General features: G+C 48.6%; 3 protein-coding genes across 3 annotated transcripts in view; all 3 read left to right on the forward strand.

The window, feature by feature from the left end:
- The first annotated feature begins 37122 nt into the window (after window positions 1–37122).
- On the forward strand, window positions 37123–46826 carry LOC144155277 (carboxypeptidase Q-like). The gene is made up of 4 exons (XM_077686610.1): window positions 37123–37682; window positions 40404–40653; window positions 42937–43040; window positions 45910–46826. The coding sequence occupies exons 1-4, from the start codon at window positions 37191–37193 to the stop codon at window positions 46480–46482; spliced, it is 1419 nt and encodes a 472-aa protein (XP_077542736.1). The 5' UTR covers window positions 37123–37190; the 3' UTR covers window positions 46483–46826.
- Window positions 46827–56688: 9862 nt separating this feature from the next.
- LOC144155278 (carboxypeptidase Q-like) lies at window positions 56689–108453 on the forward strand. Its single transcript, XM_077686611.1, has 5 exons — window positions 56689–56865; window positions 68350–68663; window positions 71802–72051; window positions 85633–85736; window positions 106769–108453. The coding sequence occupies exons 1-5, from the start codon at window positions 56712–56714 to the stop codon at window positions 107339–107341; spliced, it is 1395 nt and encodes a 464-aa protein (XP_077542737.1). The 5' UTR covers window positions 56689–56711; the 3' UTR covers window positions 107342–108453.
- Window positions 108454–118000: 9547 nt separating this feature from the next.
- The window catches only part of LOC144155280 (lens fiber major intrinsic protein-like), a 59326-nt gene continuing 42400 nt past the window's right edge, over window positions 118001–134926 (forward strand). Inside the window, exon 1 of the mRNA XM_077686612.1 lies at window positions 118001–118604. Within this exon, the coding sequence (XP_077542738.1) occupies window positions 118008–118604 (597 nt within the window). The 5' untranslated portion in view covers window positions 118001–118007. The remainder of the gene's footprint in view (window positions 118605–134926) is intronic.

A 134926-nucleotide genomic window follows, 5' to 3' on the forward strand; every position in this document is an offset into this window, starting at 1 on the left:
TTATGACTCAGTACAGCACACTTGTGCAGCTAGCTGAGGCCTACAAATCAAACGAATTAAGTAGAAATTATAATGTGGCAAGCTAAGCTTTTTGCTTTTGAAATTTACTACCTATTCTTTTATATCACTAAGAAACATGGGGTAACCAATAGAAGTTCCAAAAGAAATGTAAACGTACGCAGCTGAACTGCAAACGAACTACCACCGGCTGCTGCTGCGAAACCCTGCTGTTGTGCAGATTTTCTGTTGCACTGACCAGCTCCTATATGCAACACTGCCCCTTGCGCAACCTTGTTTGTTGAGTTATACTTTGTTTAATGATGCAATAATTATGAACTGTAACAAGATGCAGCACATACAGGTCTGACTGAGGAAGGGTGACTGATCGGCATTGCCGTGCCACCTAGGAAGGTTGACTGTATTCAACTAGCACGTTTGTTACCTCAGTTTGGGTTCCTCTTGGCTTGCAGCGTTTAGATGCTAGATGGAGTCAACGTACTGTCCGTTCTAGGCATCCCTATTGCATCGTTGCCAACATCGCGAAACTTGCAATGCAGCAGAATTTAAATTTTCTCTAATTAAATTTTGGGCGGAATAAAGCATAATTTACTGGATAAGCACTGGGGGTATTGCCTGTATATGTATGTGCAAGCGTGAGACTGGAGTGCACAGCAACTTCCTCTTTCCTCGTAAATAGTTGAAGGAAAATTCCTTTAAGTAGTTTGTGCCATGGATTCAGTCTTGATTCGCATGGAAGCATGCAGAGAAAGACAACTGGGGCAGAATCGGGCACGCAAAGCAGCAGAAGTCGTCGGGAGCCCTGGACCAAAGGTACCACCCCTGCTGACCCCGTTGGAAACTGTTGCACGTGGCACGAGCCCTCGCGGTGGAGTGCCGCCCAACCACTAAAAAAATATAAACGTTTTTCCTCCCTCAGGGTAACAGAATGGCCATCGAGTGATGGGTCTTGAAGTTGGAAAATACAGATGACTTGGTGGAGGGATGAGATGAGGAAATTAGGTGGCGAAGAATGGGTTCGGACAGCACAGGGTAAGGGCAGTTGGAAGTCCGAGAGAAGCCTTTGCCATGCAGTGGACATGAATAGGCTGATGATGATGCCATAGGTGTCGGGCAGTGGCTTTCACTTGGCTCCCATTCTCGCTTTTTGTGGCGCACACTTTTTGCTGCTTGTTATATTGACAATAAGCTGTGATGTGTGCCTTCTGTTTTTCTAGCAGGCACCACGCGTTACCACCATTGTGTTTATTTGGAGACCTAAAACTTGAGGAATCATATGCCTGGATGGCGTACTTATGGCGGAATTATTTATTGTGAGTGCCCATGCACTTGGGTTTGCCACAGTGTATGGTCCTGAGCCCCCAAACCAAAATTATGTGAAGCATGAAACAAGGGAAAAAAAGTGTTTCATGCTTTGCATTTTTTTTTTTACAGTTTAACTGTTAGTGGTATGCTCAGGATATCCTACCTGATTGCAGCTTTTGCGACTATATCGCGGAGGTAACCATGTATTCATTTCATTCCCTCATCCCCATCCCCGCAGAGTAGCATGTTGGCAACAACATGCCGGCAGACCTCTGCTTTCCTGTAATAAAGATATTTTTCTCTCTCTCTCTCTTTTGGAGGAGGAGTGTTGTTATGGTAAAACAAAGTAACTTGGCTGTGAAATCATCGAGTGAGCATTGCAAGGTAAGTGTCGAGGATATGCTTACACGTGTGTGCCATAAAATCAGCTGCAGTGACTTAATGGAAGAATAACCATTGAAGAGTGGGCAGAGATGACCTTGTGGCAGTCTGGCAGAGAGGAAAGGAAGGACCCCGCAGTAATCCTACGAAATATGGAAACTTGAAGACTTCGTTGACAGAATCGTGAAGTATTTTAGGGAAGCCCAACACTTTGGCAGGCAGAGTGGGTGCAATAATTTGACGATGCAAATAATACATTTCAGAAGTGGTTCTTCCACACCGAGTTGGGAGTGGTGTCTTGAGTTTGCAATTTCACTTTGTTCCTAGATGATCTGATGGTAGGGCCAGCATTGTGGGAACCAGCCCAGGAACCATGTAATGTCAAAATATCGTAATGCGGCACCAATCTGACAATATCTGTGAAAGGTTTTGAATAGGATGATTGACTGCCAGTTAGTCGTGCAGTACCACCTATTTGCTGTGCATGATATGTGTGACGTGGCTTGAAATGTGTGGGATGGCAAAAGCCTTAAAAACCTGGCCAGTCCGCATCAATGTGAACTTTTATGCAAAAAGTTTGCTCTACTGTATGATGGTTCATTGTATCAAAAGGTTGGCCAGTGCTCATATACCCACCCTGGAATGCTTGGCCAGTGTAAACGTGCTCACCAAGCCTAAGACAAGTGCGCCAAGCCGCATTCTCTTGTGACCTGTGATCAGAGGCAAATCCTCGCTGACCATCTGGGTGGTGTGGATGCAGCACGCAGGTAACCTTAGCAGTGGTCACAACTAGCAAAGCCGGTTTTATGGATTCATGGATTATTCAAATGAGAACGTGATATGGAACATCAATATAATGAGGCCCTACTTGCAGCCAAAAGTTTCATTAATTTCGTTTACTTGAGGTTGATACATTTAGGCTGTCTAAATAATGTTACAGGCGCTTAAAGAAATTCTGCAATTGTCCCTCAGGAGGCTTCTGCAATAACACCATCAAAACCAGCTTTTTTTTTATATTGGAAGTGTAATATACACTTCGTGGACGCAACATTTTAAGAGCAACCCTGCATTCTAGACAGCCTAGTGCTTGTAACCGTTGCAGATGGCGGCACATGTACTTGCGCACTCTTATAGGGGTCCTGAAAGGCGTTTTGAGCACACCAAATCAACTAGCGCAATATTTACGTGCACTGGTCAATGTCATCTGTGCCAAGTATAACATTTTTACGTGCAGCGGAAAGGTCCCACTTTCGTTGCCAAATTTGTTGACGCGTTCCCACCCTTTGACGCGTCCCCTGTGTGCTTTTGGGCTCCGCCATCCTACCGCATGTACAGAGGTCAACACTCTTAACGCGCGAACGCGTGGCCTTCGATACGCGCAGCGCAGCCTGCTGATATGCTGATAGCCACCGGCGTGACCAGCGAGATTAGGGGACGGCGCTGAGCTAGCGGCTTGGCATGTGAAAGCTATTGCCGATGCTTACGTGTTTCCCCTCTCTCCCTCAAAACAAGGAAGCATCGGAAGCATATATATATATATATATATATATATATATATATATATATATATATATATATATATATAGCGAATCAGAACGGTAAATGAGGGGCTCCTTGAAAATAAGACAGAAATAAGAGTTGGCAGTCAAGAAGACCTCGGAAAGCAAAGGGGAGATTGTGGTAGGTCATTGAAACAGATAAAGAATTTGGAAAGAAAGAAAGTGGAGAAAAAATTCCCGCCAGGTGGGATCCGAACCCTGTTATGACTCACCGGCGCCATGTTTGCGCGGGTCAGTCACCCGCCGGTCGACCTCCCCACCGCTTGTCGACGGAAACGAAAGGAAGCCGACACCGCGGCGGCGGCCACTGATTGACAGCGGCTTTTGAGCGGTGTTTAGTGTTGTTGCCCAAAAGGGATTAAGGAGCCGCCGCTCGTCCCCCGGCCTGAGCAACTGAACGCGTGTGCGCGTGAAAGCCCAGACGGCGACGACCGGACAATGGGACCCAGTGGCGGCGGCAGCACAGCGAAGAAGGCATGGCAATGGTCAAGCCATTAACCCTTCCGAGTGATTCCACGAACCTTGTTAGCTCCCTGGGAAGTATGTGTGAGAACCCCACCGTGGGAACGCAGCGCGCGGCGGACACCAAAAAGATAGGAGGCGCTCGCGCGTCTTCCGTTCTTCCCCTTCTACTACAGCAACACCGACTAGATGCTCCTGACGAGTGGCAAGGGTGTGTGTGTGTGTGTGTGTGTGTGCCGTGCATCTGTCGACATACCTGAAAGGCGTGTCCCTACCCGAGGGCGGTGCTTCACAGCGAGGAACTTACACCTCACCATTGGTCCGCATTGTTTTGTATGGGGATCCCCAACCTAGGGAACTAGGGATCGGGGGTCAACAAAAAGGGCGTGCTGCGGCCCGCCAAGAGCTGTCTTCTGTCTTCATCTCGACAACTCACTGTAAAAATGTAAATAAACCCGTTGAGTTTGCTCTAAGCTCTCCCCTAGTCCTGGCTCGACGAAGCGACGGCGACCGGCCCCGCTACCAGCAGACTGCGGTCGCTACAACCCGCAACAAGACGCAACAACCCACGACCTACACTTTTTTCTCCATTTTCTTTCTTTCCAAATTCTTTATCTGTTTCAATGACCTACCACATCCTCCCCTTTGCTTTCCGAGGTTTTCTTGACTGTCAACTCTTAATTCTTTGTTATTTTCTGTGTTATATTCTGTGTTATATATTTGAAACAGATAAAGAATTTGGAAAGAAAGAAAGTGGAGAAAAAAGTGGAGGTCGTGGGTTCGGATCCCACCTGGCGGGCATTTTTTTCTCCACTTTCTTTCAAAGTTCTTTATCTGTTTCAATGACCTACCACATCCTCCCCTTTGCTTTCCGAGGTCTTCTTGACTGCCAACTCTTATTTCTGTCTTATTTTCAAGGAGCCCCTCATATATATGTAGCGAATCAGAATAGGAAATGAGGGGCTCGTTGAATATGACAGAAATAAGGGTTGGCAGTCAAGAAAACCTCGGAAAGCAAAGGGGAGGGTATGCTAGGTCATAGAAACAGATAACGAATTTAGAAAGAAAGAAAGAAAGGAGAAAAAACGCCCGCCAGGTGGGATCCGAACCCACGACCTCCAGAATACCGGTCTGGTGCGATAACCACTACGCTACCGGCGGGGCTATTTTTCCACTCCACTTTCTGGGGTATTTATATCAATGTAATTTTTTCCTGTGCTTGGGGTGGTAGCCAGCGCCTCTCCGACTTCTCGGGGTGCAGGGGGCCTTCTTTTTAAGCCCCGGGCCGTGACTCGAGTGTCTACGACATGTCGAGAGTGGTCGACCAGCGTTGAACCCTCTTAAGCTCCCTATGGCACCAAGACTGCCAGAACAGAGGCCCTCCCTATGCATGTAGCGAATCAGAATAGGAAATGAGGGGCTCGTTGAATATAAGGCAGAAATAAGGGTTGGCAGTCAAGAAAACCTCGGAAAGCAAAGGGGAGGATATGGTAGGTCATAGAAACATAACGAATTTAGAAAGAAAGTGGAGAAATATAATATATATATATATATATATATATATATATATATATATATATATATATATATATATATATACATGAGAATATATGAGAATCCTACTTAATTCACAAATTCAACTCCATGGAACCTGCTGGAATTAATGCGTCTAAGGGCAACTTGGAATCCTTGCGATATTAACCGGGAATACAGCATTAGGCATGTTCGTGCATATACCTCATCCAAAGTCTATGACCGTTCACTCTGCTCTGTACCTGGTCACCTAATTTCTTTTTTTTTTATTCCTTAGCGTCTAGCTTAATACTCGCCCTCATGCCCCCAACTTTTGCTTTTGGAATTCAATTTTATTTATTTAATTTCTCCCCTTTTTTTTTACTCCGCGTGGTCTTGTGCCCCGTACGTCACTCTAACTTTATCTTTTCGTTTTTGAGTTTCAGGACAGGCCTGTTCCAGGAATGTTGCCGTGGGTGACACGTGCCATTTCAGTTGCCGGGTCATTGCTTTTTCTTTAGTGTGTGGGTTTATGTGGTTTCCCTCCCTGTTTCTTTCTCCTTTTTTTCTTTTTTCCTTGACCTAGTTAGTTTTCCCCCGTCTCTATCTTTTCTTTTGACCTGATGCTTGCAGATAGTTTCTGATAAGGACCCCACCCTCACCGCCTGGTCTGCCTCCGGCGGTTCTGAGATCCTTTCCCTATACCCCGCGGCGGGTCAATAAGCACCCTCTCATCCTTTCTGTCCAAAAATTCCACGAAAATCAACCATCAGCTGACTTCCGTGTGACCTACTTCGCGGCTTTAACTAGACAACCTTCTTGGCCCCTCAATCTCTCCCCCGACACACTCCGAAACCAATCAGCTTGCTCAATTTCCCTTCCATCTTTCCCTCTCCTTTCACCTGGGGTCCTACCCCTATATAAACCCTGCCTGCCAGGCGAGAGATTGCCCTGAGGAAAGCAAGTTCTCTTTGCTGAAACGTAGGCCACAATCGTGCTTTTACCTTGTTCGAAGTTTTTCTTCTCTTGTATATATATATATATATATGTCTCTTGCGTGAGAGGCACGCAAGAGACAAAGGCAACCGACGCCAACCTCCAAGGGGGGTTTATTTCCAAAACCCTTCCCTATAGCTGGCCACGTCTTTTCGGTCATCGAGGGGTCCCGCGTTGCTCAAGCGGCCGGCGTCGTTCGACTCCGCCGCTACCGGTGGACGCTGGGCGGTCCAGGCTCGAAGGGGAAGGCGCCGGTTCGCTCCGCCGCCGCACGCCGTCTCGTCCCCGCTCGGAGCGGCCGCCCGCCGCCGCCGAGCGCCACAGCCGAAGTGCCTCGCTCTCCGCAGCCGCGCCTCTCCGCCGAAGCGACTCCGAGCTCCCCGCTCCCAAGCGCGCCGGTGGCGCCATCTCGCGACGCGCAAGCGAACCACTCTATTCTTGCCGTCTTGTTGCGCAATCCCGCGCAAGCCGCACGGCCCTCCGAGCGCTGCCGCGTACCGAGTCGAGATCACGGGCAGCCACAATTCCCACAATATATATGGCCTCTGTTCTGGCAGTCTTGGTGCCATAGGAAGCTTAAGAGGGTTCAACGCTGGTTGACCACTCTCGACGTGTCGTAGACACTCGAGTCACGGCGCGGGGATTAAAAAGAAGGTCCCCTTCACCCCGAGAAGTCAGAGTGGCGCTGGCTACCACCCCCAAGCACAGGAAAAAAATTACATTGACATAAATACCCCAGAAAGTGGGGGGGGGGGGGGAATCGCCCCTCCGGTAGCGTAGTGGTTATCGCACCAGACCGGTATTCTGGAGGTCGTGCGTTCGGATCCCACCTGGCGGGCATTTTTTTCTCCGCTTTCTTTCTTTCTTTCCAAATTCTTTAACTGTTTCAATGACCTACCACAACCTCCCCTTTGCTTTCCGAGGTTTTCTTGACTGCCAACCCTTATTTCAATATCTATATATATATATATATATATATATATATATATATATATATATATATATATATATATATATATATATATATATATGTAGCGAATCAGAAAATTGGAAATGAGGGGCTCCGTGAAATAAGACAGAAAATAAAATAAGACAGAAAATATATATATTTTCTCTCTATATCTATATATATATAACACAAGGATCCAAGGGGGAAACAATTGAGGTAGGTCGACCCCCAGCTTTGCTGTTTCTTCAGCCTTCCACTACTAGTGCAAGCTTCACCACTTCTTGCGTTTTAGTATACCAGAAAGACTATCACCTTTAAAATCACCTTAAATTTACTCACAATTTAATCACAATCACCTTAAATTTACTCATGCGCCCCTTGTGCTCACACTGGAGCAGGCGCGAAAGCCGGATTCACTGTTATAATACCCTATCTGCGGTTGTGCACATTTTACATGTGGCGCAGTTTTTTTTTATTGTATTATTTTGCTAATGCCACCGAACCAAGCTCAAGCTTAAACAGCTTCGCTGGTAATACTGGTAATAAATTATGCCAATTCGTATTGTTTTAAATGCCGTGAGGTAAAAAAAAAAAACCCGCTCGTAGAAAATGTTCAGTTCCACCCCTGTAAACTAGTAGAAAATACCTAGAAAGTTGGAGGTCTTTTAGACCATTTGGAGGTCTTTTATACCGTTTTTCTTAGTTTCCAACACCTTCATTTTTAGCTTTACACCCATGTGGCAGAAAGAGTCTTGAATTAATGAACACTCTTCTTGGTGGGTGTTGAAAGGGTGTGGAATAGGTGTTTGGTATTTAATAATAAAATTTTATTACTCATTGAACGCAATAACCACCTTACGATCCAAAAGTTTCTTGCAACTCATACTAAAGCTTGACTTTGGGCTAGTTGGGTACACATGACACCTTAGGAAACAGCGCTCGTGTCTTTTTTGCCCACATGGGTACACATGACACCATAGGAAGCAGCGGTCGTGTCTGCCCTCGCTCTGTCCAAGTTTTTCGCGCTGTTTCCTAAGGTGTTCTTGCAACTCCGCATGCTGATTTGTATATGCTCACATTAAAATGCACAATTCAAACATTAGCACTAAAATATCTGATTTTCGCGACAAGCCCACCAACTCTATCCGAGGTGTCTCCCCTGCAGGCTATAAAAGCAAGAAGAGCATGCTGTATTTTAGCGTAAGTATGTACTCGCTCTCCCCTTGCATCCCGCTGGTTTTCTTGCTCAATTCATTGGTGTTACAAGTGTCACTTGAGCGTGTTGAATATGTCTGTATGTCATGCTGCGCGCTCAGCCGATCCACACTGTCACACATAGCTACGCTGCCCGCACCCTTATTTTATGGTGTTAAGCAAATTTACACTCTTATTTGAGGGTGTTCACAAGAACGCCCTTTTTCATCCTTACACCCTTTTTAGCCAGAACACCCTTTATTGATGTGTGTCATGGTGGCGGTGGAGAAACGTTTTTATTTGAGCCGACGAAAATAAATAAATTAAAAAAAATGTGGGTGGCCTCGTCTTTGTTCAGAAAGCCGCGAGCGACTGCTGCGATAAGATTTTTACACCTTTTTCGGCCAAAAGGGGTGACAAAGTTTAGTAGTCTGCAGATTGCGAGGGCTACGTACTCTCTTTCAGTTGATTCTACGCCTGATTCGAGTCATAGAGATCAACTAGCAGTGATAATTTGCTACGTCGCTAAGGATGAGCATGAAGAGCATTTTCTCGGGCTTTTACCCATAGCCAGTCAAGAAGGGGAATATATCACGAACTCAACGCTCGACTTGTTAAAAAACTTGAAATTACCTTCCAAGGCTGTCACAACGCGAGCAGTACACGGCCGGCAAATACTCTGGAATCGAGGCTCATTTGAAAAAAAAAAATCAATCCGCAAGCAAATTTTATCTATCGCGTTGCTCACTCTCTTGGCCTGGTCGGGGCCCATGCTGTAGATTGTTGTGGGCAAGCCGTTGATTTTTTAACTTGTACAGCGTATGTCACTCTTCTTTGGTACGTCTACTCATTGCTGGGCTGTACTCCAAGCTCATTCGAAACAAAACTCGAAAGAGATAATCACAAAGCAAGTCTCATACAAGCAGTGGTCATCGCGAGCGGATGCAAAGAGGGCTTTCATGCATGGCAGGTTCTAATGAGATCAGAGCCGCCTTGATGGAACTATCCGAATATCATAATCAGCGAGCAGAAACGAAGCACGAAACAAATTATTTTCTGAAGGCAATGACAATGTTGGAAACTGCGCTGATGGCCGAGGTTCATCGCCACCAGCAAGACACTTCAGAGCCCAACACTTTCACTGAATGCTGACGTAAGCCTGATAAAATCGCTGTGTGATTATGACACCAAATTTTGACGCCTAAAAATGCTATAATTGGCTTCAGTAGTGTGTAGAGATGCCGCACAGAAATTTTTGCAGCGATCCGAGGCCGGATTCACATCGAAAATCGATTTTAATTGTCCCGGCCGCGAGCTACCACAAATCGGCAGCACTAGCGGAACCGCTATCGGCGTGACGACACATTGTCCGGCGTCTCTGGCCGGTTCAGGGTGACGTCATATAGTCGTTTTCGGAACCGGAAACGATAGCCTGCGCTGCTGTTGTCGGTGGTCTTCGTTTCGACAGGAGGCGTGGGTTTACCTCTATGAGCAATGCTTGTAAACTTTGCGCACTTTGCGTGTTCGACGTCTTTGCTCTTCAGTTCGTGGCCGGCGCATGGTGTTCCCTTGCACTGGTGCCGAAAACTTCGCGGTGTCTTATCTGAGCGGCATGTGCGCGTCCCCGAGCTCACCAAAGTTCTGCTATGGCAAGCTCGCGGAATGCGAAGTACTGCTCAGTGGAAGCCTGTCCGAGCCAATCGACGCCGCCGCCAAGATGCATTATTTTCCACGTGACGGCGTGCAACGCGAAACGTGGACCGAGTTCGTGGGCGGCGGCGGCCGCAAGAACTGTCGCCCAAGCCAGCGAGCAGAATTTGCTCGTTGCACTTCTCATCTGCTACCTGCAGAGCCCGAAGTTGACGGAGGAGCTACAGTGGAAGCGATTAGGCAGTTTTAGAATAGGAGAAGCCGGCGTTGGGGGCCCCCAAGCAGTTAGGGGAACCCAAACGCAACGCGCTCGCGCGCGGCGGGTTTCAGAAGAGGGTCGTCCCCACCAACCCCGCAATGCTTGCGTTGCTCGGGTCAGCTTGGGTGTTGGGAACTTTAGGCTTAGCATCGTGGCGAATATTTGGTCGCCGTATATATGTACAACTGCGAATGACCATCCCTTACACAACTTTACACCATACTATCATCCCCTTTTTCGCATGTTGAACTTTATTTTGGCGATAATTGCCGTTTGAGCGATCGGTGACCAAGACATCTGCCGTGGCCTGTTTTGATTCTACCGCGCAGGTGGCGCCATCTTTCGGCCACTGGCCGCACCAGGCCTCTCAAGCTTGGACGTTCCCTGTCTTCCCTATAGGCGGCGTAAAAATCGACGCCCCACGTGACCAACCTAAAGCACTGTTTTCGACCATCAAGCCCACCAGACGGCGCAGGCAAAATGTTACTTTTGGTATAGAATACAAAACATTCATTCCGTGACTCAAAGAGCCCACACAGTTCGCTTACAATGTGTTATTTAAAAATACTATTAACAAGTTCCGCATCAAACATTCGTTGAGCAAAAATGTACGCAACTTTTTACGAACAGCCGACTGGTGCACCACCTCGTTTCTGAATTCGCAACCACAATGCCGCCAATTCAAATTGAAACCGCTGCAACGGCCGACCGTTTCAATGTGCGCGGAGCACCGGTTTCGTGACTGTTATTGCTGTTATGTGCTTTTGCGTCCATCAGTTGTTGAGAGGACTGGCAAAACACGGGAATTGAGTGCTTGTGGAATGACAAATGTGGGAAATTCCGCATCGGAAGGCAGCTGTCGAGGCCAGAATATTCGATTCTTCCAACAGAAGGTGAGTGTTCTGCACTCCGCTAGAAAGACGGTGCAAAGGAAACCGTTGTCGCCGTCAATACTTCATTTGTGCCCTTCGTTCGAAATCTTAGCGCAAGTGAACGAGTTGTTATGGCAAAAAAAAAATGTTGTCACGAAAGCGACGTACAATTGCAGCGATCGAAATGAAATGATGTCCTGGCCTCTGTAAACTTGCGGATGTCAATAAACGATTTGTTCTCACTTGCTGCTCACTGTGGTCTGTGCCAGTCGAGGCCATCTGGTCACCTGGCGTAACATCACTTCACTAGCGCGGCGCAAGTAAACACGCGACCAGCGTGCCAGCCAGGAGCCAGCAGGAGCAGCCACGGCCGGACTCGACGCCCCTTTCGCGCGCGCGGGAGGAGGAGAGTCGAGTCCGGCCGTGGAGCAGCGAGCCGGCGGCCGCCGTGCGAGGGCAGCCATGTTATTAAGGAGCTCAAGCGGCCTGTGCAAAAAGCATCCGCCATGTTTACAAAGCCGTGTTTACAGCGCCATCAAGCGGGAGTACTGGGTAGTTCACGACGCCGCCACTACGCTTTTTCTGGCACTACAGGCAAAGCTAGACCTTTGCTTCTCTAAAATCCTCCCTGTTCTGTGGCCGCACCGCGGTGCCGACAGTGCGGGTCTGACCACCCAACCTCCGCTGCCAGTCAGCGGGCGTAGGCTTATCGCGGCAAATATCTGATCGCCGCTTTTAAATTCAGCGCTGATAACAATCCCTAGCACAATTTTTCACCACACTAACATCTGCTTTCTCTCACGTGGAACTTCTTTTCCGCGATCAGATTGATTGGAAGAGTGGCGACAAGCTGTTGCTATCACGGTTTGCACCGGTTCGAGCCGCAGCGATATTAAAAAACGGACGACGGCGAAGACGTCGCCGGCCTAACCGCCTCATCTGTGGCCAAATAAAGTTGTTCTGTCTGTCTGTTGGCTGGCAGCGACTCATCCGAGTCTGATATGTCGACATGTCGACTGCGCGGGCGAGTGCGGACCATGTGCAATCGTAGCAGACGATGCGGCAAACGCCCCTGACGTCACTGAAACCGTGACCACGGACCGTGACCGTCCTGCATTTGAAGGGCCATTTGGCGCGCGACGACCGAATTTGAAACTGCTTGGAATAAATGCGTTATAATTAATTCTACGCTGGCGGCTGACCGCTTTTGGTTCGATTTTTGCAATTACTGGACCAATAGGTATTCTTTACAGCATAAAAACCGAAAGCGAGAAATTTAGTGTCAGTACTCCTTTAAGAGATACTCCATGGAATTGAAAATTTTGCGAAGAAAGCGTTGGACAATAATTCGTACAAAGTAAGCACTCACAGAAAGCGAAAACAATCGACACGGTACTACAGCACTGAAGGCACGGGCACGCCAGAGCCACAAGATCCTTCAGGTAAGTTCCGCTGTGAAACATTCTTCGCCATGACTGAAATCTCGTGCACGCTCTCAGCTCGCTTCAGCGCAAGTATGCTCACAGTTTGCTGTTAGTATTACATATTGGAACTACTTTTCCCCAGCGCAGAGGCGCCTGCAGGCAGTAGAGCTCATAAAAAGCTGTCTTCTGATATGGCTGGCATTACTTCCCGATGAGCTTAAACAGTTTATTTCATTTACAAGCAACGACGGCTGTTCTTCTGTGGCACACATGCTGAAACCTAATTCGTAAACAGCTTGAAGTTTAATACCCAAAAGCTTATGTTGCTGTTAGAATTTTTTGTGCTCGATGGTCGCAAACTGCACTGACGAATGATCATTCAGGAAGCTGAAATTGATCAAGAACAGGCTCCGATAAACAATGACTGACGGCTGCCTCACCGATTTGTCGCTGTTAAGCGCGGAGACGGAAATTCTTAGCAGGGTCAATTTTGAAGATCTCATCAACAAACTGTCCCAACAAAAGGCACGAAAACGCTTGTAGAAACCTACAGACCCACTGAACAAAACGTCTTACAGATGTCTACCATGGTCTTGTAAGGTCTGGACATCTTGCACTATGACAGTTAACTATAAGAGGTCTATTTACGCACGTCTTGAAGATTTCTTATGAGTGATAGCTAAAGGACACCTGTGCGAGATCTCCGACGTTTTGAGCTTCGTGAGATGTTGATAAGTCATCTTCGCTAAGATGGCTTAGAAGACATACGCACCTCAACGTGTACAAGACGTTTTTCCTTGCTGACTGATGTTGTAAGCTTCTTAAGACACCTACAAAACGTCTACCATGAGATGTATACCGTACGTTTAGTGTAGACAGCTGACATATATCACTAATAGATGTGTCTGATGTTAAGCTATTGAAGACGTATACATGACGTTGATTGCAAGAGAGCTAAAAGATGGCGTTTTGAAAACGTGTTGAAGACGTTTTCAATAACGTTTTCAACCTCTATTGCAGTCATTACCGTGCACACGTTTTTTCTAGCTTAGAATCGAAGACACCTACTTATGTCTTCTAGGCACCTACGCAAGACGTGCCATATTCACCTTGTAATAGACGTTTTGTAGGTGTCTTAAGGAGCTTGCAATTATGATTACCAAGGAAAAACATTCTCTTTGCGTTTAGCACTTTGAGCTAAGGTCGTTGAGCCGATGGTCGTCGGCAGGATCTTTTTTCTTCGGTTCAATTCCGATGACAATCTCTTCATCCCCACGCCCTGCGAGAAAGTAGACTTCCAAGTGATGTTCAAAAACACACCGATTGTTCGAGTAAATATGGCATGTGTCCTTTGTAGCGATCTTCAAAAAGCGACAGTTCTCAAGAATGACGAGAGGGTAACACGCGGGAGGGGGAAGGGGCCCCCATTTTTTAACCGGGCCCTCAGCACTGTTAATCCGGCCCTGGGGGAGGCCGAATCAAAGGTCCCGAAAGGGCCAGTATATCACATCTCTCCCCCCCCCCCCTCCCCCCCTCCCCCCCTCCCCCCCCCCCTCACTGCGCCTCCTCGCGCTATTGCCATGACAGTTAAACGCTTCCAATGCCAACATGACGGTGCCGTTGCTATAGCAGTTACTATGCACTAATGTTTCACGAGGCGAGGATGTGGCCCTACTACCGGAATTAGCCCGGACGCTGGTTTAAAGGCTAAGAGGCCGTCTCCTGACGTAACTAACTAAAACGAAACCCCCATGCAACACTTTTTCGTAAGGACGTATTCAGCGTCGTTTGGCAGCAAGGCAATTGTTCGCTGTTTCGCCGCTTATTTTGATGTTGCTGGCGACATATATCATGTTGTGGCAATAGACCAAACTATTCGCTGGAGAGGAAGGACAGCCCAGGAAAATAGTAGTCACTGTAAAAATCGCCGAAGCTAGCCCATGAATGCTTGAATCGAGCTGCCGCAATGTGACCGCAGCAACGGTTTGAATGAAATACCACACGCGGCAAAGGTAAGTTTAATAACCCATTTCAGTTTGGAATGCAGGTATAGGGTCAGAGAAACTACCATTGGTTTCTATTCACGTACAGGCAGGTGCCAACCACTACAAGCTTTCGAGCATGGCTACTAAGTGGTGACTATGATCTGTGCAGATATTTTAAGTCTCTAGCCATTACGACGCCACTTATTCCTCTAGACCGAAGATACATTCTATTTACGAGAATCGAACTCATGGTAGAATGAAGTACGATTTCGAAATGTGCGGCCGCTACCGCAAAAACCGGACTCAGTATACGCGAGGCTCCGATGTCTTTTCGGCAGGAAACAACAGATTAAATTTTTATTCTCTCCTCTTCCCTCTACCGCTCAGATATACCGACCTTGCTCACTACCGCCACAGTCGCTTCAACTACACCCGTACCCACCCGTCGCTCAATACTGCAGAGGTCCGAAGGTGGTGCAGATTACAAACCGGCAAGTACGCATTTTAACTCCACCATACTCTGTACATCCCCCCCCTTCTCATTTACCTCTGCCACTCCTGCAATATCCCCGCCACCACAGCCAATCTTGTATAGTTCTGCCAACTACATCCAGATCCCATCCAACTCCCCATCCCCGGAGTGGTGGAAATGCGCACTGACCAGCTCACACCCGGAGGACCAGCGACGCCTGATCAACCGGGCCACTCGGGGTGGGAAGCGCGCGGCTTCTGAGGACGCCACCCTCGCCGACGGCTTTTCAGCAGCACAACAATTGATTAAATTTTTATCCTCTTCTGCACTGTGATGCCAACCCTCAGTAAAGGAATTCCGCTGTCCCAGACACAGAGACCATTAAATTTTGTCTAGTTTTCTGCTATGGCTCCAAAGTAGTGTGCAGGATAGTTCAGCTGAACAAAATTGGCAAAAAAAAAAAAAAAATCTTTTGTGCTCCAAAGTGCAAGTCACACTCTTCCCATCTGGCTAATTTCTACAATATTTAATTAAAACAATGCGTAAAGTTGTGACCAACCCGACCGTATATACGATGATGCGTACAGAGCGCAGTCAAAGCAAGAAAGCGGCCGCTCCAGCCGCGCTTTGACCGGCGCTCACACTCCATTGCGGCCCGCGCGCCTCGTCCGCTGGCCATGAAGGCTGAATTTCTACCAATTTATTCCGACATCTGCACTTGTCTTACCTGTTGTACTAAACATACATCATCCTTAGCTTACCGGCTGACGCATAGTTCAGTCATCGGCCACGAGGGGCTCGAGAACGAGCCATCTTCGCAGCGCACAGATCACGGGACTAAGGGGAGAATCGCACAGGACAAGCGCTTGTCCTGTGTTATTCTCTTCTTAGTCCCGTTATCTGTGCTCTGCGAAGATGAATCTGTAACGACTAGCCCAGTTTTCTACGTTACTCGAGAACGAGCGTAACTCTATGGGCGGCGATCTTTTCAGCATGATTACAGAACATTTGCGAAATCTGTGATATGCATCGCGTTATCTTTGGAGTGAAAACTACTGGTATACAAAATTTGGCTTCAACATATTGTTTCCACTGGGTTCCTGGGAGCTTTAAAGGGGGAGTATTGCGGTGAAGCTTGAAGCATCGCGGAAAAGCTCCTGTCACCCCCGGTCCACGGAGCAAACCACGTGTTGCTCAATCGGTGGCCGCTTTGCCTCGTCGTTGTATCAGTCCGGGTTCCATGCAAATAAATCGGATTTTTGGGCGTACTCGCGTCTGTCTGTCTGTGCGTGCGTGCGTGCGTGCGTGCGTGCGTGCCATTAGCGCGTCCGGGATTTTTGTCGGGGGGCGGGGGGTGACAACAAATTTGACAACAAATATATCAATAAAAATACAAAAGAATGAATAAAATACGAATAAATAATAATACTAAAAATAAAAAATAAAAAAATTAAATATACGGAATATAAAGGAGTAGTTGTCGAGTTTTTATTTTTCACACACAAAAAAATAAGCGTCAAAGCAGCCGCCATAACATATAAAATTCGCCGGCAGGATAAATATAATAGTGGGCACACCTTTACATAACAACAACAACAATAACAACAACAACAACAACAACAAGAGTGCCTCGGACTAGAGTTTGAAAGTAGAATTGGAAGGAAGGGATGATAGGAGATCAGGGTGGGAAGGAAACACAACTAAATTATTCCTGAATGCCTTCTTTTCTTATTAGTTCAAGCAAAGCGTAAAGCACGTGCAGTCTCCTCGTGACCCTGCAAAAATGCAGAAAGAAAAATAAAAACTTTGCAGTACAGTTGACTATTATTCGCTGCTATACTGGATACAAAACAGGCTGTTCACCTCTCTACCAACTGTAAAATAAGGTTTGCACAGCGAAGCCAGTTTCGAAGAGCAAAGATAGAGCCGAATCTTGAAATACGTCTGATGAGAATGTTTACTCAAATTCTATATACCTGCAAGAGAACGAAATCTGTTGGTATACGTTGGCACAATTTGCGCTGAGTAGTCAAATTAGCCCATATTTCTGGAAGCCTGTTCAGCACGACATCAGTGTTATCCGTGTTCACTGGTTTCCCAAACTGTGCAAGCAACGTTACCGTTTCCCTCGCTATGATGTTATAAACTCAGACAATATACATAAAGAAAAAGCGAACCTTTTTGTTTAATAGGAGAGAGAGAGTTATTTCAGCTCTTGCAGTGCTTAGCATTAAAAAAATCAGTTCTTAGCTTTCAAATAAAATAAAATAAATGCGTTCTGATCTTATTAAATTTGATTTGAGGTCAGAAGGCAAGCTCCAACATACTGAGGCTCAACCTATGGGGAATTTCAGCGTCCTTTTTTTGGAAGTCGACGATTGATTCAAACCTCGTGACTGCAGTTGCGCACAAAAGTTCGGAAAGGGATGTGGCCCTACAAAAAAAAACTGGTTGATTCCTCTGTCATAGGAATCAGCAAAATACGGAAGTGAAATGTGCAGCGAAATCTGCAGCTGAGCATGATTTGCGGGTCGGCGGCTGTCTTGAGGGTGTGCTTGGTGAGCGACGTCCTCCTGGAGGGTCGCTTCGGCAAAGGTGTGCTGGCGTCATTTCCGTGACGGATATGACGTCAGTGAAATCTTGGGGTATCGCAGCATAAAACCCGAAAACGAACAACCCAAAGTATAACGTACTCTTTAGTGCTAAAGGTTGCTTCCCCGTAACAAGACCCTGTGCGCAGGGGTGCACCCTTTACAGGCCGCTCGCTTCGTTGTACTGGCGTCACTTCCGTGACGGATATGACGTCAGCGATATCTTCGTGCATCCATAAAACACTTTCGCGTTAAAATTGTAATTGCGGGTTAACGTGGGCTAGCTACGAGGCGCGCCATGGGGTGGGCTATGAATTATATTTAACCCCCCAGAAACTCTTATGCCTCAGACATTTCTCACCGACGGACACTTTACAGTCAGTTGAACCTGGTTGTAACGAAGTTGACAGAAGTTTGAAATTTTTCGTTACATCCAGGTCATCGTTACATGCGGGTTTCGAGTTTAGGCTTGCGCGAATGAAGCAGAAACAAAACCACAATTTAGACATCAGTGAAGGTGAACTCGCCCTTCAAGGATTTATTTCACAGTGAAAAACTGCGGGATGTGCGAATGCTGCTTTCGCATGAGCTTAGGCAGTACAGGGCGCTCCAGAAAAGCAAGGTCCCTTAACTCCGTACTCGCGAACACAGCTTAAGTATAAGGTTTGCCTTTTGACACTTTTTGGTTCCAAACGCGTTTCAAGGACCAAACTTAAGCTAAAAGGGCGCCTCTTCGCAAATATGATTCTCTTTTTACGCTCAAAATTGTTTACGGGTGCTAGCTGGGATACTGTACCGGGCTGAGACGGGAGACGATGGCCGATTGTTCAGTAAAAGTGTGAAAAACAATGACTGATCAGCTTAGCGAGTTCGTTACATCAAGGTTAACGTCTTCGTTACTGTTGCAACCGGGAAGGCCGACTACAGCCGGGAAGGGGTCCAGAGCTGTAGGCCAACGTAACTGTTTACTTCATAGCGAGAGGTGAGCCGAAGCCAAAGAACAATGCCCCGACGGGCGAGGTTACAATACAGGACTCGAGCAGAGCGACAGCATCGATTCGCTGCTCTAACAGGAATGGTTTACAACGCTTGCGGGGGTCTATTTATACCCAAAAGCGGTAACGGTCAAAACGCAACAAGCTGTAACACGCCACGAACGTCACAGACACACACAACGCTCTTTCCAGGGTTCGTAAGCCGTTCATAACCTCGGCGCACGTGAGTCCGGGAGAGGGGAGAGAGGAGGGCTCCGCTGAGTTCGCGGGGCCTCTGTGTCCTTGAAGAGCGTGGAGACGAGCCTCGCCGGCAGCCGCCGAAGTTTTGAAATCCGCCGAAAGCGAAGCGTCTGATAGCGCTTTCCATTGGGCGAACAGGAGCACTTCTAACTGCACCCAAAGTGCTCTTGCGAGTTCTGGCGTCTTCCAGTGGTCGGGCAGGAGCAGGGGCGTTGTGTTTCATTGGTCGAGGAGGAGCACTTTTTTGGCGCCGAGAGCAGCCGAGAGCAGTTCTCGGTGCTCCGTCGCCAGCGGCGGAGTAACAGGGAACGCCGAGGAAGTCACATGACCTCTTTTACGTCATTTATGGTTTTATCCCCGGGGGGCGGAGGAAAAATGGCGGAATTCAGCAGCCGCGATAGTTGCTCAGTGCGTACGGCAGCAGCTAAGCGCGGCCATCTGGACGATGCTGCTACTTTTAGATGATGAAAGCACCATAGATTCAAGCGCAAACTCATCATCGGACAGCAGCAGCAGCAGCGACGACGACGACGATTTGACATTGCATGAGTTTATGTTCGAGCACCTGTTCACCCCGCCGGAGCAGCGACTGAAGGTAGAGTCGTATCTGGAAAAGACGGCGGATGCTGTTATCGTTCGCAGCTAATTTTTGGGAGATACGATGGTGACCCTATCATGGACATGAACATCCGCTCGGCTTCTTCATTTGTCGCCATGCGGAAGGCAGACACAAAGCCACCGGCACGTATCTGGCAAAACTGAGGAACAGCGTGCGGACAACACGAGCGCGCGAAATGCTCCGGGAAGCGAGAGCGGGAAATGTTTGGTCACATGACTCTTGACATCACGCCCTCCCCCTCTTTTCACTGCTCCCGGAGCAGCGCGAATGTTTCATTCGCGGAACGAAATCACACGTCCCCGTTACTCCCGTGTGCTGCCCTGGCTGCTCGCTGCGCTTGCTCCTGTTCGCCCAATGGAATTCGCCATGACCTGGCTTGTCGCAACTTGTCACCGACATGGTGGCGCCTGTTTTCAAAGGCGCACGTAGTGGCTTCGCCGCACAGCCGAGGAGTAATGCGGGGAAGTACTGCGGCGCTGGCCGATTCGTAACATTACGTAGAGGTCGTAAACACATGGGATTCTATGGCGGTGACAATGGGGAATTGAATAAATTCGTTACATATAGGTTCGTTATATCCAGGTTTAACTGTAGTCTGAAAAGCTCGTGCTCCTCTTTTCTTCTTTTATTTTTAATACCAGCATAACCATATTCTTCTTCGAGATTTAACTACGAATGTCCAACAATAGAAGCTTCCGAGACTACAAACTTCGCTCGGTCAACTTCAGTTGTCGGTTCGGTGGAAGAGGGGGGACGGGGGTGGTGCGTGCGTGCGTGTGCGTATGGGTGTGTGTGCGTGTGTGTGCGTGCGTGCGCGTGTGTGTGTGTTGACGCGGCGCACGGGCTTCGACAGCGCACACCGCGAGTCTGTAACATGATATTTTTTCGCATAGCAATGGAGATGGACTGAGGAAAACCACTTGAGGCGTTCATGCGGCTTTGAAAATACGCTGCGGCCAGAACCAAGGCCTCCAGCGATCTAGCGCATTTCGAACATGGCGACGAAACATCTCCGCTCACCGTAGGGGCCTTACACACTGTGTACTTACGCTGCCCTCCTTCGTGAGCCTCCCGAAATGCGCTATCTTCGCCGTGGCCTCCGCGATCGGCTACCGGCGGCGCGCCGTTGCTCCGGCCGTTCCAATCGCCCGGAGAGAGCGTAATTGCGAAGAGGCTGTTTCGCCGTTTTCCGCCGCACCGCGGCACGCTTAGCCTAAGGTCGTTTTCCCTGGCGCGGGCGGGTGCTGAGGACGAAAACTCGGCCTTCGCACCCTGTGTGCGACGTTTAATAAAAAAGTTACCGCACACCAATGCAGGTGAAAGGTAGAAGTAGTTATTGGTGCCATTAGGGTAGTTACTGGTGCTTTGAATTTTTGACGTAGATTATGCCCGGGGTGATGCATAGGTGAATCCATTGCACAGCAGTATTCTTTTTTGTAGTTACGCATGGTTCCAAAAACACAATACGTTTTCCGGCGCGCCGCCGGCAGCAAATCGCGGAGGCCACGTCTTCGCTTCCTGTCTGAGTTTCGCCATTCCTCACAGAGGTGGCGACCCTATCGTTACTCGAGCTCTTCGCAGCGAGCCCAGCTGGTTCTTTCCTCGGCAGTTTCTCGAAATTGTACCCCTTGTCGCTTAACAGCTGATCCGACCTGTTCGAGAATAGGTACTTGTACTCCAGAAGAAGTTGAGGGGATACTGCTGCCTGCGTCACAAGCTCACCAAACGGACCTCCGATGCTGACCTTAGCAATTGGCAGGCGCACGTTTCGTGCTCCTATATGTATACGGCTGGCTTCACCCAAACACACTGCCCCGTGAGCTGATCCGGTTCAACGTACGAAGGGTGGACCATATCTACCGTCGCCGCGGAATCGCGAAGAACTCGGCACGGTTTACCGTTGACGACAAGCTCACGTACGTACGGCTCCAGAAACTGCCTGCTGTCCTCACTCTGATCTAGCACGTGAAAGACGAGTTTTCCTTTTTTGCAACTAGCGGCGAAATGTCCCGTCTCGCCGCAGTTGTAACACGCAGCCTGTCTGCGCGCCTCGAAAGCTTTCTTTCTGCGCTGCTCCTCAGCGTCTGCTGCTCTCTTTTCGTTATCGTGGCCAGTTTCTCTATCCACGACAATGACTTCCCTTGCTCCACCGTCTTCCTGGGGAGCTCTGCCTTTCGGCCCTGACTTATCAGGCCTCGGCCTGAACTCTTTTTGACCGTCTTTCTGCCCCTGCGCACCTCGACGTGCGATGAACTCGTCGGCTAGTTGAGCTGCCTTATCCACAGTATTTACCCCTGGCCTATCTTGCACCCATAGTATCAGGTTTTCTGGTAGACGGCGTTAAAACTGCTCAAGACCGAAGCACTTAACTATCTTGTCGTGCTTTCCGAAAGCCTTTGCCTCTTTGAGCCACTCTTCCATATTAGCCCTCAGCTTGTAGGCGAACTCCGAGTACGACTCGCCCCTAGCTTTCTCGGCTTCACGGAACTTCTGGCGAAACGCCTCTGCTGACAGTCTGTACTTACGCAGGAGGCTAGACTTGACTTTCTCATAGTCCTCCGCCTCTTCCTTTGGCAAGCGGGCCATCACGTCGGATGCCTCAACTGGCAAAAGCGTAAGCAGCTTTTGCGGCCATGAGTCTCGGCTAAACTGGGCCCTCTCACACGTACGCTCGAAGTTGACCAAAAAAGACCGATGTCTTCTTCTACCTTGTAGGGTCGCATTAGGTCACACATTCGCACCGTAGGTCGCTCAGTCGCCGCAGACTGCACGCTTGGCACGCTGCTGTCACTCTCACGTCTAGGTCGAGACGCCTCGACGTCTAGACGCTTCATTTCCAGCTCATGCTGTCGCTCCTGGTCTCGCTTTCTATCCTCGCGTTCCTCTTCTCGCTTTCTTTCCTCGCGTTCCTCTTTGCGCTTTCGTTCCTCGCGTTCCTGTTCTTGTTTCTGCCTTTCGAGCTCCTGTTCTCGCTTTTTCTCCTCGTGTTCCTCACGCTGGCGCACAGCCTCTGCCTCTGCAGCCTGACGTTTAGCGGTCTCCCTGCTATTGATCGTCTCAATGCACTCAGACAGCTCGTCATCGTCAGCCCCAACAGCGAGTATAGCCTGTATCAGCTCTGGCTTTCTCAGCGCGTCCCCAAGCTCCAACAACTGCGGTTTTTTCAACGCTTTCAAATTCATGGCCGGTCTAGAGTACTGCTTTCCCACTGCTCCAAAAATGTTTTGCGCGAATAACCCACGCGACAAAAACACACGCCCTACCAGCTATCCTCAGAAGCCTGGTAAAACTCAGTGAAGAAAAGTCCCGCACTCACCCTTGACCGCCGTGAATTCTGCGAAGTCCGAAGCCGCCTTGACGTGCGTGGTGTTGGGTCTCGCACCGCTGGCTTCAGATGTTACGAAGTTGCCATCCAACCGCTGCCAACGAGTTGTTGCGACCGCGAAGGCCGACTGCAGCCGGGAAGAGGTCCAGAGCCGATAGGCCAACGTAACTGTTTACTCCTTAGCGAGAGGTGAGCCGAAGCCAAAGAACAATGCCCCGACGGGCGAGGTTACAATACAGGACTCGAGCAGAGCGACGGCATCGATTCGCTGCTCTAACAGGAATGGTTTACAACGCTTGCGGGGGTCTATTTATACCCAAAAGCGGTAACGGTCAAAACGCAACAAGCTGCAACACGCCACGAACGTCACAGACACACACAACGCTCTTTCCAGAGTTCGTAAGCCGTTCATAACCTCGGCGCACGTTGAGTCCGGGAGAGGGGAGAGAAGAGGACTCCGCTGAGTTCACGGGGCCTCTGTGTCCTTGAAGAGCGTGGAGACGAGCCTCGCCGGCAGCCGCCGAAGTTTTGAAATCCGCCGAAAGCGAAGCGTCTGACGCGGCTTGTCGCAACTTGTCACCGACATGGTGGCGCCTGTTTTCAAAGGCGCACGTAGTGGCTTCGCCGCACAGCCGAGGAGTGATGCGGGGAAGTACTGCGGCGCTGGCCGATTCGTAACATTACGTGAAGGTCGTAAACACATGGGATTCTATGGCGGTGACAATGGGGAATTGAATAAATTGGTGACATATAGGTTCGTTATATCCAGGTTTAACTGTAGTCTGAGAAGCTCGTGCTCCTCTTTTCTTCTTTTATTTTTAATACCAGCATAACCATATTCTTCTTCGAGATTTAACTACGAATGTCCAACAATAGAAGCTTCCGAGACTACAAACTTCGCTCGGTCAACTTCAGTTGTCGGTTCGGTGGAAGAGGGGGGACGGGGGTGGTGCGTGCGTGCGTGTGCGTATGGGTGTGTGTGCGTGTGTGTGCGTGCGTGCGCGTGTGTGTGTGTTGACGCGGCGCACGGGCTTCGACAGCGCACACCGCGAGTCTGTAACATGATATTTTTTCGCATAGCAATGGAGATGGACTGAGGAAAACCACTTGAGGCGTTCATGCGGCTTTGAAAATACGCTGCGGCCAGAACCATCCCAAGCGGCCGCTCATGGCGGCGGCGCCTGACTCATCGCCTCTCCGGCTCTGCGAAACTGCTTTTGTTTGTGTGTTTATACTTTGGTGCCATGCGCAACACGCGGAGCGCTTCTTCGCCGTTGGGAGCTCTGATTATACATACGCGCTTTCTGCGAGCGTCGTGCAGTGCGTTCCGGAATCTGTTGCAGACCGTTACTCTGCCCGTTCGAGTTCTGTTATAAACAGGGCAGTGTGCTACTACCTGCATCGTCGCTGTTCTGTACTCGCCATTCGTTAATTAAGTTTGACTCTTGGCTCGCCGTCAACTCTTCTGAAAGCCGCTCGTCCACCACGACTTGACGAAGGTCGGCTCTTGGATGCATTCGCCAATGGAACAGTGCGCGGCGTTTGTTCGCGACGCTCGCATTACCCCATTCACCGCATCAATTCGCTGCGCTTACTGCCGTGACGTTATGTCTGTACCGCTGGGCGGCCAGGAAAAGAGGTACTGAACGGATTGCATCACGTGTTCTAAGCTGAGGAATCTTGGTCCCACGGGTACTTCTGCCCTGCTTGCTTGATTCGACACTTTGTGGATTCAGGGAGCTGTTTCGGTTTCTTGGAAGACAGCGCGCTTCCATGAAATCCTGAAGCCCACGGCAAGACACCATTATCGCTTGAGTCTTTTCGCCCAGTAAGTTTGACAAGCTGCTCGTGCAGGGTTGTGGAGAAACTGATTGCCGCAAGGCTTCATTGGTGGTTTGATGTGACGCGCGTGTTCTCTGAATGCACGTCTGGATTTCGGAGGAAGCGCTCTTCAATGGATGCAGTACTTAATATTGTGACATGGGTCGAGCATGAGCGCAGTCACGGCAATATCACAATTGCTGTTGTACCTATTTATGAGGTTTGGCCAGGTAACCCTGCGTATCATCCGTGGCTTCCTTCAACTCTTATTATTGAGTTGTCTGTTCACGTTCTATTCCGGAAAGGGGACATACCTGTGGTCGCCGCGCAGCAACTGGCTCTTTGCCAAATTTACTTGCACATCCCGGCTTCACTCATGTCTAACCAGATGGGTCTTGCCAAGTAAACTCCTGTACGTCTGCCTTTGTCATACCGGCATTGAATTATGGACACAACAGTCGCCTGTTCCATTCTGATTGATTGACTGCGGGGTTTGACGCGCTGACGCTACACAGGCGATGAGGCGCGCCGTAGTGGAGGGCTCCGGGATAATTTTGACCACCTGGGGACCTTTAATGTGCGCCGAAATCTCGAACACACGGGTGTTTTTGCTTTTCGCCTCCATCATAAAAGCGGCCGCCGCGGCCGGGAATCGGACCCGCATCCTTGTGCTCAGCAGCCTGTCCCATTCTACTTCGTCAACTTCGCCGTTTTGTTGGCTCTGAGTTTCATTTTCGGTGTGGCAGTTCCTAAAAACTGGTTGGTTCTTTCTGACTTCCAAGCAGCGCTAGTATCTATAAAACACACAAGCAGCGCTTTCAATAATTAATTAGTGTACGAAACTTTAAAACTTTTCTCTACAGCCTCTGCGGTGCACCGTATTGTCTTTCATTGGATTCCTGGCCACTTAATATTCCAGGCAACGCAGCGGCAGATGTGGCAGCTCGCCAAGCACATCAATTTGCAATCACAGACAATTTGCCCCTGTACATGTCAGAATTGCGACATCTTCTAGTGCGAGTTTCTGATGGCCTTTGTAACACTACTTGGTTTGCCGGACAAGCACAAAGCAGCCGACTATTTGAAGTTAATCCTTTGATGCGGTTTAAAATTCCAATAACAAAGCCCGATGCATAGAGACGCTTATACACCGCCTGCGTATTGACACTGCTTACGCAAAACACTTCACAAAATTGGAAAAGTTCGAGGCGCATGCTGTTTATGGGGTCATCCTGATAAAACCATTGTTCACGTCATTTTAGAATGTTCCCGTCATGACGCTACGCGGCGGCGCTTTCAAAATGTCATCATGTCTTTAGACAATAGACCGTTTAACCTTGCCAAAGTCCTCGGGCCACGGCCAACACCGAGCCAGCGACGGCGTGCATTTCTTGCCCTTAAAGGGCCCCTGAGATGGGAGTTTTTGGGGGGTCGATGGTATCGGAGCACAACGGCTATTTCTTGAACTAATCGTGACGTAATAGTGCGCTCTTGATTTAATCAATTTTTTACGAGCGTAAAAGCATCAGAAAGCTACAAAAACATCTTTTGTGTGTGTGCGCGTTTACACAGTCGCACGTATTTGTTTTATACCGGAGTCTAAAGCACTTCCACACCGGGCCAAATCGGGCTTGACGCTCCCCCGTTCTCGGCGGAAGGATACAGTGAGAGCAAAAGCAACGACGCTTGCAGCCAGCGTGATCGCTCAGCGCTCCGTGTCTGGTGTTAGATATCATCAGTTTTCTTTGCATTTGCTTTCTTGAACGCTGTACCCGAAAGGATTCTTTGCGCCATCTGTGTTTTGAGCGTAGCCTCGACGTTGTTTCAGTTACGAGGTGGTAACGAACAGCGCGCCAAGGGAGCGCCGCGACGCTTGGACGACGCCGGTCACTGCTCGTGATCACGAGGCGCACGCTCAGGTGCGCTCACGCGGGCTCGACCAACGCCGGGCCATCCGGCTCTGCCTGGGCCTCCCACGCCGATCTCCTGTGGCGGCCACGTACACCGAGGCAGCCACTTGGCCAATCGAGCTGCGGGCCTTCCAGGCAGGCCTGCGCCACATAGACCGCCTGCAAAAAAGCCCGAACGGGGCCGCCCTGCTGCACCGGTTCCGTGCCCGTCCAAACTCACAGATGGGCAAGCTGCTGCACATCTATGAGGAGGACATTGTGGTGCCGCAGCGACCCCCTCTGGAGCCTCCACCGCCCGGCACAGGATTTACTGTGTGTAGGAGGGTAACGACTTCACAGCGATTGTCCCGGTAGTCGACTACGAAAATTGTTGCCTTTGTACTTTCGAACGTCCCGGCTTTAGCGTATACTGTGTTTTCATACTTTTGGAACTTTCCCCGAAAGAATTTGATACTGGCTTGTCGCCTGTGCATGCGTGAGTTTGGATCTATGTTTTCGGTAGGGGGAGGGCTTTTATGGAAAGGCGCTGGATCGGCGACATATCCATGATGGCGTCCAGATGATCAGAGCCGGTCCTTTTGGTGTAGGAGAAGAACTCTCTTATTTCTTCAAGTGCAATATATGACACAATTTAAAAACCCCTGCGGTGATCCTGAAAATTGGGATGTTGAGACCTGCCCTATGTGCTGTTCATATATATGCTGCCATCTTCAGTGCGGGTAGGTTTCAGGTACGGCAGGCCTCTGTGCGATATCTGGCTAACGACCAGTGCGTGCACAAGTTTTGTCCTTTCTTTCACTCCCGCTGTTCCCTTGTAGAGGCTTTTTACAATTTGTTTCCAGATCATCAAAGATTTTTGGTATTTAGGCAATTGATTTGATTGATTGTAGAGTTTAACGCGCCGACGCAACGCAGGCGACGAGGCGCTCCGTAGCGGGTTCCCGAATAATTTTGACCACCTGGGGATCTTTTACATGCGCCGAAATCTCGTACGGGGCGTTATTGCTTTTCGCCTCCATCGGAAAAGCGGCCGCCGCGGCCGGGAATCGAACCCGCGTCCTCGTGCTCAGCAGCGCAACGCCTTAGCCGCTGAGCCACCGCGGCGGGTGCTCATTGTGAGATCGGCTCTGCCGCTTTTCTGTAAGGCCACGCCAAGCATTCTTACGTGTCTGTTCACTTGGATCACATGCTGACCTATTTTAGGGTCGCTTTTTAATTTGCCGCGTGGTGCCATTCTCTCTCTCTTTCTCTCTCTCATAGTGTGCCAGACATAGCTGGAATCGGTGACTGGGCCGCGAAAAATTCGAAAAGCGGTTCTAAAATTTGTGTAATTAGACGCCACATCACCATCATCATCATCATCCTACTCAGGTCCACTGCAGGGCGAAGGACTCTTTCACTGACCTCCAACCGCTCCTTTCCTGCGCTGCTTGAGTCCACAGTTTACCCCCGAATTGTTCTATTTAATCCCTCCACCGCGTTAAAGGCCTTCCCCTTCTTCTAGACCCATTTGTTGGTATCCACTCTGTTACCCTAATTGTCCACCGGTTGTTGGCTCGTCTCATTTCTTTTTCTTTATTTGAACAATGATATATTCTACTCTAGTTTGTTCTCTGATCCAGGTAGCTCGTTTCCTGTCCCTAAGTGTTATTCTTACCATCATTCGTTCCATGGTCAATTGAGCCGACCTAGTTTGCTTTCTGGTTGTTTAGAAAGGTGCCAAGTTTCAGCTCCGTATATTATCACGGGAAGTATGCCCTGGTTGTAGATTTCTCTTTTCAGTGACATAGGTAGCTGACTTCTAATTATTTGGGAGTGCTTGCCGAGTGCTCCCCAGCCCATACCTAATCTCGCCGGATTTATCTCTCGTGGTTAAGGTCAACACTAACCATCTGTCCGAGTTAGTTATATTCTTTTACTTCTAGCGTTTCGTATCCTAAGCTGAAGAGGACGTTTTTGGTACGCTTGTTCGTCACTACTTTAAATATATTCGCATTTATTTTTAGCCCCGCGGCCGTGCTTTCTGATTGTAGTTCCTCAAGAATTGTGTGCGTGTGTTCTGCAGTCTCACTCAGTAATACTATGTCGTCCGCAAACCTCAAATGGCCCAAGTATTCCCCGTTTATCCTTAATCCTGTGTTTTTCCAGTCAAGCTTTCTAAATACCTACTCCAGACATGCTGTGAATAGTTTTGGCGACATGATATCTCCTTGTCTTACTCCTTTTCAGATCGGAAATTTATCGCTTTGATTTTGCAGGGTTATCCTGCCCGTACATTTCTTATATGTGTCTTCTAGAAGTCTTATGTAGGTTTCCTCTATTCCCTGGTCTTTTAGTGCTTCTAGCACGGCTGCGGTGAGTACGGAACCAAACGCTTTCTCGTAATCTATTGGCGGTGAGCGCGACCACGGGCGGCGCTGCGAAGTGCGGCTCCGTGACGTCGGCTTAGGGATTCTCGCATTTGTCGTCTGCTTCACTCAGGCTCGCTCTCCCTGCTGTTTCTCTGCGCTCGGTTGACTTTTGATGCTCGTCCGCAACTGATTTTGTTTGTGCGTAAAATTTTATCATAATAAAAGACTTAAAATCGCATACACTAGCTCAGGACGTGATTTAAAGCATAGTTTTTGATACCGCTCTAGAAGAACGATTGCCGGCGTCGCCCCATTCCTTTCGAAGCCGGTCCTGTGCGGAGCGCGAAGAGTTGGAGCTATGGGTCAGCTACTGCATACAGCAATCTTTCGAACAAAGGAAACAATCAGCTGCGAATAACCGACAAAAGCGAAAATGCAAGACTAAAACCCATGCCTTCGGGGCTGTTGGCTTTGGCAGAATGCATTACGATTCCCGGTAATCGTATGTAAGATGAAACAGCTTTTGTAACCGTGCCGAACACTCGAAAGTATTGTAACAGATCACTTTACGTTTCCATGGCATGAAAGTATGCCGATATGCACTATGGGCCGCAAAAGGTGTAGGTTGAGCTCCAAATAACCTAATGTGTTCATAGGCACGTGCTGGTTTTATACCAGGCTTCTAACCAGTAGGGAGCCTTATTGAGCAAAACGAGTCACGTGTACGGTAAAAATACCGTAACACTATGTTTGCTCAGACCTGGAGGCATATTTAGGTAGATTTCATACAGCCATATCTTCAGAATATTCAGATATGCGTTGCAGTAAGACTGCACACAAGTGGAGGAGTAGGAGGAGAAAACTTTATTTAATAGGGATATCGAGATAATTAGTGGGCGGGCTCCTCAGTCCAGGGCAAGAAGGAATTTTGTTCAATTTATAGAACGCCATCCCGAGTAGGACAGGATTTGTTCTTTACGCCTGAAAGGCTTGGAAAACAATAAAAAAGCTGCTTGTACTGTCGGGAGCAAAAGATAGCAAAAGTCTGGATTCCACGCGAGCGGCGGCCGAAATGCATTGGAGCGCCACCCTGCGAAAGCTCGCCTGCTGTCGAGACACCGGCTGTAGGGCCTATCTTAACTGCACGCATGTTCGTTTGCTCGCACGAGTCTGATACGCTTTTTGTTCACGGAAAGACCGAACGGTGTCGCTTCGGCCGTGTCTAGCATTTACGACTGGGCAATTCCGTCGGCGTGTAGCATTTGCGATACGGTCTCAGTGAGTGGCAGTAAGCGGCCACTGATGCGTTGAACGGGTAGTTTTTCGTCACTCTTTATCAGCGTTGCACATCGAAAGTAGTTGCTATCGCGACTGCACCGCAAAACAATAGTCTCAAACTGGTTTAAGGAAGCGTGTCGCTTCGCGACTGCTTTTATCGAATGAATCGAACGAACATGCGTGCAGTTAAGATAGGCCCTACAGCCGGTGTCTCGCAGCAGGCGAGCTGTCGCAGGGTGGCGCTGCAATGCATTTCGGCCGCCGCTCGCGTGGAATCCAGACTTTTGCTCCCGACAGTACATATTAATCGGTCTTGATTTTTGTTGTACTGGAAACGGGCCCGTATACCATTTATTGCGTTAGTTAGCGAGTATATCAAGCCCTCAACTCCGTAATCACGTCATAACTGTGCGGGTTGAGAGTCAGTTCGTTATGATAACGATGGTTACGATAGATATTCGGGACACAAAAGCCTTCAAGTACTCTGGAAAACGTTGTCGGCCTCGTTTCGCAGTGACGTAGCAGAAACCTTTCCATTGCATTTGCATGTGAATAAACAACACACGCTGCGGATATGCACCTTCTTGCGCGCAGCCATCACGAAAGCTAATTTGTGAAGGTACTGTATGCCTTACAGCTCGACGAAAATATCCACAGGAGCGTAATCTATGAGCCTCCGGGTACAAAAACCCCCAAACTTCCTAATAAGGCGTTTGTGACGGTTCAGAAAAATTAATGCGTTGGGCGCAGAAAAAACATTAATCTGATACAGGTCAACAACAACAAAATAAACAGAAGACAACCGTTTTATTTCCCGTTCTGCGATGCGCGTGTGAGGGCCCTCTGCTTGGTGCCTACATTAAACTGTTGAATGTTCATAAGAGCATCTCAAAAATACTTCAGGGAAGCCTCCGTATCTGGAAACTTATCGAGGAGCTCTGAGCTGGGAACCTCGCAAATAAGCTAGAAAGGACAAGTTACACACGGTCATCTGACCTATGCTCGGAAGGAAGTTGTTCTCTCTTTCCTCGTTTGTTGCAAACTTGTGCGGGATGCAGCTTGAAATTATTTAGATGTGTCAGAAGCGTGTAAAATAACTGAATTGCAGGAAATACACTCTTTAGTTCACTAAAGCATCAAAGCGCTTGGTTTCTAGCACGGGCACTGCTGCCCCTTACAAGCGGAGCGTAGCAGACGACAGCGGCGCGAGTCCCTAAGCTGACGTCAGAGCCAGGGGGCGCCACTCAAACATCTCACCGCCAATAAATGCCATGTATATGGGTTTAATGTGCTCTGCGGATTTTGCTATACCTTGATTGACGACATGGATGTGATCCATGGTTGAGTATCCTTTCCTTAATCTAATGTGCTCTCTGGGTTGTTGGGAATACAGGCTGTCACCTATGCGGCTAAATATAACTTCGGTAAACATGCAGCTCGTAAACAACTGAGAGTGATAGGCTGATAGGTCTGTAATTTTTTAGGTCTTTGGGATCTCCCTTTTAATGAATCAGAATAATGTTGGCGTTTTTCCAGGCTCTGGGTACTTTTTGAGTCTTCAAGCATTCTGAAAATAGTACAGAAAGCTTTTCCAGTACAATATATCATCCCTACTTCAAATTATCTACGGTTATGCAGTCGTCACCTGCAGCTTTTCCTATTTTCATGCCTTTGAGAGCCTTTCAAACTTCCTCTTTAGTTATTAGTGAGACATCGCAATTTAAGTTTGCACTCACAGTAGTTTCCCCTGGTCTAACACTGCTGGCATACAGCCTGGTGTAGAATCTTTCTGCTACCTTTATTATCTCGTCCAAATTGTGCGCAATGTTACCCTATTCGTCTCTTAGTGCGTGCATCCTGTCTTTGCCGATGAATAGCTTTATCTTAGTTGCTTTCAAGCTTCCCCCTATTTGCACAGTTTCCTCAATCACTGCCATGTTATGTTGACGAAATTCGTTTGTGTTACTTCTGTTAATCAGTTTCGAAAGCTCGGCAAATTCAACCCTATATAATTCTGGATATAATGCCGGTTTTTCTCGGTTTTTGAGAGCCTGGTGGCATTCTTTTGACACCCGTTTAAGCTAGGTGATAGAATGTTGGCGCCGGCCTCATTTTCGGTCCTCGGAAAGGCCCTTTGGTGGTGGCGTAAGTTGTGAGCAAGGCTGGCGTCCATGTCTGCCGAACAAGAAAGCGACTACACACAACGCGTAGGAAGAGCATCCCTGTGCAGGCATACGCCTGCTAAAATCGCGTATCTTTTCTTTTTTTCTCGGCCGTGGTATCATTGTTCTTCTTTCCGCAATCTGCAGTTGCTCTGTACTCACGGCAAGACCTCGTATCTGGTTGCCTCGGTTGTAGTTAGCACCGGTTATTCTGTTATCACCGATGACGTACTTGCGCGGACGCTTGATGAGCACGGCTGATAGCGTACGGGATGTTGGTTTTTTTTTTTTTGAGGGGGGGGGGGGGTGTATAAATCCCTGGGTAGGGTGCTCGTGGTTGTGGAATCTTTTTTGGGGTGGTGTAGAAATCATCCTGGAGGGGGGTGGGGGGGGGGGTGGGGGGGAGTATATGAATCCCTGAAAACGGCATAAACTGATTCGGTTCATTCTAAGACTGCCATGGGTAGACCACATAAATTAAAGACACCAGAAGAACAGCGTGAAAATAAAGGATACAACCCATCAGTATGTCTGGTGTTTGATACAGCTTCGCTGGACATGCACGTTCGCCGGGTGGGATGGCGGCCAATTTTGTTTCTTTTCCCACGGAAACACACTTGTCAAAAAATGTTGGCGGATTTGATGCTACGAAGCTTGTCCAATAAGGCGCACCGTATGTTGCAGTGTGGCATAAAAAGTTTGATCGCCTGAGAATTTTCAACGAGCGACGCAATGTTTACGTTGTTAAAACGGCTGCCGCGGGTGATGATCGAAAATGCATCACTGCTAGCGGCTTAGCCACCGAACCACTCCTGCGTATAGCACCGGTCAAGTATTTACCCTTTCCAGGTTTGAGACCATTTTAAGCAAATTAGGAAGTTTAAAAAAAGCACGCTTTTGGTGTGGGCCTTCGCCATGGCGCAGTGCAGCAATCTCGTGGTCTGACTGCCCCTGTACAGTTGCAGCGAAGGAAGAGCAAAGTGGATTTTCCATATCGCCTGCAGGATGTCGAAAATGTATCGAATTATTTCAATCAGCCTTGCACTCTGCACACGGGATCGCCAGCAGCACGCCATTGCAACACTGGTGTGCATACCTTACGCTATGTTGCGGTTATATATATATATATATATATCAGGGTGTCGAACCGGAACCGAACCGAACCGAAAACCGGAACTGAACCGGTATTTTTGCCGGAACTGAACCCGAACCCGAACCGTTATTTTTTGAGCACGCTGAACCCGAACCGGAACTGAACCGAAAAAAGAAATAACGGTTACCGGTTCATGCCGAAACGGTTCGACCCTCTGTTGTTGACATTGCACAGTCAATGCAATTCAGGCTTTTTTTTCTTTCACGTACCATCAACTTCGTACCTGCTCGCTCACTTCCCCCTCCAGACAATTGAACACTATCACACTCTATGTAACAACAAGGGAAATGAATGAGCACCAATGTAGCAATGGTCTGTTGCTGCTGGAAGCGCGAGCGTAGTGGAAGCTGACCAAAGGAAATGTCATTCTCCGCAGCTTGCAGGGGATATAAAACGACTTTTCCCTTCCCTAGCTGCAACTTTAGTGGAGCAATCAGGCTGCAGGAGTGCTCCAGTGTGCAGCAGCGAAAGCCCGATGTGTGCAAACTTTTTCCATTTCATAATTTGTTTAAAAGGTCCGACACCTGCAAATTGTAATATTTGACAAATTTGACCGCAGGAGCGGCTCAGTGGCTAAACCACTTGATGCTGACTACAAGTGGCTTCGATGTCCCTTACCCACGACCATTTTTGAGGACAGTACAGTGGACAAGCTCCGTTTTTTACAAGTACAAATAACAACAGATATGTCAGGGAAAACTGTTAAGGTGCGCACTTAATCTCTTGGCAAGAAACTGCAGTCCCCGACCTTGTCTTGGAAGCAGAAACAGTAATAAAGCAGATGACACGTGCAGAAAGGACGGCCGGTACCTCACACTGTCCCATTCGCCGAGCGATCATCTTTTCTGCTTGTTCTGCAGTTTTTTCTCTTTCAGATCTGCTTTTTTTTCGAAGGTGCACTTGTACTGACTGCCCAACTCGCTACATTACTTCTACTGCTACTCGATCCGGAGGGGAGTACTGATTTGATTTGATTGTGGGGTTTAACGCGCCGACCCAGCACAGGCGATGAGGCGCGCCGTAGTGGAGGGCTTCGAATTAATTTTGACCACCTGGGGATCTTTAACGTGCGCCGAAATTTCGTACACACGGGCGTTTTTGCTTTTCGCCTCCATCAGAAAAGCGGCCGCTTCGGCCGGGAATCGAACCCGCGACCTCGCGCTCAGCAGTGCCTTAGCCACTGAGCCACCGAGGCAGGTCAGAGGGGAGTACTGCTGTGGACGAATTAAAGAACGCCTACCCAAAAAAGTTCTTCTTATGCTCCGCGCGTAAAATTTCCCTTTCATTTTGTAACAGCATAATCTGTTATAAGATTACGCAATGTAGCACACGGAACGATGGCCGGGGGTCAGGCGGTACGATGACATACTGATTGTAATGCACACATCCAGTATAGCTTTCGCAAAAGGAATTGCAGTGGTCAGAGAAATAATGCAGTGACTGAGCGTTAACTAAAGCTTACTTTTAACAAAAGTGTGGCTAACACATTCGATAGGGTGACAGCTAACAAATTATGCAGGGTGACCAAATGATCTAATTCATTGGTAGTATTTATGTGCCTGTAGTAGGGTTGTTCTGTTTTGTTACAAATATTAAAAAAATGTGCGCCATTGGTAATTAGCGCTGATATTTCAACACGCCAGTACGCAGACCTAAATTTAAGGCTTCAAGGTAAGCGTGATAGGCGATTCCATAGTGACGATTGCGATTTTAACAAAAAATGAAAGGGCAGAATATACAGGGTGTCCCAGCTATCATGCACCAAGATTTAAAAAAAGAGAAATTGCGTAACTCGAAGAAAACCTAGTGCATAATGTTTGCAGTACTGTGAAGTTGCGGAGAGTAATTTTTTCGTTAATGAGACTGAATTAATTGATTGTAATTAATTATCTAACTAGAGAAATACTTCCCTAATCACTAAAGTGTCAATGAGGCACTTGTAGGTAACCACGAGGGGCATCTAACTGCGCTATTTTCAGCGACGAACTAATTGCGTACTCATTTATTTTGACTGATTAAGGAAACCCGCGAAATATGAAAAATACCACGTGACGACGCTTACGCGCGCATTGTAAAGCAGCGTCCCCAAACAAAGCTGATTGAAAGCAACTGCTTCGCGTGTTATCCGCCCGAAAAGACAGCGCATCACCTTGATAATAGCATGCATGGAAGGAGCAGCAACAGCAAGATTCCCGGGACGCGTGTGCAGATAAGGAACAAACTCGGTCGCGATTTCTTCTTTCTTTCTTTTGTTTATTTCATTCTGGCTAACTCAGAGGCAGCCTGTTTGAGGGCGTTGCTTTACGGTACGCGCGGAGGCGCCGTCACGTGGTATTTTTCATATTTCGCGGGTTTCCTTTATCAGTCAGAATAAATGTGTACGCAATTAGTTCATCGCTGAAAATACCGCAGTTAGATGCCCCTCGTGGTTACCTTCAAGTGCCTCATTGACACTTTAGTGATTAGGAGAGTATTACTCGAGTTAGATAATTAATTACAATTAGTTAATTAAGTGTCATTAAAGAAAAAAATACTGTCCGCTTCTTCACAGTACTGCAAACATTATGCACCTGGTTTCTTTCGAGTTACGCCTTTACTCGTTTTTTAAATCTTGGTGCATGATAGCTGGGACACCCTGTATATCCCACCGTCATATCTCTCGGCGGTGGCTTTATGAATAGTCGCTAGGACAACATAAAGTCTGGACGAGAAAGTAGGTAGTAAATCGTCACCACTTCATCTGTTTTTCTAATATCTCGTGATTATTTAAAGTTTGCTTTGCAATTGCGCCACTGCCCTTGGGGAACAGCAGCATTTTGAATTTTTGTTTGTGTTTTGACTTTACTGTCGCTTTAAACTACTAAATGTTTTTTTTCTAATTTCAGTGACAATTCAATTCATCGAACCGGTTCGCGAACCGGTTCGGCACATAATTTTGTCGAACCGGAACTGAACCGGAACGAAATTATTTCACCCGAACCCGAACCGTAACCGAACCGGTATTTTTTTCGGTTCGACACCCTGATATATATGTATATATATATATATATATATATATATATATATATATATATATATATATATATATATATATATATATATATATATATATATATATATATATATATATATATATATATATATATATATATATATATATATATGCCCGTGTTGGGGACTGTATACAGTGTGGACACGACCACAACTTCGTATCGCAGCTAAGACTCACATTTTCTCCGTATCTAACGTTTGTAATTATTTGCACACAAGAGACAACCAAATTCTACCACGCTGTTTTTTTACTGTTGCTGTTCTTTCATATATACATAACTGTTGTGTGCGTTCGTATGAAAGGGGCGATCATTTGTCCTTCCATTATATGTTAATCCTGAGTGTTCCTAAATTAAGGCACGGCGAAGTTTGCGCGAAAAATTGTGGGTCACGTCTTGCACGTTCTTGTTCAGGCCTGTTTACCGGGCCAACCGTCCCACAGGAACAGCCCGACGCGATGAGCTAATCTCTTGAAACGGGAGTTGCGTTTGCCGAGGTCAGCCTCGGTGCCGTCAAAGATAGCTGCCTGGTTTGTTGAGCGCTCGTAATCCGAGCCTGCAGGTTAGTGGCCGCCTGGCTATCGGCGCTGGCAGGTGCAGTCTAGAAAAACGCGGGTCGTTAGCACGCGACGGCCACTGCTCACGTACACCACTGAGATGAGGCTCGTCGTGGCCCTCTTACTGGCATCCGCCGGGTCGGCCTGGGCGTCCGGCGACCAGGAGTACACCTGCAATGCCTCGCAGCTCCTGTCCGCCGAGCTCGTGGCCGAGATCCGCAGCTACGCGCCCGTGGTGCAGAGCATCCTGGACTACGTGATCCGTGGACCCGAGCGCAACCGTACCTACGAGGAGCTGGCCAGGTTCGTGGACCGCTTCGGCGCCCGCATCTCGGGCTCGCGGAACTTGGAGAACGCCATCGACTACACGGCTGAGCTTCTGGGCAGCCAGGGGCTGGACGCCGTGTACACGGAGCGCGTCCTCGTGCCCCACTGGGTGCGCGGCAACGAGTCGGCCTGGATCGTGCGGCCGCGGATGCAGAGGCTCAACATGCTGGGCCTCGGCGGCAGCGTGGGCACGTCGCCAGCTGGCATCATCGCTCCCGTGTTCGTCGCAAAGTCCTTCGACGAGCTGCGCGCTAACGCTTCTAAGGTGCGACCGAGAGTCCGTCGCTACAAACTATGCAGTCCAGAGTTTGTAAACGGGCCCGAAATGGGGTGTCTTTAACCAGTAGAAATAGCAGAATTTGCTTAGTCTTGTAACAAAATTAGGATTTCTGAGTTATCGTGCGTATGGTAATATCCATACTACCCGCTCCTTCTACGGCCTCCACTCCCACTTAAATGGCGTAATATGATATCGTATTGCTGAATTTTGTCCAGGGGTGGCCATTTACCGCTGTTGACGCCGCAATACGCATAGACTGCAGGACATGCGACTTCCGCTGAAGCTGTTAGTTAGTGCCGAACAGCCGCATGATGCGCAAGGAAAGCCAGAACACGCTCAGATCATGCTAGTCACGATTCTCTGCCACGATCCCATACGTACAGTGCGCAACACCCTTGTCTATAACACTGAGTTGAACTTGAACTAGTCACCTCTCAAAACTGCGGACTCAAACTTTTCACAAAAAACGTTGAGGTCAAAATAGATGGTTAAGACTTAAGAATGACACAATAGTTTTCTTCAAATGTTTTTCGGGTGAGGCAAGATGAGGCTATAAGCACCAAACCTGGGTTATAGACAAGTGTGTTGCCCTCTGTACTGCATTAAAATGGGAGTTTTTCTTTATTGCTTCCCGCAAAGCTGAGATGGACATTGCCTCAACAACACAGGAAATCGAGAACTTGAGACCCATGAGACAAGTGCTGGCTGAAAGCTCAAAATCTTATTCAGACAGAAAATGAAACCCAAAATGAAACCCAAAATGGAACCCAAAGCTTGTATTTTATAGAGATAAGTCAAACAAAAATTGCCAGAGGGTTGTTCTGCCCAATGAGGCGAAAACAGCGCAGCTGTACGATTCACCGACATCGCGACGACGTATATTACCACATGGTGACGTTCTCACGACATACGTTGATATTTTGGTGCAGCAAAAGCTTGATTTGGGCCAGTTGGTCCAGCATGAGTGAAAAGGGTTTAAAGGCGAAAAAAAAATGGACACGAGAAGAAACAAACAAAACAGACAAGGCGCCACTCCGCCTTGCCTGTCCGCCTTGTCTGTCTTGTTCGTTTCTGCTTGTGTCCGTGTTTTTAGGGACGAAGCCTCTTAGGGGCTGGTGCTGTTGGCGTCTCCTGTCGTCGTTGTCGTCGTAGTCGTCGTTTCATGTAGTCACGGTACTAAAACACCAGGAAACTCTTTTACGTCTCGCGCTAAAATTTAACGCGTTCTTAAAAAAAAAAAAACACTGGGAACCCGCCGCGGTGGCTCAGTGGCTAAGGCGTTGCGCTGCTGAGCACGAGGTCGCGGGTTCGATTCCCGGCCGCGGCGGCCGCTTTTCTGATGGAGGCGAAAAGCAAAAACGCCCGTGTGTGCGAGATTTCGGCGCACGTTAAAGATCCCCAGGTGGTCAAAATTAATCCGGAGCCCTCCACTACGGCGCGCCTCATCGCCTGCGTTGCGTCGGCGCGTTAAATATTGCAGTCAATCAAAAAACACTGGGACACTCGCTTGCGCCTCGCGCTAGATACCTTCGTGCTGCAAAGACAAGAGACTTTTACAGCAAAGCTGTATACCTCTACCCTCCACCGGCTTCATATCCATTAGCAAAAACGCCAAGGCGCCAAGAATACACTTATACAATGCATGCTTCGCCCCTCCCCAGAGGTTTCACATTAGTGGAGATGACCCGGGATTTTGTGCTGCGCCTCTAAACCATTTTCACTCATACGTTGGTGGTATTACAGTATTTGTGCGACAATGGCCGCATGCGCTGTGCTTGTCAACGTCTGTGTTGGGCTCCTGTTTCTCTGCGCGGTAGTTCAGAGTTTTTACGACGTATTAATCGGGCCCCAATATTTCGCGCGATTGCAGCGGGATTCTTTCTTCAATCTCTCGTAAAGGCACGTCTTGCTTCACGTGTCTCCTCGCCGGTGAAGTCTGTCGAAGAGCCATCGCAACTGATGATCTCACAGCTCGGTCGCTCCGCGTTCCCCTATCGCCTCTGCTGTAGAGCCATCGCAGTCACTGCGAGACAAGAAGTGCGTGAAGTTACAAGCCGGCATCATTCCCGTGTTGCCCAGAAAGGCACAGCTTACTGTGTAGAGCGCCATTGGCGGGTGCTTATGCACGTGTCTGTGTTTTCAATGAAAAAAGCTTCTGTTTCTGCGGAGCGGGAACCGTAGTGCGCGAGCACGAAGTTCGTGCGGCAGAATCCAGGGTGCAGCTACAACAAGGGGCAGACAAATGCGAACAGGGAGTACCTGAAAAGTGCTTTAAATCTTGTCGAGGGTGTCATTCGGCACCACCTCATAGCCCCGCACGTATATTTTGCCGCAGGTCAACGTAATGGAATACACAACCTAGCTTTGTCAAGGTAGGAACTGGTTGTATTTTTTTATCCCACAAACTCTAGCTACTGCCGAACGCAACCTCAACGCCTGACTTCATATCAGTTCTAAAGCAAACGCTTTCTATAGCTTATCTTGGGGGAAAGTCAGGCGTCAACTGCAGACCAAATGGTAATATTTTTGATGCGGAATAAGTTGCCGTGAAGATATGGAATTAACGCCGGCAGGTTAACAGAGAGACATATATAGGTTAAAAGCTCCTTGTGAGTTGCACGAAAGGCGCAAAGGAAAGTCGGTGTGTTGGGGAGATGTAGTGTTAGCACTGCTCCAAGTGAGCTCACGTGAGGGTTCCACACGCAGGCACGCGGAAAGGTGGTCGTGTTCGACGAGGAGTTCACCAGCTACGACCGGACCGTGCTGTATCGCGAGAGCGGCGCCTCGGAGGCGGAGCGAGTGGGCGCCGTGGCTGCGCTGGTGCGCTCCGTGACGCCCTTCTCGATCGGCAGCCCGCACACGGGCTGGATGAGCTACGTGGGCAACGAGCCACGCATACCGTGTGCCTCCATCACCGTCGAGGATGCGCAGCTGCTCAGGAGGCTCCAGGACAGAGGTGCACCACTTGGCTGTGGGGGGTTGCTCCGCGCCGCCTTCAATCCGGCTCCCGCGAGTCAGCTGTAGAGGTGGGAGTGGTTCAACAAACAAACAAACAAACAAACAAACAAACAAACAAACAAACAAACAAACAAACAAACAAACAAACAAACAAACAAACAAACAAACAAACAAACAAACAAACAAACAAACAAACAAACCAAAACAAACAAACAAACAAACAAACAAACAAACCAAAACAAAAGAAAAGCATTAGAGAAAACGTGTTTTCGTTTTTTTTTTCTATCTTGATGACATCGAAAAAAACATACGGAGCTTCTCCGGGGAAATTCGCTGTAACGCGACCAACCTGCAGTGACGCAAACGCTTTCAGAAATCAATGTCTTGACGTGCAATCGTGTGCTGATTTTCAGAGCGGAAGCTCTGCTGGGTCTTTTGTGATGCAGCATGTAACAATTATATTGTTAATATAAAAATAATGAGCAACTTAAGCCTCTTAAGTAATTTGAAGGCAAAAGCCAGTGGTTATCGAAGACTTCTGCACTGCTCCATCGTGTTAGCGGTGAAGTCACGTTCGCCTGTCACGCGGCATGAATCCGAATAATTCTTGTTCCCCCCTGGCACGGCAGAGCGTTAGCGCCGTAGTTACCACACTTGGCTGAGGCTCTTGGTGACTCGTTGGCGCCCAAGAGCCCCCTACGCTTTTTTTTCGCCTTCGCCCCCCCCCCCCCCCCCAACATTTATATTATTTCGAAACCAATATTGGCCTACACTCGGATACAACTTAAGGACAACAAGGGAAGTTGCCCCTGCGCCTCATCACCGCAGCCGACTGTTTCTCCGCGCGCCGCAGAGCGTGCGTTACTCGAGCATTTTAAATGCGACAAGAGTCGTTTGTGTGATTTTTAGAACCTGATCTGCTTATAAATTACTGCAGGGATTACAAACAAACTGCGTGAGAAAAAGCAGACCATGTCACGCATTGGGCGCTATGTCCTTTCAGAACGCGCGCGCGCGTTGACGTTCGGGTCCGTCGCTTCGGTGGAGTGATACACTACATGAGCTCCGATTATAGACCGTTTACAGCATGGTTTACAGCGAGCAGTTAGGTCCGCCTTAGCCAACACCGCACTCGCCACTACTGGTCTTTGTCAATTTCGGTTTCGCCGTATACTCCTATTCTTCGCTCGAAGTGCGTCGTTAAAAAAATGGGTTCAGCACGAAGAAAAGTCATAATTAGTATTGTGGACGCAGTCGGAGCTCATGTTGGTCGTCGCGAGTTGGAGATAGAGAGAGAATAAACATCCTTAATTTCGGGCGTAATGGAACACGATGGTGAGCGCACCGGTGGGGGGCGTCCGCTAGTCCGGGGTGCCCTCGTCCTTGCTGGCTGCTCGTTCCCTGCGCTGGGTCGAGAGGTCCGAGCTGGACAGCCGGTCCACCCACTGCTCGTACGTGGGACGGGGATTGGGTGTGAGGGATGGGGATTGTTGGCATTCCCAGACCAGATGGCACAGGGTGCCTGGCTGGGGGAAAAAGTGGCAGGTACAATAATATTGGGTGTGGTAGATATGGCGGAGGAGGGTACACTGCGGGTAGGAGTTGGTCTGTACACGGCGGAGTGTGGTCGCTTCGGCTCTAGAAAGGTGGGAGTGTGGTGGAGGGAACCGTTGACGCTCGTGTCTGAAGTGAAAGAGGATGTCCGCGTAGGCATTGAGTGTGTGTGCGTGTGTGTGTGTGTGGGGGGGGGGGGGGGGGGGGGGTCCTCTCCATGTCTTGGCTCTCTTCTGAAATTGCCCGGAGGGGTGTGTACTCGGGCAGTGGCGTCCTTGGTGCCACCGCCCCTCGAGTGCCGCCCCTCCTACACGCCGCTGCCGTGAAAGGAAGGCGCGAGGACGCTGATCTATCTGTGCGAAGGTGTTGCCTGCGCGGTCCCAGGGTCGAAAGCTGCAAGCTGCGTTAGACCATACTGCAGACGGCTTGCTAATAAGATAAAGTGGAAACGTGAGTACGAGTGCGCAAAGCGGCAGGCTGAAACGAATGAACAACGGGAACTTCGGCGAACTAAGCGTCGGGAGAAGGATGCAGAAATGCGACAGCGGCGAGCTTTAGATGCCCGCCTTCGACTTCGGAAACTGACGAAACGACGCTAGTGGGCGCTCGCAGTACGGAACCTTCGACTGGCCATATCGTTCGGCTGGTAAACTGTGCTCCGACTGCTTTCGCTTGCCTAACCGGCCTAGCAGGGCTAAGCCGCAGCCATTTTTTTTTCTTCTTACAGGAATCGAGGCGTACGTGCACTTAACTATGGATGCTAAAAGTCTACCGCTGGCCACCTCCCGGAATACTATTGCTGAGCTTTGGGGCAGGACCAATCCAGACGAGGTGAGCCATATTATTAGACGTTAGCCTAACGTCTCGCTTCGACGCCTAATGTCGGCAACCTGCACTAACTGGAAAAAAAATCATGGCATTCATTGTACTTCAAACCACGGCCGAGTGACGTCGTGAGACATGAAAACGTAACGTTAGGTCTAAGCTCATAAACTCAGGTGCTCGTAGCCCTCTGGCCACAGAGTAGAACATACCCGCATTCAGGGGCCAAAGGGGAAGATGAGTGGGTCAGAACCCCCCCCCCCCCCCCTTTTGGCTTTTGTTTCACCCGACACTGCACCGATATATTGAAATGTAAGAACTAAAGGAACTGTGTCGGTTTATTAAAGCAGAAAAATGACTGAAATTGTTTGGGCGCAGACTCTCTTTCATTTTAACTTTTTGCCGGCGGCATATGACATCCCTTCCTAACGAAAGTTGAGAGAAGCGCGAGAACTTTCTGACATGAAAACTGCGTCAAACGTGCGTCAAAACCTTTGCTAAAAGTGCGCCCAACCTTCGCTGAAAGTGTGTCTAATCGGTTGCCAAATCTTTAGTAGTAACTTTATTTTGCCCAAAAATTGTAGTGATTGTACCACTGAGTTGTTCACTCAGTCATCTAGACAGCGAGGATCCCGATGTTTTGGGTGCTCGGTGTCTTCCGCCAACTGGGCGAGGGCTTCTTGCACGAGGGGAGCTGGGCTAGAGATGGCAGCGCCCCACTCCGCGATGGATGATATGACATGAAGGATGGGATGAGTTTTTCGTGATACCGGTATGACTGGGCATGGCCAAATGATGTGGTGAAGTGAAGCTCGTTCTATAGAACAGAAGGGGCAAGCGTCTTTATACTCCGCAGTATTATGATGGACAAAAGATGTGGAGTGGGGAATGATAGTGTTTGAAGCTGCATGAGAGGCACTGCATGCCTGCGACTGAAAGATGGATGCGGCGGTGGAAACAGGCATTATCCTGGCGGAAATGGTCGAGGACATCTCCGAAAGAATGGAGATGGTCCTTATAAACAAACGGTTGCGCGCTATCTTCAGGGGTCCTATAAGGTTCTCGGCGAACCATATCTCGAGAATTCTCATTGGCTCTCCCATTTCCTATTAGGCCAGAGTGTGCCGGTAAGCCGATGATGCGGAACGTCCGGCTATGAAATGAGGGCCCTTTCAGCAGGGTTGCCAAGGCTCTAGATGATACCCTGCCGTTTAAAAATTTAGTAAGGCCGATTTGGAATGTGTTAGGGTGTTAAGTTTGGAGACCAGCTGTGGCCCATGGCTAGAAATACCGAAATCGCAAACGAAGAACGAACCGATGCGACGATTATTCGCGCCCTAAGTAAACGCATCTACGAACGATCTGAAGGTATTACAAATACGCGGTTAACGAGATAAACGTATACTAGTGTACTCCTTCTTCGTGATCCACGCGTGTATTGTCTTATCTAGAAGCGTTCCTTTTTCGCGATTTTCAAGTAACCGTTTTGACACGTTGGAAGCCAGGTTTCACGCACGCGCCGTGTGTCCAGAGATTTTATCAGAGCTTTTCGGCCGACCAACCGGTCTATCGGGAAATGCATTAATTTTTTGACAGGACGCCATCGGTCCCACTAAGAAATCTTTCGCTTTACACCAGCTACGCATCTGCCCGTAATGCTGTATTAGAGAACACTTTGTAAGGAGTATGTGCCCATACTCTCAATACTGACGCAAAGCGAAAAGGATCAGAAGGAACGCATGGGGAAAAGGGAGATGATAACGAGAGGACGCGTATTCGGCAATCAGGCGTTGTGCTGCTGAGCCAAAGGACGCGGGTTCGATTCCCGGCCGCTTTTCTGATGGAAGCCAAAAGCAAAAACGCCCGTGTGTTCGAGATTTCGGCGCACGTTAAAGATCCCCAAGTGGTCAAAATTAATTCGAAGCCCTCCACTACGGCGCGCCTCATCGCCTGTGAAGCGTCGGCGCGTTAAACCGCCATAATCAATTAACTACGCCGTAAGGAGTGCTTAGGTGCCCCCGTAAATCATATGATTTTACGGCGAAAGCCTTGGGCTCCCCATTGTGCGATAAACCGGCGTTGTTGTTGCTGCTGTTAGGCACAGAAAAAGAGCGCCGGTAAATAAATAAAAAACACATTAGAGCGCGTCATTGTTGGTGTTACGTCACTCACCACACACGCAAAACAGGTAAGAAAGTCGTTTAAGCCTCCTTAAGTGTGTTTAGACGACAGCGTTATATGTTTATTTTACGATATACGAATGGGGAATGCGCTTCTGATGTAACTTTCATCGCCACTAGCCAGCTCCCTCGAGTGGGCCAACTTGAAGGCTGCTAAAACAGCCCACCGACAACATGGCTGCTCGCAGTACAAAGGCCCAGCCTATATGTTGGGTTAGTCTTGACCGACGACCATGGCACTTTGCAGGCACTCTGCCGGGCCCACCGAAAAGAGCAAGGGGGGTGGGAGGGAGACAGATTTGTCAAGTGGGTCAAAATTCGTGGTTGGAAAAAAAAAAAAAAAAGGTGGAGGGAGTTAAACATGACGCTCCAGGAAAGTAAAGGCATGACACACGCATTTTGTTTATGCCACGCTCATTTCGTTTCCTTTTAGCCCTCTCTTTTACCATTAAAACAATGATTGTTATGCACTCTTTGCATACTCTCGTTCTTTTTGTTTCCTCGTGAAGAGGACTTTCTTCGGTACGAAGCTTCAGACTGGAAAGTGCCGCTGTGCAGGTGTGCTCGCCGAGCCTCCGCCGGGTGTGTTGGCGTGCGTTTCTTGCCGAAAAGGCCGCGCGAGTGGTCGGCAGACCACAGGCCTTAACGAAGCTATTACTCCCCTACGGAGCTGATTTTAGTGCGGCCGGTGGGCGCAGGTTGTGCTGGTGAGCGGCCACCTGGACTCGTGGGACGTGGGCCAGGGAGCCATGGACGACGGCGGAGGCGCCTTCATCTCGTGGCGTGCGCTCGCGCTGCTCAGGCGCCTGGGACTGCGGCCGCGACGCACCCTGCGCGCCCTTCTGTGGACGGGCGAGGAAGAAGGCGTGTGGGGCGGCCAGGCCTACTACGAGCGCCACCGCGACCGCATCGGATCGAGCCTCAACCTGGTCATGGAGTCGGATCTGGGCACGTTCCGGCCGCTGGGCCTCCGCTTCGCTGCCGCTGACCCCAGGGCACGCTGCATGGCGGCTCAGGTGCTGAGCCTGTTCGGCTCCATCAACGCCACGAGGCTCATTCTGGGGCCCGACGGCCCGGACATCCAGTCCTGGGTGGACAGTGGAGTGCCCGGCGCCTCGCTGGACACGGCCAACAAGGAGTACTTCTACTTCCACCACACGGACGGCGACACCATGACCGTGGAGGACCCGACTAACCTGGACCTGTGCACCGCTTTCTGGGCCGCTGCTGCCTTCGTATTCGCTGACCTGAGCGAGCGCCTCCCGCGCTAATTTAGCACCACGTATGCTAGCGCGCAACGAATAAGTACTTCGAAAATCGCGGCACTAGAAGGGGCTAGCAACATTCAGCGGAACGAAGCACGCCTACAGCCGCCGAGCCCCGTGTTTGTTTTACAAGATGGCGCTTATAATCTTCGCGATGCTCTAGAAATTGAGATCTCTCTAAACGCGGTGATATTATGAATGCAAGTACCCGAATCTATACATTCTTAACGAAAATCTGAGTATATGCAAAAAAAAAAAAATGAAATATCGCGCGGCCAAGGCGGGAGCTCAAGGTCGACAATGTTTTGCAGAACTGTTGCAGAAAATAAAATAACAGACGAAGGCTCAAAGAGTCCAAAAGTCTTATTCCTTTTAGAGTTGCGGTGCACATTTGCGGCGCACGACCATGTGCACATGTATGCGTACATGGTCGTGCATTTTATTTCTATTTGCAGCAGAAACGGAGGTTGCATTTCTTATGCAGGCGAAATGCGAGAGCGCTGGCGGGGCCAAAGAATTGAGGAACCCTAGGCGGCCTCATTTAATTCGTACACCTACCTTCGACCTACCTTCTTCCAGTGTAGCAAAATTTTGCTAGGCTTTGCTAGCCTTTGCTAAGTTTTGTTAGGTTTTGACATGTTCTTGCTAGGCTATGCTTAGTGCTGAGGGGTGAGGCCAAGTTTAGCGATATTTTACAAGGCTGTTGTGTGAACCCCACACTGACAGCAGATCCAAGGGGGAAACAAGCTAGGTCGACTCCCAGCTTCGTTGTTTCTCCAGCCTTGCACCACTAGCGCAAGCCGTGCCAGTTATTTTTAACAGCGAAGCTGTTTAGCAAATCGTAATTTTTTGTGTCCGCAGTTAAAAATACCCAGAAATTGCCGAGCGCGCGCACGTGAGCCGTGAGCGCTGTCCTCGCGGCGGCCGTCCGGCAATTCACAAGATTGGCAAAAAAAAAAAAAAAATCTCCAGCGTTTACGGCGTAATCGTGGCAACAGTTGCTCGGAACGAGAAAGCCACGTCACAGCGTACGCCCTTCCAAGGTGATGTCCAATGATTATCACTTCCAAAAAATGAAAGGAACTCACACTTATAGCAACAATGATGGAGTAAATGTCGTTCCGGCGGCGGCATTCAAATCGACTGCAATCGTGGGCTTAAACTTATGACCAGGATTTCGGGACATGGCCTCAAGCTTTGAAAAATTGACACCTCGTCAGCACGGAGTGTAAAAAGTCAGTACGCAGAGGAACTAGTGCTGGTAGGATTTCACCATTTCTGCAGGTGCGCTGCCATAACATGTTTCCGCCATAGCACACACGTACACACACACACGCGCACATACACACGCACATACGCATGCTCACGCCCACACACACATGCTTCTCACGTATACGGTAAAAATACAGTAATACTATGTTTGTTCAGACCTGAGGGATATTTACGGTACATTTCCCCCAGCCATATCTTTTCCATATTCAGATATGCGTTATATAAAACTGCTCTCAAGAGAGCAAGGGTAATTTTCTTCAATTTATGGAACGTCATCCTGAGTTAGCCAGGATTTGTTCTTTATGCCTGAAGGGGTTGGAAAACAATAAAGAGCTGCTTGGACATATTCATCGCTTTCGATTCTTGTTATACTGGAAACCGGCAAGTATACTATTTATTGCGTTCGTTAGAGAGTATATCAAGCCTCCCACACCGAAATATGTCAACCGTTTGAGTTGAGAATTAGTTAGTTATGACAACGATGGTTACGGTAGAAATTCGGGGCACCAAAGCCGCCTTTGAATAGCCAAGACAACATTGGCAGCGCCATTTCGCGGTGGCGTAGCACAATTCCCTCTCATTGTATTTGCGTGTGAATAAATAACGCACGCTCCGGATATGCACCTTCTTGCACACAGCCATAACGAAAGCCAATTCGTGAAGGATGGAATGTACGCCATTCAGCCTGAAGAAAAAAATTGCTGTGGTTTAGATTTGGTTAACCCTAGTTGATAGCGAAAGCTTCACTGCCCTGGCTAGGCCTATTGTCGAGGTGTGGTCGAGGTGTGGTTTCGAAATGATATACTGACATGCTTGAATGAATACACTGCTTATTCATAATCTTTTTTCGCCTCACAGCGTTTTTTAAGCCTTTCCACTGTACGAGCGACCACAGCTGGATGTTCGTCTTCCTCCATCGCACATGGCTCTGCGCCGCACGTGGCCTCCTGGCCTTCCTTTGTGGCGAGCGCTTATGGCTGCGTCAGTGGCCTCCTCGCCTTCCTCCGCCAGGTGGCGACATGGGTTCCGCGCACGTCTCCGTTTCCTCCTCTCCTATCTCTCGCCAGAAGGGTTTCAAACTGGGCTAGTTGGAAAGACATATTGTTGGATGAAACCAGCGCGAACTTAAACGAAGACAAAGGAAGTGGAACACAAGTTGTATCAACGTGCGTTTGAGGGAGCATGAATTGTCATTAAAGGGCCCCCCATCATCGCATCTTTCTTCACATTGTACTAAGTGCCGGGAATGTAAACCTAATTTTCCTGCCACTGAGATTTTATTTAGGCACCGTGAACAAACGCCCCGCGAAATTATGGAAGAGTTCCACATAGCAGAAAGAATAGACAAGCGTGTCAGCCAAGCAAGCCTGTGTATTCATCCCAAAGAGATTGCCGATCTGCGTGGCCCTTGACTGTATAGCCGGTGTCTATCTAGTCGCCTTATCACCGCGCCTTTAGTAAACTTGTTTTGCTCATGCGCTGTGTTTTTTTATTGTTTTGTGTTAGGTATTTTATTCACCCTTCCCTTGATATTAACCTTTAGTTTTTAGGCCAGCGGCTGTCCTTGCGTTCTACTTACTTTATGTTTGTTTAAGTTCGCGCTGGTTTCGTCCAAGAATAAACCTATCTCTCCTCTGCCGCCTATCTACCCAGCCATCGGGCCGCTGCTCCATGCCACACTAACACAAGAACCGACAATTGGGCGAGTTGGTACTTATTCATCTTCCCTAACAGTGCGCACACACGAAGACTAAGGCAAAGAAGGAGACAGGACGAGCGCTGTGCTGTACCACACTAACACCTCCTTCGCAGAAGCCTACCAGCTCCTCAACCATCACTGACACTGCAGGCCGCGCACATAAGGCGCCTGCTACAGAGACACTTTCCCCCATAGAAAAAAACTCGTACACTCACACCCACATTAATCCTTCTCTGCCTACTGCCCCTCATGCGGTGCACTGGACACTCACTATCACTCCCTCACTATTACTCCTTATATCATATGTGCTAGCTTTCCCCAAAAAAACCCGAAATACCCTCCGAGGAACGGTGGGAAGCCGCGCTGCGCAGCTCAGACCAGGACATACAGGCCCGTTTGGTTACCAGGGCTGGCGTTGTCGCTCACCGACTTGTAATAACGGATCCTAAAGTCTAGTTCAACCTTATTTTGTGCTTGTTACCGTCTACCCTCTGGAGATACTAGCCAGTTTTTTTTTAATTTCTGGATTCCATTCTTGAGTTCGTAGAACAAATATAAATTAATTCTTGGTGGTTACCTCAATACAAACTGGCTGGCTGATAACAGTGTAAAAATAAATCTACAAGTACTGTTAAACACTCACCTATGTAAGAATGTTATAGCATCACCCACACGCATAACAGAAACGTCACATACTCTATTAGGCCTGTTCATCACCAGTATTAATACATCTTGTGTGAAATGTGGAGTCATTAATTATGCGCTAAGTGATCACCTTCCGATTTTATTATCTGCCGAACTAATCATTAACACAAGCAAACTCCCAGAACGATCATTTCATTACCGCGCAATTAACCCAGAGACACTGTCGTTTAGCCAGTTTGAGTTGGGTCGACGTACTTGAATTGACAAACCCCGAAGAAGCTTATGATAAGGTAATGGAAAAAAATTTCTTGCGCATACCATGAGTGTTTTCCAGTTGTTTTATTCAAACGACCTAAAAACGCTCTTAAGCCTTGGTTCACATCTAACATTCTAAGGCTTATTAAAAAGCGAGATAAACTCTACGCCAAGTTTCTGCAAACTAGAAAACCTGACACATTAAAAATGTATAAAGAATACCGAAATTTCGTAAATAAAGAATTTCGTAACGCCAAGAGGCGTTACCACACCAAACTTTTTAATTCATCGGCAGGACGATCGCAGGACGTGTGGAAGGTAGTCAACCTTCTATCCAGGCAGCCACGCGAAACTGTCTCAAAAGTAGCTATAAATAATGTGGAAATAAGCGGGATAAAACTGACCGACGCCTTTAATAATTACTTTCTTTCCGTGGCACAACCACAAAACAAAACTGCCAATTACTCTTACATGGAGCCAAATAAGGGTCACACTATGTTTTTAAAACCAGTCACTAATGATGAAGTTATTGAAGCGTTTGTGTCGCTCAGCAAAAGTAAGACGGAAGATGCTTATGGCCTTCAAATCACACCAATTAAATACGCCATCGACGGAGTCGCACCATTTTTTACGCATATATTTAATGCTTGCTTGTAGTCCGCTGCGTTTCTGCGAAACATGCAATCCGCAAGAGTTACCGTAATCTATAAAAAAGGCAGCAAAGATCATCTGTCAAATTATCGCCCGATTTCTACCCTCTCCGTCTTTTCCAAGGGACTCAAAAAATTGATTCTTCAACGTCTGCTGGCTTTCTCCAACAAGCACAAACTCATAACGCCTGTGAAGTACGGCTTTCAAAAGAATAAATCGACTGAATTAGCCTTGCTGGCTCAAAAGAACTGATACTAGACAATTTTGAAAAGCAAAATGTGGTGTTAGGCCTTCTTTTAGATTTCACGAAAGCTTTCGACCTCATCAACCACCACTTCCTCATTCAGAAGCTCGAATACTACGGCTTCCGTGGAAAAGTGCTTTCTTTATTAATTTCTTACTTACAATATCGGACACAATACGCCTCGAGATTCGCGATCGCTGCGCCGCCTGCCGCCGCTTCTCCGCGGCGTTTGCGGGATTAGCGCTGCGTGGCTGATAGGTGGTCACGCAGTGTTTTGGTTCTCTTTCGCTTCTCTTTGCCTTTCCGCGCACTAAACAACTTGTTATGGTGACGTCTGTAAGCTAACTGCACGTTTAGGGTGCTTAAAAAAAACAGCTGCGTCTTGGTAGAGCGCTCGAACGCCAACAAGAGCTACCCGGGGAGGCGGTTCTGCGCGCTTCTTGGCCGCTCTTGCGGTCGTCGGCGACGGCAGCAGCATCTCACCGCTGTCACCTTCGAACACGTCAGCACAAGTGAATTCTATTTATTGTCACCTCGTTTAGACCTGACATTGGCACTATAAGAGGTTGGTTCGTTTTGCAGCGCAGAAAACAAATGCGGCTTTGCTTCGAATATGTACGTCGTAGAAAAATATGTTTCGGGGATGTGATAACCCAATAGCTGACAAAAACTTGTGCCTTTTATTGGAATATAAGCCACGCGAAAATGTTAAGTACACTCAAAGGCTGTGCATTGTCAGATATGTGCCCACTCATGTCTTATAGTAAGAACCAAGGTATATGTTAATGAAACCACGGGAAAATGAATGGTCTGCAAGTCAGGAATAAATAGAATAGTCGTACGGGAATGAAAAAAAAAAAAAAAAAAAAAACCGAGAGCAGCTTCTGAAATGCTAAAGACGTTTGTTTGAGCAAGGTAGTATTCACCAGACCAACTATATGCGAAATGCACTGATATTTCGCTAGACAATCGGGGGGGGGGGGGGGGGGAGGAGGAGGACGCTCAACTATCGTTGTTTACAAATGCGGAGCGAAATCAAGGAATGAACGTTTTAGTAATCACACACAAGCTGCGTGTTCACTTTTCGTTTGTTTTTCGCCTTCAACGAATGGCTGATCACTCGGCGGACGCATTTTTTGAAGAATACAGGGTAGGCAGTTCACAAGAAATACGAGGTGTCGTTGAAAGAGTTGATTGACTGATTGCAGGGTTTATCGCGCTGACGCAACGGAGACGATGAGGCACGCCGTAGTGGAGGGCTCCGGATTAATTTTGACCACCTGGAGATCCTTAACGTGCGCCCAAATCTCGTACACACGGGCTCGTTGGAAGAGTGTCGTATCTGATAAGGGTCTCTGATTTAGGTTTATGCTACATTCTGCAGTCTCTCTGTGTCATACGACGATGTTTCGAAGAAGAGTTTGGTCGCGGACGCGGATTACTCTATAAGCCCATCTTCGCGCTTCTCGTGGAGGATAAATGTAAGAGATGAATCTTATAGAGAGCGCTCACCTCGGGACAAGACGACCCAGCATTAAATTTGTCGCCGTGTGCTGACTCCGGAGTGTAATTTTGCATTATCCATCGTACTTCTTTGGTACAATGTTTGCGAAATTTACGCCGCATTGGCTTGTTCAGGGTACTGACCAATATCTGATATGTAATATTGGCAGGCGTAACTTGCGTGCTGTCAGATATGAGTGCTCCGCTGGATTTTGTAGTGCACAAAGTCGATTTACATCATAGTGTGTATGGCCGCAACATGACCATCGGAGGAAACACTGCTTACGGAGACACTGCCATTAAATTTCAGGGCAGCAGATTGCAATCAGCTGCATGCAAATGCTCGCTTCGGGACGCCGGCCTGTGACACACGCCCCGCGCTCATATAGATCTTTCTAAGATCGCGTCATAAACGTTTATACTCTCGTGAACACACCAGGCTTGCAAACAGAGTGCCTGCTCCACGTTATTCGGTATTTCGAACGCGGACAAACGGTAAATCGCTGTCTTGAACGAGCCCCAAAAGCAACGGCGACAGGGGGGAGCGGGCCGGGGACTCCCGCGCCTGCTTTCGAAACGGGCCGCTAGGGGGATTTCAGTAGCGCCCCTACAGGCCGCGCTCGAGGCGTTACGCACATTGCTCAGCCGTAAAGCAAGTAACTTCAGGGGTTCCTCAGGGGAGTATTTTAGGGCCGTTCTTGTTTTTAATTTATATCAATGATATAGTTAATATCGGCGAATCTGCTTTCTATATTTTATACGCCGACGACACAAGTGTGTTTTTCACTGGGCAGTCAAGCATCGTTTTAGCTGAACGAGCAAATAGCGCATCGGAACAAATAAACTGGGCAAGTGAAAATGATCTAAAAATCAACGTTAGTAAGACTAAGGCTGTGATGTTTCACCCACGTCAAAAAGTTTTTGATCTTGCGTCGCTTGTAATGAACAACAGTGCAATTGAAGTCGTTCACCATTTTAAAACTCTTGGAATCATTTTCGCAGAAAGTATGTCGTGGGACGACCACGTCATACCTTGCAAAAAATTTAGCGTGCGGCTGGGTATTTGCGGCGCTATTGTTCATCTTTTCCCATTTCAGTGAATACACTGCTCTACAATTCTCTGTTTTCCTCGAAATTACGACGCTCTGGATTGGGCAACGACAACAGCTGAAAATATTGATAAACTATCGCGTATACAGAAACGTGTAATCCGCATAATAGCCAAGGCCCAATACTATTATCACACAGCAGAACTGTTAACAAAATTTAATATTATCCGTGTGCATGCACTCTTTATACATCTATAGACTGATCCGTTATTACAAGTCGGAAATAGTTAAGCACAACAGTTCATTAGCTGAATTAGCCGGGCTTACAACGCACTATCCCGAGTATTGTGCACGAAATCCCGAAAAATGAAAGCTAATGTTTGCCGCACTAATTACGGAAAACAGATGTTGAAATTTTACTTTCCGCCCGCCCGGAACGAACTGTACGAAAAACATACCACAGATGTGATAAATAAATCATTTAGAGATTTACGCAAAACATTTCTGTAAACTGAACCAAAGTGCAGGTAGCAATATCCTGAGTTCGTTTTCAGTTTTGTGTCATCTGAATCGGTCCAGTGCTTCTTATCGCGCACATTTTGTTCTGACGCATACTTTGTTTTAGTGTAACGCGCATTGTCCTAGCGTTTTCTTTTATGCTTTTTAAAATCTTACGCATTTTATGTACATCAAATCATTCTTGTTCTCCCACCCTGATATTGTTTAACTTTGTTATTTATATCGCAATCTGTGTCTGTACATTTGTGTCTACGAGCGGCTGCGTCTGCAAATTCAAATTCACTGAGTGTATACTTAACGTGCTCCGCTTTCCACTGTATGTCTTGTAAGGGCACGGACCCCCTTCAAGCCTTTTCTGGGCTTTTTGTCCGTGCCCCTAAGCGTCCTAGGATGTTTGAATAAAGTGATTTGATTTGATTTGATTTGAAAAAGTACTCGCCGCTTCCTGGGAATTCATGATCCTGGTCATGCCAAGGCGTTAGCCATAGCATATGCCATCACGAACTTTACCAGCCGAAGGAAACTGCTCATACTGACTGACAACCAGGATGCGATCCGCCTCTTCTGACGCAACAAATTATCCACGCACATACGCATCAGTCTCTAAGTGCATTTAACCTCCCAACCGGAGCTTTCGGTCGAACTCCGCTAGATCCCAGAACATAAAGGAATACCAGGAAATCTGGCGGCTCACCAACTCGCGCGCGAAACTCCCTTCCGCGAGTCTGAGCCTCCGATTGCGCTCCGGGAGGAATACGACCACCACACCAGCCGCGTCGAAGAAAAGCCAGGCACCAAAATTTTCAACAAAATGGAAAGTTGGGCGAGTTCGTACGTATTAATGATGCAATTTAACAGCGCAATAAACGACGAGACACACAAAGACCAGCTTTCAAGACCAGCTAAGACTTTCACACATAAAGACCAGCTGACACGAGAAGTTGTTGAAGATTATCATATCAACAAGAGGTGAACCGCATGTGTAAGCCAGCCTTCTCTGACGCTGTGCGAGGAGGAAAAGCTTTTTTTTAGATTCCACCTAACCCTGTAGCGGTTATCAGGCCTTTATGTGGTTTTATCAGAGGTTTCACATTTTTTGTGAAATTTTGTGTGAATATCTCATGTGTCCCTCGTCGTTTATTGCGCTGTTACGTTACATCACCAAAAATTGGTTGAGCTGCGCACATATCAGGACACACACTGCATTCCCTTATCTCTTGGCCGCGATCGAAGACAAGTTGTGTCCGCCGAGCTCAAGCAGGTGTGCTACGCACCCCGCATATCATCCACTACATAGAAAAGAAACCTGGCCACCCTAGCTGCTCACGCTGCGGTCACGGATACCTTAACAACCAGCACTGCCTACATGTGGGACTCCGCAGAGATTATAAAGGCAAAGAAGCTATACACAGAGTCCCTTTCCCCTCCACCTGGCACTTGGGCGGAGTGGCTCGACCCCCCAGGGATCCCCAAAACCAGCTCAAACTCGCTATCCGTAAGCGCATGAAAAGCACCGGCCGGTTCCCATCCCCAGTCCGACACTTGCCCACCTCCTCATTAAGATTTGCAGCAGAGGACCACTGGGAGGCCCGCCTCCAACACGTTGAAGCAGTCCTTGGGGACGACTGGTAACAGCAGCTCCAACCCAGCAACGCAGAAGCCTTCGTAGAAGGACAAATAAAGATGTTTTTGTCTCTCTGTTTCTCTATTCAGCGTTTCCTCGATCGCTGCCATGTTGTAGCTGAAGCAATAAATTCTGTTCGTCTCTTCGCTCGTCCTGTACCGCCCATACGCTTTTTTCCCGTTTTAAAATGAATTGATGTTCATAAGTCGTGCCTCTGATATTTATTAATCATTTACTCTCAGAATTCTTGGATGAATTGGTCAATGCTCTCTGGAACGCGGGAGGAGCCTGGCGAATGTCCAAGTCTATTTACCACGTGTTAAAATTGAATTCTCAACCACGTTCGGTGTTCATTCGCTTATTTTATTGTGATGATACTCATTTTAGGGAAATATCATGACAGGGAACGTTGTACTGCGGTGCATGTCTTTACTCGGTCTCTGTTTTAGCGCGAACGAGAGTGCAACACATACACACCTTTTGTATGTTCCACCTTTTGTATGTTATTTTGATCGCTCAGGGTAGCATATATATCAAGGGTGGGCGAAGGGACGTCCAAGGGATTCGTACCCTCGTGACGCCCCAGCGGACCATTCTAGCCCCGCCTTGCTATTTGTGCCCGCAGCAGCGAACGTACGAAAGCAGCAGAAAAAGGTGCTAGCCGGCGGGTATTCGTCGCTGGCGAGCGACACCGCGCTTCCGGTGTCCGCCACCGGAGAATCTTGGCGGTTACCTCAGTTCCTGAGGAGCCTCGCACGCCGCAGGCAGCCCAGAATGGCGTTGTGCGTGGCGGCCGCGCTCCTGGCGGCTGCGGCCCTGCGCGCCCAGGCCGTGTGCATTGTTCCTGACCTGCAGTTCCGAGAGATACGCAACGCCAGCGAACAAGTGCAGGACCTCATCAAGCTCTTCCGCACTGGAGCAGAAAAAGGTATGCCCGAGCTACTGCACTTGCCGGCCAGAGAGGACTCGCCCCAATGGGAGGGCCGGCCTATGCTCAGCTTTTTTTGGGCATTGGGTAGGTATTCTCAAGAGGAGTCTATCCTAGAAGTGTTTCATAAAGGCGATATATTGAATACAGTAAGATTTTATTTGGATCGCTAGCATATAACTTCTTAGAAACCTCTATAATTTCGGGGTGCGCCAAAAGTCGTCAAAAGTTGCCGTCCGTAGAGTTGCGCCTCATGGCTTGCAACTTTGCAGTGAAGCCTGTTTTCTTACACACACACACACACACACACACACACACACACACACACACACACACACACACACACACACATATATATATATATATATATATATATATATATATATATATATATATATATATATATATATATATATATATATATATATATATATATATATATATATATATATATATATATATATATATATATATATATATATATATATATATATATAATGGGGTTTGGAAATGAGGGGCTCGTTAGGAAATACAGAAAGAAATGCCGGCAGTCTACAACGCCAAAGAAGGCATCGGGGAATGGTTAGACTATTTTTTTTACCGTTAGGGACGTTACATTATTATTTTTTTATTAACTACGTGAGAAAGAAAGAAAAACACGCACCCAGAGTGGGGACCGAACCCTCCCTTTCGATTAGATCTCGAATGCCTTACCAATTCGGCTATCTGGGCGACTGTGCTCTCCTTCACTTTGTGGGGTATTTATATTTACTACAACTGTATCTGACGCTTGAGGGTGGTATCCAGCGCCACTCAGACTACACGGGGAGAAGGGGACCTTCTTTTCCACCCCCGGGGCGTGACGCGAACGTCTACAGCCTGTCATAAGCAGGTAACTGGCGGGAAACCCTCTTATGCTACCTTGGCATCAAGGCTGCCAGAACCGAGGCCCTCGCTAAGCTTTCGCACGATAATAGGGTTTGGAAATGAGGGGCTCGTTAGGAAATACAGAAAGAAATGCCGGCAGTTTACAACTCCAAAGAAGGCATCGGGGAATGGTTAGACTATTTTTTTTTTACCGTTAGGGATGTTACATTATTATTTTTTTTTATTACTACGTGAGAAAGAAAGAAAAACACGCGCCCAGAGTGGGCACCGAACCCATGCCTTTCGATTAGATCTCGAATGCCTTACCAATTCGGCTATCTGGGTGAGACATTCGAGGTCTAATCGAAAGGCGTGGGTTCGGTCCCCACTCTGGGCGCGTGTTTTTCTTTCTTTCTTTCTCACGTAGTTAATAAAAAAATGAATAATGTAACGTCACTAACGGTAAAAAAAAGTCTAACCATTCCCCGATGCCTTCTTTGGCGTTGTAGACTGCCAGCATTTATTCTGTATATATATATATATATATATATATATATATATATATATATATATATAAATATATATATATATATATATATATATATATATATATATATATATATATATATATATATATATATATATATATATATATATATATATATATATATATATATATATATATATATATATATCAGGGTGTCGAACCGGAACTGAACACGAACCGTAACTGAACCGAAAAAAGAAATCACGGTTGCCGGTTCATGCCGAAATGGTTCGCCCCTCCGTTGTTGATATTGCACAGTCAATGCAATTCAGGCCTTTTTTTCTTTCACGTACCATCAACTTCGTACCCGCTCGCGCACTTTGGAATCTTCTCCAGACAATTGAACACTATCACGCTCTATGTAACAACAGGGGAAATGAATGAGCACCACAGTAGCAATGGTCTGTTGCTGATGGAAGCGCGAGCGTAGTGCAAGCTGACCAAACGAAATGTCATTCTCGGCAGCTTGCAGGGGATATAAAACGACTTTGCCCTTCCCTAGCTGCGACTTTATTGGAGCAGTCAGGCTGCAGGAGTGCTCCACTGCGCAACAGCGAAAGCCCACACCCGATGTGTGCAAACGTTTTGCATTTCATAACTTCTTTAAAAGGTACGACACCTGCAAATTGTTAATAATTGACAAGTGTGACCGCAGAAGCTGCTGAGTGGCTAAGCTGTTTGCTGCTAACCACAAGTGGCCTCGATCTCCCTTCCCCACAAGCGTTTTGCTTAAGTATATGGAAATCGGGAGCTTTTGCTCTCGAGCTGTAAACGATCCGATCGTTGGCAGCGGATGCACCGGGATTTCGTTGGCTCATCGGGAAGCTCGCCGCGACCTAAGTTCTACAGCGATTCCAGGCACTCAATTTTTATTGCTTTTTATTACACTGGACGCGAAAACGCGCCGGGCACACGACAGGCGCACTGAGGAGCCGCGTATACTATATGTGGGCGGTGCCCGCGCGCGCGCGCGAGCGAGCGAGCGAGAGAGAGAGAGAGAGAGAGAGAGAGAGAGAGAGAGAGAGAGAGAGAGAGAGAAGAGAGAGAGAGAGAGAGAGAGAGAGAGAGAGAGAACAAAACTTTATTTAAACAACCGTGTTAGCGCGGGGGCGTGGGGTGGGGGGGGCGTGGCGGAGGACCAGAGGTCCGCCACGACCGCCAGAGCTCGGGAGGTGACCAGCACTTGGCTGGACTCCTCGGAGCTGCCCAGGGCCTGCTCCCAGTGGGATGAGGAGGGGAGTGGGGAGTATGGATCAGCAGGACATTCGCAAAGAGAGTGATACAGCGTATCCAGCTGACCGAACTTGGGGCAGTGGGGTGTGTGGAATTGATGTGGATGCGTATGTATTAGTTGAGTACGATGAGGGAACGTGTGCGTTTGTAGTATCCGCCACATGTGGGCAGCCTCGGGGGATAGGTGTGGGTGTGGGGGTGGGAGAGCATGGCGGGTAATTTCTCTGAAACTGAGGAGAGACTCGGAGGTCTCGTTCTCGGGAGGCCCGTGTATAGGTGTACGAGAAAAAGCGGCCCGGAAAAAAAGAGCTCGAGCGTGTGCATTCGCTGCGTCGTTAGCACCTATGCCGGTGTGGGCCGGGGTCCACACCAGTTGCACGGGGTCGGTCGGGGGGCTTTGGAGAATAATTTTGAGGGCTACGGGGGATATAAAGCCTTTGGTGAAGTGCTGGATGGCCTGCTGCGAGTCTGATAGGACGGTGATTGGGGGAGGGACTCCGGGAGAGCGCAAGGGCAATGTCCGCTTCCTCCGCCGTAGTTGCACATGAGGTGGAGATGGTGGCAGTGTGTGTCGGGACGTTAATGTCAGGTCCGGTAACCGCGAGGGCATAGGCCGGTTTGTGTGGGTATTTGGCTGCATCTACGCACAGGCTGTGTTTTGCAGGAGGGTGGAGTTTTGCATGATGACTTGCACGAGCTGCTCGGCGGTTGCCATGGAATATGAGGTGCATGTGACGGGGAAGCGGTTTGATGCGGATGAGAGCTCGGATGTTGCGTGGAATAGGTTGGGGGTTAGTGGATGTTGTGAGGGGTGTATGCCTTGTGATTTGGAGTATGTAATGGCCCGTGGGTGTGGTGGAGCGTGTGGCGAGTTGGACTGTTCGGTGGGCCTTAAGAAGTTCAGCGATGGTGTTATGGATACCTAGTGACATAAGGCGATTGGTAGGATCACCGGGAGGAAAGAGCAAGGCCGCGCGATATGCTTTGCGGAGCATGGCATCCAGGGCGTTTGTTTGAGTGTTATTGATATGCATGTAGAGTATGCGGCTGATCATTAAGCTGTGTAATAAACGTAGTGTGTCCAGTTACGTTAAGCCATGATGGTGGTTGGCAACGCGTTTTATGAGGTGGATAGTTTGGGCTGTGTTTTTCTTTAGGTACTTGAGTGTGGAGAGTGTAGATCTGTTGTGGGTGAAACTAAGACCCAAGATTCTTAGCTCGTGTGTGTGGGGGATGGGGTTGTCATTCGCAAATAGTCGTATTGACGGTTGAGGAGAAGGGCGGGTTTTGGGAGGTGTCATGATAAGTAGGGCAGCATGTTAGGCCAAGAGGTGTGATGTGTGTGAGGATGTGGTCAAGCCCAGTTTGTAAGGTGTCTTCTATCTGGTTATCACTGCCACGTGGCACCCATAGGGTGATATCATCTGCGTAAATGGTGCTGCGAAGTGCGGGGATGTTGAGGAGCTGGTGAGCGAGTAGAATAAGAGTAATATTAAAAAGTAGTGGCGAGAGAACTGCCCCTTGGGGAGACCCGCGATTAGGCAATTGGAAAGGCGTGGATTGTATGGGGCCGAGTTTGATAGTGGCTGTGCGTTGGCAAAGGAAGTTGTGGATATAGATATAGAATCGGGTTCCCAGACCGAGGTTGCTGATGGCTGCCAGGATTGCCTCATGTGATAAGTGGTCAAAAGCCTTGTGCAGGTCAAGTGAGAGCGCCGCAGAGTTATCTTTGGCAGGTTGGTGTTTTATTAAGTCGTAATGGAATTATAAAAGCGCATCCTGTGTGGAGAGGGCGGGGCGGAAGCATAACATATTGGGAGGATATAAGTTGTTAGATTATAGATAGTGGGGAATACGGTTGTAGGTGACGTGCTCTAGCAATTTCCCAATGCAGGAAGTCAAAGATATGGGGCGGAGGTTGTGTATAGAGGATGGTTTGCCCGGTTTAGGTAATAGCGTGATGTCCGAGTGTTTCCAGGCTGCTGGAAGGGTGCCTGACGTCCAGTGTTGGTTGTAGAAATCGGTAAGCTGCGTGATGAGGTCGTCATTGAGATGCCTAAGTATCGTATTTGTGACTTTATCGTGGCCCGGGGCTGTGTGCCGGCGTAGGGTTGATATGGCCGATTTCACTTCCTCTATAGTTATAGTGGAATCGAGGGCTGCATTTCGTGCTCCCATGTAGCAAGTTAAAGTGTGATTTGAGGGTAGCGGTGGGGGGATGTAAAAGTCCTTAAGAGTTTTTATGGTTTCTTACGGGGGTGTTTAGAGCGAATGGATCAATTGGGTTGTGCGGTGTTGTGATTGCTGTTTGGTATTATTAGGGTCTATGAGGCTACGAAGTATCTGCCATGCCTTTCTGGTTGAGAGCTGTCCTTTGAGGTCGTCGCAGAGGGAGTTCCAATTCGATCGCGCGAGAGTTTCGGCGTGCTGTTCTATTTGTGTTCGGAGGTGTGATAGTTTGAGTTTGAGTGCTCTTCTGTGTTTGTGCTTACGCCATCGTTTTTCGATGCTGCAGTAAGCTTCCCATAAGTGAGTAATATGAGGGTCAACGTATGGGGTGGGGATTTTGGGGTCGATGAGAGAGGTACTCTGTTCTTTGGCGTGTAAGATAGATGTGATCCATGTTTCGAGCTCACTTTCTGTGTTAGAGGGCGGGATGTCTAGACTGTTTGTTCTGAATTGGTCACAGTTGGTAAGGGTGTGTTGATTTCGTGGGGGGCATGTATGAGCGCTACAGATGATTTGTGTTTGAGTGATGAAGTGGTCACTTCCTAGGGATTGTGGAAGTGGGTTCCGTGTGGCGTTGGATAAGTTTTTCGTTATAGTTAGGTCGGGAGCTGTGTCCTTTTGGACACTATTGCCTAACCTGGTGGGTTGTTGAGGGTCGTTATGCGTGGTGAGTTGAAGTTCCTTTATAACTTCCCATAGTATTCTACCCTTTCGGGTGGAGCGTGTGTATTTCCATGCTATATGTGGCGCGTTGAAGTCGCCTAGAATGAGTAGTGACTGGGCTTTGGAATGGTGTATGGCTTGTTTGGAATAACGCTTTGAAATTAGTATCGGTGGATTTGGGTGGGCTGTAGACATTTAAGACTTAAGTGGGCACTAGTGAGCATTTGTTGTTGGATGGCTGTATTCCTATGTACAAGAGTGCTTAGTTGGGGGAAACGAGTATCCTGATGTGCTCTGTAATTGAGAAGTTTGGTTGGCGTGTGTGTTTCCTGTAGCTGTATGACGAGGGGTGTTTGGTCGAGTGTGGTGCGGAATGCCTGGAAGTTAGAGCATTTAGTTCTGTACCCTCTGCAATTCCATTGCCATATCATTTGCGGCTTAGAATTCTTTGCCATGTTCTATTGGAGCGTCTAACAGGGTATGAGCTGAGGTAGGTGGGACGGGCTGTAGAATGGCTGCCTGTATCCAGTTTAGCATTTATTGGTAGAGGTTGTGCACAGTGACTTGGATGGCTTTGATTTGTTCCGTGGTGTGAGTTTTTAGGGCGGTAAAAGCGTAGGGACGTAATCGCGTCATGCGTTACCGGGGCCGATGGTGTGTTAGTTGGAGCGGATGCCCGTCTTTTGAGAGGGGGAGATTTTGACGAGTCATTGAGTGCGGGGGGCTGCGGATTGTTGAGGGAGACTTATTGTTTGAGATGGGCGTTTTCGCGTGTGATGTGTTCGTATTCTTGGCGTAGTTGGGTGATTGTGTGGCGGAGCGCTTGCATTTCTCGACGGAGTGCCGCCATCTCATCTTGTCATTGTTGCGTTGTGGATTGCGGAGAGGGTGGGGTAGAGAGCAGGCCCCGGGCACTTGCCGAGCTCTGGGCAGCCTGGCTGTTTATTTGTGGAGGGGCTTGAGGGCTGGATAGGCTTTAGTGCTGGGACTCCCAGGTGGTACAGTAGTGGTGGTCTGCTGGTTTGCTGCGGGGGTCTTGCGGCGTGGCTGGAAGCGTTTGGGGCAGCCAGCCGCTCCGGTGAGGTGGGCGTCGCCGAAGAGGATGCACTTGGGTTTGCAGAGATGGTCGGGTGTCGGGCCTGGAGTTCCGCAAGAGGTGCAGTGAGGTTGTGGTGAAGGGTTGGGGCATACGTCACGCCTGTGGCCATGGTCTCCAGCAGGCCAAGCTGGCCTCCGACTTCCGCTTGAAAGGGTAACACCGGGGGATGATGGCACGGTATCGGACCCAGAAGGGGATTAATGGGCCGAGAAAGAGCACTTGAACGATTCCTGTGCCACGGATTCGTTTTGCCTCAAGGACAGTGATGGTAGGATTGTATTGGATGAGACTATCCATAATGGTGGTGTCATCGTCGCTGGGGGGTACTTGAAAGAGTGCCCCTGTTACAGTTGTACTGGGCGGAGGGATATGGTTTGCCAGGGTGTAGCTGTTGTTCCATGGAAGGGTTTGGAAATTCAAGTACTGTTGGGCGCGTGCTTGAGACAGTGTTCTGATGACTGTGAAGTTTGATCGCTGGTTAATTCAGACTTGGTCTTCGTGAGTGTTGGTTAGGTTGGCCTGCTTGAAAATGGTGTCGGCCAAAAGGGCTGTGTTCACTTGCGTAAGGTTGAGGCCTCCTTGTGGTCGCAGCACGATTTTAACATCATCCGTTGGCAGCGGGTCTTCTGGGGGGTGGTTTTTTTCTTCTTGAGGTGTTGCCTTCGCACGGGTTTGTTGTTGGTCGGCGCTGTGGATGCTGCGGCTGCTGCGGTCGCGGCTGCCGCCCTTTGGCGAATTTCCTTCCATCCTGGCTCATTCAGGACTTGCGGATCGATGTCTTCTCCAGCAACGGCGTATTCCATGCCGGAGGTCTTCTGGATTAATGAAGCGCCAGGCACATTTTCCGGTGCTGGTGCGTGGGAGGTGGCGGGGACTGGAGAAGTGTTTGATTTCTCTCGCTGCCGGGGGCGATGGCAGCGTTCATGGTTGTTCAGTTGTCTTGCGGTGAATACGGAGCCGCCGTTGCCACGGCGGGACTCGACTCTCCTCAAGTCCGGCTCCTCAAGTCCGGTCGTGCCGTTGCGTAGGAGGTTTCCTCGGCTACCGCAAGGGGCGCCGGTGTCGCTCGATGGCGATAGCCCTAAAATTAGGCCCAGCGGCACAGCGGCGTGGTGGCGATTTTGGAAGGCGGTAGTGCTGGTATCGGGAATGGCAGCGACATGAAATTTATGTCAGGAGAGTCCTTACTTTGAGGATAACTCGTTGGTGAAGTCGGTTTGCGCGATTGGGCTCTGTGACAGTACCGCGGTCGTAAAACTCAGGAGCGTTGCGAAGACACGTCCGCGCTCGTCGGCGACCGAAGCGCCCTCCGCGTCCGCGAAGTGGCGCAGGCAGGCGCGGTAGCTAGCTCGAACGATAGGTTGTTATCGCTCCCCTAAATGGGACTCATGGTGCAAACAAACCTGCTCATACTAGGAAGGAGGTAATGATGTGATTGCAAATTGCATTAAAAATCGTCATCTGCACCGCTTACCAGAACGGCAATCGAATATCCGCCGCAGTGTTAAGCATAACATCTGTAGGCGGACCTCTATAGTTCATACCACAAGCTGCATGCCGCACTCTGGAGGCTACATTGTTGTCAATAGAGCGTCAATTGCGGGCGCCTAAATCACCATGAAGGGGGTTTTCAAAGGACCTTTCAGCCTCCCCTCTCGGCAGGTGGAGCCGCAAGCCCCCGGCGCCTATTCTCGCTTTCCTTAGCGGTGATTTAGGCGCCCTCAGTTGGCGCTCTATTGACAACAATGTAGCCTCCACAGTGCTGCATGCAGCTTGTGGCATGAACTATAGGCAGACCAGCCGGCTGCTCCCAGCACGCGTCACCCCACCCACTGCCTCTAGTGTCGCGCGTCGTTCTCTAGCCGAGGCAATTTGCACTCGCAGCGCCTGCATCACGTCCACGGTCGCTTTTTGATTAAGCGGCTGACGAGATCAGTACGTAGGGACATTAGCAGAAACTGCCGCCGACGCGGAATCGATCGAAAGTGCTACCTACGGCAGCTCTGATCTGTGATATCGGTCCGACAGTCGCATCCTCCGTGTGAGGGAAGGAGCTGGTCGAGCGGAGGCCCGCAAGCAGTGACGTCACGATCTTTTTCGAATTTCTCCGCTCAGTGTGTTCTCGGTAGATATATGAGATCTTACTACTCGCTACCACACGAACAAGTTTTTGAAGTGGTTCAAGAAGCTATAGATTCTCTTGGTCCGACCAGGTTTCAAAATTCCTGCGGGGTGAGCATTGAAGGCTTTCTGCAGTTGGTGGCCTTTTATCTGCGGTCTACGTATACTCTTTTCGAAAACGGCCTGTACATACAGAAGAAAGGTGTATGCATAGGCTCCTGTCTAGCTCCGGTCCTGAGTGACCTGCTGCTAGCACATCTGGTTAGAAAACTGCTTGAAGTTCTGCAGGAGGCCCCAGTTCTGAAAGTGTTCCGGTTCGTTGATGATTTTTAATCATCTTCCAGACATCCCAAAGGAACAATCCACAGGAAGTTAAAAAAAAAACTGTTCAACATTTTTTCAACAGTGCATTGCGACTTTGACCTCACAAAAGAAGAGCCCGAGGGTGAGAGGCTACAAGTCCTCGACCCTTGTTTTCAACTGAGTCCTGGACACTTGTGTTGGACATATGCGCCGCGTTCCAAGAAGAACCTGCTCCCGCACTCATCAGCTGATTCGAAGGTTGTGAAGCGGCGGTCGCCACATCCATTACGAAGAATGCGCTGGCGTGGTCTTTCGGACACCGTGACCGTGCACACCAGTTTCACTGCACAAGTCCAGCGTCGATGCTCTGATGAGCTTCTCGACAGCTTAGCAAGCAAACTCTTGAACGACATGGGGAAGACTGCCACACCGGAAACGCTGCAACAAAGCCGCAAGAAAAAAGCGGTAATTTCATACATTCATGGTGTCAGCCATAAGCTCAAAAAGACAGTGGGACTGTCTGGTGTGCAGCTGCTGTTCTCTGCCGCCCAACAAGCTGGGCGGGCTCTGCAGAAGAGTGAATAGTGAGCAAGCAGCGGAAAAAGGATGCCTGAAAAATCACACCATGCCCTATGTCGAATGCCAGGAAGCATATGTACGAGATTCCCTTGGTGCCCTGTGGCAAATCGTACATCCGACAAACCGGGCGTTGCATAAACGACAGGTTAAGGGAGCATGCCAACACACTGAAGACTGGCACGGGCAGCATGCTTGCTCAACACGTCAAGGCTTGCCGATGTCTACACCGCAGTTCGAGAAATGCAGTATCTTACGAAGATACAAAGGCCAGTGCGTACGCGAAATCTGTGAAGCATTTGCGATACACGAAAGGGGAATCTCGTACGTAAGCACCCGTTAATAGCCCTCATGGAAAAAGAGGTTCCATACTTGCCGAGATAGCGCCTTCTGTTGATTGTAACATTCCCTCTGTTTGCAAATAACTTAATTTGTTCACTGATAATGCTCACAGCTGCTCTTCGAAAACATTTTGCTTATATATTCCGTTTTTTGTACTCAAATAAAGCTGTTAGTCAGCGCCTGTGTCGTTTTTTCTTCCCTTTGTCCCGTGTGTCGCGCTGTTTCGTTAAGTCATTTACAACTACACTGTAAAACGAATTGCAGAATCGTTACCCTTTTTTTTTTTTTTTTTTTTTTTTTTTATTGCGGCGTTTCTCAGTACTGTTTATATATTTTAAATGTGGGCATCTGCATATTTGTAAAATGCGAAGGTTGCAACACCTTGGTATGTTTCGGGGGAAATGAACGCCGCGATACATGGCATCCTTTGTTTAACGCAGCCTGAAGGTTATAAAACGTTCAAAAATTCAAGAGCCGGTGCAAATGCAATATGTTACACTGCATAAATATGCTGGCAAAGTAAAGGAAAGCGAAAATTTCCAACACGTAAAGGGGATCGAACCCATGGCTCAAGGATAGAAGCCCGAGTTGTTGCCTCCATACCACGGGCCGAACAGCTTGTTGATTTTTCCGGAACATCACGAGGCCACCTCGGCGTTGCTAAGCGAGATGCCAGAGAGTCTGAATGACCTATATGAATGACGGTTACATCCTTTTCTGCCAGAAGGTCAAGCCGGGCATGCCTTAGCGCCAGAAAGAACAAACGGGTGCCCCGCTTTCAGCACGGGACCAGATATATCCCTTCACGGTCAGGCACTGGCAACACAGCATAAACAAAACGATTTACTGAACATGATACGCGCTAATATTACGTCTCCGAACAGAAACTGCCGCACGCCCTTTTAAACTATTTCTTATTACGATGATTTTGTTTTTGAAGACGTATACATTACCTCTGTTACGTGCATAGCATTTGTTGGCAACACAGCATAAATAAAACGATTTACTGAACATGATACGCGCTAATATTACGTCTCCGAACAGAAACTGCCGCACGCCCTTTTAAACTATTTCTTATTACGATGATTTTGTTTTTGAAGACGTATACATTACCTCTGTTACGTGCATAGCATTTGTTGGCAACACAGCATAAATAAAACGATTTACTGAACATGATACGCGCTAATATTACGTCTCCGAACAGAAACTGCCGCACGCCCTTTTAAACTATTTCTTATTACGATGATTTTGTTTTTGAAGACGTATACATTACCTTTGTTACGTGCATAGCATTTGTCAGGTGTCAGATTTTCCACTGATATATATATGCGTTGAGTTCCCGGAAGTTTACAGACGAGCACGGGGGATGGTCAACTGCGTTGCTCGTTTTTTTTTTGTGTGTGTGCCACCGTGATGCTTCTCCAACGTTGGGCGCTCTGTTTCAAATGAACTGTTCTCTCCGTCTGGCTAAGATATGAACTGACGCTCGTCGCGGTGGCCGCAGGAAGCACGTACCGCGAGCTGTCGCAGTTCGCGGACCGCTTCGGCAGCCGCATGCTGGGCAGCGCGCAGCTGGAGAAGTCCATAGACCACCTGGTGGAGCTCTTCAAGCTGGACCACTTCCAGGACGTGCACACCGAAGACGTGCTGGCCGTGCGCTGGCGCCGCCAGCAAGAAGTGGCGCGCCTGGTGCGCCCCGAGGAGCACCAGCTGCACATCCTCGGCTTGGGCGGCTCCTCCGGCACCCCGCCCGGAGGGATCACTGCGCCGCTCGACGTGGTCAAGTCATTCGCCGAGCTCGAGATGAAGGGCCCCAGCGTAAGTCTCCCGCGTCACGCCGGGAAACACTCCTTTTGAATCTCCTGTGCGCTGCCGCACTCGATTTTCAGCGTACCGCAGTGCTAGCCCAACCAAATCCCTGCATAAAGACATAGAGTTGGTAGTCTATTGAACAATTGCTGGGACAGAAATTGGCACAGGGTCGAAATTCTCAGTCGTGCCCGTTTCACGGGCGTCCGCTTAGCGGCCGTTTCAAGTCGTAACGTAGTTCCTGTTGCGAGACCTCTGTAATGTGTGCCAATACCCTCGTTCCGGCCTGTCTTTGTTTCGTTTTTTTTTTCCTGCGTCACATCCATGCCGTCCATGTTGTCCGCTTTCAGCCAAATCGAAGCAGACGCTTTTACCACGAGCACAACTAAAAATTCAGCCCCCGAGCTGAACTTTGCTTTAGAGCGCCAACATGATCGACTGAATGAATGAACAAAAGTTGCAGACGTGATAGGCGATAGCGTTGCTTGGTCATCGAGGGGGGGGGGGGGGGGGGGACGAAGCTGCCGAATTCTTCATTTGTGCTCTCGAAGCGCTGAAGGCGAACTGAGAGCGAGCGTAAAGCCAATTTTTATAGGCATCATGCACTATACAGAGGCTCCTGAGAGGGCACCATGTTTCCAATTAAATACGCCTGTAGTCCACACATTCGATGGACGAGTGGCAATATGATGATATCTTGACCAGTTACCTCATAGTTGCATGGCTGACGCGCCGTGCCAAAGTTTCGCGCAGCCCAAACTTAAGTGTCGCTTCATAGGACCAGCCGAGAAAATAAATCAGGGAAGCTTGCACTCACGCGCAAGACCTGAATGGCGAAGCTGTTGTAGGTGAGCATTGCCGGACACATAGCTAAGTTTCAGTATCATTGTTTATTTTCATAGTTGCGGTGCTAGTAATGGTCGTCATATGCATCAAAGAGGTCATCGTCTTCTTCGCGTCGAGTGGTGTATGCAAAGTCATCCTCAGCCTTGTGGACTTCACACCAGCTCAACCGGCGAAGCTTGCACTAAGTTCTGAAAAGCTCTCCGTTGCGCAAGGCAATCCCGTATGCTCTCTTCGCCGTAGCCACAGGGTTTCATACTAATATATACCACAGCGAAATCTGGCGGCACCGTCTAGAGGACCCACGCTTCAGCGAGCGTTCCCTCATGTACCGGGCAGCCACGTTCAACTTGTCCTTGGTATGGCTCATGAACAGGCTGAGAAGTTGCCTGTTCATGAGCCATACCAGTTGCCCGTTCAACAGGCTGTATTGTTATTATCAAACTGCATCCACAGAAAGGTTTATTTGCCAGCGATTATTTAGAAGCTTAAAAAGAAAAAAAATGGTAACATTTTCTGTTAACTTTGAGTTCGAGACAAAAAAAGAAGCCATGTGGCTAACCAAGCCAAGCACGTCAAGAACGTCGCTAGCTGCAATGGCGGCGCCCTGGACAGCCCGCGATTGAGAGCCAGATTTTCCTCTAGTATATATTAGTATGAAACTCTATGGCCGCAGCATCTCCGTTGGCCTCCTCCTTTTCACACTGCAGTCGTCGCTGCGCTCGATTCCAGATGCTGGCGGGCGCTCGCTTCTGGCTGCCGGCGTCACCGTTTCCGGTTGGTGGTGATGACGTCTTCCCGCAGACAGTTGATAACGACCGCTGAGGACCAAGGCAGTTGCGGACGCCTAGTGCCCACGTAAAATTGCTCAATGAGCCTAGTCAAGCCATAAAAAAGCTATCGCGCTCAAAATTTGTTCAGGAAAACAAAAAAAGCTTACTCCTTGTGACTGAAAAAAGATGGTAGGAGATATTGTCGCTATCTTGTTTCTTCCGTGTTGGGGTGTCGTTCTCATTGGTGCTCGTTGTCGGCCGTAACTTCGTAACTTCGTATAAGTGTACTTCGTATAAGTGTAAGCGTAACTTCGTATAAGTGTAAGTGTCGGCCGTAACTTCATATAAGTGTACTCTAATATTGTAAGTCTCTCTTTTGCCACACGGCGCGCGCAATTATGCGCGACATTGCAATTACGAAGACCGAGGAGAAGCGAAATTGGAAACGGAGGACTGCAAATTTTCAAGTTAAAGCGAGTACGGGGCGAAACAGAAGCAAGCAAGCAAGCGCGAACGAAAAACAAATGTCCCGGTGGGTTCTTTTAATACGCGTTTTTGCCCATGGAGGTGAAACGTTCTAGTCCGAGGCGTTGGTAAACGAGTGTTTCGGTGTGTTCTTTTAGCACGCGTTACGTTCTAGCGCGAAGCGTTGGAAAACGAGTGTCCGGATGTTTTAGTAGGTGACCACATGAGAATGCGACGACATGAGACGCTGAGAGCCCGAGCCCCTAAGGATATTCGCCCCTAAAATAGGTACAGACAGTGAACCCACCGCTTACGCCTGATACTCATTCACCCTCAAAAACATACGAGTCCGTTGTGCCGCTTGCGCCACCGCTCTCAGTATCATCCCAGCAGTTCGTCTTCTGTTCCGTTGAAGCGGTTTTTAATTGAAAACTTAATAAATTACTTTCCACAACGTCAACTCTTGGCCCTCTTCCACGCGTCTGAACTCCACCTTGGGATGGTTGCGTTGATAGAGGTGCTTAGATTCGCATGCAAACATTTTTTTTTTCAATTTTTTTCCCCGAAAGTTGGGGAGGGCGCTTAGAACCGCGGGGTGCTTAGAATCACAAAAGTACGGGTAATGCTTTTTTTCCCCTGTACGCACACCGAATGCGTTCCCAGGGGGGAAGGGGGTGTACCCGAGCCGGGAAATGTGCAGAAAACCGGGTAGGAGGAACGGGCTCGACAGAGGAAGGAGAGAGAGTGGTGTCGGCGAACGGTGGCGTTGCACACAGCCGCTCCCGCCACCTGTCCCGTTTACTGGCACCGCCGGTCAGCAAGGCACAGAAGTTTCGTGCACTCCTTTTGACAGCGCCCTGATAAATCGTGTTTTGTTTCGTGATTGTGTGCAATCCAATGAAATTGAAACAGTTTCACTCGGTAATCAGCCGCCATATCGATGGTTTGGTGCACCAAATTTTTTTTCGACCATGAGCTCAGTGGAAGGGTAGAGCAACTGATATTGTAATTAGAGACGAATAAAAGCATGCAGCTGTGATGAGTGCGGGACCTTGGCGCGCCGCAGGTGAGCGGCCACATCGTGCTGTACGTGCCCGAGTGGAAGGGGCATGGCAACTACGCCAGCTACCTGCTGCAAGGCACCACCAAGGCCGCGCGCTTGGGCGCCCTGGGCGTGCTATTTCGTGCACCCGAGCCGCTCACAGGCACAGCGCTCTTCGCGGGTCTCACGGGCTACGAAAAGGATGCGCCGCGCATCGGGGCTGCAGTGCTCACCAAGCAGGACTCCGACATGTTGGTGCGCATGGTCGACCGAAGTATGCACGCACGCCTTGCTCTTTCCTTCCTCTATTCGACGCGCACATGCATAGGCGTTACGCAAAGACCACTACCGATTTTATTCCTCTCGAACTGAACCGAGCAGAGGGAACGGGCAGTTAAGCTGTTGCTCCTATACAGGCCAACGCCGCCTGTATAAACAGTGCCTAACGCGTGAGCGAAAAATGGCCAAACAGCCACTCTCCTGTTGCTCTCTCCTACCCTTCCCCGCTCCGTAGCCTTCCAGCGTGCTTTCGTGTCCGCCAGCCAGCGCCGCTTCTCGGAAACTATGCAAAATAGTGGAAAGTTTGTTTAGCGTTCCCGAGGCGGCGCTCTTACGCCTTCTTGTTTTTCACCATGCCTGTCTGTCTTGGTCTGTCACTGATAAAACTTCCTTTGTCACGAAGCAAAATCCCTTGCGCTGCAGCAGGCTGATGCCGGCTTTGCGCGCTTATCTACTCGGATCACAGGCCCTGAAATTTTCTGAGTGGGGCATCCCACCTCTGTCCCCTCCGCATTTAGGTATTGTTTTGACCCCGCTGTTCGCACTCCGCATCGGTACGCACTTCTAAAATTGAGGACTGTACTGTAGAAGCGCCCGGACAGCGTGGCGGCATCCCAGCTGCTTATCCTTTTGTTTCCTATAATTTTCTGAAGTTTACAAGCACGTGATATTATCGGAAAGTAATCGTAGAAGTGAGCGCCTGAACAAAAAACGCGCACGCAAGTTTTTCTTCTCTAAATACTCCAGAAAAAAAATATCAGTAAACTAATGGCTGCCCCACACAAAATATCGTTTTTCTGTTAGCTATATGTCTACCCGACAATCAGTATGTTCTTACACTATTTCAGTTCGCCTCCGTCTTTATCTTTCGAAAAATGCAGCAAGTATGAAGCGAGCGACACGTTGAACGAGATCCCCAGTGTGCCACAGAACTAGCGCCCCGTCGCGGCTAAGATGTAAGCGAAACGGCCCTTGAAGCCCAACAGGCAAGCTGACAGACACACGTCGTAGAAGTGGGTGCAGCGTTCGCGACTCGCGAGCAGTGACGTAAGGCGTGATGTCCGCCGGAACGCGCCACATAGTGGATCAGTGCCTGAACTAAGCGTCCCTACCCTTCCCATTGAAAAGCGCGCGACGCGTCAGGCAATGTTAATACAGGCGGCGTTGTACAGGCTAACTGGGGCATAAGTTTATTTGGTGCGTGCACATGATTGCTTGGATTTTAGGACGAATAGACGTCTACTTTACCTTCCTCACTAGACTTCGTGGACGTAAGATGAATACAGTCTAGTCCACTTATGACAATATCCAAATTCCAAGGAAATCTCATCGTTATAACCGATAATTGTTATAAGCGGGTTGCGAAATAAAAAGACAGAGAAGAGCTCAAATCATTTTATTCGCATGCCAGCAAGGTGGTACTACTACTAATTTGCGGAAAAGAAGCCACAGTCGGTCGCCTTTGTTTGCCGCGTGTGAAGCTAGCGCAAATTTCTTCCAAGAGCATCTACAGGTGCTTCACCTAGCTGAGGTAAATGTCCTTGGGAGAAAAAAAGTCCCCGAGGGACTGTGTCACGCATTGGGCCTCCTACGAAGACACTACCTGAGTAGGCTGCGCTACCGCGTCACTAGAGTCATCACTGTTGCACTTTTGGTGCACAATATCACCGGATTCAATCGTTATATCCGATATCGTGGCACTGGAGCATTGTAATGAGCGGTTTATTTTACCATAGAAAGAATAGAAAAGTTGACGGTGCCATAGCTATTCATCGTTATATCCGATATATTGTAATAAACGGTATCGTTATAAGTGGACTCGACTGTATCACCAACGGCGTCGCTGCTGCAAGGGGCCAGCCGAATCGCTCACGGGGCGTCCGGAGAGACATATATGCGCTGGCCTGTCGTTAGGGGTAACATTACGCTTAACGCCGTCAAACCAACAGACAGAGTGACGTACAGTGATCTTGACTTTGCTAGGTCTCTGAGCTTAATGATTGGGCTGCCAAACGTTAAGCCTAACCATAGGCCTAACAAGGATGATTGGCGAAGGCTATCAGTCCTAGTAGCAGGAAGGAAAAGGCACAAAGGGAAAGGATACTAGTGACGCTTTTACAATTAAGCGTAGACGTCTTCTTTAACTCGTATCAAGTTCGCCGAATCAAGCTCAGTGACGTTGCTGGGTAAACTTGCACCCAGGGCCCACAAAATTTGTCATCCCCTCACATATACGAAACAATTCATAATAATAATAATAATAAAACTAGTATTATTGCTATTATTAATAATAGTGATGTCTTCTTCCATTGATACCATATTAAGGCTCTTTCACACTTGCGGCTGGAGCTACCAAAAGTGATTTCTGTCGCTCGGTATCGGTCTCGTCGCACGACAAGAGCGATTTGTCTCGACCAATTTTGTATGTTTCATTCAGGCACCAATGCACACATTTTTTTTTCACAGATACTGAACGCGCGGGCTTCGAAATGCCAGTGCAAGCATGCATAATATACAACATGCTATGTGAAATGGTGTCACAGGGTAATTGATGATGCGCAATTATTTATAAACAACGGGCAATATATCAGGAAAGTAAGTAGCAAAATAAAAAGCCGTGTGTTATTTATGCAAACTAAATAATAATAGCTGCACGAGCTTGGTTTAGGGAACCCCAGATGCCGACTGGGGAGTCAGAATACACGAACACCGACATTTTCAGTGAATTAGGCATCAATAAAAATCCTATCAGTAAGGAGCATCGTGGTGTGTCGCTTGCGAGCACGAAAACACCGTGAGCAGCCGAGAAAGAAGTGGCCAAGAGCTACTTGCGGCAGCACAGGGTGTAATGCGCCAAAACAGAGCAAGGTAGGGGGAAAATGAAGGCTGATACACGGCACCATGAGAGTACCACATCGTGCAGTCGATACCAAGCGAAGGGGTGCTGGCAAGAGCACTGGAGGGGTGAGAGAGAGTCTCAGGACTCGTCAGGTAATGACACTAAGGTGATCGGCAGAGGCATTCGGAAAGCTTTGCAGCCCGCTGTGCCGGCTAACTCGTGCAGACTCACGCGGGCTTGGAGGAGGGTAGCCATCGACGATAGGGCTGTTTAAAGGCACCACATGCAAGACAACTAGTCGCTTCATTCAGATAAATTTTCGTGTGTCTAGAAACACACCTAATATAAATGAACCTTGAAGGACCACAGGCGGAGCCTGGTGAAAGAAGGCTGGGGGAGAAATACGTCGTCCCAGCAATTAAACAAAAGTCGGAATGGCCTTAGAAAAGCTATTTCCGAATATTGTGCAGGAAAAGCGGTTTAAAATATGAAAGAAAATGACCGCCCCAGAAATTCGGAAAGTACGCCTGCACTATACCGGTTTTTCACTAAAGGCATCCTCTGTGGCAGCAACTGCATGCTGGAAATTTTTCTAGGTGAGCATTTCAGTACGTTTGAAATAGATACATTGTCAACTCTCTTTATTTCAATTATTACCTGGTTACTGAGAATGGGAGCAGATAGAAAGAGGACATATAATGAAGAAAGAGACGACTGGCCGTACATTAGTCGTCTACGGCCAGTGCACGGCTGATCGCGTGAATGTTTGTCGGAGACGATGTCTTCGTTTTCTTTCGTACGTTGTAGAAAATATTCCATCACACATTTGCAAACAAGGTAATTGACATTGGCCTCTTGGGAAAATGAAAACAGTATAAAATTTGAGCTTCGGGCTTACCAGTGAAGCAGCCACCAGACAATAGAGGAAATCCGAATTGAAGAAGGTTACGAAGCGATAAAAAAGGAACTCTTGAATAAAATATCAGATTCGTACGGGCCTGGGTGTATCGGCGCCACACGCTGGCTCACAGCCGCTCGGTCGGGGCCATCCCGATATATTGGTGGCAACGATTTCATTCACGTCGTTGTGCAGTTGACTAGCCCAAGACGGCTCCTAGATGAATCAACGCAGTAGTTGAGGAACTAAAATCGCTCTCTCCAACCAAAAGTACTAACCAAGAACCAAAAGTTTTGGGAACCAGCTCGGTGCCCTCCTCAGGGGTGACTGGGGCCACGTTGTAGCGCCGGTCACTCACAAAACGCCTCTGTCGAGAGAGCAGTGCCGGTGAGTACGCAAGTTGGAGGGTTGGGAGGGAAGGATTTGTGTTCTTTGCTGCTTTCTAAATACGTGCGACTTCAGTAGCAGTCTTTTTCTCCAGTTGGGCACGCTGTCGGAATGTTTCTCCGAAGTCTGTTTTGCGATCTGATCTTTCGCAGTACTGAGCGACAGTTTTGTAGCCGGACGGTCTTGTTGCTCTGCCTGACTCGTTCCAGTAGATTTTAAACCAAAGCTTTTTACCTCTACCCCCCAAGGCTTCTTTCGCGACCGTTGGTGTCAACAGAAAACTCCCGCGAACAAATAAAAGAATTTACTGGCACCGCCAGGAATCGAACCTGGAAATAACAGAATAACAAAGCTAGAGGCCGTTGTCTTGTAGATTTAGTGGCAAGCCCACGCGGAGACGGGGAAGACAGGTGGTGCACTAACCAAGAACATATACGGGTTTACCCCCCTGCATTACCCCCCTGAATGCCACGTGATAGCGTCACCCGACCTCTCGCGCCGCTGTGCGCCCCGCCTGCGGCACGTCTAGCGGCCCTGTGCGCGCCTTGTGCATGTGCTAGGAGTTCCAAAAAATAAAGTAAGCTCGCACCAACGCATGTCATCACACTTCTAGTACGCCAATGTGCTAAAGCCTGTGGCCTCCAGTGTTCACGTAAAAAATCACAGCTCCTTGTCGTCCGCCCTCACGCCCAACGACACATCAAGGAACACATTGAAATACTCCTTGATGGCCAGGCCATCACTCCAAGAACCAGCATCAAGATCCTGGGCCTACGTCTTCAGGCCAACACCAAGAGTGACGTATCCTTACAGCGCCTCAAACACAGCATCGATCAAATCATATACATGATGAGGCGAGTTGCCACCAAGAGGCGAGGCCTGAAGGAATCCGGTACCTTTCGATTAATTCAAGCTTTTGTCCTCTCGAGGATCACTTACGTCAACCTCCTGTCTTCTTATCGGCAAGGAGGACATAAATATGCTTTATATAATGATTAGAAAGGCGGTTGAGCAGGCCATTAGTCTCCCCATGAGTTCGTCTACAGAGAGGCTGCTTAGCACGGGGCTCCACAACACGGTGGAAGAGCTGATAGAAGGCCACGTTTCTAACCAAAAGCTCAACACCCTCAGTGGGCACCATGCAGTTATCTACACAGACGCCTCCCAAGTTCGAGGGCAGCAGTACGTCATCATCGCGGTTACCTCCAGAACCAACCTCCTTGCGTGTGCCTCACTCAAGACGCAAGACATGACGGCAGCAGAAGAGGCAACCATCGTCTTGGCTCTCACTCAACCAGGGGTTCGGAAGGTGGTGACCGATCCCCAACAAGCCTACCGGAATTACCAGTCGGGTTAGGTGTCCGGACCTGCAGTGCGTGTGCTAAAAAAGCACTACCCCAACGGTTCCATTCAGCTCATCTTTACACCCGCCCACACTTCCATGGAGCGCAACGAATACGCCCACCAAGCGTGCGCTTTTACCCCTGAGGCTAGGGAACCGGACGAGGACAGTCACCCGCTTGTCACGTTCAGGGACATGACCCATCATTATCGCCTTCAGAGACAGACCCTATCTCGCCTTACCCTGACCTTTCCAGAGATCAACAAACTACGCTACGGCTCATCCAATACGGCTCCTTCCCACACCCGACGCGTCTTCACTTAATGCACCAAAATCGCTAAGACGCTGAATGTAAATTTTGTTCAAAAGTAGGAACACTCCGTATATCTGGGTGTGCGACTTTAGCCCTGAGCACCCTCCTCTCTTTCTTTGAACTACCCAACAAGAGCAATGGGGGATGCTGCTGTCCAGACCCCCCTGCCTACCCAGCTTCAGCTGGTGGACAGAGCACAGGCGGCGCGGGATACATATGGGCTACAGTGAAGAAGAAACCACTCCTCTGGGCCGCACTCTGGGCCGTTCAGAAATCTTAATAGAAGTATTTCCTCCTCCTCCTCATCCTCCCACCTCTCGACCGTCCCGGCCGCCGATCTCGTCGCCTCCGTCGGCGACGGCAGAGACGGAGAAGTCAGATCGTCTAACACCGGGTTTGAGATTTAATTTGAAAAAAAAAGAGTTTCTACTAATGTGCTACACCAATTCAACTCAACCAACCACCGGTCATGCATCATGCAAGGGATTTAACCTTACCAGGAATATCGCTTTGAAGTAATAAAGGACGTGGTTAAGTGCATCTCACTTCTATCTGATTTCGCTATTTGTAGAGCGACGTGAGTGAATTTAAGTGACGTCGTATGGGTAATCGTTGTGGGTGCCGTTTACAGCTTTGCTTTCTAACCACATTCAGAGTGTGGATTGGCGCGAATTCTTTTCCTCTCCCCAGTGCATGAGGAGGAGTACTCAGCTCAAAAATCTTGTATACGATACCAGGCGTGCGGTCCTTTGTGTAGCAGTCTTTGACATTTTTTTTTCTTGTAATGTTCAAAAAGCACTTAGCAGAACGCTTTGCTAGCACAGAAACTGCCCCTCTTGCCCGCCTCAATTACCGTGTGGTCCCCTGACCATCTTCCGGGATCGGAGCACTCAGCAGATCGAATGCTTAATGGTAGAAAGTGGGTGACGTACTAGGTGTTTATCTTCATCCTGGAATAAAACACGAAAGTTTTTTATTCCGGGATTCACGAAGATTTAACTTACGTCATATCCTTCACGAAAATGACGCCAGTACAACGAAGCAAACGTCCTGTAAAGGGTGCACCCCTGCACACAGGGTCTTCTTGCGGGGAAGCAACCTTTAGTACTAATTTTGGTAAGATGACATGTCATCGCCCCGCTTCAAAGGGGAAACCAATAGCAATCATCATCATCATCATAATAATAATCATCATCAGGGTTGCTCGTTTTCGGGTTTTATATTTTAACACGAAAGTGTTTTATGCCGGGATACACCAAGATTTCACTGACGTTATATCCGTCACGGAAATGACGCCAGTACACCTTCGCCGAAGCGACCTTCCAGCAGGACGTCGCTCGCCCAGCACACCCACAAGACAGCCGCCGACCCGCAAATCATGCTCAGCTGCAGATTTCGCTGCACATTTCAGTGTCATGTTTTACCGACTTCTATGGCAGAGGAATCAACCACAGTTTTTTAACGATCCTATACCTTTAAAGATTAACCTACCAAAGCAAAATACGTGGCTCATCAGCCTCAAATATTTCTTTACTTAAAACTCCGTGGGACCCCAACACGAAAACCACGATGAAATCGAGAAAAATGAGCACAAGGCTATCTCCTTTATTTATCTGCAAAACACAGAAAACAACCAAATAATCATTTATTTTGCTCTTAACTTACAGGAGAATGAAATAAAAAAAACGTAGATTTACCCGAATAACAGTTAGGTAAATAGAATAAATGCCTACGTAACTGTTCTATTTATTGTATAATTTGTTCGACAAGCTGCTCGTCCTTTGTTTTTTTTTAGTTTAATCACACGGGGCCGCATGGGATACGCCTCTTCCCTATATCGTACAATCGCCATGCACTAGCTGCGTTCAACGACTTACAAAATATGAGCTATCAACACCCTATTTCCGATTATTCGCTATTGCTTGGATCGCGGTTAGTGCAACCATTCAAGGACTCTGGTGCAACCCGGGGAAATCACGACGGCCAACTGTCTCGCCCATCGTTGGACACCTGAGCTGGCCCCCCCTTCCACTTGCGCCACCCCCACTCCCAACGCAGACAATCTGTAAAGTTAGCGCCTCCGCACCAACTTTCATTTCATGTTTTACGCTTACTATCCTTTCGCTTTAATTCTCGGTCCCCGCTTCCTCAAGATTCAATGTTCCCCGTATTTTTTTTTTCAAGTCACTTTCACCTTGGTTTTCTTCTTAAAATATGACACGGTGTGAGGCGCGTCACCGCAAATACGCCACAAAAGGCTAAACATTCACCATGAGCCCGTACACAACGTCTCATGTGCGCAAAAAAAATAAAGCCAGGGAAAATGTGCCGAGGACACATGACCAGAGCCTCGTTTGGGGGACCAAAATGCGAAAAAAAGCAGCGACACCAGTACTATAGATGTTAAAAACAGACACAGACCACGCGGCAAGAAGGCCTCTGCTTGCAAAAATAATATTCAAAACAAACCTAGACTGGCCACACAAAACAGCACTAGTATTATGGTATAACAGGGTGTCATCAGTTAACATAGTGTGACCAGTAGCTGGCTACTCCAACATCTACTTGTCACAGGAGTTAGTGAAAGTGCTTCCGGGAGCATTGCGTGAATAAAACTCCCAGCAAATAATTACCCATTTCTTACACGCAGAAAATGCAGTATCTCATGGCACTGTCGACGTTACTTTATGCTAGATCAAAGTTAAATATGTTGAATCAAAGTCAACAGCAGCAATTTCTCGATCACAAATTTATGTGAGCATTGCGCCAAACGCTGTCTGGTACGAACAAAGCTCTCCTATTTAAGCCAGTCTAGGCAGAAAGAGCGAACATGTTGTAGGAAAAAAAGAACTGCAAATTTTGAGGAGAATGACGTCGTAATAAGCTACCAGTAAGCAGAGATGAGATAAGCAGATGGAGCAAGATGGCCACTCCACTGTAATACCCGAAGGCACGTTATGGCGAACTTAGCTGTGGCGAAACTACGGCTGCCATCTCCAGTGTATCAGTTCTTCATTTGAGCAGTTTACAATGAGTTGCATCTTTGGTGCGAGCCAACCTACGATGAAATATGAGGCGGAGCCTGTAGCCCCATATAAGAAGAGTTTTCGTCAAGAGACCTGAGAATTTAAAGAATATAGGCCCACCTCTAGCACCACATCGGAACAGTTTTCAGCAATGACATCTGCTGCTTTAGGCAGTCTGTGCCTTACCTCCGAGGCCGAGGGAAGTGCCGAAGCGCAGTTGAGCAATAAAGTCGGAATGATGGGAACTGGGAGAACTGAACCAGTCACTGATTGGTTCAATCATTGTCCTTTCTGATTGGGTATGAGGTTTTGAAAATGGCAATACACGGGCGTTTTCGCCTTTTGCTTCCATCAGAAAAGCGCCCGCCGCGGCCGGGAATGGAACCCGCGTCCTTGGGCTCAGCAGCAAAACGCCTTAGCCCTCTGAGCCACCGCGGCGGGCTTAGGACTGTCCTTTCAAGTTACCAGGAGGCCCTACTTTAGATGAAACGGCTTTGTCAAGCCCCATGGTAGGCTTGGAATGAGAAGACAGCACCGCAAAAAGGAGGAAAAAAGTAAGGAGGCTTTTGCATCATTTCCCGCAACTCACGAGGCATTCGTACAAAAAGCTCAGTCGTTTGAACCATGGTGTTATTAATTTTTGCCCCGAGGCATCGACCACCATGTAGTGGCTTGGTCACTTACCACATTTTGACGACATATGCTAGCATACGGCGTCCTTTCACGACAGAAACTGCCTCACCGCGTAAGCACCGCGACCCTTTAATTCTGATTTTTTTTCTGTGAGTGTTTTGAATAGTTTGATGAATGGGTTGTCTGACAAAGGTAACCCTTAGATCCGTTCTTTTTTTCCAGCTAGAGTCCTGTGCGGATCGCCGGCTATCAATCGCAAGATCTAGACCTTCGGTTGAACCTTATGGCACCAAAACATTGTTCGTGCCACCGCTAAAAAACGCGTCCAGGAGTCATCCCAGCGTGGGTAGAAAATCTGACCCGGGCGGCAAACTCATGGCCAAATAACATGAGAGATATTTTCTTGCTTCTTCATCCGCATAACCGCATAACCGCCTGCAGAGACGAAAAAAGGGGACAAAGTCCAATGTAAATAAAAGGCGCCGAGGCACTCTCACTGGCCAAGATCCGCTAAAAGAGACGTTATTGTTAGGAATGATGATGACGCCATGGATGAAAATGATACGCACCGATGAACAATTGCAACTGGCAAGCAGAAATGTTAACTAAACGTGTCTTCATCTCGCTCTTCCTCCCTCCGGGTAACACGTCACGTTCAATGGAGGGTCATTCTACTCAAGGTGTCTCTAACGAAGAGAGGACTCGCGCTCTTTTCATGCGTTCAGCCCTACTTTCTATACCCACTCAAGAAAATGAATGTCGGGCCAAGGAGTTAGTATCCTTAATACAGGATTCGGCCTCTCGAGCTAAATTTACTACTACTTCAGTTCAAGGACAGCCTTGCAGTCCATGGTGGAATGATGAATGTACCAGGGACTACCGTCGAAGAAAAACAGCGCGGAAAAAATTACGGTATAATCAATGTCTCGATAATTGGAGCAATTTTAAGTATTTTCGAGCTGGGCTTAACGTACAGTTGCACGGGCAAAAGAGATGTACAACACAAACCGGTTCGCTATTCTCTCAATAACTTATAATAGGCGTGCGCTCTTCAACTTCTTGCGGTATGGAAAAAACGGCATTACTGCACCAAACCTTGATTCCTTCATACACACCCCAACCACCTTAAAAATCCTCCTCGATCAATTGGCTCAAGGACTGCAGGCTCGTTTTACTTCTCGACACCCTGAGCTGGACCCCCTGGTTCCCCTGTACTGAGCCCGGCTGTAAATTTTGAGGAGGTTACAAGGGGTGAATTATACGACGTGTTGCAGCGTGTGCCCGATGCAGCAACAGGCCCAAATAGAATTACAGTTCCAATGATAAAGATGTTTTGTGAGTCACTGGAAGGCCTCCTGCATATTGTCAACCACTCTTTCGTTTCTAAAAAAGAAAGGAATAATCTGGTACACTCAACATTTGCGGACAATGGGGGCTGCAACCTATAAACCGGTTTATTAAGTCGATATTAGACATTTACCATGAGTATATATTAGCAACATATATAAATTGACATAAACCCTAGATGAATTCGATCCCTATATGGGACTTGCTAGAACTATATCCTTTAAACATAAGATTTAACGCCAAGCAAGGTTTCGCCTTCCACGCTAACAGGGCCAGAAAACTCCGCAGAACATTTGAGAACTTCAGAGAAAGAAGTCCTAAAAGAAATGTGATGTCCTAAAAGTGCTGGATTCGTTCCTGCACAGTTGTGTAACTGTCTGTGGCTACTGGGAAAAACGGGACGACAGAAGGAAAAGAGAAGTATAGGTACTGACAAATATAAATAAGGTTTTTGCAATAAATTTATATAGTCACCTTATATACCATCAAACAGTAATAGAACAGAACCGAAAAACCAGCCCTAAAAACGTTTGCCCAAATTACCGGCTAATCAATCGCTGAAAAAAAAAAACGCGATAACTTTTCGCTTTTTTTTTTTCGCAGCTGAGACTGGTACAAAAGTACGCGAGACAGAGGCTGTTGCACCTAAGGGCACCGCATAATTAATTATAGCATGTCGAGAAGGCGTTGAGTCTGGGCTGCTAACAACCTAATTTGGGAAATACTGAAGAGCAGTGCAGAGTGTTCTTGACTAGCACGCTGCACGCCACTTTCCAGCCACAGTCGTCCCGCACTTCCCATACAGCTCCTAATTAGTCGCCCTTTCAAGTGTTCTCCAGGCGATTTACAGTCTTGCATTTTGCGGGCGAACCGTTCGTCCTCTCTGGTGCCGTTTTCCTTGCGCTGCAGCCGCTGGCGTGTTATATAGTTTATATAGTGACTCTTGCGCCGTCGATTTGCCCAGCTTGTGTGTTAGTCACGAATCTTAATAGACGCCGCTCGTGGGCCTTGGGAATCTCCTTGGCGCGACTGCCGAGGTTGTACTGAAGGTACTGGCGTCTAAACTCCGAAATCTCTTCTTTTGCCCGTTACTTCCTCTTGCAGGGCATGCCATTAACTGCGACGCTCAGCCGCGGCGGCAGTGATGAAATTAGTTTCGCTACGAAGTCACCCCAGCGCGGGCTTTCATCGCGTCCTCTGTGAACGAGGGCCGCCCCCCGATCAAATGGCATGCAAACATTCGTTAGGGATACACGATGAAAGTATTCGCATGCAGCCACTTGTCCAGGATCCCCCTCTGGGGTTAATGTTTCCATGTCCCCCTTTCTCTCCATCAAACTTGCAGCGTATGACGAAAAGAAGCGAACGTAAACACGTATGATGCATATACGTACGCAATGATTTGCTCATTATTCTCACGTCTCTAGTTCTGCACAGTTGTTTCTACGCTCCGTGAAAAGTGCATCTGCTGACTCTACAAGAAGCCACCATATTGAATGTTAAATATTATCCTGGCAAACAGTGCTCGAAGCAACTTTTTCAATGAGTATGCAATTAGGGTCGTGTTGCTATGTAATGCCTGTAAAGAAGTGTACGATCCTATACACCATGCGTTCTTAGTGTCTGCAAGTGTTTTAGAGCTTTCATAAACCAGATTTAAAAGCAGGGTGTCGAACCGAAACAAACGGTGGTTCGATTAGGTGGCTCGGTGTGTGTGTGTGTGTGTGTGTGTGTGTGTGTGTGTGTGTGTGTGTGTGTGTGTGTGTGTGTGTGTGTGTGTGTGTGTGTGTGTGTGTGTGTGTGTGTGTGTGTGTGTGTGTGTGTGTGTGTGTGTGTGTGTGTGCGCGTGTGTGTGTGTGTGTGCGTGTGTGTGTGTGCGTGTGTGTGTGTGTGCGCGTGTGTGTGTGTGTGCGTGTGTGCGTGCGTGTGTGTGTGTGTGTGTGTGTGTGTGTGTGTGCGTGCGTGCGTGCGTGCGTGTGTATGTATGTATTTATTGCACAAAAGAAAGAAAGGAAGGTCCACCAACAGGCGTAAATTGTCTCGCCTAGGGGCGGACACCGGAACGCCTGCTGGTGTAGGGGAGATGGGGTAGGGAGGAAAGAGTACATAGGATTAGGAGGATAGGGTAGATGGCTTACATAAATATATAAGTGTTTGTGTGTGCGTGCGTGTGTGTTTATGCTGCAACTAGATAAAGGCACAAAAAGTGCTGCAGTAAAATATTTTAGGGAAGAGGATATAGTATATAGCATTTTGCCCCTATTGTTGGCTGGCCGAGCAATTTTCAGTCCAAACCACGGAGTAAGAATATATTTCTTACACTGTGGTCCAACTTCAATTGCAAACCCAATATGTACCGCGTGGAATGAGGGGCCTTCCACAATGCAGCTTGTTTTCTTGCATGAGAGCTCGTTAACTCCGAAAGCATTACGGCGTTCATATTTTGCTAGAGAATATCGCTAAGCGCTGCCAATAGCTTGTCCACTTGTACAGCCCAGAAAGCCTTCCGCAGTGTTGACTGTTGCCTGTTGCCTGAACTGTTGCCTGTCGGCCTGCTTTTGTATCTGGTAGGCTTCCACCAGCTCTATTTAATCACCGTGTCGGAACAAGATTGTGGTAACTGATGACTGGAGCGCACTCTTCGGTTCGGCTCAAGCTCGGTACCCTGTAAACATCGTTCCGTTTCGGTGCGCGCTTTAGTGGTGCACCATAACAAGGATGCCCATTGAGTTAGTGCTGCGCAGCCTGAGTTCGGCGCAGTGCGCGGTCAAATCATCTCTCATGTCTGCAGGGCAGGAAGTGCTCATTCACCTGAGCATGGACCCTGGGGAGCCGCAGCAGGTGGTCTCGAGGAACATCGTCGTCCAGTGGACTGGCACCAAGTTTCCCAAGGAGGTGAGCTCTGCTTATAGGCTACTTGCGCGAGCGTACATGTTTATCCCGCTTCGGATCAGAAGCAGGAATGTTACGTAAATGTTTTTTCCAGAATTTTCGAACTCAGTTGTGGCAAAAAAGGAAAAAGGATGAGTCCTCGTTTTAAGAGAACTTTGTAAAACTTCCGGAAGAAATCAGTTAAAAATTTCGGTTTAAATAGTAAGGAGTTTCTGCACAAATTTTCTCATAAATTTTATTATTCATTCATTCATTTACAGTACGGTAGACTTATTAAGTCCAGGCAGCCCATACAATGCAAAAACACATTAGAGAGATTCACCACGAAGATATGGAAAGAGGAAAAATAAGCATCATTCGGACAAAGCTTTATATGTTGCGAGGAACACTTCAACATTGGGGCTGTCAAAAACTCTCTTTGGTAACTGAAACCAGGCTGCTATGGCGCTGGGTAAAAATGATGACTTGAACATATCAATATCCGCGCGATATTGTTCGAGCAGTTTGCCATTATTAGATTGAGCGTTGGCGCGAGACAAAGCGGTTATTTAGAGAGACAAGTAAATTAGTAATGTATCATTATACATGAGATGCAAGACCTTCAACTCTTATTCGCACCGCAACAAAACTACTAATTTCTGTAACACTACCAGTCCTCTCTGTACCTGTTACAAATGCATCTCGCACCGATACCCTGTATTTTTTCAAATTTGGTAATATGATTTTTTTTATTCGGGTTCACAAAGCTGTCGCATGGTCTAAACTGGGCATAAAAAGTATTTTAAAAGCAGTCAGATTTTCTCGGGGTGGGACGTTGGAAAGCTTGCGTCTTGGGGGCGAGGAGGAATATCCAGGCTTCTTGGATCCGTAGGGCTCGAAGCTCTGTCTATAAATGTGATCTTTCCAACTTAGTGTTCGCGTGATTGTCACTGCCAAATATTTTATTGCTGCTACTTCCCTTATTGGTGCGTTTTATATGTAATACCCTTCTTTCAGGGAAGTACCTTGTTAGAAGTGCGGATGACACCGCACTCGTCCACATTTATAACCGTCCTCCCAGTCCTTGCCCCAATCAGCAACACTAACTAGATTGTCGTCAAGTCGAGTTTGGTCGGCGGCCGATCATCGAACCAATGTGTACAGGACAAAGTCACCTGCGAAGAGTTTGATTTTGGTATGCTGGTTGGCAACGTTTCCAATATCATTAACGTAAATAAGAAATAGGATAGGCCCCAGAACGGAGCCCTGGGGCACGCCTGATGTTACTAAGAGAAGTTCGAGAAAACCACTATCAACTTCGGCATACAGAAAACGGTTGTCAAGATAAGCCTTAATAAAGTTAAGAAGTTTATTATTGATTCCAATGTTATGAAGTTTTTGAAGAAGTTTACTATGCGGTACTCTATCAAACACCTCGGCGAATTCTAGGATGATTGCGTCAACCTGGTCCTTACTACTGATAGCAAGTCGTCCTTAGCTGAGTGACTGTGGATAGTGTGGGCCTCATCTGTGTAATGCAGCGCAGGCTGCCAAGGTTCCCACCATGGGTTCGAGCAAGCCAAGCCGTGAGCGGCAGTGGCGGCCCTCGCCACGCGTGTGCAGTTACTCCTAGAAGACAAAGTAGCTCCTCAGAACTCAATTTAATTCCGGGTTTTCCACGGTACAACAACCAGCCCTGGTATGACACTCCTAGCTTCGGGGCATAGAGGGGGAGTACCTCCCGACCGTACCGTCAACCGTCAAGCCAGAAAGCCCGACCAGCACAGGGCAGGTAATCCAGTGGCGTGCGCCACCGTAGCGCTGCGGGTGATGGACCGTGGATATAGGACCGCAACCGACCACCAGACTATCCGAGCAACCCAATAACAACTCAAATCACCTGCGCAAGCAGCGAGCGCCAAGCCAGAGGGTGCATGCAAATCCGACTCCCGTTACGTGCGGCGACCCCACGCTAGGGAGAAAACGGCGGCCGCTCAAGCCGAAGCGAGCTGCATGCACAGTAACTGACGGAGTCGGGGCCCGGTAGTCTCTCTCGAGTCAGGCAAACGGAAGGGCCCGCAGGAGAGCATTTTCGGCACCGTTAATGTCACGTGACGGCACCGGGTGACGTCGCTTTCTTGGCTTGCCGGCTTCGGCGAGGCGAGGACGCGACTATTCCCGAGGGCCGCCACCGGAACAGAGCTCCAAGCGGATCTTCTGAATTTGGCGTGCTCGCGTTTCCGTCCGAGCGCCCCTTGCTCGCTCGTTCGCCGCGTTGCTTCAGAACATCGTCTGTCTACAGTGAGCCTTCGTTAGTGCCCTATCAAAGCTAAATTGATGCTGGCGGAATAGCTAAAGTGTCGGGACATACGTGCGGGAACCCCGTTGGTTTGTTTGGTGCGCGAACTGCCTCGTTCAATGTTTCGTCAAGGTAGGAACAGTTCAAGTCTATGCGCTTATACAACAAGAAATTTTTATCCTATCTGAGAAGAGCTAAACTTCGTTCAACGTTACAGCTGTTTACATAAATTTAAATTTCTTGGTGTATAAACGTTAGCATAACTATGGCTTTCTGTATAGCAGTAAGGTTGTTGTTTTTGTTTCATCCATCAAGGTGTACGATGTTGTGCTTGTAACCTATGTTAAATTTGTTTTAAATAATCTTGGTATGGGTATTTGTCTTTTCTAGCACTCCCCCACTTCCACGTTTTCTTGGGTCAAAATAGTGTGAGCTAAAATCTACATAAACTTCAGGGGGACCGCAAAATTCATTCCTTGTTTGTTATTGCCAGATGTGGTGATGGTACAAGAAGGTTGCCCCGCAAAAGAGCTTTCATAGTAAGTAGTATAGGTTGCAGAACATTGAAGCTCTGCAAGGTAGCTGGACGCCAAAAATAGCATATGGCTGAGTTAACGACAGCAGCTAATTACCTTGAAAATACCTCCCGTTTAGAGGGTCACTGAAGTGAATTTGTCAAGCTCCTGTTTTTGCTTGCACTGCGTAGGCTGGCTCAAATAAACACACTTTTCCCCATTTATCCGGGCAATAAGGCGGTATTTGTTTTATAAAGCCTGAAAGAAGAAAAACTACCATGCGCGGTTTGCGGCGGCTCCACCAACTAACAGCACTGACGTCAATACAAGGTGCTGCGCGATTGGACGATGTCCAAGATTAGAATTCAAACCAGTTTCGGTTTCGGTTCTGTGAAACAGCATGCTTGGCATCCGACGTTATTATTGGATGGGTATTCTTGATATCTCAGTAATCCGCATATCGCGCTTCTGCCATACTGTCGGCTATCAAATGCGTCAGATAAGCCCACCAACACGGCTGGGAATCGTAACAATTACTAGCCGAGGCGTACGCAGTGGATGAACGCCCTCCGCGTCACCGCAGATGCTCAAAGGCGATCCACTTTTCCCCCGTATTTAGAGCTTGCCTGGCTTGTGCCTGTATCGTAAGATGCGTTTTCTCACCAAATCACAGGTCGGCTGATTCAGGACTGCGCCCGCAATCAGGCGGTGCTTATGGCAACATCACGCCAACGAGAACACGCCAGCGCGTCAGTGTCAGTCTGCACGCGTTCTGCGAACTCTATCGGGGACAAACGAACGTTACAGCGCAAAAATGGTGAATTCAGTGTAGAAGACATTGCCCAAAAACAAATAAATCAACTACGTAAAAAGAAAATCATGCATTACCGGGGGATCGAACTTGAGACTTGCAAAACAATATTGCCGCGTACCATGCATTTGGTTTGTTTGTTTATTTGTTTGTTTATGTTTTGCTTTTACCGCCTGGCTGCATCGGTGTGTGTTATCTGTGTGCCAAGGGAAGCGCGAGTTCCATTCTTTCTTTCTATGCCGCCTGTGTTATCTCTTCTGATAGGGAGAGCATTCCGAACTAACGTGAACAGCCTAGCATAATCTTCTTTGTTCTGGATGTAAATCGACGGTTCGAGAAACACTCGCGCCGAAAGATAAACGCCTGCAGAGCAGTCGCCGCGGCTTTAATTCGAATCGTCGACGCTCGCCTTCGCACGTTACTTTGTTGACTGCTGCTTCGCCGCCTGTATTCTTTGAGTTGTTAGGGGAGCACAAGTTCGCTCCAATAAACTTGTTTTCCCTGAAGACAACTGCGTCGTCTTTGGCCACGTGACAATATACCTAGTGCTCCAGACCACTTGGCGATAAGCCAGCGATGCCCCGGGTGAAAATATAAGTACCTATATAATGTATAGCCTGTTGCCAGGGGTAGAAATATAGCCTATATAATGTATAGCCAGTTTACATTTTTATTTCTTTGTAGCATTGCAAGCAGCTTAGTTGACTATTTATAGCGCTCGGGCAGTAAGCGTCCCGAAATTCCCACAATATCTTATGTCTACCGACTGCATTCCTTAGACAGAAAAGCATTCGCAGATGTGTGGTCGTACTGCTTACCGCTGTGCTAGTTCACACAGCGCAAAAAGTGCCCCCCGCACCCTGGTTTTACGCTCTACGGTAAAAGTTTCGGTTGATTTTAATTCCTTAGTACCTATATTAACTTCGTATAACTCTGCTCCCGCTATTGGCCTTAGATTTTTCTGCTAGCGTACCAGGCAGCGAAGCGTCGCATGTGCGCTTATGTGGAGTCACTAGGTCTATGGTTCAATGTACAAACGAACAAACTAAAGACACATTCTTCTTGGCACAAATGTGCCGTGGCTTAGTTTCAACTGAGCGAACGAATTTCGGCGACCCGCCAGCCGCCGGCCGACTAAACGCTGAGCCGTCTGATTCTGTCGGGGGGTCGGCGAGCCGTACAGTAGCATAGTCAAGTGACGTCATACGAAACGTCATAGGAAATCGGCAAAAGGATGCAGAGAGGAGGACAGCATTTTCGAATTGATTTTTCCACTGAATAAAGTCGCACAGACGCAGAGAGTCTGGTCGAAACATGGCCTAGCTAGGGACTCCGGACTACAATTTGCGCTAGTAATTATCCCGCAGTGTTTACAAATACCTTCAGTGTTCCTTTAACAAGTCCTCTCACTCCAAAACATGCCAGGAAATTACAAGCTAGAATAGAAACAGGGCATATGGCAAACATGAGAAGGTTGCATGACGTAATTAGTGAAACATTACCTCTTTCGTAGTTGGGTTTCGTTAGTTGACAAATGGTATTTGGTTTGTTCAGAAGTACATGTACTTGAAGCTGATGTTTATTTCTCCCGTATTCCACTATTTTTTTCGTGGTGTGAATCAAAACGTCTCACAGTGCATTGTCATTCTTTCCTGGAGCTGAGAGCTCGAGATAACGCGTATTGATCCAAAGCGGCTGGTAGTGTCTTGCTAATAAGAAGAATGTGTAGATAATATGTGCACTGGCTTGACAATAAGCTGATAGCCACCTTTTTGGGCAGATTCCCTCAGAAAATTGTGTGACATTTTGGAGTACAAGAGAATTGCACAAAAGCATATTTTGATAGTAACGAGAATAAATAAAACTGCTCGCATAACGGAAGTAGGGCTGAAGGTAGCTCGTATGAAGGGGTATTGACATGAGGGTGAAGTGTCCTCTACACCTCTGCGCTCTGAGTAGCAGGTGAGACCTTTGTTTATCCTATGTCTATCCCTCAAAGAAGAAGGGGCCCTGTGCAGTGGCTGCAGAAAGGGGAATCGGCTTCTCGAAGAATGTGTAGACTTGAGTGATGTTTTGTTTGTATGTCGGCAGGCCGTGATCTGGGAAAGCCAGGGGACGCAATAAAATCGCTTCACCCATACATGGCTGCGTTGCATTGGTGTCCTGAAGTTTGTTTCACTGTTGGCGTGACTGCAAAACTAACAGAAGATGCCCCAGTGCTCCAACCCCCCCCCCCTTTTTTCCCCCTTCATGTGGGATTCAGTGACTGAAACATTTATAAAACTCACCTGATGACTTCGACATGCATGTACATTTGTAGCATACGACCGTATGTTTTGCGCAGCATGCATGGTTCATGTATACCATTGTGGCATGCTGGTCAACGACGGCACGTTTCGAGGAATCCCACAAAGCAAAAATTGTGAAAGAAGGATGTAAACCAAGTACAGCAACTGCAGCTTAAGCCACTAAGTTATGTGTTATTTAGGCATGCAGAATTGCTGCATAATGAATTTGCGTATACTTGTTTGTTTTATTTGGAAATAAAGTATTACATTAGCTCATGGAATACAGCCAGCAAGCGGCTAGCGAGTGACACAATTTAACGCCATTCTTTACTGGCACGTACAAAGTAGGCGCAGTGAAATTTCCGGCATTTTATCAAAGTATGTACTGTATCAGTTGGATCTATCTTGATTGGACTTCTTTGGAACATCATGCGGCATCACGTTTTTTCTTTACTTGTCTCGACGCCTTCATGCAAGTCATTCCGTCTGTTCATCCCAAACGGGATCCTGGATTCTTTTAGGGTAGTTTGCAATGAGGAAACTACCCGTAAGATCCAGGCGAGCCCTTTCCCTGTCCTCTCTTGGCTACATCACAAATGTCCACCACAATACCCTGCAAAATTCCTTTCAACCAGGCGCCCATGTCCATATTATCGTGTGCGCTCACAACCCAGCCGTCCCACCTCTTTCCTCTCCTCCTTACCCTCCCCGAGCCGCGAGTGGCCCTGATGAGCAGCACTGACCTGGACGCCAGCAACAACTGGACTCCAGGGCAGAGACCGCTAAGTCATCACCGGCGCTCCTGGGCTGCGGAACCACATCATTTCTTACTACATCAAGTTCTTCACTACTACTTCTACTGTTCGTCACATTGCATGTTTAAGTGGATATTTTAGCTTTTCTAAAAAAAAAAGAAATTCCGGAAATGTGACGCATTACCTAAATAAAATTTTTGGATTGGATTGGAAAACCTTTATTTGTGCCTGCATGAGCGCTATAGCGTGCTCCGACAGGGCCTACGTCGTCTTCAGGGTGCCTGCCGCGCGCACTGGGTCCCCGCTCGCCGTTTCCGGCTCGCCGGGCCCCTGCCGTGCTAGCTCCTCGATGACCTGCTGGACGGCCCAGTGCTGACCTTCCGGGTTTTCGCTCCCTGCGGCCGCATCCAGTCGCGGTGGGATCCTTCTGGCTTCTTCCGGGTGTTTTGGTGCAATTCCATAGGATGTGCGTGAAGCTTGCCGTCCCTCCTCGGCATACTTTGCACTTGTCGGTCGAGTGCGTGTCAGGGTACATGCGATGCATCAGTGACGGGCTGGGTAGCGAGCCAGTCTGGAGAGAGAGAGAGAGAGAGAGAGAGAGAGAGAGAGAGAGAGAGAGAGAGAGAGAGAGAGAGAGAGAGAGAAACATTTTTGTCTATTATCGCAGTGGTTGGGGTGGCATCCGTCAGCCGCCTCCGCCCAGGCAGCTGCTGGTAGCACTTCGGATGAAGGCCACCAGGTCGCGTTGATCTTGGTGATTGCAGGCGGTAGCCAGCCACTCCTTAGAGTGATGTGTTCTGAGTGCTGAGGTGTTAATGCGTTCCCACAATATATGTTCTTGGTTAAGTGCGGCGTTGCAGTGGCTGCACTGGGGGTGTGGGCTGGTGGTGCCATGCCTTAGGCGGTGTAACCATGCCGGAGTTTGTAGCGCGTTTGTTTGTGCTTGTAGCCAGCCACTCCTGGTAGCCACTGGTAGCCAGCCACTCCTTAGAGTGATGTGTTCTGAGTGCTGAGGTGTTAGTGCGTTCCCACAATATATGTTCTTGGTTAAGTGCGGCGTTGCAGTGGCTGCACTGGGGGTGTGGGCTGGTGGTGCCATGCCTGAGGCGGTGTAACCATGCCGGAGTTTGTAGCGCGTTTGTAGCGTGCTTGTAGCCAGCCACTCCTGGTAGCCACTGGTAGCCAGCCACTCCTTAGAGTGATGTGTTCTGAGTGCTGAGGTGTTAGTGCGTTCCCACAATATATGTTCTTGGTTAAGTGCGGCGTTGCAGTGGCTGCACTGGGGGTGTGGGCTGGTGGTGCCATGCCTTAGGCGGTGTAACCATGCCGGAGTTTGTAGCGCGTTTGTTTGTGCTTGTCTGAGTAATGTTTTTTCTTCTCTGTCCAACAAAGAATGGGGGGGGGGGGTGGATACTCCATCCTCTCGTGGAGGTACTGTCTCATTTTGATACGACGTTGGGGGTGAGATTTCAGGGTGCATACATGGTCAGCGGGAGCCCGGATGAGTGCTTCACGGGCGAGTTGATTGGCTCGTTCGTTCCCAGCTAATCCCATGTGCCCAGGTACCCAGTGAATTCTGGCCTGTCCTCTTCCTGTGGCTAAAAGTTGCAGTGCAGATGGAAAGGTGATTCCGCTTGCAAGTAGGGGACATGCCTTCTTGGAGTCCGTGTAAATATTTGTAAGTGTGGTGGGGGTCGTCGTTTGGCCAATTGCGAGTGCTATGGCTAGCATTTCAGCTTCTTCCGGAGTGGTACAGCTGGTGTGCATCGAGCATTCGTCTTCTTTGAGGTTCGTATAGGCTATTCCACACATAAATCCTCTCTTGGCTGCATCCGTGAATATGTGGTTTTGGTGGGGATCTCTGACAACCTTCTTTGAATAAAATGCCGCTCTAATTTGTCGTCGAGATGGATTCCTTTCTTTGTCCATGTGCCGTGGGATGGGTGCCACCTGTATGTGCTTGAGGATGTCTTGCTTGATGGGGGTTGTAGTGACCTGGGCGGGGCTTGGTTGGTATCCCAGTTCTGTGAGTATAGCTCGTCCCGAGTGAGTGCTGTTTAGCCATATAAGTTGGTTGTGACGCTGTGTGGTTATAATTTATTCGGTGGTATGGAGAGTGCCTGTGCTGAGAAGCTTCGTTGTGCTGGCGCTGAAGGGAATTCCTAGGGAAAGTTTTGTTGCTTTCCTGATTAGTGTATCCAGCCGATTTTCTAATGTTTTGGTGAGGTTTATGTAAGAGGGTTGATATCTGATGCGGGTGGTAATGAGGGCGTCCCTGAGGCGGATTAAATCTCCTTCCTTGAGCCCTTTATTTCTGTTTGACACTCTTCTCATCATGTGTAAGGTCTGCTCACACTGCTGTATTATTTGGCTCACCGCTCTGTGTCCTCCGCCGTCACTTTGTATGTGGAGGCCCAGAATTTTTATGGAGGGCTTGGGGTATATGTCGTGGTTTTCGTGGCTTAGGTGTATGGTGGGGGGCTTCCATCGAGGATTGTGCACTACTAAGAGTTCCGTTTTCTCTGCAGAGCATTCTAGTCCTATGTTGTGGGCTGCTCTTCGTACTGCATTCAGGGCCAATTGCAAGGTGTCTTGGATGTGACCTGGACTTCCCTTATTGATCCAAAGTGTGATATCATCTGCGTAAAGGGAGAATTTTATGTCCGGAATCTTGCATAATTCTCTGTGGACCTTCAGCATGGCAAGATTAAATAGTGTTGGTGAAAGGACAGACCCTTGGGGTATGCCTTTTTGTGGGTGAGAGAAGGGAGCAGTGAGATGGTCGCCAATGCCGATGGTGAGTTGCCTGTCTTGTAGGAAGTTTCTTACATAGTTGTACATTCTGCTTCCACAATTAGTGTTTCCCAGTTCTTCGAGCATAGCGTCGTGGTCAATGTGGTCAAACGCCTTCTTCAGGTCAATGGCTAAGATTGCTTTTAGTTGTGCTAGACTCGGTTCTTTGTGTATATCTTCGTAGATGTGATGTAAAGCATCTTGGGTGGAGAGGTTGTTCCTGAAGCCGACCATGTTAGGAGGTAGCATCTCTTGATCTTCAAGATACTGTTGGAGAGTTTTTAATTCCATTCTTTCCATTACCTTCCCCACATTGGACGTCAGGGTGATTGGTCTTAGGTTGCTGAGTTTAATGGGTTTGCCTGGTTTGGGGATGAATATCATGTGCCCCAACTTCCATTTTGTGTAAAGTGGGCTTCCACTCCATATGTAGTTGATTTCTGTGAGCAGGAATTCCATATAACTTTCCGCCAGGTTTCTTAGGTGGGCTGTAGTTATCTGGTCAGTGCCTGGCGCTTTGTGTCCTGTGCACTTCTTGATTGCTATTTTAAGTTCGTCCATGGTGAAGTCCTTATCAAGATCTTCGTTGTTGGCTCATGAGTAGTTCCGGTAGTCAGGTTGGGTCGCGGAGGGGATATACAGGTTTTGTAAGTCTTTCAGCATTTTTTGCGGATTTTCGTGCTCATCAATTAGCGTTTGCATTTTGTTCCCTGAAGTTGTTCGCACGCCATCTGGTATTGTTCTCTTATGAGTTTATCTGAGTACGTCTGGATATGTTGGTTTAGCTTGGCTATCCTTGCTCTGAGCTTGCGATTTGTTTTGCATTTTTTCCAGCGCTTGATAAGCGCGTTTCTTGCCTCCCAGCAATGGGCTAAGTGCTTGTCCACGCAAGGTCCGCCTTCTTGGTTTGTGTAGGTCTTGGTATGCTTCATTTTTGTGTTGATAATATCATTTGTCCAAGCGTCAAGATCAGGAGGGCTTTGCCCTTCTCTTTCTTTTCTATACATGTACATTCAGTGATTTGTTGTTTTTTCCATTTCAATCTTCTTGGTTTGGTGTGGATAGAAAGGGCGATAATTGCGTGATTGCTTCCCATGTATTCTTGGGTATGGGTCCAACTGATCTTTGTCCTTGATGTGGCCATAGTAAGGTCTGGGTTCGTGTTCCGTTCTACAGAGTTTCCCAATCTAGTAAATTCCAGTGTGTCATTGTGGATTGTGTATCCTGCTTCCTGTAGTGCATATAGCAGTTTGCGTCCCTTCTTGCTGTCTTTGCTGTACCCCCAGGCTCGGTGAGGGGCGTTGAAGTCCCCAGCTAGAAGGTGTTCGTATGCACTTCGCGTGGTCTTGGGTCTTAATAGTTCTTTAAGTTCCGGTAGGTTGTCTTTCGACGGGCTGTTCATATTTGTGATGTGCAGCGGTCCTTCGGTCGTTTGGATTGATATAGTGATGCTGTTATCTGTGTCATGTTCCAGGTTGGCGGGAAGTTCCTTGAGAATGAGGAGTGCAAATTGGTCTCTGGTTTAGAAGGTAGAGTAACCTGGTAGGGTTGGATGCTTTCCAGTTTCCTGTAGAAGAAGTATGTCTGGTTTCCTAGGTAAGTTTTGGATCCACTGGTGCAGGGCGTTTCTTTTGTTTTTGAAACCCCTGCAGTTCCACTGGATGAGGCTTAGCTCTCTAACCATGTTGTGGTTGATCTACGAGGGTGGTTAGGTGGCCTGCTGTTTTGAGTAGGTGGTCGAAGCGCTGCTCGAAACGGTGGAGTAGTATGTCGGTGAGGTGTGCCAGCCTTCTCTCAAAGAGGGCATCGAACACTTTGTCCATCATAGCTGCTATTCTTTCTTTCAGTGTTGTGAGGAGGGTGTCCACCTTTACCTCTACTTCTTGGAGCCTTTGAGAGTGTATCTGGAGGTCAAAGTCGCTGTGAGCCGTCGGTGGCATTTCTCCACCATCAGGGGTTCCTTCATCATCTGTTCTGCTGCGTTTCGGGCCCGGTGTAGAGCGATTTATTGCGACGTTAGATTCAGTGTCCATGTCGCTTTGGATGTCTGGTGTAGTGACCGTAACTGGTGGTGAGTGGTTTGGAGGAAGGGAGCTTTGTTGTGCGAGTGTTTGGGGCCGGGGTAGCATCTGTTCTCGTCGGCATGTGTTTGCGTCCTAACTGCATCTCTGTAGGACTTATTAGCTTGTTTGGCTGTGCGTATGTGTGTTGATTTAAGGAGTGGCTGGCTCACCTGTGGTTGACCGGCGTTTTCTGGCGATTGTTGCTTGGTCAGGTCCTGGGATCGGGATGGTGCTTTAGGCCTCGATGAGCTTCGTTGCCGTGAGGAGCTTTTCGATCGCGATCGGATGCCGTTGTGGGTCTCGTGTTCGGCGAAGCGTGTGTGGCTTCTTCCACGTTGTTTAGCTTCTTCTTGCTTGGGTTGTTGGGAGTTTTGCTCGGTGTTGAGGTCCCTACGGCGGATTATTCGTTTGTGGTAGGCTTGGTACCATACTGCGCTGTCCGCAGCTTTTCTCTTCTCGCAGGTTTTGTCATCCGCGCTGTGGTTGCCTCCGCAGTTAATGCACTGCGTCAGGCAGTCTTGGTGGTCTTCTTCTTGTCTGCCTTTGCCGCATTTCGGGCAGAGTGGTTCGCTGGTTTTGGTACATACGTCAGTCCTGTGCCCGATTGCGAGACATTTTCGGCAGAATTGTGCTCGGGGTCGGTGTGGACGGCAGCGGTATTCGCCTCCGGCGTAGATCACGTCACAGGGGATATAGGTGCCCATAAAGGTGATAATTGCTGTGCCTGTTTTGCCCATTATGCGTGCCGAGGTGATAGTGTAACCTGGGGCGGATAGGTGCTTCAAGAGGTAATCTGAGTCCGTTCCCGGTTGGATGTTGTGAACTACTCTTTTGCAGGTGTCGTGCGCGGCCGAGATGTAGATGGATACTCGGCCCGTTGCTGAGTTGGTGCTTATCGACGAAATACTTCCGATCTTCTCGGCTGTCGGTTTGTCTCGGCAGTTCAGGAAGGCGAGGTTTTTGCTCGGGTCGACACGTACAGTGAAGGTAGTTGCCTCGTTAGGTGAGAGTCTCGCGGTTTGGCATAGCTGGTGGTGTAGTTCACTTGGATTGGCGAAGGCAAGGTTGAGCCCGTCGGCGGGTCGTAAAATGAGCTTGATCAGTTCTTTTGGACTCACCGGACGTTGCGATATAGGATGCCTCCAGCCGTCTTCGTCCTGGTAGAACTTGGGAGCCATGCTTGAGTGGTTGGCGCGGCGGTGCCAGCTTGTCGGTGTCGGTGGTTTGTGGAACACGTCCTAAGCCTAGTAGGCCTAGCACGCACTCACATGCCGGTCGGGACAAAATCACTGGTATTGTCCGTTTCGTTGAAGGTAGGGATCCAAAATTTGTTGAGAATGGTCCAGATCGGTTCCGGTATGCGTTCCGCTGGTCCGGTGAGGTCGACGAGTGGAACTTCTTCGAAAAAGCGAAGAAACTTGCGGAGCCGTGGTGTCCTGCTGCCTTTAGCTGCGGCCGCCAGCAGCGCCCTCCAGCCAGTCTGGAGCTGTCCAAATAAAACGGCTTGTTCTCGACTCAACCCCGGGCACGGGGGCGGGAGAGTTCTGCGAGCCAGCGGAACGCCTTCGTTATTTCGCTGTACTCAGTCATACGATCTTTCGTGCTGAACCACGTCGAGCGGTCTGCCGAGGTGCAGTCCGTGAGTGCTCGCGCCTCGGCATGTGCCGATTCGTTGTGGTTGTCGTTGCTGTCCGACGCGTTGCCTGCGTACGCCGGGAACCACTTAATTCTCACTTTTTTGCCGTATTTCGTAACCGTCTGCAGCATGCGTGCCGCTTCCTTTGCCACCATGCCCTTGGCGTAATTTCTTACTGCCTGTCTTGAGTCACACAGCACCGTGGGACAGTCATGGTCCGAAATGGCCAGGGTGATGGCCACCTCCTCCTCTTGTTCAGACTTGGTGCATTTCACACTGGTGGCCGTCCGCAAGACGCCGGTCGTGTCAACGACGGCTGTTGTGAAGTCTTTCTTCAGATTGGCGTACTCGGCCGCGTCCACGTAGGGCGCGTGCCTGTCGTTGGCATGCAGGTCGATCAGGGTCTTGGCCCTGGCTGTCCTTCTTCAATTATTGTGCTCGGGGTTCCCTTTCTTGGGTATTGGGTCCACCCAGATGTTGCGCCGGATCTCGTCGGGAACGGGGAGTTTCGTTTCCGTCCTGTCTGGGCATCCTATTCCTGGGTCCTCCAGTATCTGTATCCCGGTCCTGGTTGTAGGCAGCCGCTCGAGCTGGGCGTCGCGTTGTTGCTCCGCTATTTCCTCGAGCGTGTTGTGTATTCCCAGTTGCAGGAGCCGAGTCCTGCTCGGGGTTTCGTTCAGCGCCAGTGCTGTCTTGTAGGCTTTTCGGGTAATAATGTTTATCTTGTCGCGCTCATACTGCAACCACTTGTGGTAGGCGGCTGCGTACGCGACGTGGCTTATAACGAACGAGTGAACGAGCCTGATTAGGCTCTCCTCCCTCATGCCGCCTCTTTTGGATGTTACTAGTTTGAGTAGTCGCGTTGCGTTCACAGCTTTCGCTGCTTTCGCTGCTTTCGCTGCTTTCTCCATGAGCCGGGCGATGGTGTCGCCGTTACTTCCATGCGTTTCTATTACCACGACTAGTATTCTGATCTTGCTGACCTTTGGGATTACGTTGCCTGATCTAGTTTTGATATTTATGTCCTCGCATTCTCGTGGGTTTATCTCCGGTTTGCGTTTCCTGACGGGAGGATATACCAGGAGTTCCGGTTTTCTCGGCGAGCACCTCAGTCCGGTGCCTTCAAGTTGATCCTCACGTCGACCGCCGCTTGTAGTGTGGACTCGATGTGGGCGTCGCTGCCACCTACCACCCACACCGTTATGTCTTCCGCGTAGACGGTATGTCTGGCGTCATCGATGCTCGCGAGCTTCTCGGCCACTCCGATCATTACAAAGTGGAAAAGCATCGGCGAGGTGACCAACCCTTCTGGCGTGCCAGTGCTGTCGAGCTTCTTCTCTTGCGTTTGAAGGTCGCCTACTCGTAACTCGGCGGTCGTGTCCGTAAGGAAATATTTTATGTAATTGTAGGTTCTTACGCCCATGTTGAGCTTGGAGACCCGGAACAGGATCGCCGAGTGCTTCACCTTATCAAATGCACTCTGCAGGTTGAGACCCAGTATCGCTTTGTTGTCGTCGGTGTTGCTGTCGATGATTTGGTGCTTCAACTGTATCATTGCATTTTTCCTGCCTAAGCGTTGTCTGAAATCGATTATTGTCGCCGGGTAGAGGTCCTCCCATTCCAGGTAGTCTTGCCACCTGTTGAGCAGGACGTGCTGCAGTATCTTGCCCACGCAAGACGTGAGTGAGATGGGCCGGAGGTTGTCCGTGTCGGGTGGCTTTCCTGGCTTAGGAATCAGTATGGTTCTGGCTTTCTTTCACTGCTTCGGCAGCGTGCCTACTCTCCAGCATTTGTTGAAGCAATTCGCCAGGTTTTCGATCGACTTGTCGTCCAGGTTCTTGAACGCCTTGTTCGTGAAATGGTCCGGGCCGGCCGCCGACCTGCTGTTGAGGTCTTGCAGAGCCGTGCGGACGTACCTCCTTCACGTCGATGTCTCTGTCGAGTCTTTTTTTGGGTATTCCGCCGTACGGTTCGTGTTGTTCCGTGGCCGTCACTGATGCGTTTGATTACATTGTCGGTTCCTTGCCTCGAGACTTCCTGGTGGATGAGCTTGGCCAGCCTGTCTCGTGGAGTGACTTTGTCTCGGTTTCATCAAGCAGATGTCGTAGCAGGTTCCATGTTTTACCGCTATGCATCTTACCGTCGGTTACGTTGCAGATCTCGTTCCACTGCTGCACACATAGCCTGCGGCAGTGTTCCTCGATTGAGCGGTCGGCTTTCTTTCTTAAGCTTGCTATTGAGACACTGTTTTTTCCACCGGTTCAGTATCGACTGCTTAGCTTCGATGAGGCTCTGTTGGTTTCTACTTCCTTGATTGAGTTTCGTACGTCTTTGGTGATCTCGGTGGTCCAGGTTTCGATGTCTTCGATTTCGCTCCCTTCCTCATGTTTCTGACCTCTGATGTCTCTGAAGGCTTTCCAGTCGATCCATGTGTGTTTTCTGGTGTTGGTGCCTCTGCGTTCCGGAATCACAATCTCCCCGATTGTGTCGTCGCTGCTTAAATACAAACAATTATTTTCAATGCCCAGCACGCTAATCTTCTTTTCCTCCCATGCGCTTTGATTTTTCGCTTGGAAAGAGTTGGTTCGTCGCTCTGATCTTGAGTGGAAGCCATGGGTTGTTAGTTATCCTGTGTTGTGTGTCTATCCTTGCCATGCAGACAGTCTTTGCTGATAACGCGTACCACACAGAAAAGCATATCCAGGCACACTGTAGTGACGCTCAGCGAGGTCAAAAACAACAGCTCACCTGCAAATAATGAGTTGTAGACATGTACAGAAACCACATCCCGATTACTAGTTTTCAATCCTGGGTGATTTTAGTATAATAAGACATAATTACTAGTGAAACGGAAACGAGGACAAGAGGAAGACCGCTGGCGATGCTAAATTTGCTATGATTTACCGCCTTAACTGTTATTTCAGTCAAGACTGCACTACAATTTCTGCGTCTGCATTGTCAGGACTGTAACCTGTTGTACCCCTCGATTACATTGAAATTGAACATTTTAAACTTGTTACAGGTTTGAACCTGCGGCCACTACCTTGCCGCTGTACCAACATATAGGGGAGACTGTTTCTTTTACATCATCAGGTTGCATTTCAGGCGCTTGTCACTTCTTCCTTTGCTGAGGCTCATTCGACCTTGGAAGCTTCTCAAATGTTAGTGAGTTCAACTATTAGTACTGGTAAACAGTTCCATTTACGCAGAAGTAATGAAAAAAAACTAATTCTCAGTAATTACGAACGCTTGCCCCACTATGAAGTTTTTGTGCAGAGGTGTGGAACCAGACGTCTATCAAATGACTCTTTTCGAATTCCCCAACTTGTTGACATTTTCCTTGCCTACGTAAGCTAAATTTTCACGACCACATTATCAACAAATTCATTTTGAAATAGTTAGAATCCTTTTGAGGGAGAACTCAGGCTATTGAAGTTCCGTGACAGGACAAGTGTACGTTCTACAAACAAATGTACTTTTGGTGTTGGAGAGAGTCAAGCTTCTTTTTTTAGCCTTGTGTTGTACTTTTAAGTAATTTTAACTTTCTTTATTAAAGTTAATTACAGAAGACTGGATACTACTAATAATTCTTTTCTTTATGGTAAACCAACAGCCTGTTTTTTTTACTTTCTCCGAAGTTTAAACCATCAGTTAAAGCACAAGGTGCCTGCTTCTGGGGGATGAATAATGATGCTACGAAAATTTGTGACAGTAATGATGGAAAGGAACCTAGGCTATAGAGGGCATTTTAGTGTTTTTTATGTTTGTGTTGCGTTGTGACTTAAATGATGTTCTAAAATACTAAATGAACTAGCATAACATACGTTGAAATCGTTAGGTCAGTTTATTTCAGCGTCGTTTGAATGCGTTCAAAAAAATCTATTCCATCTTAGCAAATAAACGAGGCTTCTTTGCACAGCGCTCATGTCATGCAAAAAAGCCAACACGAAGGCGGCTCTTTCAAAGCGTCAAACGCCACCCAGTGACGTAACCAATGGGCTGTCATGTGACATTATGTGACAAACTGCCAAGAATGCTGTCCCGAACCAAAGCCTGCCCGGGTCTCCGAGCAGATCTGTCGGGCGGGGCCACTACGTCATGCTCCACGTGACCCACGGACCGGCGCGAATTGGTCAACCCGTACCCCCTGATAGTCAGCAAAAATCTATTCTGCGCATGTGATAAAAGCTTGTTAAGTTCTAAAAACTGGGTAATATGTTTGAATATCAGTTGTTCTAAACGTTGCTGAAATTAGAGATATTGGACGGTAGTTGGACGCATTTGAACGATCGTTTGACTTTAAAACAGGTTAAACCCGAGCAATTTTCCAGTACGAAGGAAGTACCCACTGGGATAGTGAGACTAAAAATCGCATACAAGTACTGGTATACCCATTTCGCATAACGGAGAAGAAACTCTGTGGGTATGTTATCAGGGGCGCTCGCATTTTGCGATCAAGGCTCAGTAATAGGCTGAAAATATATTGCTGACAGGAAAAATTACGAGGACATGCAACCATCTATTATGATGTAGTGGATGCGAAAGTATTAGGGTCCAGTTGCCGAGCGAATAGGCCGGTATTGTGGGCGCCGCTATTGTGCCCTAGATCTCTGGTGACTGCTGCGCCACTGGGTAATTAAGTGGTGGGGGGGGGGGGGGGGGGGGGCGAAGGTCGGCGCGGCACGCGCTGAAATCGCGTGTCCTCTCACCATCATCTTCATAATTTCCTCTGTTTCTTTTACTTCTATCCGTTACTATGACGTGACATTCCGTTCCAAGATAAGGACAAGCCCGGTACATCCGGCGTTATGGAAAGCGTAATTAAACGTGTTGAAATGCCATGCCCCAACCATAAGCCGTCCTAAAGGGAATGAAACCACTAATTTACTAAAAGAATGCGTAGAATTGAGCTAAGAGAGAGAGAGAAATAATTATTTATTGGAGAGTTTAGCTCCAACACAAACAGGAGGAGGAGGAGGAGGAATGCCTTTAATGAATGAAGAGAAGTCAGCCTGGCAGCGAGCTTGGCTTGCTACTCCACATGAACATGAGATGTGCGAAAGTGAAGGGAAACGAAAATACAAAAACTCACACAGACACTACAAAAGCAAATAAGCACACAAACTGACAAATGCAGGATCACGCACACGGCGCACAAACAGAAGTGAAGTTAAGGCACACATTCACAGAGTTTCGTTCAGGCCGGAGTCACGGAGAAATGACACCAATGCCCGTGTACTCCGTGTTGCCGCGGCAGTTGAGTGCCAAGGACCAATGGCGTCAGAAAGCTTCAATGGTGCATCAGCACGCAGTCCCAAAGTTGTCTTCCAGGTTAGCCGCGGAGTGTCATAACGGGGACACACACACAGAACATGTTCTATGTCCTCACGGACACTGCATACTTGACAGTGAGGGGAGGCAACCCGGCGCGTCTTGTGCAGGTAGTGGCTGGTAAAAGCGACGTTGAGGCGAATGCGGTGAACGACTGCTTCGTCGCGCTTTCCCAGGCCACACGGCATTCGAAAAGTGCAGGTGGGATCGATTCTGTATAGTGGCTGATAATTTTTTGTCCCGTCCGTCCATGTGGAGAGTTGTGACTGCCGCGCCACGGAGTACGCAAGTGTCGCGGCGTCACGTCTAGAGAAAGGAATCGGGATGATGACACTAGATTGTGTGTGGGCCGCGCAAGCTGTTTCGTCGGCCACCACATTCCCATTCACCCCACAATGTCCAGGTAGCCACTGTAACACTACCTCGTGAAGCATTCTGGCAGCTTGTGTATGCAGGGTGTGTATTTCGTGGGCCAGTTGCTCGCGCGGGAATGATGCTAGTTGCTGTAGCGCCGCCCGTGAATCTGTGAAAATCACCCACACAGAAGCTTCTCGCCCAAGAATGTACTGCAAAGCGGAGCGCAAGGCAGCAAGTTCTGAGGTCGTCGACGTTGTTTTGTGGCTTAACCTGGCCGCAATTGTGGTGCGCGTTGATGGAACCCAGATTCCGACAGCAGATGATGTGGCCGTCACCGATCCATCAGTGTAGATATGCTTGTGGTTAGGGTAGCAATTCCACATGTGCTCTAGAGTGAAGTACTTTAGGGCTGGAATTGGCAACCTTGATTTACTGCTGATGCCCGGTATTGTGGTGACGATTCGCCAGGGGGAGTACAACCAGGGCGGGAGATGAAGCGGCGCAGGGCACTTCTGACACAAGGGTGGTAGAGTGTCTTGTACCTCTAAAGCAGAGCTAGAACTCAGCGGATGTCCATGGGCCCTAGTCGCCAGCCGCAGATGTAGGCGAAGCTGCTCCTCTTTCACCAGTACACTGGGTAAGAAGCGCCTAGACTCTCGTATGGTCCCCAGCGTAGAAGTTGTCTTCGGAAGACCCAGACAAAACCGCAGAGCTCGGGCCTGCATACTTTCTAACAGCCTTGTGTTGGTCTTGGAAAGAGGGCCGAGTACTGGGAGGCTGTATCGGAGCAGTCCTTCACAGAGTGCCGTGTAGAGACGTAGGAGGGGCCCAGCAGAACAACCTCCTGAGCCGCTGGTCAGCATGCGTAGCACCTGAGCAAAGGAGCCCAGTTTCTCCTTCAGGAGACGAACGTGGGGGGACCACGTCATCGACCTGTCAAGTGTTACGCCCAGGAATCGGTGTGAGTCCACAAAGGGTATGGGGACCCCTGCCGCTGAAAGATGATAGCGGGAGACATCACGCCTGGTGAAGGCTATTGCCGCACATTTCCTAGCCGAGATTTCGAGGCCACGTCTCGTCAAGAAGTCCGCTATAGAATTGATGGCTTTTTGAAGGCGAGCTTGTAAAACTCGCCTGTTGCGGCCAGAGCTCCAGATGCAGATATCGTCAGCATTATCATTGAGAATTGAGAATTGAGATAGAATATCATTGGAATTGAGAAGTGCGTGCCACACACTGTCGAAACACAAACAGGAGCTGGCTACTCCGGGCATTGGAGTATAGAAAAGGTACAATACTTGCCCTAAGGAACCACAAGGGGTTGGAAGAGAACATATCACAGCGAAAAAAAAAAAAAACATGGGTACGCAAAAAAAAAAAAAAAACAGCATTGCTGGGGCGCGATCTCAGAGCGTTCGCGCCATTCTACACCTAGGCTGCTGACCCGAACAGGGAGTTTTGCCAAAGGAATAAAAGGAGTGTTCCATGCGAACAACTAGGAGGCGCTGGGGGCGTACTGCGGAAGTGCCGGCCTTGTACCTATCTGGGGACGGCATGGCGCTACTGTGACTGGGAGCCTTGGGCAATCGCCCTTGTCAGGCCTGTATATTCAACGTTAATTGGCGTTTAACGTTAGCTTTAACGTTAACGTTAGGTTTAACGTTACGTTTAACGTTAGCTAGCCGCAACTTCGAGCCTTCCGACGTGCCAAACAATGGGCACTAATTGTGTACATACGTCAAGCTGCGGGTACCAGTTGACGGCGTTAGAGCTGAAATCGTAACGTGAGGCCTAACATGCCTGCGTTCGCACGGCCAAACAAGAGGACGATTTGCGGAAACATACTTCTCTACTCGCCAAATCAATACTTCTGTAACCGATACGCTCAAATTACTCACGGAAACCTTTCAGTAAACATGAGCAAATTCTGACCTGCTCAATATCTCCGTGCGTAGTTCGAACCCCTCTTTTTACTCCTCCTTTCAAGTTTAGCACAAGAACATAATGGGCAAAAATTTGAGGGTAACCACAGAATGTGATGCCATAAGGTAGGGTCAGCTGGTCACCCTACATTTTCGCACTGCCTTCTTGGGTGTTGCACGTATGCGCTTGTCTTCGCTTGAGGCGCCTTTGACGCGATAGTGGAAAGCTTCTGGTGAGGAGCTGCCAAAGAAGGCAACTAACCGATGCCTGCATGGCACGCTGCAGTACATCCTGCTGGGTGCGCACATCGACAGCTGGGACATCGGCCAGGGTGCGGCGGACAACGCGGCGGCGGTGTTCGTGATTTGGCGCGCGCTGTCGGCGCTCAAGCGGCTCGAGCTGCGGCCCAAGCGCACCGTGCGCTTCGTCGTGTGGACGGCGCGCGAGCAGGGCATGGAGGGCGCCACCGAGTTCTTCCGGCGCTATGCTGCCGACAGCGGCAACACGAGCGCCGCGCTGGAGCTTGACCTGGCCGCGTTCACGCCCACCGGGCTGGCGCTGTCCAACGTGCGCAGCAATGACACGGTGTGCATCGTGCGCGAGATGCTCAAGGAGTTCGAGAGCATCGAGGCGAACGGGCTGACGCGCGGAGGGGGCGCGCCCGAGCTGAAGTACTGGCGCGAAGCCGGCGTGCCCGTGATGGGCTTCAACACCAACTGGTACTACCACGACGACATGCGCCACTCGGAAGCCGACACGGTGTCCGGCATCCAGAGCACCGACCTCGACCTGGGCGCCGGCATGGTCGCCGGCCTGGTGCACATGCTGGGCCAGATGGACAAGAAGCTGCCGCGCTAGCCTGCCACGCCGCATTAAAGACGCCCCCAAAGAGAACAATAATAATCGCACGAAGCGTTTCTGCATGCGTGTGCGTTTTCTCCTCTCCTGTTGCCTGCCTGGGAAAGGCGGGGCAAATCAGCTCTAGTTGCAAAGCTATGCTCTCCCTTCGCGGCTTTTTTTGCTTCCACTTTTTCAAGTTTTTTTAGACATTATTACGGCACTTCTTTGGGGGGCACAGGGGAAGGTGAACCAGTTGCCTGACTGAGGCCACGCCAACCTTTACAGCAGCAGGCGGTGCGACAAAGCAAAAGAGACAAGGAAAAAGGAAACGCACTGTAGCACACATTCACACAACAGGGCAGGGTTACAATTTTGTAGGAAGCTCTTTATAAGTGTAAACAAGAATACAAACCAAAATTACGAAGCTAAAAAAACTGGAATAAAAAAAATATTTAGGCCACGCGTAGTATAATGGGAGAAAAGAACATGTTAAGGCCTACAGTTTCTACGATAAGTTTACTTCTACCCGATCGCGAAATAGTAGCTCTCTCATGGCGGCGCTGTTCCAGAAATTAACACTTCTAATACCACGCGGTGTTCGTTCAATATATCAAGTATTTTTTAAAACAACTTTTGATTCTCATAGCTCGTTAAGAGTCTTGGCTTGATTAATATTTTTTTCGTAGCTCATAGGGGCTCTCTTTTATTTGTCATTTAATTAGAAATAAGCTATCTATGCTGTGGGGCTGCTGCAAGATTTTAAGAAATAATTTATATGCTTGGGTTTTTCTGATGTTAAGGATTAGTGTGGTGTAATGTCCTAATTGGGCTGAATATTTCCTATTGCACGCAATGTCCGATTTAGGAGTGCCTGTAGGAAATCTAAACTTGTTTTCCTTGTAGTTGCATGACCACACTAATGAACTTAGGCGGGAGGGTATATATGAGCTTCACATATTTTGAGCCGGCCTGAGTTTGCTTTCAGGTTGTTTACTGAGGCGCCCAGTTTCCGCGCCATATGTCATCACCTCACATTTATTTCAGAACTTGCCGCTGAAATTTCTCCATGACTGGCAGGCCCGGATAGTTTCGTCCATCGCAGACTTTTACAGTGAAACCTCGATATATCGAACAGCGCGGTTCCCGCGAAATAGTTCGATATAACCAGAATTCGATATATAAAATCATGTAAAAAACGTGTCATAAACTGGTACAAATCAATAAATGAACGAATTGTGCAGTAAATACTCACTTGGCGCTTCAAAGTATTTATTCTTTTGGCTTAAAGTACTGCAGCAGGGTAGCCTGGCGTGTTATACACGACTTCCTCAACGTAGTCCAAACGTTCCACAAGCGACAGGCCGGTGCCTTCTATACCGCTGCAGTAGCGGTGCGGTAGGGCCAAAACCGCTGAAGCCTCGGTCGAAGTCGGGAGCGGCGCACTATCAGCGCTTGCGGGTACAACCTCAACAGCGTCTTCGTTTGTGCGCTCAGTAGTAACCTCCGCTAAGATCTCCACATCCGTCAACTCCGCCGTCGTTCCGATGCTGTCGTCACCGCCAACAGTCATCAATGCACATGCTTCGGGCTCAACACCAACAAAGCGCTCTAGCTGGCCCCAGGTTTCTTCAAGCTCGCATTCTTCTTTTGCACCGTCCAATTCTGCTTCGGTGCAACCGATGCGCAGCAGTCGGGAACGCCCATCGCGCCACCGCTATCCTCGAGGGTACCGCGGGATAGCTCGCCGCCTGTCAACAGAGCGCGAGTGGTCTGGGCAGTCTGGGGGGGGGGGGGGGGGAGTTCGATATACCCATTTCATGTCCGTCCCAGTTCGAAATAAAAAATTAAAAATGCATGTGATTTTCCGCGTGATATTGAAAGTGTTTGATATAGGCAATAATTCGATATACCCGTGTTCGATATATCGAGGTTTGACTGTACATCTCTCCCAAAGTGGGCCGCGTTAGCACCCGCTAGAACCCGCGGTCAAGTCCAAACCCAAAGGAAATGCTGTGCCCCCGCAATGAAACACCGGAGCCCACTTCCACCAAGAAATGGTTTTACTGAAGAGCTCCATTTTCTTCCTTCCCCTTCATCCGATTCACTTCAAACTGTGCAATGACACAGTAGCCCTGTAGTCAATCTCACTGCGTAAATTTCACAAATTCTCTGCGGCTTTGTTGGCAATACTCCTCGACTGGGGTACACTTACATGCAAAGCATGCTGACTTTTTTCTCGCATTATACTCGAACGCTTTTTTTAATGTTTAAGTGGAACCATGTACCCTTGTGCTCGGGAACCACTGTATTCACTCCATACGGCTCTGTATCTATTTACATTTGTAAATAAAGTTACTATTAAAAAAAAGCGATGATAGCTCAATCGGATAGCCGCAAGTTTTATAACGCGAGGGACCCAGGTTCGATTCCGACCACGGGGAGAGTCCCTCCCCCTAATTGGCTGCACATGTTATTGTTCCCCGCCGCTGCTAACCCCGTACCTCTCGGGCCTGTGGGGTGACCCAGTGGATAGGTTGCCTGTTTTACGGCGGGAAGGTGCCGGGTTCGATTTCCGGGGCCTTTACGCCGGGTTCGATTGCCGGGACCTCCCTAACCACACTTTTTTTCTTGAGGCTTGGAGGTATTTTGGTACGACGGACACAAAGCTCGGCCTGAACAGTTGTGCTATTAAAAAAACGCGTCGTTACATACAATATCATATTAGTACAACCTTGGATATGTACAGCAAAAATAGGATAGGCCACACGGTCTGAAACAATCCTATGGTTCAACTTCACCGCTATGACCTCAGTTCGCTGATGCGGTGACTAATGCGTGCAGTCAACAACAAAATTTTGGCGACTGACTATGGCACATTTACGATTCGACTGAAAAGTTTGCTTTACGCTGTGACACTACGCAATGCAAACATGACGTCCTGCATTGCGTGGTGATGCGGCGCAGTCAAATTGCACGTACGTTGCTGTCACTCGCTGAAATTTGTTTGTTGGCGGTGTTACGAATCGGCCAACGCCGCCGTATTTTCCCGCATCCGCCACCACGTGGGAATCGACCACGTGCGCCCGCGTGTCGGTGAATCGTACTTTCGTGTCTCGCCATGCCGGGTCAGACACCTCGCTTTGCAACGCGCCTCCGGCGGCTGCCAGCGGCACGCCCAGGCATTCTTCACGGACGTGCGCCCCTCCGTCGTCAGGTGCCAGCGCGGTGGTGAGTCACACCTTGACATACCCGGCTCAGACGTTTCGCTATCGGCGCGATCAACATTCGATAGCGCGCCCAGGCAGGGTTCAAGGACACTCTCTCCCCTCTCTCGGACGCCACGTGCGGCGAAGCCATGAATGACCAACGAACTGTGGAAAGAGCGTTGTGTGTGTCTGTGATGTTCGTGGCGTGTGGCTACTTGTTCGCGTTTGACCATTGTTGCTTTTGGGTATAAATAGAAGCAGCCCAAACGATGAAAATCATTCCTGTCTGAGCAGCGAATCCCTGCGGTCGCTCTGCTCGAGTCCTGTATTGTAACCTCGCCCGTCAGGGCATTGTATATTTTTTTGGCTTCGGCTCACCTCTCGCTATGAAGTAAACAGTTACGTTATCCTACTGCTCTGGACTTCTTCACGGCTGCAACAGCGGCTGGCCGCTCGCATCATGCACGCTACCCATCGTATGTTGGAGGCCACGGAGAACGGATCAGGTGCCCCCGCCCGGTCGCAACAGCGGCAGGGATTGGACAGCCGGGTGCATTGCGCTGAAGCTATACCCAGGATTACCTTAGAGTTAAAGGGGCCATCAAGATAAAATACAGGTTTGTTTTATTCGAAAGATTTGTCGTTTTATAGTGCCCCCAGTGCTTGTCCGGCAGGAAACGATGCTTTATTAACTCAGGAATTAAACTATTTAAGGGAAAATTTTCGTTGCCCCGCAAAATCGTTGGTTTCGTAACGTCAGCGAGGACGTCTCCAGGGCAGGTACCGAAACGTTTGCTGCTACGGTGGCTCCATAGAGTTTCTTACTATATACACTATAAAGGAATCTGGCGCTAAGGTCTATGCGGCTCTCATCAAGGCCATCTGTGTCGCCATGGGCCGCCATTATGCTGTGCGCTTGCCTTAGTGTCATCATTGGCTTGGATTGAAACGTTTCAGTGTCCGTAACATTAAATACAATGCCACAAAAACGCGATGACGAGTGTGTAATTATAGAATTATGAAATAAAACACGCTGTTTGAAAGCTAAAGAGATAAAATAAAGCGGGTTCTTTTTGCTGAGAGTCTGCCAGAACGGCCATTTGTACTATTCTGCAGACCATGGTGGTAGCTAACAATGGTGTAAGGTTCTGGTGGAAACTTATTAAGGACTCTTATTTTGCAAACTTGTCAAATAAAAAATGTTTTGAAAAGCTCGGAAAAGTTTTATGCGGGTACCTATGAAGACATCGCCTTCGCCGTGTTTTAGTTCGTGTTTTCGTAACAGACCACCTGATACAACTTTCGTGACGGCAAATTACCCGCTCAGTCAAGATTTCCGGACACTGTTAACATATATGTTCTGCTACTGCAAAGAAGAACCGGGAAGCGTAATACCACATACTAACGTGTTTACATTCTGGGTTAGTACATGTGTAAATATGCACTGATGGTCGCTCGCAGGCAGTAGTCCTCCCACTTGCTTACAATGAAGCACAGCTCTCTTAGCATGAACTACTGGAGCGAATTTCGAGTTTCCAAGGAAGAGAGAGAAGCTAAACGAGTGTCGGCCATTTCGGTTGAGCAGATACCTCGCAGACATACAATGTATAGTGGTATAGTGAAAAAGCTAACCCACGAAGACGCTTAAGAATCCGATAGACATGCTAAGCCAGCAGCTGTGGTCTTCCCATAAGGCCATAACCACCTCTGGCTGACATCGATTCCCAGGCGCAGTTTCCTCTCTAGATATATACTTACTGAGGAACTGTATGGGTGACTTGGGCTGCAGCGAACGGCCAAACGTGTTTTGGTGCCTCGTGCAGCGTTTGTCCTCCAAGATGGCACTACGATACTGCTTACGACCGCTGTCCGCACTCGGTTTGTTCTTTGCCTATTTTGTACCTGGCTAACTGTGTTACGGTTGATAGTAATCGTTTCGGGAAACGTTGGGTATGTTCAACAGAGTCACAGAAGACAATCGCTTATGCCAGTTGTCGCTTATGCCAGTTGGCCAGTGTAAGCTCAACGCGCCGGACGGCTGTGAGCTATAACCGGCATAGTGCGCGCAGTACACACTGGTGCTTCTATGTTCACGTGTGCGTTCGCATTCTTACTGCTATAAAAAGGATGTGCATTAAATTTAAGCGCGAACAGCTCGTTCTGCAAGCTTGTAAGCACTGCCTAACTTGCGTTTGCTTTTGACGGCCTCAGCCCCAATCGCACAGCTGCCCATTATACGTCATAGGTTCTAGTGCGGGAAATTAGGTAGTGGGTCGGGTGGCCATTCTCTTTTTTCCTAATTATATAGCTTATTTGAACGAAGTTTGCGTTAAAAGTGGTGTCTGTGTTATTCTAACGAGGCAATCTCTCGAATGAACCAAACTTTCATTTCGTCTTCATGGTTCCTTTAAGTATGAATCCTTGTGGGACCCCTAATTGCACGCCCAATGTTTTAGTAATTACCTTATTTATCAATGTAAACGGATGTTGTGTAAACTCTAGTACTTGATTTCCCGTGTCTACCTTTTACTCTACCTGTTACTACTTGGGGCATGATTTGATTAGTATCTCGGTTTAAACAGAAATGTTTAATTGCATGGGAGGCAGTGCGTCGCATGTGCAGCTTTCCTGCTCATGGCAGTCCTTTCAACAGTGATTACTCTGTAGTTATGCGAAATGTAAAGTTCTTTTGCACAGCGAAACTTGGGAGTGAAAACGTGCTTTGTGCACATGGCGTGACTAGGTTCCTGAGCCATCGAAACTGTCCCATAGAAATGCATGGAGGGTAAGATTTGACAGCAAATTACACACAAAATATCCAGAATCCTGCAAAACTTCTTTTAGTGTTTTTATCTGCACGTTGACTGTTTGCTGTATGCCATATATCACTTCCCTGAAGCGGTTTTGCTAGGTTCCTGAGAGGTCGGAATTTTGAGCGAGAAAGCTGGGTATGTTCTTACCTATTTTAAAAACAACTGCCTTTCTTGGGCTGCCTAAACGCGAAATTTTTTGTCTGTCTGTCTGTCTGTCTGTCTGTCTGTCTGTCTGTCTGTCTGTCTGTCTGTCTGTCTGTCTGTCTGTCTGTCTGTCTGTCTGTCTGTCTGTCTGTCTGTCTGTCTGTCTGTCTGTCTGTCTGTCTGTCTGTCTGTCTGTCTGTCTGTCTGTCTGTCTGTCTGTCTGTCTGTCTGTCTGTCTGTCTGTCTGTCTGTCTGTCTGTCTGTCTGTCTGTCTGTCTGTCTGTCTGTCTGTCTGTCTGTCTGTCTGTCTGTCTGTCTGTCTGTTCAACCTCCTGGCCAAAAAGCAGGCGCAAAAATGCTTGAACAAGAAGTTTAGCACTGAGTTACCTAGGCGCTAGAGCAAGTAGAACACTAAAACTACCTTGGAAAAATCGTTAGTACCAATCCAAACTATCAGAAAGAAATCCGGCGCAGAAGAGGTATGAGCAAGAGTGCACTCGGCAAGCACTATCGAATAACGAAAAGTAAGCTGCCTCTGTCACTGAAAAGAATAGTATACAACCAATGCGTGTTGACTGTCGTGACATATGAGGCAGAAACTTGGCGACGTACTAAACAACTGGAAAAAGCTGGAGAGACTGGGTATAGAAAACAGGGGAAGGCCATTAATTCAATTGGGGGGGGGGGGGGGTACGAAATAAGAAAAATCGGAGGCAAAGGCTGGACCCGGGCAGCTCAGGATAGCAGCCGTTGGAGGTCAGTGGGAGAGGCCTTCGTCCTTTAGTGGACTTAAATAGGCTGATGATGATGATCATGACACAATAGCGTTCCAAATTACTAAAACTGCTGCTATGGCTCATTCATGTAGAATTGCTTGGGATTGGGCAGGTTGGTTTATATCGACTTCAGATTACAGCTTGAACGGAAAAACCACAAGGACGGTATAAAGGAAACACGGACGCAATGCTGACTATCAACTGAATTTACTAAAGAAAAACACACATATATACTTAAAACATATACATAGATCTATACACACAGGGTACATTACATTACATACTTATACTCACATTACCCAAACGGTGGCTCAGTGGCTAAGGCGTTGTGCTGCTGAGCACGAGGTCGCGGGTTCGATTCCCGGCCGCGGCGGCCGCTTTTCTGATGGAGGCGAAAAGCAAAAACGTCCGTGTGTACGCGATTTCGGCGCACGTTAAAGATCCCCTGGTGGTCAAAATTAATCCGGAGCCCTCCACTACGGCGCACCTCATCGCCTGCGTTGCGTCGGCGCGTTAAACCCTACAATAAATCAATCAATACCCACATTATTAATCGGAAATGAAATCTCAGGCATATTTGGCTCAAAATATAACTACGAAACTTGCAGTACCCGCGTTCTTTTAAAAAATACCCTGCAACACTTTTTTACAGCTGAACTATTATTTTCTGGTTGGTGGGAAAATTTCTTGGCGTAAATAAAAAACCGAGGCAGGATCCAGCAATTTTCGCCCAAGACGCCGAACGCATGCGTCAGGCTAGGCCGGACGCAGCATTTGCCGCGAGAGAAGCCCAGCGCAATCTTTCTTTGCAATGAGGCCTACATCGTAGAGTTCAGTATTCCTTAAGAAAAAAGCATTGAAACCGCACGATAGATGATAAGGCGCCTGTGAACAATGGGACCACCCTATGTGTTCCTGGTAAAGACTAGGTTTGCCGCTGCTCGCGAAAAGGGGGTTTGTGATCATTCGAGGGCGAGCGCATGCGTCAGCCTCTGCCGCCAGAGAAGCCAAACGCAAGTGACAAGCCCGCCGAGACGACGAAGCACATTTCATGCCCTCCAACATCAGCATGTGTAGTGGTTTACAAATGCTTCTCTGGACATTCAATTTCGCAGGGCGGGATGACGGCCGTTTTCTTTTTTTTTTTATCCCGTTGGTTTGATTTTTAGAATAAAAAATGAAGGAAAGAAAATAACGAGTTATGAAGCGGTGTAGAAGAGAGGCGATATAAAATCGACCACTAAATCAAAAGAGCTCGCGCTTGATTACCCAAAGCACAACGGCAACATAAGGTCCCAACAGATAACGCGCCAGCAGTGCGAAGAAACTGGGAATCAGGAAGGGAGATTTCTATGGCAACACACGAGGCAGCGCATTGCTCTTTGGAGCTCGGGTGGGGTGCCTGAGAACACGTACATGAGTGGGTATAGAGACAACAGGGTGATAACTACGTGTGCTGTGTGCTACGGCAGGTATCGGGAAACCATAGGCCATATTGGCGTGGACTGTACAGATATACAGCCGCGGCGGGACGACGAAGACACGAAGTTAACGGAGGCTTTGGGATTGGTGTAAGGGGAGCCTAAACTGCAGGGCTATAAGTTGACAAAGAGGCGACTGGAGGGGTGGTGGAATAAAAGTAGGGAAGAGATGATGGTGCAGGATAATCAAGCAGATGAGAATTTAGAACAGCGGAGAGAGAGAGAGAGAGAGAGAGAGAGAGAGAGAGAGAGAGAGAGAGAGAGAGAGAGAGAGAGAGAGAGAGAGAGAGAGAGAGAGAGAGAGAGAGAGAGAGAGAGAGAGAGAGAGAGAGAGAGAGAGAGAGAGAGAGCAGGAAAACGTGCTAGAGAAGGATGAAAATTTGGAGCCACTCGGAAGGGAGTGAGGAGAGAGGGAAGAAGCAAGACTCTAAAGTTTGTGAGGTGTAGGACAAATATATTAAATGAAACAGGCAAGCCGGTTTTTGGCAATCGACACCCCAATATCAATCGACACCCCCCATACCCCGATACCTAATCGTCATCATCATCATCATCGTCATGGAAAATTGAATTGAATCGAGCAAATTTACCTTCATTGCATTCATTGGTGGAGGAGCGAGAATATGAGGAAGAGCGTGAGGGGGGACGGAGAGAGAGGAGAGGGAGTTACGTGGTAGGGGCGGCAAAAAGCTATCGTCTTTCAACGACATTTGCTGCGAAGTGAGCAGATACAAGGCCAATTTTTTTTGGGAAGACATCACAATGCCGGCGACACTATGCTGCATTGTAGCGGTATTTATTAGTAAATGTATCTGCGGCCCGAACAACGAATCTTCGTAAGTAAGCATCAGATACCGTAATATTCACTGTCACGTAACAGGGACAACGTCTTGCATACACAGGAGGTAAACAAAATTAGTAAACGCCTGGAGTGCTGTCGTCTTGTGGCACACTTAAAAAGGCCATCAGCACAGAATACTTTGATTTATTTGAAAGAAGTAGGTATTGGTAAATTACTCAATTCCAGCTCCCAAATGCATTTTTAACGAAAGAATGCTAAAAAAAAACTTTCAAACTTTCAAAAAACTAATCTACTGCTGGCGGATTAGGTCTTATCGAAGTGTTATTTGAGATTTTCATATAATTTACGAAGAACATAATAAACGGGCTACAAAACAGTATTTGTTTTTGCACGGTGACGATATTCACGCCAAGGGCAAGTAACACGCTTTCTCGTGCACCGTAAAGTCACCGGAACTTCGTGCGCCGCAGAGTTCACAAGCTGGTTGTTTTCACCGAATAGTGCAAAAGATTATTGTCCCACCACTTTTATCACAGTTTTCGAACATGCAGTGGTGCGTATGACCAATATCAGCGAACATCAATGTTATCCGTATGCGCCACTGTCGTACACTGAATTTCTCTCCGGGTTTCGCGCGAAGAGGGTGTTCACAACAATGGGCAAGCCTTGGGAGAGCAAATGAAAACATTTAAATTAAAAATTACTTTTAGCGTTCAAAATTTTAAAAACAGCTATATCCCTCAGTGACCTTGATCAAAGGTAAATAAGCTCCATTATCCGCACACCTGTAACAAAATTATTATGGGGGAGAGGGGGGGAGGGGGCGCCAGCCCTTCCCATCCGCGTACAGAGCGTATGCACAGTTTGTTTATCGTGCATCGAAATGTGCTCCAGCCTGCTCAGATTAGATTTTACTGAAACTCCAGCGAGGGCCGGCCGCGAAACTAATCCCCGTATCGAAACGGATGCGCAAGTGCCCAGACGGGTCCCGGTCAACACGGTAACCACGGAACAGATGGAGCATACGGAGTGCTAAAACTCTTTATTGTGTGTTAACAGCAAGTTAGCGTTCAAGTGATACACTCAAACGTAACTGGACGCACCACTGAAATCGTACAATCATGTCGCTTGGAGGCGGCTTTGGTCGTCTGCTGTCAATCGCACTAAGAAGCCCCTGTGACGGCATGAGGACCCGGCGAGAAGGTGGCTGGTTTGCACTAACATTATCCTTATTGGTATTGGGATAGTGCAGCATTCCGAACGAACCAAACTGGTACTTAGTCTCCATGGGCCCTTTAATGAATCGGCTGTAACTCTTGCATCCCCTAGAGGGTTTTATGACCGCTGCGCGCACACCATCACGGTGCAGCCCAGGGCGCCGCCGAGCGTCGGTCTCGGGGCACGCGCCCTTTATAAGCGTGCGCACATCGATTGCGGGTCCCACGAGCGGCTGGCGGCAGCCATGGCCAGCGCTCCGTGCTCGCCGCTGCGACGCATGCGTCGCCTCATGGACTCGCTGCCCGAGGAGCCCCCTCCGTGCCGCCGCGAGCTGGCCAGCGGGCCCCTGTGGCGGCGCGTGTTCGTCGAGCTGCTGGGCAGCCTGCTCTTCACAGTGCTGACAGCGTCGTTGCAGCAACAGGAGCAGCAGCAGCAGCAGCAGCAGCGCAGGCAGCCCGACGGGGGTGCTGCGCCCCTGCAGTGCAGCGTGGCGATGGGCGCGAGCGCGGCCGCGCTGGCGCACTGCCTCTCGGGCGACCTGAACCCGGCCGTGACGCTGTCGCGGCTCGTGGGCCGCCGGCTGAGCGTGGTGCGCGCGGTGCTCTGCGTGGCCGCCCAGTGCTCGGGCGCCTGCCTGGGCGCCGCGGCGCTCTACGGGCTGGCCCCGCGGGACCACCGGCAGCAGCCCGCGCAGCAGCTCGCCCAGGGCCTGCACGCCAGCCAGGCCTTCGGCGTCGAGTTCCTGGGCACCGTGCTGGTGGCCCTCAGCGCGCTGGCAGCCGCCGACAGAGACGCCTCGGGGCCCCTGGGTGTCGCCTACGCGGCAGCCGCACTCTTCGCGGTCAGTACCCCTGCCCGACGTGCCGGGCTCGCCACGAGGGCTCCAAGCGCTTGGAAGCGCGCCGGCGCTCTGGTCATGTGCGCACCGTGCGCGCAGAGCTGGGTGCGTTCGAAAGGGTGGCACCCGTAGTTTAATCTAAATGAGAAAACGACGACAATATAGAAAAAACAACACGGTACTGAAAAAAAGAGCGTCCCTGCCTTCCCGTGCGTGCGTCGCCGTAAACTTACAGAAGTTTCTTTCTAAAATCTATTGGGTGACAAATTTTTCTAAATCACGGCTCGAAGTCTTCAACTCAATAGCATACAGTTAAATAAGAAGGTTTTAGACAACAGGTTTTGACCTGTTTGACACCGAAGCGAATAGCTTTTTCCGATTGTCACTCTGTTATTCTTCGTGTAGGCAACTGTGCAGCAGCGACAGTGAGGAAAACAAATCATCACGTGTTCTCATTTAACGCGTCGAAGCAACCCTTGGCCTAGGAAGAAACCTGTAATGGAAACTCCCACCTGCACCACCCGAATTCCTCGATCAGCCCAAGCGCCGGGTAGACGCACTTTTTGTTACTTCGCTACCATCCCAAATCCATGCCAGCCTGGCCTGTAATCTAACACATGCCCTCCATTCAGCAAAGCCAGGACCGAATTTCCTTCAGCGAAAAGAAACTCCAATTGCAGGTCACAGGAAATGCTTCCAGGATTCTTCAATGAGTCAGTGCTTTTCTTGCACCGATCCGGCTGTGTCTCCTTTTTCAACGGCCCCTGGAACGCTTAGAGAACTAACAGTCGGATATGGCGTGCGAGCACCAGGGGAAACAATATATATGAAGTGGAAACAATGTATTGCTATATACGCATATGAAGCGCACGCAAGTGTCTGTTAGTCCTAAACTCGGGCACTCACTGTTACGGTATCGTCGATGGTTGATTGATTGATTGTAGGGTTTAACGCGCCGACGCAACGCAGGCGATGAGGCGCGCCGTAGTGGAGGGCTCCGGATTAATTTTGACCACCTGGGGATCTTTAACTTGCGCCGAAATCTCGCTCACACGGGCGTTTTTGCTTTTCGCCTCCATGAGAAAAGCGGCCGCCGCGGCCGGGAATCGAACCCGCGGCCTCGCGACTGAAAAGTTAATACGGACTTGGTCAGAACAATAGAGTTTCATACTAGTAGTACTATTATGAACCTCTAGGGTCAGAACCAACACATCGGACGATAGCTTTTTGGGAACATGGATCTTCTCAGGCTGGAGTGCTTACAGACCATCTCGGTGCAATTTCTTTTTCCTTTTTTTTTTTTGCTTGCTTGCCCGTACACTTGCGGTCTCCGATTTGCTTAAATTCGTAACTGGGGCGGCCTTGGTGTAGTGGTATGTACCGTGTGCTCCAGGCTTGTCTAGGGCAATCGAGCGCGCAGCTCCGGAGCATGCTGGCGACATCTGCTGGTGGCTGCTAGGTTGGAGACAGCTGGCCATTGCGCGTTCGCGGTTCTCGTACAGTGTCGAACCTATCGTCGTTTCGCATGGGCCCGCCTGAATTGCAGACGCCATCACCCACGGGGGGCGCTTTTCTTCCGCAGTGCCAGGCGTTAGCGGTGACACGGGGGCGTCGTTTGACGCCGTGCCGTTACGTAATCGCACACCACGGCTTGCGCTAATCCCCTTAACCTTGCGCGTAGCGAACAAAAAGCACCATGAAGAATGGCATCCAGCGCTTTCCTTAGAATCTTTTGTGTGATTACATAACTGCCTGCGGTGATACTCCAACGCAACAAACGACGGGCATATCTCACGCGTGCGCCGCCGCTGACGACTGCCACTGCTAGAGCGCATCGATGCACGCGCGTCTCCGCGCTGGGAGCGAGGCACCAGACATTGCGGGAGAGAAGCGCTCCTCGTGGTTGGTGTCGTCTGCAAATCAGGCGGGCCCGGTAAAATGGCGATCTGCCCGACCCTGTACGAGACCCGCGTAACGCGCCATGACCAGTCATGGCCAGCCATGGCTTCCCAGATCACCCCCCCCCTAACGCGCGCGGGTGATCTCGGAGCCATGGGCCGGCTAAGCCACCAGAAGATGTTGCCAGCATGCTCCGAAGCCGCTCTGTCTCTTGCCCTAGACAAGCATGACGCGCACTGTACAGTCGGCAGCCAATGAAACACCAAACAAGAATATTTGAATGTGTACAATGTTTGTGATTCTCTTCAGTCGACGCCTATTGTTAGTTTGGAACGCTTATATGCTGAAGTGTGGTGATAACACTTCTCAATCTGTACCTATAAGGAGAACTGACTAGCTGACTGACTGACTGACTGACTGACTGACTGACTGACTGACTGACTGACTGGCTGGCTGACTGATTGATTCACCGACTGACTGACTGACTGACTGACTGACTGACTGACTGACTGACTGACTGACTGACTGACTGACTGACTGACTGACTGACTGACTGACTCATTGACTCATCAACGCCCAGCCAAAACTGCTAGACCTAGAAACTTGAAATTTGGGGGGCACGACATTGAAGTCATGGAGGCGCTCACTAAGGCGGGATTTTTCGAAATTGTGCTCCTAAGCGAGGGAAAGGGGGAAATTGTGTTTTCGTAAATTCGTGATTATCTTGCTCACCTGTTCACATATTGAAGCGCTTTTTGCTGATATATGTAGCCCTTAAGAATATATAATAAGTAGCATTGGGGCTTTGCCCTAACCAACACTATTTGGGCGTTACTGCATTTTGGAACAAAATGGGTGTTCTTAAAGATCCTCTAATAAATGTTTCACTGATTTATTTATCAAATTGTTTTTGCTTATAAATGCTACTAATTCAAATACACGGAAATTTTAAGGATTTCGCCATGCGACGCCGGTAAAAGGGCGATTTTTTTTTTTTTTAATGACACGCCTGACGAGCTCAGAACGCCCAACAAGTGATGTCAACGCCTAGCCAAACTGATAGTCCAAACGGCTCCGAAATTCACGAGCACATTTTGATTATGGTTTACGAGCTAAATATTGCTGAAAATTTTAAAAATTACTTCACCGAGAGAGTGAAAGCAGTGCAATATTTGTTTAGATATTTATTTTTTATGGCAGGCCATTTGAGATATTGAGCTGGTTTTTGTCGATATAACTTACTCAGCTATCTAACCACTGTTCTACATTTTTTCATAACGCCCACCTAATAGGGACAGTAAGAATTTCGGAAAAACTGCGTGTTTTTACACATTCCTCAATAACTGTACAGCCCTTTTGATATATCCAATTCGTTTTTGCTTACAGATGCTGCCCACACAGTTGTCGAAAAACTAATTTCAGGATTTTTCCTTACACGCGTATAAAGTGGCCAGTAGGAATTTTTAAGTTGCACCCCTCTGGACGTGAAATTCAGATCAATTTTCCCGATGATGATGATTCCTATTGGTTTCCCCTTTGAAGCGGGGTGATGACATGTCATCTTACCAAAAAGGACTAATATAACCATGTTTTACACTCTTGGTTTAATACTAGCGCTGCTTATGGCAGGCCCTAAGGCTTATTAGGCCCGAAATACTTTCTTTTCCCTGTTACAGGTGGAAACTGTCCTAGGCAATATTCCCCTCTCTGCTTTTCATCCACCAGCATTCTAATCTTCTTTTCGTCCCCTCGACAGCCTTGAAGTTAACTTCCTCACTGATACCCTTAAATCCTAGGGCTTCTGAAAGCCCCATATTCCCTTCATGTAGATTTGGATGGATACCCTCACATTCTAACACTATGTGCCGCATAGTTTCTGTTTCTTTTCCGCAGACCACACATACCCCATCATTTTGTGAATACTTCCCCACAAAACTCTTAGTTCGCAGGCACCCTGCTCTAGCCTCAAAAAGCAAAGCACTGCCCTGAGAATTATCGTAGAAATTTTCCTTTCTGATGTTCATCTTCTCAGCCCTGTACATCTCTAACGACGTTTTAGCTTCCATTTTTTCCCTCCATTTATTCGTTTCAATCTGCCTTGCCTCTTTTTTGGTTACCTTGACTGTTTTGGATTCCCCACTGTTCTTTCCGTATTTCATCGTTAGCTGTCTAGTCTTCCTTAACCACTGCGTGTCCACGCTTTTCAAGTATAGGTACCTAAAAACCTTAGCTGCCCACCTTCGTTGATCCATTGCCCTCAACCTCATCTCAAAGCATATTTTACTTTGAGCTTCTCTAACTTCAAACGACGCCCAGCCCATATCTCCCTGAACTGCTTCGTTAGTTGTGTTTCCATGCGCGCCTAAGGCCAAACGTCCTACCGTTCTCTGGTTTACTTCAAGGCCTGATAGAACGTCTGATTTTAAGCAGAGTACAGCATTCGCAAACGTGAGGCCTGGAACCATTACTCCTTTCCACATTCCTCTTACTACTTCATATTTGTTATACCCCCACAGAGCTCTATGCTTCATTATAGCTGCGTTTCGCTTTCCCTTAACCTTAAGTTGCTCCTCGTGAGTACTTAAGTAGTTATCCCCTTCGTTTATCCACACTCCCAAATATTTATATTCCTTCACTCTAGGTAATTCGCCTTGCTGGATAGACACTACGTCGGTGGTAGCGTCATTGAAAACCATTATTCCTGATTTTTCTGCACTGAAATTTAACCCGAGGTCAGTGGCTTCCTGGCCGCAAATATTTATTAGCCGCTGCATATCGGTTTGGTTATCAGCTAAAAGAACAATGTCGTCTGCGTATAACATTCCCGGAATATGCTGTTGTACCACTTCGCCTTGCAGCATATGGGTTAGGCTAAACCCTACTTGACTTTGTTCCAGTTTCTTTTCTAACCCTGCCATGTAAAGCATGAACAGTATTGGGCTCAAAGGGCATCCCTGTTTCAGTCCCCGATGGATGTTGACCTGCTGGGCGCATTTCTGTCCTTCCCAAGTAAGGTGCACTCTATTGTCTTTATAGATTGCTATAAGGAACTGTACTAACTCGCCATCTAATCCCTGGAGTTTCAGCATTCTCCACAGCCGTTCTCTGTTTACGTTGTCATATGCCCCTTTTATGTCCAAGAACGTAATCCATAGTGGTCTATTCTGTGCTTTCGCAATTTCAATGCATTGCGTTATCACGAACAGATTGTCATCCAGTCGCCTATCTTGTCTAAATCCATTCTGCAGTTCCCCAAGTATTTCATTTTCTTCCATCCATGCTTGAATTTCTGATTTTATCGCCTGCATTACGAATCTATACACCACTGACGTTACTGTGAGTGGTCTGTATGAATTAATACTGGCTTTGTCTCCTCTACCTTTATATATTAAATTCATCCTACTTTCTAACCAGTCCTCTGGTATTTGTTTGGTTTCTATCACCTTATCTATTGCCCTCATAAACGATTCCTTACTTTTAGGTCCAAGTAGGTTTATCAGTTGCATTGGTATTCCGTCCGGGCCCATTGCTGTCTAGGGGGAAACCTTTTGCTCTGCTTTTTTCCAATCAAGGTTGCTCAAACTTATTTCCCTTTCCGCAGTCTTGTGTGGCGCTGATGTTATCGGTGCAGGTTTCTCTAACCCTATTGTCCTAAACTTCTCACTAATCACTCGATGAATATGCGCCAACGCGTGATCTCCTTCTAAATGTTCCCCCTCCTCATCAATCAGGAATTTTTGATGGTTATCGTTTTTTGAGCTTAGTGATTTTACATGGTTCCAAAACTTCTTGGATGCGGTTTTGTCCTTCTTCCGTATTTCTGCCATCCATTGTTCGCTTTTCTGCTTGATCTTTGCTTGCACCATTTTCTGCACTTCTAGTTTTTTCCCACGGTAGACATCCCACTTTTCCTTCACTACCTCCCGTTCCATACCAGTTCTTTTTGCTTCTCTATGTTCTCTCGACGCCTTCCTTCGCTGGTCAAAAGCCTCTTTTATTTCCTTATTCCACCAGCTTCTCGGCTTTCTCTTCCCTTTCCATCGGTTTCGTTCCTTTGCTTCATTCATCTTACCCTTTATGAACGCAATCATTTCGTCGTAATCCCAATTTTTGCCTGGGTATTTATTGATTTCATCTTCCAATCTATCAGCGATGATCTTTAACTGCTCCTTATTCAAGTTATTTCCTCCTATTGTACCTATTTCTGCATTCGTCCGGGTTGCTCCTCCAAAGTGCAAGCTAAACCGCTTGTGGTCGCTTCCTAAGCTGTCTGTTCCATTTTCATCTATCCTCATTTCCCGCAGCCTTCCGTATACTGTCTCGGATACTAAACTGTAGTCTATGCTAGACTGTCTGTTACCGCTTTCCCACGTTATTTGTCCGTCACACTTGCTTTCCGTGTTTACTATTACAAGCCGATTTTCCTGGCATAGATCTATCACTAGAGAACCGTTGTGGTCTGTGTATCCATCCAAACCTTCTATATGAGCATTCATATCTCCAACTATGATTATTTCGCCCGAATCTTTAAAATCGTTTATATCTCTTCTCAAACAGTTTACCATTTCCTCATTTTCCTCCCTAGCACTACTTCCGGTCCACAGATACACCACTCCTAACCATGTATTTTTCCCCTCTATGGTGCCTCTAACCCATAGATGCTCTTTACAACTTTCATGCACTCTCTGCCAGTCGGTCCCTTGTTTAATGAGCATGCCAACACCTCCCCCTTTCTTCATTCCTGTGGTCCTGTTGCAACCTTCCCAGACATAATTGTCTATGATAGGTGGGGCTTCTAGGTCCCGGAGGTGAGTCTCGGCTAAAGCGTACACGTCTATTCCTTCCCGTTCAAGTTGCTTTTGAATTTCCACCCACTTATCTGGCTTTCTGCCTCCCTGCATATTTATGTAGCTGATTAAATATTTATTGCACTTGTTTTTCCCTTTCCGCTTACGGGGTCTGTTTTTGTCTTTTTCAGAATTGTTTGCTCCATTGTTTCCACTTAAATGGCTTCTGTTAACGCTCTCAGTTACGTCCGTAGCTACGTTACGTCCAACAGATGGCGAGCGCTATGCCTTCGCAAAGCGCTCGCCATCTGTTGGGACTTTCTGCAACCACACGCTCCCGTAGGAGCCCGTGTTATTTATCATAAAACTATGACTGATGAGTATCGTTAGTAGTCGTTTTGAGCGCACTATCTTAGTACAATTTGTTTCGGGAGGGTTACAATAAAACACCAGTTCCTGGCGTTTCCAATCATCATACACGTCCTGTATGAGCCCATGTATTGATAGCAGGCAGGACATCCTAATTGTGTACAACCTCACAGTGAACTACCTAATTATGCAAAGTAAGGAATAACTGAACAAGTGTTATACTCATCATTGTCATTAGTATAGTGGCCCACCCGGACGTCGCCGGGTACTACCGCTAGTTGTGCCAAACCGCCGCTGCTTTGTGCCGACGGATAAAATTACCGAAGTTGCACGTTTCGGTCAACATCTTCCCGTTCGCGTTTCATTCATTGGTGACTGTAAGCGTGTACAGACAGCCTCTTACGGCGCTGTCTGAAGACTGTTATTTTCCGCCCCACTCATTGTTCCGTAGTAACGCATGTGCGTATACAGGAACTTTTACACTCAGCATATCGATTGTACACCTGTGCACAGGTTCCTGTCGACTTTATAATGTGCCACCAATTGTAACACGCGCACGCCTAATCCTCGTCGTCTCGCCTCCCTAAGAATGACTGGCGGTTCATGTGCGGCTTCTTCCACTAAAAGCTATGGTTTTGCTCGGAGTGGTTGCAAAAAACAAAACTCCTGTCAGGCACGTAGAATTACACGGCACTATCTGTGGTGACGGCATTAGCATGAGTCCGCCGATTGGATTGGATTGCATAAACTTTATTTAAGCCGGCAGAACGACGTTTTTACGCGCTGCGACGCGGACCTCAGCGTCGTCCTGGTGGCTACTCATCCGAGACGTGAGCTCGCCGCGGCCGACTCGCGAGTCTCATCCATTTCGAGCGCGCGCAGGACCTGCTGGATGGCGAAGTGTTGATGTTCGTAGGTGTAGCTCCTTGCGGCTTCTGCAAGCCGTGGCGGGATGGATATCTTGATGTCGCTTCCACAGGGTTCGTGACACAGTCCCACCAGATGTGCTTCTGGTCTGTAGTCTCCCTGCTGCAGAGCTGGCACTTGTCGGTTGGGTGCGCCTCCGGATACATTCAGTGCATCAGAGCCAGGGTAGGTGGGGACCCGGTCTGAAGCTGCCTTGGTAGCACTGCCTCCGCCCTGCTCAACCCCGGGTCCGGAGGTGGGAAGGTCCTACGAGCCAAGCCGTAGGCTTTGGTGATTTCGCCATAGTCTGTCATTCGGTCTTGAGCACCGAACCACGTTTGACAGTCAGTTTTGGGGGCGCGGTTGGTGAGTGCTCGTGCCTCCGCGTGTGCCGTCTCGTTGTGGTTTGCGTTCTTACTCCACGCGTCCTTGCCCGCATGCGCCGGGATCCATTTGACTCGAACAGTTCTTGGGCCTTCTAGACGTGCATTGCGTAACACCTGCAAAGCTTCTTTGCAGCTGCGTCCCCTGGCGTAGTTCCGAACTGCCGTTCATGAGTCGCTGATCACCGACTGGCAGCCTGCGCCGGTAATGGCTAGGGCGATGGCCCCCTCCTTTGCGCGTTCTGCCTCGGTGCGCTTGACGCTTGCCACCGTCACAGTGTCTCCGGTGGTTGCCTTTATGATAACGGTAGCGAAGGCTTCATGTTGATATTCCGCCGCATCTACATAGCGAGCGTGCTTATCCTGGGCGTGTAAGTCGACGAGGGCTCTAGCTCTTGCCGCCCTCCTGCCCTTGTTGTAGTCGGGGTGCATGTTTTTCGGTGAAGATCTACCCTGATCCGGCGACGTACCTACATCATTCGGGATGGTGAGTTTGTTGCCACCACCGCTGTGGCGTACATATCCTAGGTCCTCTAGGATCTTTCTTCCAGTCTTCGTTAGCTCTTCGTCAGATTGTGTTTTCGAGTCGCGAGGCTTATTCGTTCACCCTAGTATTTCAGGGAACCTTGGCGTTGTTGTCGCCGGCACCGTCACCAACAGTAAGCGAGGGCAGCGTCACTAAACAGCAGGAATAGGACGCTGTGTCATTGGAGTGCAACCAGACAAGCGCGCAGCAATAGGCCCCCCGTCAATCAAAACGGTGTGTGGTGAAATGTGCCACCGTGGTACTCAAATTTAAATTACGGTGCTACGGATGCTGTAGGAACGAAGGTAAACCGTCCAATTAAATCTCTAAACACAGGCGTTATTGTTTCTCGCCTCCATTTTAAAAACGGCCGCCGCAACCGGAATCGAACGCGCGTCCTCGTGCTCTCTAGCGCCACTCCTTAGACGCTGCGGCACCGCTGTGGGTGCCATCGTCGGATGGCTACGTGCGGAGCCAGATAATTGGTACTCTGCACCGCATGCTTCTGAAGCAAAAGTGGCGCTCTGGGGAAATCTCCGAGCAAAAATGATGACGCACTGACGTGGGCCACAGTTTCGGGGCAAGGGAGGAGCCAGAAGCCAAGGGACAGCAATTATTGGGTAATCAAAGAGAGCGGAGCTATACGCAAGAGCGCTGTCAGCGACTACGGGCATATTCGCGCCATATGCGGGAAGAGCCCGGAAGACAGGGATGGAACGAAGAACCGAGACTGCTGGATCAAGAATTAACCAGCATGGTGCGGGTAGCTACAAAAACCTAAAATGAAATGCACGCCTTCTTACTTTTTTAAAAATAACCTGTTCGTGAATATTCGTTAATGTCACCGCCAACAATGTGCGAAAACTATGATTTTAACACCGCTAACCTTTCCCAAGGACAGTATCGCATTACTTAACAAATAATTTTAATACACTCAGCATAAATAACAATACACGCAAATAACAAATACACTGCGTAACCAATCCCCAGAGAGGTGGCCTCGCCTTTCCTCCTAGTTTCTCCGAAGAAGGCAAAACCTATACCGTAACATTTTTGACGTCTGACGGTCAGTGTCCCTGTGTTTCGTTATCGTGCCACTTGGCCACTCAGTGCTTCGCCACCCAGATTAACGATCACGCGTATGACTGGTTGTTACACAGTGAGTACTAATAACATCGCTGGCGATTGCAAAGCCTTTGCACTCACAAATAAGGCTGCAGATGGTTATTTAGTTTGTGCTATGTAGCTACACTCAACGAGGCGCGTCTTTCGGGCACGTCCTGGCTACATTAGGTAAATTGGTTCCGTCACGGGATTGCTGCCCTGAAAAGTTACATTCACGCGCGGTCTTAATTTTTTACAGTACAGGAAATAATATGACAGGAGTTGTTGCCTATAGCGACTATGTCACTATACCTTCGTGGCCTGTCTGTCCTCATTTTGTCTGTCGGCTCTACGGCTACGGCATTGCCTTACGGAGCATGATATCGCGGATTTGCTCCTCCGCCACGACGGCTGTGTTTCTGATGGAGGCGAAAGGCAAAAGCACCCGTGTGTGTGGAATTTCTGGACACGTTAAAGCTCTTCATGCTCCCAATAGATTCGTTGCCCTCCACTGTGGCGCCCTTCATGTGATACCCAAACTTATATGCGGTGTCACCTACACACGCATTGTTTGGCAACCAACACCCAGGCACAGTCCTGTCATGGCGTTGTGCTAGTGATAACGTCGATTACGTCCCTCACCCGTCATACCTCCAGTCTTTGCGTGTCAGCCTTCTTCTGATCTTCGACACGGTTAAAAAAACCAGGCACGCAGTACATTATGCAAAAACAAGCAAACGGGGCAACCGTGATATTATTCTAGAGGACTACCGGTCTCCCTAAGATTGGTGAGAATGCCCCTATTCTCATGTGCCACGATTTTCCCTCGAGAAAGCAAACGTCTCCTGCTCACCGCGATAATGATGTGCGCAAAAAGAACAGGAGAACACTGGAGCACAGCGAAGCATTGCGTCACCTGGAATGAGTCCGTTCGTGAGGCCGCCACGGGTAAGAGAAGAAACCCAGTGATGTTCCCTACTGACGAGAAAAATTCCCATTTGTAGGTTCAGAAATTCCCTATTTTTAGCACGTTTTCCCTGCAGATTTGCAAAGAATTCCCAGCAAATTCCCTGCGTTTTTTTTCGGCAGCTGATAGGTATTTTCTGGGTTTCCTGTTCGATTCTGGACGTTAGCCAGTGCCACCTTTGTCTACTTTACGTAGCCTTCGGGGCGCACACGCTGTTAAGAGTGTCAGAGTTTCAGCGCGAACGAAATTCTGCTACATATTCAGCGCAGCAGCGTTTGACTATGTATTTTGTGTTTTGTATACACAACATGCCCGCTTTGCATGCTAAAGTTGCAAGATAAAACTGCCCGTATAAAAAAGAACAAGATATGTAGGAACATTGAGGTAATTTTAGCTCAGCGCGGGAACTATTGGCGCCATCCCTCGTTGACAGCACGCGGACTAAGGTGCACCCTAAATACTTTTTTTCACGGATTACTAGCACGTTGTCATGGAGTATTCTTTCCTTTTGCTCCCTCCTGTTTTATGAACTGGATTTGAAGCAGTCTTGGATGCTCGTGGCTTGCCGGAACATGACTGCGGAAATGTTAACATAAAAACGACGAAGTGTTGAAGTTTCCTTTTAAAAGAACACAAAGAAATAAATCATGCGAGGTCCGGTTTACAGAGATTACTTATCCTTTTGTATCCACGACTCCTAAAATTGCCTTCATGATTTGAAGGTTCCTTTTTCTCTTTTGGCCAAAATTACAGCCGGAAATTTCTTGAAAAGGGGAAAATTCCCCGCATGGCACATTACTGAAGAAACCCCATTTTATACTACTATCAGCGCGCGAGGAGGCGGGCTATGCGCCACTTTTCGGGCCACCACCACCAACTACCGAGAAGCGTGCTCTGCCGCTTCGCTTCCATGCGCAAGAAAGGGCCCACCCCCCGGGGGCCGGCCTGCCTAGCGGGGGCAGCGTGCCTCGAAAAGAACAACGAGTGGTCCGTGGCCGCGAAACAAAGCGCGCGTAGCTACGGAACAAGCCGTAGCTACGGAACAAGCCGCTCTAGGAATCGGCTACGCCGGTGCCTCGATGCTGACGTCGGTACAAAGATGGTGCGGAGTTGTTCTGCTTGTGCGTCGACTCATGTATGCACTTGTATTGCGTGTAAGCTGTGCAGCAACTATTATGCAAGAAGCTTTTAAAGAGTCGGAAATCAGTCGAATACCCAAGTCGAGTTGTTTTTAGGTGCGAGATTTTCTTGTGCCGGCATGCAGGGCGTACAGGTGAGCCTTTGGTTAGAATGTGCCGGAATATGGCTTCACTCTACCCTGGTTCTGGTGCATAAAGACGCAGAGAAATTCGAGCCGAAGGCCGTCCGATTGTAGGGTTTAACGCGCCGACGCAACGCAGGCGATGAGGCGCGCCGTAGTGGAGGGCTCCGGATTAATTTTGACCACCTGGGGATCTTTAACGTGCGCCGAAATCTCGTACACACGGGCGTTTTTGCTTTTCGCCTCGAGCCGAAGGACGCGTCCTTGTGGTAGCATGTTCTTGCCACTCTTTAGAGTTCTCTGCATGCCGATTGCCAATGCAGAGAGCGAGTAGACAAACTTTCGTTACGTATACGTTAGTGACGTGTGCCGTACAGCCTGGAAAACGACGTGGATGTTGCGAGACGGTCCAAAACACACGGTTGCCTCCTCATCGCAAGTTTTCATTACGATATGAGCCGAATGAGGACGGTTCGCAGGGGCGAAGGTGGGTCGGGGAGAAGTGAGGACGTGGGGGCTGAGCTGGCTCGCATCACCACGCAGATACCGCATGCACGAGCCGAACGTCTCTCTATTTCGTACTGCCCGGGCATGCATCGTACTTTAGCGCGCACAAATCAATATTATTAGCGGCATTCCGGAAGGAACAGAATACAGCACTGCCTAATAAACGCCGTTGATCGATTTATTTTCTTTACTGCACTGTTCATAGCCTTTCTGGTCTTAAAGTGCCTTCTAGTGAGCTATGTGAGCGCATTTACGACGTCATTTGCAGCGGATGAAATAGACACATGGCCGATTTTTTATGGCACCCATTCATTATTTGTGTAAATCATTTAGTACTTTGCTCAATTTCAATTAATTTTTTTAAGGACAGACGTGTTTTAAAGCTATAGAGTGCCTAAAAAAATCCTGGATAAGGCATTTCCAGCAGACACGGCTTTCGTGATTGCCTTTTTTGAACTGAACCAAAACGTCTCCAAAGAAACGCATTCAGTCTTGCGTCTACAACATCGCCAACATACGGCTCCGGATCGGTGTTGACCACGAGGCGTGGATTGGTTGATTGATAAATTCTTTTATCGGGGAGAGGAGGACCGGAGGTTGCTGGTGCGGAAAGAGGGACAGGGAAGGAGGTCGGCAACCACTTCAGCACGCATGCCAGGCCGCTAGCAACGCCGAACTGGGTTAATGCGACTAACTCTGTGCGTGCGTGTGTGCGTGCGCACGCACGCGAGAGAGAGAGAGAGAGAGAGAGAGAGAGAGAGAGAGAGAGAGAGAGAGAGAGAGAGAGAGAGAGAGAGAGAGAGAGAGAGAATAAATATTTTTATTTATCGACCAGAGCCTGATGCATGGTCATCACCCCGTGGAAGGCATCCCTAATCCTTGCCTTGACTTTAGGTGGCTGTCCATGCTCCGGCCACCAGTTTGAGCTGGACATCCGGGTGTGGGCTGGCCAGGAAATCTCTCCACTGCTCGAAGGTGGAGTTGCGAAGTCGGGACAGGTCCGGAGTACGTTGGCACTCCCATACTACATGGTAGAGGGTGCCAGGCTGGGGACAGTAAGCACAGAGGGAAGGTTGTTGGATGGGGAAGGTGAGGCGGAGGTGGGTCCGATGTGGGTACGTATTATGTCCTTATGTACACCTTCAGTATCGGAATGAAAACACTGTGGTGGGACTTATGCGGATCAGGAATGGAACAGTGCACAATAAGACGTTGCATGTTAGCTTCACACACGGAGTAACCAAATGGGCATGTGCGGGTTGCAGTGTCGTCAGAGAGAGAAAGTCCTCGTGCATTCTTTGTCCTTCGTCTTTTTTTTTTTTTTTTGCGCTATACATCTCTTACATATGATCGACCAACTAGCCCAACAACGTACTTTACTAGAGAAAGTGAGCTGGAGCAAGCTAGAGCGCGCGCGCGAGAACGAGAGAGAGAGAGAGAGAGAGAGAGAGAGAGAGAGAGAGAGAGAGAGAGAGAGAGAGAGAGAGAGAGAGAGAGAGAGAGAGAGAGAGAGAGAGAGAGAGAGAGAGAGCGCACTTAATGGTAAAGGCGGGGTTAGCAGAGACATTTTGATTAGCTTGATACTCCATATAGAAAAAAAAACATGAAGGTCTGTGTAATTAGAAAATGTGAAGTGATGCGCACCAATTTTAAAACACATTCACAGAGTTTGGAAATGAAGTTAGTCACAGCACTTCGTCCAAGCCGGTGCTCCGCAAGAGCCTTGTTATGGCATCCGGGTTGGGGACTGTCTGATCCCACCTTGGCGACCAGTGGTTGCGATTCCCGGGTTCGGGAATCCATCTTGGTAGCAGTGACTGGTGACCGTAGACGTTGGACAGGAGACCGATGCGTACTGATGAAGAAGAAAAACTTTATACACGTACTTACATGATGAGTACAAGTTTGGATGCTGTGCTCGAACGAATCGCACAGCCAGCAACACCAACAGCACCACTCGGCTGCTCGCAACACCGCCTTTTTGCTCAAGCCAAAGTCCCTAAAGTTCCCCTAGGGAATTCAACTCCCAAATGTCTGGTCCAATTAAAGACCCACAATCTTACGCACATCGGCAACACCGTCGCGCAAAGCCGTTGTGGTTACTTGCCCACGTGAACACGAGGAAAAGGATGCGATGGCGCCGCCTTTTTCCAAGTACGAGGCGCGCCTGGGGGCTTGACTCACGATGCTCGCTGATTACATATTTCATGGCCCGCGCTTCCGAAGTCGTCTCTGCTGTCATCACGTGCCCGGACTCGCCTGCTCTTTCCGCTGAAGTCACTCAGAGTTGAAGGGGTGCGGCTGCCGCAGGGTTGATGAACCGCTGTATTCAATGCGAATTGACACGTGGCATGAGCCGATACCGACGAACGCGCTAATAAGGGCCGAGGTCCGCGCTGGGGTGTGCCGGGTCCGCAACCCGGTCATAACAACATCAACGGAGCTTTAGTAGCCCGTACGGCCTGGCATGGGTCCGCCCAGGGGCCCAAAACTGCCCTCAATCCAAGGCCTACGTGGTGCGGCATACACAGAGAGCTTAGGAGAGTCTACCTTGGCACTGCAAATTTTGAGCATGTGCATGTGACATGTTCGATATCGTCTGTTACATCACATATTGAAAAAAGTGGTGATGAGTCCTGCTGAATTTTGAAGAGGAAGTGTCTTGTGTATATCACGTTCAGTCGCTGTCGATGTAGTACAGCTTCCTCACGCTTGCTTATCCCAGGCGCCACATTAAAGCTGCATTTGGGGTCAGTTAGATGCAGAGGCGCATATTGAAGTCTTGCATCAGTCCGGATGCGCAGTTGTGTTCTCCAGGCAATCGGGGAGTCGATGGTTGCCGCATTATTTTTGTAAAAGGAATAGGCAGCCACTCCGCAGTGAGCAGGAATCCAATGAAGTTCTACGCCATGCCGTTTTTTTGTTGCTCGGAGGCGCAGAAAACGCATTTTCCGTGTCATCTGTTCTTTCGGTAGTGATGCTAAGTGCACTAGAGCGGACGACCCGAAATCAGTAAAAAAATCCCATGCATTGGCTGGAAGCTTTAAGATATAGTGAAAAGCAGCCCTCTGCGAGCTCAGTAGCCATCGTTTACGTCCTGTGGCTAAGTGAGATGCGAATGGTGGCTCGCGACTAAGGGTTCCAGATCTCAACCGCCGATGATGTGGTTGTGGTTGGAGGAACGTCCAGGGTGGGATAGGAAAAGGAGCTGGAGCCTGTAAATGGGGTGGTCGGACCTTCTGCGCCCTGGACAGATAGATGGCAGCCAGTGGATACCCACATTGCCTAGTTACAACGTGCAGTTGCGTGCGACATAGCTTCAATGTCTGCTATGAGGCTGTAGCGGAGGAGGCCTCCACAGAGGGCGTCATCTAGCCTTAGATGAGAGCTGACGTGGCATCCACCAGCGCTGTGGGACAACATGCCAACACTGCGCGCAAATAACGCGAGCTTCTCTTTTAAGCAGCGAACGTGTGGTGTCCATGTCAGATATCAATGCTCTGCTTCTAGTCATCAAGGGTCTGCCATTTACGAACTATATCAGGGCTAATACCTAAGCTGAAGAGGACGCTCTCAGCATGCTTAGTGATCATCACTTGAAATTTATTCATATTTA

Source organism: Haemaphysalis longicornis, unplaced genomic scaffold (assembly GCF_048455015.1).
Source record: "Haemaphysalis longicornis isolate Haplotype H1 unplaced genomic scaffold, Haemaphysalis longicornis Haplotype H1 scaffold_1, whole genome shotgun sequence".
Lineage (NCBI taxonomy): Eukaryota > Metazoa > Arthropoda > Arachnida > Ixodida > Ixodidae > Haemaphysalis > Haemaphysalis longicornis.

Coding starts and splice junctions, on each gene's coding strand:
- LOC144155277 (XM_077686610.1), top strand. CDS start 37,191: ATGAGGCTCGTCGTGGCCCTCTTACTGGCATCCGCCGGGTCGGCCTGG. Junction 40,654..42,936: donor CAGGAGGCTCCAGGACAGAG/GTGCACCACTTG, acceptor TTCTTCTTACAG/GAATCGAGGCGTACGTGCAC. Junction 43,041..45,909: donor GCAGGACCAATCCAGACGAG/GTGAGCCATATT, acceptor CGGTGGGCGCAG/GTTGTGCTGGTGAGCGGCCA.
- LOC144155278 (XM_077686611.1), top strand. CDS start 56,712: ATGGCGTTGTGCGTGGCGGCCGCGCTCCTGGCGGCTGCGGCCCTGCGC. Junction 68,664..71,801: donor TCGAGATGAAGGGCCCCAGC/GTAAGTCTCCCG, acceptor GGCGCGCCGCAG/GTGAGCGGCCACATCGTGCT. Junction 72,052..85,632: donor GGTGCGCATGGTCGACCGAA/GTATGCACGCAC, acceptor TCATGTCTGCAG/GGCAGGAAGTGCTCATTCAC.